Source organism: Myxocyprinus asiaticus, chromosome 49 (assembly GCF_019703515.2).
Source record: "Myxocyprinus asiaticus isolate MX2 ecotype Aquarium Trade chromosome 49, UBuf_Myxa_2, whole genome shotgun sequence".
Lineage (NCBI taxonomy): Eukaryota > Metazoa > Chordata > Actinopteri > Cypriniformes > Catostomidae > Myxocyprinus > Myxocyprinus asiaticus.
The window spans coordinates 19,388,157-19,532,335 of NC_059392.1; the positions used below are offsets into that span (position 1 = coordinate 19,388,157).

Here is a 144,179-nt window from a genome sequence, read left to right on the forward strand (position 1 = left end):
CTCCACTCAGCTCATTGCTCCGAGGAAAAGCTCTGAAACTAATCTGGACACCTTCTGCTCGTCAAGCCTTCGATGACCTCAAACGACGCTTTACAACTGCAACCATTCTCCATCATCCAGACCCCACTCGACCCTTCGTGCTGGAAGTGGACGCCTCTGATTCAGGAGTTAGTGCAGTACTCTCTCAACGACAAGGATCTCCCACCAAACTCCATCCCTGTGCCTTCTACTCACGCAAGTTGTCAGCTGCTGAGAGAAATTACGATGTCGACAATCATGAACTGTTGGCCATGAAAGTGGCTTTTGAGGAGTGGAGACATTGGTTAGAGGGAGCTCGTCATCCTTTCTTGATGATCATGGATCATCGTAACCTGGAGTACATTCAGTCTGCTAAGTGTCTAAATCATCGTCAATCTCAATGGTCTCTATTTTTCTCCAGGTTTGATTTCACCATTACCTTTTGACCTGGCTCCAAGAATACCAAAGCCGATGCCCTGTCCCGCATTTATGGGTCCACTACTTGCAACAACCCTGTGACTCTGATAATCCCACCAACCCTCATTGTCGCTCCCATACAATGGGACATTATGGCAGACATCACCCAAGCTCAGAACCAAGAACCCACTCCCACTGACTGCCCTCTGGATAAGTTCTTTGTTCCCAGATCCTTACGCAAAAGAGTTCTTCAGTGGGTTCATGACTCGGCCTGCTCCGGACATCCAGGTGCACAAGCTACTTGCAGGTTAGTGCAAAACCGGTTTTGGTGGGAGAACCTAGTGACTGAGGTCACTGACTATGTTAAGAACTGCAATGTGTGTGCCACCTCTCCTGTCTGGTCTCCTTCAACCTCTGCCTGCCCCTCATCGTCCTTGGTCCCATATTGCAGTGAATTTTGTCACGGATCTACCTAACTCTCAGGGTTTCACTACCATCTTAACCGTGGTGGACCACTTCACTAAGGCCTGTAGATTCATCCCTCTGCCCAAGCTCCCCTTGTCTTTGGAATGTGCTGAGAACCTGTTCCAGTATGTCTTCCACTTCTATAGCCTACTAGAAGACATTGTCTCCGACCGTGGTCCCCAATTCACCTCCCGAGTCTGGTCTGCATTCTTCAAATTGCTCAATGTCAACGAGAGTCTAACCTCTGGATATCACCCTCAATCCAAAGGACAAGCTGAATGCCTTAATCAGGACCTAGGTAAATTCCTCCGGGCTTACTATCAAGTGAATCAGCACGACTGGAGCCGTTTCCTTCCCTGGGCCGAATATGCTCAAAACTCCCTGTTCAAACCGGCCACCAGAATGAATCCTTTCAAGTGCATCCTAGGTTTTCAACCCTCACTCTTTCCCTGGTCCAGGGAGCCGTCCAATGTACCTGCAGTCGATGACTGGATGCAGTGCAGTGAGGCTATCTGGGATCAAGCTCACGTCCACTTACAACATGCTATTCGCCGACAGAGGGAGCAGGCCAATCTCCATCGGCGGCCTGGCCCCAACTATGTTCCAGGGCAGTGGCTATCCACCCGAGATCTTCGTCTTCGGCTCCTGTGCAAGAAATTAAGTCCCAGGTATGTTGGCCTTTTCAAAATCCTTCGTCAAATCAATCCTGTGTCCTTCAAGCTTCAGCTCCTTGCTAATTACCATGTTTCCCCCACCTTTCATGTTTCCTTGCTCAAACCCGTGGCGCCTCCAAGAGAGGAGGGCTCTCAAGACCCCCAGAGACCCCTTCCATTCCTCATTGATGGTGAGGAGGCCTTTCGGGTACACAAGCTCCTGGACTCTTGATGCCGGGGTCGGACTCTCCAATTCTTGGTTGACTGGGAGGGCTACGGCCCTGAGGAGCGTTCCTGGACGAATTCAGAGGACATTCTGGACCCTGCTCTCATCTCTGAATTCCACCACGATTTCTCTAATTGTCCCGCTCCCAGAGGTCGTGGTAGACCCCGACGCAGACAACCTCCTCGAGTCAGGAGCCACTCGCAGGGGGGGTCTCTGTTACACCAGCAGCGCCTGCTATCTCTCCTGAACGCCGCCAGGGGTCGCCATCTCCAGAGTACTAACCCTTCCTTCACGAACTACATTTCCCATATCTCTCTGCTCGGACTGATTACTCACCCACCTGTTTCACATTACCTCTGTCTATTTAAGTTCCCTGTTTACATGCATTCAGTGCGAAGTCTTGTTCTGCCTAGTCTGCTATTCTGAGCGTTATTTACCATTACTGTTTTCCCTGTGTTTTGACTCCTGCCTGTTCATCGTATTTCCCAGCCTGCTTGTGTGTTTTTGGACCTATTGCCTGTTTACTGGATTACCCCTCTGTCTTTCGTATTTACTTGGTTTTCCTTTCTTGGACTGTCTTCCGAACCCTTGCCTGCTTTTTCGTTTACCCTTTTATTTGCTACTTTGTTGTACTGTTTATACATTATTAAAATGCATATAGATCTTAACATTACTGCCCCAGCATCTTCGCTACAGCTCCTTTGAGATGCTCCACATATCAGACAGTAGGAAACATCAAGAAGATGATCAAGGTACTGTATTTCAATGCAAAACTTTCACAGTTTAATCATATTTCAGTCTAATATTCAATTACTCATATAATTAAATCCATCAACCTTGCAATTGCACAAAAAGATTATTGAAAAAAACTTATATATATATATATATATATATATATATATATATATATATATATATATATATATATATATACATAATATACTGTATATATTTTTTATTATTATTATTTTTATTTTTTTTTTTTTTTTTTTGCTCAAACAGGAGCATTTCTACATTCAGCTGTCAGGTGATGAGCAGATGCAGCCTTTCCTGGAGCTGAGGTACACTGGTGCTGCCCTGCAGGACAGCTGGTGTGTGGCAGATATTGGCATTACCTGTGGAAGCACCATTCACTGACAGATTAATGTATTGACCCTGAAACACACAAAAATGTCAACATTTAAAACATTATTTTAACATTATTTTAAAACATTAAAAAAATAAGAGGTAACTCTGACTTTTGTGACTTTATTTCTTGCAATTTATGAATTTATATCTTGCAATTTGTGACTATATACTGGAATTGTGACTTTATATTTTAGAATTGCAACCTTATATTTAGGAATTGCGAATTTATACCTTGCAGTTTGCTACTTTATACAGTATATTGCAAATTTTCCACTTAATATTTCAGAATTTCTACTATTTCTTTCAATTCGTGAATTTATATTTTGCAATTTGCAACTATATTTTGGAATTGTGACTTTATATTTCGGAATTGCAACTTTATATTTTGAAATTGCGACTTTATATGTTGCAATTTGCGACTTTATATTTCAAAATTTTTAATTTATATTTTACAATTTGCAACTTTATATGTAGGAATTTTGCTACTTTATATGTTTCAATTTTCCACGTAATATTTCGGATTTGTGACTTTATATTTTGGAATTGTGACTATTTCTTGCAATTTGCAACATTATATTTTGAAATTGCGACTATATTTTGGAATTGCGACTTCATATCTTGCAATTTGCGACTTTATATTTTAGAGTTTTGCTACTTTATATGTTTCAATCTTCCACGTAATATTTTTTCGGAATTGTGACTTTATATTTTAGAATTGTTTTGTTTTTTTTATATGATTTACATTTGTATTTATTAAAACACAGGAAAGCAAAACATAATTATAAATACACAAAATCAACTTTTAACACCCACTGCCACCCCTCCTCCTCCCCAACCCCAACCCCACCCCAAACCTCAACAAACAGCCCTGTGGTCTTAGATGAACACATATAAAAGAATACAAAAACAAAAACCAAACAACTAAAAGAGGAAAAAAGAGAAAAATAATAATAATAATAAAAATACATACATATATATATACTATATTGCCAAAAGTATTCGCTCACCCATCCAAATAATTTAATTCAGGTGTTTCAATCACTTCCATGGCCACAGGTGTATAAAATGAAGCACCTAGGCATGCAGACTGCTTCTACAAACGTTTGTGAAAGAATGGGCCGCTCTCAGGAGCTCAGTGAATTCCAGCGTGGTACTGTGATAGGATGCCACCTGTGCAACAAGTCCAGTCGTGAAATTTCCTCGCTACTAAATATTCCACAGTCAACTGTCAGTGGTATTATAACAAAGTGGAAGCGATTGGGAATGACAGCAACTCAGCCACGAAGTGGTAGGCCACGTAAAATGACAGAGCGGGGTCAGCGGATGCTGAGGCGCATAGTGCGCAGAGGTCGCCAACCTTCTGCAGAGTCAATCGCTACAGACCTCCAAAGTTCATGTGGCCTTCAGATTAGCTCAAGAACAGTGTGTAGAGAGCTTCATGGAATGGGTTTCCATGGCCGAGCAGCTGCATCCAAGCCATACATCACCAAGTGCAATGCAAAGCGTCGGATGCAGTGGTGTAAAGCACACTGCCACTGGACTCTAGAGCAGTGGAGATGCGTTCTCTGGAGTGACGAATCACGCTTCTCCATCTGGCAATCTGATGGACGAGTCTGGGTTTGGCGGTTGCCAGGAGAACGGTACTTGTCTGACTGCATTGTGCCAACTGTGAAGTTTGGTGGAGGGGGGATTATGGTGTGGGGTTGTTTTTCAGGAGCTGGGCTTGGCCCCTTAGTTCCAGTGAAAGGAACTCTGAATGCTTCAGCATACCAAGAGATTTTGGACAATTCCATGCTCCCAACTTTGTGGGAACAGTTTGGGGATGGCCCCTTCCTGTTCCAACATGACTGCGCACCAGTGCACAAAGCAAGGTCCATAAAGACATGGATGAGCGAGTTTGGTGTGGAAGAACTTGACTGGCCTGCACAGAGTCCTGACCTCAACTCGATAGAGCACCTTTGGGATGAATTAGAGCGAAGACTGCAAGCCAGGCCTTCTCGTCCAACATCAGTCCTCACAAATGTGCTTCTGGAAGAATGGTCAAAAATTCCCATAAACACACTCCTAAACCTTGTGGAAAGCCTTCCCAGAAGAGTTGAAGCTGTTATAGCTGCAAAGGGTGGGCCGACATCATATTAAACCCTATGGATTAAGAATGGGATGTCACTTAAGTTCATATGCGTCTAAAGGCAGATGAGCGAATACTTTTGGCAATATAGTGTATATATATATATATATATATATATATATATATATATATATATATATATATACAAATATAAAGATCACACACACTAACAATTACCCCTCTCTCTCCACTATTCCACCCGAGAACCCTCCATGAATGCTAAATATCCACCCTATTTTCCCACAAACAGATCCGGATTCCCCAGTCTTCTATAAGACCCCTGCTCTAAGGCCGCCACTCTCCCCATCTCCGAGCACCACTCCTGAAACGGGGGTGCTCCAATTGACTTCCAACCCCTCAAAATCACCCACCTGGCGACCATAACACAGGTCAGGACCCAATCCTCCACATGTTTATTCTCCATATTAATTTCTGCCCCATCTCCCAAAATACAGAGTCTGGGGCAAAATGAAACCTGAGTGCCCAAGACCTCACATACAAAATTCTGAACTCTCAACCAAAACCCCTGGATCTCAACGCACCCCCAAAAAACATGGGTTATATCTCCATCCTCCGATTGCTCCAGCAGGTAGGTGTGTCTTTAAGACCAAGCCTATACAGTCTAGAGGGGGTCCAATAGAATCTATGTAAAATCTTGAACTGAATAAGGCGAACCCTTGCATCTCTAGATACAGACTTGACATTTTTCAGAATCTTAGTCCACACTCCGTCCTCCAATACCAAATTCAAATCTTTCTCCCATAATCTCTTAATAGAAGTTAAGGCTCCGTCCCCATACTCTGAATTAACAGGGAGTAGTACACTGATGCCTCATGACCTTTTCCAAAAGCCACAATCACCTCACCCAAAGCATCTGCCTCCTTAGGGGGGTGTGTGCTACTCCCAAAAATAGTACAAAGCAGGTGGCGTAATTGTAAATATCTATAAAACTGAGGTCTGGGGATCCCAAAATGTTGGACCAAGTTTTCAAATGATCTCAACACTCCACTTTCATATAGGTCACCGAGTGTAGCAACCCCCCTTACAATCCACTCTGGTCAGCAGAAAGGGGACTTGCCAATACGTAATCTTGGGTTCTGCCATATACTCGAAGCAACATTTAAATAAGTGCCCAATTTAAACAATCTGGACACTTTAGTCCATACCGAGTGTAAATGCGAAATAACGGGGTGTAACTTTACTTTTCCAATTAGTTTGGTAGAGATGCTTTGTAATGGCGAAATAGGGGCAAGAACTGCCTGTTCAATAACAAACCAGGGAGGGGCTCTCTCAGGTGGAAGTGACCAATGAGCCAAATGTCTGAGACTGAATGCATTGTAATAAAACAAAATTTGGGGTAGGCCTAGCCCTCCTTTGTCAATCGGCCTATGTAACTTATTAAAATGCAATCTGGGACATTTACCATTCCAAATGTAGGACTTCGCTATGCTATCAAATTGCTTGAAATAAGAGAGGGGGACATCGACAGGGAGAGATTTTAGCAGGTAGTTAAATTTTGGAATACAATTCATTTTGAAAACATTAACCTTCCCAATCATAAATAAATGCAATGAAGCCCACCTGCCCACATCGCTCAAAAATCTTTTTATTAAAGGGTCAAAATTAACACTAACTAAATCAGACAAATTTGCTGTGAATAAAATCCCCAAATATTTAATGCCCTGTTTGGGCCATTGGAAGGCACCCGGCTGAAAAGCCGTTACTGGACAGTACGCTGTCAAAGCCAAAGCTTCGAATTTAGACCAATTGACTTTGTATCCTGAGAACTTGGAAAAGGAATTAATAATTCTGTGGAGGCAAGGCATAGATCTAGTAGGTTCAGAGACAAATAATAAAATATCATCTGCATAAAGCAGAAGCTTATGCGCCACACCTCCCGCCTCCACCCCTGGAAAATCATCCTCCTTTCTTATCATGGCTGCTAATGGTTCCAGGGCAAGACAGAACAATAAAGGGGAAAGAGGGCAGCCCTGCCGAGTGCCCCATCCAGAGAAAAAAATCTGAAATTAATCCATTTGTTTGTACCACTGCTACAGGGTGTCTATAAAGTAACTTAATCCAACCAATAAATGTACTCCCGAACCCGTATATTTCCAAAATCTTAAAAAGGTAATCCCATTCTACCATATCAAACGCCTTTTCGGCATCGAGTGAGATGGCAGCGACCGGAGATTGATCATTTGCTACTGACCACATGATATTGATGAAACGCCTAATGTTATCAGAAGAGCTACGGCTCCGAATAAATTCCACCTGATCTATATGTATAAGAGATGTCATAACCTTACTTAATCGGTTAGCCAAAATTTTTGACAATATTTTTACATCTAGTTGGATCAGGGAGATTGGACGGTAACTTTTACACTCGCTTGGATCTTTGTCCTTTTTAAGAATCAGACTGATCCGTGCTTGTGTCATGGTTGGAGGAAGCTTTCCCTTCTTTAATGATTCAGTATAAACTTCTAACAAAATTGGAGCCAATTCTGTAGCATAGGATCTAAAATATTCTGCGGCAAAACCATCTGGCCCCGGAGCCTTGCCAGTAGGTAGGGACTTAATTAACTCGTCAAGCTCCTCCAAGGTTATTTCAGAATCAAGAGAGTTTTTTTGCTCAATTGTCAATTTAGGAAGATCTAATGGTTCCACAAAGTTTCTAATATCTTCATCAGTAGACGAAGACGTGGAACTATAAAGATCAAGATAGAATTCTTTAAAAGCATTATTAATATCAATGGCTGAGGTAAAAATTTCACCACCAGCAGATTTCACTGAGGGAATGATAGAAAGAGACTCTCTCTGCTTTATATATCTAGCCAAAACTTCCCTGCTTTGTCACCCAACTCAAAGTATGACTGTCTTGCCCTGAATAACCAAAATTCCATGCGACAAAATAGTATTATATCTATATTTCAATCGGGTCAATTCTCTGAGGCCATCAGATGACACACAGCGCTTCAGCTCTGCCTCGGCACTTTTAATATTTCGTTCCAACTCCACAAGTTCTTGTGCTTTGGATTTGTTGGTGAATGAGGCATAATGTATGATCCGACCCCTAAGAACCGCCTTAATTGCCTCCCAAGCCACGCCCACAGAGGATACCGAGGACCAGTTGGTCTCCATATAAACATTGATTTCAGTCTTTAACATTTGTTGGAAATCAGGATTTTGCAAAAGGGACACATTAAGGCGCTAACTATATGATTTCTTTTTCTCTGTATATGGCAACACCTCTAAACTCACCAGGGCATGATCTGAGACTAAGATATTCCCAATTGAGCAATCAACAACAGATGAAATGAGGGATCTGGATATCAAAAAAAAAAATCTATTCTAGAATAAATCTTATGGACTGATGAAAAAAAGGTATAGTCCCTACCAGATGGGTTCAAAAGTCTCTAAATATACGTAAACCAAGATTTTTACACATCCTGTGAAGCGTCAATGTTGATCTAGGGGGTTTACACACTTTTGCTTCACTGTGATCAAGGACTGAGTCCATCAAAAGATTAAAGTCTCCTCCCAGTATTATATCATGAGGGGTGCCAGCTGTTTGCAACATCCCTTCAGGATCTATAAAAAAGCCCTGATCATCAGCGTAGATCAGTGTAAATATTAGCCAAAATCAACCTTTGCCCTTGAATTTCAGCTAAAACAGTAATGACTCTCCCTAATTTATCTTTAGTCTGTTTGAGACATTTGAATTGTAAATATTTACCAATATAATTACTCCCTTGCTCTTACTTGTGCCAGCACTAAAAAAAACATGTCCACCCCATATCTTCCCAAATTTTTCAGCTTCCTGCAGGGAGAGATGTGTTTCTTGAAGAAACACTATGTCATATTTCTTACGTTTAAGAAAAGAAATAACCTTCCTTCTTTTTATGGGGTGCCCCAACCCATTTACATTCCATGTGGAGAGAGATAGTACACTCATATTAACAACTGACATATTGATATTATAAAAAAAATAAACTGTGTGTCAAAAACTAAATTATACAGACCACATTCCCCATTAGTGAAACAATCAGACCCCAAACTTCCCCCCAAACAAAACAAACAGAAAAAAGAAAAACATGCGCATTAACCCCGCACACGAAAGCGCCAACCGGCGACAATCCCTTAAACTCAAAAGTTCCATGAACGCCTATGAGCACCCCCGCGACAACTTTGCCATCGGATTGCTCAATTTTGCCTCACAAATTTGTGAAGCAAAATTACATAACAGAAATAGGAAGAATGAACACAAAGAATGTGTAGATTCATTCACAGAACTGTCTCAAAGGTGTGATCTTCCACAAAACAAATTCCAGCTGATATAAAACCGTTCAGATTCCTCGGACAGACAAACGAATCTTCAGTGAGCCAGCCGTTATGAGTTCAACGGATGACGTAATCATTCAATGTCCCATAAAAAACTCAACAAAACAAACTACAGCTAGCAGGAGGAATAAGCACGAAGAACGAACAGATTAATTCACAGCTGTTCCAAAGGAGTGTTATTCAATAGAACAAGCTCCAGCCGCTAGGCGGAGCCAACACAAAAAGAAACAAAACCGGCATCCCGGTTCCCCGGATGGTCGAGGCAATTCACTCAGAGGCCGTATAAAAATATATACAATGACTTACATAATCCGTCAACTTTATAAAAGACATCCTTTGTGTGAGCATGTAGATATTTTGCGGTCATCTGTAGTGTCCACTCTCAAACTGGCCGGGAACTTCAATGCAAAAGTAATCTTCCGTCAATGCAAAAGTTTCTTTAAGGAAAAGTGTTACAAAACAAGCTCCAGCCGCACGGCAGAGCCAACGCAAAAAAACCAAAATGTCGCCCAGCTTCCTCAAGAGTAAGTACAGCGAGTCGACCCACTCACATGAGAAACATCCAACGGTTTACTCAGCCACTGATACAATAAAAGACATTGCCTGATTGGGACATGTAAATACTTTGCGACCGACCTTCGTTTCTATTCTTAGTTTGGCTGGAAACATCAGAGCAAACGAGATCTTTCGCCGATGTAAGAGTTTCTTACATTGTTGGACTCGCAAAGTCCGGGAACAAGAAAATATTATGGTTCTTCCAAGAAAGCTTCCCTTTGCTCCTCGCCTGGCGCAACACAAGATCTTTATCGGATGATCTCAGAAATCTGGCCAGAATCGATCGGGGCCTGTCTCCCTCAGCAAATCTGTGAGCTCGCTCGATTTCCAGCTTGTGGCCTGTTATGTCGAGCAGACTCAGGAAAAACTCGTCTAGGAATTTCACCATATCTCTGCCCTCCTCATGCTCAGGAATTCCAACAATTCAAATGTTATTCCTGCGGCTTCTATTCTCAAGATATTCAAGCTTTTCAAGGAGATGTTCCAAATCAACTTTGGTCGTGGGCGGATTAGCGGTTAATTCCCTCTCCGAAGATTCCAGAAAATTGATTCATTTTTCAACATCAGTCACTCTTGTAACTAGCTCAGATAATTTTATTTCCATCACCGTAATCAATTGACGTATTACAGCGAGATCCTCCAAGTCAGCAAGAATCTTCGTCATCATCACCGACATGTTGGACAACTGACACTGGATTCCTTCTCCCGCCACGCCATCCAAATCGAGTCCCCAGTCCACAGGCCTGTCGGGGCTTTCATCCTGAACACGTAAGTGTCTTTTAATGTCTCCAGAGCCTGAGGATTTTGACTTATTTGCCATGTTTTGCTTCAAAGAGCAAATGTGTAACTGGGTGTATCAAATTTCACCAGATTATAAAATAAAAATAATTAAAAATTTAGCAAAGTGCGCAGAGCTCGTCGCTCACATGTCTGCTCCTTGCATGGCATCACGTGACCCCTCTATATTTTAGAATTGTGACTATTTCTTGCAATTTGCAATATTATATTTTGAAATTGCGACTTTGTATTTTGGAATTACGACTTTATTTCTTGAAATTTGCAACTTTCTATTTTGGAATTTTGCAACTTTATATCTTGCCATTTTCCACTTAATATTTCGGAATTGTGATTTTATTTTTTTGCAATATGCAACTTTATATTATGGAACTGCGACTTTATAATTTGGAATTGCGACTATATATTTTGCAATTCGCCACACTGGGCCCTATTTTAAGCAGGCAAGTGCTAAGCGCAGCGCAATACCTTAACTCATAAGCGCAGTCAATGGGCATGGCCATGAAGTGTTGGTATATTTATGCAAGTAGGCACAAGGCGCTAATCAGGTCAAGGGAGGTTCTTCTCCGGCACAGTCTCCGTCCTATTATACAGTCCATTCCCTGTCAAGCACCAGCGATATAAACAAAGAAAGTACATTCATAAGAAGTTGGTAGTGTAAATGGACTGTATGTATTGAACTGGAAGAATAAAAATATGGACATACATTATTTGGTGCATCCTTGTTAAATGGGACACGTTTTTTTTTATTATTATTATTATTATTATTCGCATGGAAAATGTGGTTCAGGACATGGATGTATTATTAATCATTTTCATCTACTGACACACAAATCATGGCTAGTATTAACAGTGATTGTATGGGCATGCCCTTCATTTCTATCAGTCGACAGTGAAAAATTTAATTTGAAAAATTTAATTCATTTATTGAAACATGAAAAAATTAAACTAAAAACATTTCTAAATTCAAATTACACTTCAAATGAAACGAAAATATAATCAAAATAACGAAGTGGTCAAAAAAAATCATACCAAATCCAAACAGGTAGCGGGGTAATCATTGAAAAAATAAACCATGACCATGAAAATGTAACACAAATCTCATAATTTTTTGATTTCACAAACGGCTTCAACAGCGATCGTCAAGGACATTTCTGTTCTGTACTTTTTAAAATTTGGACATGAACTTTATTACTACCTGCTGGTGAAATCTCCAAACTGAAAATGCAGTCTTAAAAAATGACCAAATTCTTAGGAAAATAGCTAATTGCGCTTTGTGTCACTTCATTTACATACAATACACCCACAGTAGCGCAAACAATCCCACCCACGCCCATTTGTGCTCTTGAGGTTGCACATTTTCTGAAGATTAAGCATTTCCTTTCTTTCACTGTCACTTTCTTAAAAACTTTCTTTAACTGACTTTCAAGCCATATTATACTTTGCAAACTACTTGTGGAAATTATCATACAGTTGTGCTGTAGTTAGAAAGTATCGCCACTGGATGGCAGATGTGTACTTTATCTGAAAACCTTGCACTTTTTTTCTTCTTTTGATAAGACTACATTTTCTGCACAACACAGGAAGTGAACAAGGCCATTCTTCATGTTTTCAGTGCCATAACGAAGGAAACACTTTGCTGAGTTCCTCTGTATCCAAACTGAATTCCCTGTGGTTTGGTATTCCTGTCAGCGCCTTCACACCGTCCACTGAGTGTGGTCTTCATGAATATGTATGACTGTAACCTCTCAGTGACTATGCTGTACAAGCTAAATCACATATCAGTAAAGCCATCTGATCACTAATACACACACAGACAATGTACAGATAATAAAGTATATTTCTGAACTCTAGTTTTACATGTAAGTAGAAAATGTGAGTTGTGTTTGCCAGTGTTGTGCCGAAATCTGACTCCCCACCAGATTCGTACTCCCCGCTTCCTGATTGGTCTCTATCCCTAAAGCCCACCCCTACCCCCACCTCTAACCATAGTAGGAAGTCAAAAATTGAGACTTATGCCTCTGCAGAAACAAAAATTAGCTTTTTTCCAATTAGTGGGCGTTTTCAAACAATTGAGATTCCGTACTTTCATTGGATAGTTTAGAAACATCCATTCTGGTTTGAAAATGCCCACAGATTGGAAAACACCTATTATTATTCCGCAGAGACCTATACTTGGAAAAATCAGCACAACACCGGTGCAAAACTCTCTATCACAATACTACAGTGTTTTGGGCGGTTGCCAGGGTGTTGCTTTGTATGTTCTGAGGGGTTGATACAGCATTTCTTTGTTTTGGTGTTTTTGCTATGTGGTTGCTAAAAAATTCTGTGTGGTTGTTAGGGCATTGCTATGCATTTGCAATTTAAGCTGTGCTAAATAGTTTTTAGCATGTCGCTAAGTGGTTGCTAGTGTTTTCTAAGGAGTTGTAGTGAATTGCTATACAGTGTGGTTGCTAGGGTGTGGCGTGCATCCGCTTTCTATTTTTATCGCGATTAAACTGCGTGCATTTTACAACGTGCACCCGTTTTTCTCCTCTGTGTTACACAGATTATTGCATCAATCTCAAAGCACTGCTTATCAAGAACAACCATAACAACAAACAATTGCGTGAGGGATTCACATAGATCTCAAACGCTCAGCAACAACAAACAACAACAATCAATTGCAGTAAGTCATGGCATCCGCTCATGTTATTTTTTCCTGCATTTCATGTCACATGTTTACAATAGCTTCTTCCGTCAGCAGTGAAGGATTCACATGTGATAAATGTAAGAAATTAGTTAGGCTGACGGAGAAGGTTAATGAGTTAGAGACATGCATCCGAATGCTAGTGGAGGTCAATGAGAAAGAGAAGCCGGTAGATACTTTCAGATGAGGGCAGTACAGAGAGCAACACACACACTTTGGTTCTGGCTGTAGAGCCCCCGCAGCAGGGCGTTTGGGTGACGTCTCGGTGGCATACTCGCTCAGCAAAGCGACACCACTCTCCCATTACTGTTAGGGTTTCCAAACGATCCTTCCCACTCAGTGATGCACCCACTGAGAATCATGTTGAAAGAGTCATTGTTATTGGTAATTCTATGGTAAGGAACGTGGAAATAGAGTCTCCAGCCACTATTGTTAAATGCATTTCAGGTGCCAGAGCATCTGAAATCAGATCAAATTTACAAGTGCTGGCTAATGCTAAACGTAGATTTTCTAAAATTGTTATTTATGTCAGCACTAATGATGTCCGGCTTCACCAGTCGGAAATCACTTGAGATAATGTGTGAATTTGCAAAAACGATGTCAGACACTATAATATGCTCTGGCCCCCTCCCTGCTCATCATGGTGACAAGGTTTATAGTAGATTAGTGTCACTGAATGGCTGGATGTTTGGGTGGTGTCTGGAAAATAGAATAGGATTTATAGACAATTGGAAGAGTTTTTGGGGTAGACCTGACCTGCTAAAGAGAGACGGACTCCATCCCTCCAGGGAAGGTGTCACTCTCCTCTCTAGTAATTTGGCTCATAGTCTTAATAATTATTAGTATTTGACTAACTGGGGCCCAGGTCAGGAAGCAGACAAACTGGTTAATCCAAATGTCTGCTAGCTGCCTTGAGACGTCACACAGGTCACATAAACTACAACACATAGTGACTGTATCACCTAGATATCACATAGAGACTGTGTCTGTTCTCCGAACTACCAAACACAAAACTCTCACTAAATCATTTAGAAAAAATCTGATTAAGGTCAAACTTGAACAAAACAAAAAAATTTAAGATAAACATCATATGAAGGTAGGGCTACTAAACATTAGATCTCTTTCTACCAAAGCACTAATTGTAAATTAAATTATTACAGATCATAGTTTGGATGTGCTCTGTTTGACTGTAACCTGGCTTAAACCGGATGAATATATTAGTATATAATATATAATCTACTCCCCCAGGTTATTATTATAAACATGAGCCTCGTCTGAAGGGTCAAGGAGGAGGTGTTGCTACAATTTACAGTGAAGTTTCTGGTGTTACTCAGAGGACAGGTTATAAAAGTAAGTCTTTTGAACTTATAATGCTTAATGTGACACCGTCAGATATAAATAAAAAAACACTGTCGTCTTTTACTCTTGCTACAGTACATAGATCACCCGGGCCTTATTCTGATTTCCTTGGTGAATTTGCACATTTTTTATCAGATCTTGTAGTTACTGTAGATAGAGCTTTATTGTTGGTGACTTCAACATTCACATAGATAATGAAAATAACACATTGAAATTATCATTTATCGATATTCTCAACTCTCTTGGAGTCAGACAAAATGTAACAGCACCAACTCATCGCCATAATCATATGCTAGATTTAATTCTGTCATAGAGATGATGTTGATACTGTAGAAATTCTGCCAAAGAGCGATGACATCTCGGATCATTACCTCGTCTCTTGTATGCTGCGATCAGCTAATGTTACTCAATCTACACCACGCTATCGTTCAGGTAGAACTATTCTTTCGACCACTAAAGATAGCTTCACTGATAATCTTCCAGATCTTTCTCATACACTCAGCCTAGAAGAACTTGATAAAATAACAGAAAATATAAATACAGTCATCTCTAGCACTCTTGATAGTTTCGCCCCCCTTCGATTAAAGAAAATAAAACAAAAAAGCCCTGCACCATGGTACGATGATCACACTCATGCTCTCAGAGAGCAGCTCAGAAAATGGTGCGCAAGTGGAAGAATACAAAATTAGATGTCTTTCGCGGTGCATGGAAGGATAGTGTCTGTAGCTACAGACAGGCACTAAAAGCTGCCAGGTCAGCATATTTTAGCAAACTCACTGAAAATAACCACTACAATCCTTGGTGTTTATTCAGTACTTTGGCTAAACTGGTTAGGAATAAAGCCTCAACAGAACCAGATGTTCTGTTGCAGCACAAGAGTAATGACTTCATGAATTTCTTTACTGATCAAATTGAAATAATCAGAAATAAAATTGGAATTATGCAATCATCTGTCACAGTACCTCAGAAAACAGTGTCTCATAATTTTCCTCACATGAAACTTCAATCCTTCACTGTCATAGGTTATGAAGAGCTAACAAAACTTATCGAAACATCAAAAGCCTACCACTTTGTCTATGTAAATGGGGAATTGTCAAACCAAACAAATGTAAAGTATGGAATGCCACAGGGATCAGTTTTAGGGCCTCTGCTTTTCTCCTTGTATATGCTTCCACTGGGAGATATGATCAGGAATCGTGGAATAAGTTTCCACTGTTATGCCGACGGTACCCAACTTTATATTTCTTCAAAACCTGATGAGATTTCACAATTCTCCAAATTAGCAGAGTGTATCAATGAAATAAATGATTGGATGGCCAGAAATGTCCTTCTCCTCAATTCCGACAAAACAGAGGTACTAATTATTGGACCAAAAACCTCTAAAAACAAGCCGCTAAAATATAATTTGACTCTCGATGAATGTATTGTTACATCATCTTCAACAGCGAAGAACTTAGGTGTTATATTTGATACCAATCTGTCCTTTGAAAATCTAATTACCAATGTTTGTAGAACAGCATTCATCCACCTAAGAAATATTGCTAAATTACCACAAATGCTCCCTGTTGCTGATGCTGAAAAACTAATTCATGTGTTCATGACCAGAGTGCTGACTAGAACCAAGAAATAGGATCATATTAGCCCCATTTTATCGTCGTTACATTGGCTACCTGTTAAATTTCGTATTAATTTTAAAATTCTGTTAACTACGTACAAAGCTTTGAATGGTCTAGCTCCGCAGTACTTAAGTGACCTTCTACCACACTATATTCCATCATGTTCATTATGATCGCAAAATTCTGGCCTGTTAATAGTTCCTAGAATATCAAAATCCACAAAAGGAGGTAGATCCTTTTCATATTTGGCTCCTAAACTATGGAATAGTCTCCCTAACATTGTTCGAGATGCAGACACACTCACTCAGTTTAAGTCTAGACTAAAGATTCATCTATTTAGCCAGGCATTCCCCTAATTTATCCTTCAACTCACAATTAGGCTGCTTTAGTTAGGTCTGCCGGAACCAGAAACCAGAAACATTGATCGTGATCTATAACTCTGTAATAAATTGAATGGCATCTATGCTAATATTATTCTATTTGTTTCCCTGTCTCAACCTCGGGACTCCTATCCTGAGGTCACCAGAACCGGCTGAATCCAGCTCCATTTTTGCTTTGTGTTGGACTCCACTGCTACGTGTTGCTGAGTGATGATGACTAATAGCAGCTGATGCCAGCCAAACATCACTTCAGTCTATAATGATGGATGAACTGATGCCAACTCCAACTATAAGACATGGGATACTTCATATGCCAATGCCTGAACCTTGGACTTAGGATAAACCTCACCGAAATTACCGGCCAGGTAGAATTGCGATGCACCTAACTGATCTCTGCCTACATCACCTCTGTCTAATGATGGACTACACTCTTGAAATGGAATACATAGACTATCAAGTAAGTTGCTATGCATTTGCTGCTAGTGTGATTTGAACTATCTATCAAGCCTGAAACACAAATTATACTGGTTATCTGAAGAATGAGCAATAGTAATAGTGATGTTTGCATTATTAATGCCATTAATTAGGATTCGCTGTCACAGGGTTCACTCTTCTTCTGGAAACTTGGGTCAAAGGACACAAATGTACAGTTCAATGTCATCTATCTGGCCAGAAGCCTGTACATAGGTTTGACAACACACTTTCTTTGGTTTAGACAATGCTCCTACACATATCTTTCCAAATGTTTTGGGCAACTGATGTCAAATAGATCCTGATGTCCTGCAAATTTCAGAAGCGTGTGGCTCTGTATGTCGCAGCAGCACATGGACACTTGGACTTGGCCAGCTGGCTGATCAACTCTGGGGTTAAAGCAAAACATCATGCTGGTGTCCACCCATACCAAACATGGTGCTCTGTGATGAACCATCCAGATGCTTTGAAGTGTCCTGCACATGCAGCTGCTGAAGCTGGACAGCTCCTGATTCTAAAACTCTTCATTAGTAGTAGCATCACAAATCTGGCCTGTAGCGATCCCAGTGGCCGCAACCTTCTACAGATTGCAATTCATCATCAGCACAGGGAGTGTGTCTCTCATTTAGTTTCTAAACTCAAGCAAGACAACAACGCCCGGATGGAAGCAAAGTAGGTGACCCTGTGCTGGTCAATGGCTTTCCCATGCAGAAGATGTCCTTGAATCCCAGTGGTAGAATTTTGAGAAAATGTGTGGAGGTCAAAGATCCATCCCGTGGCTTTCCAATGACATCATCCTTTGTAGGTCCTTCCTGTCTCTTTCATCACCCCACTACTCCATCTTCCCTGAGTGCATGAGTAAAACTGCCCCAGCTGCTTCCTTTCCAGACCCCGAAGTGTACAACAAGAGAGCAGAACCTCACCAGGAATAGGGCATGTGGGAGGAAGAACCCAACGGAAATCCTGGCAGCTGAAAATAGTGATGGGAGCGTGAACGACTGTTGGAGTAAAATTCCACAGCCCCACTTTTTTCTAGACACCATTTCCCCACATTTCCACATCAAAAGCTTTCCAAATTCAGCCAAGATACTTTTAATTCCTAGTGGAAAATTCAGGTTGCTTTGTGGCCAAACTCTACAAGAAAATGCAATTAACTGCTTGGCCATTGCTAGGTTGGTTACTGTTATAAAAGATGATGTTTGTAATTCTGTTCGATGTTAAAATACTTTCTCGTATCCCAGTTTAATTATGCAAAATCAGCTATAAGTAAGCCATTCATAGGTTGAGTTCCTAAAAAGATGAAGAAAAATTGGTAAGTTTGTTTGAGCCAGGGGGTCATAGTTTAGCTGGGCAGCATTCGAAGTTATCCCCTACTGGTAGATGATGTAACTTAGGGTTGCCAACTTTTCGCTACACGAACATGAGATGCATTTTGAGTGCTTTAATACTGGATGTTTCACCATTAGACCTTGGGGGTATCCCCCTCAAGCATTTCGACATCTGACCAGGGGGATTTCTCTCAAGCATTCTGCAGTCCGTCCGTGGTGGGGTTGGGTTCCCACTGAGCATTTCGCCACTTGGGTCAGACACATATTGTCCCATATCTAAGTCAGTGAAATACCGGAATTGAAGAACTGAAAATGCTCAAGCGTCCAATATAAGCATGGCAAAATGTTGGAAACCCTAAGTTACATTTTCATTTCGGCCAAAATACGGGACGTCCCTGCTTATATGGGATAGTTGACAATGCTACCATAACTACATCATTTTGTGAAAAAAGTAGCCTTGTGCTCTTTAATTCTTTGCAAGCAACATGTAAATAGCAAAAAAATCATTATATTATAGTAAATATTTACCAGTGTTCGACTGTTTTTTGGAGGGATCTTAAAAGCATTAAATATACTTAATTTATATTTTTCCCTGTCCTACGACATTTGACATCACAGCTCAGTAAATTCACTTTTGAAGGGTTTGGGACTGTGCATGTTCTCCATGAGCCAATCAGCACTGTCAGGATATTATTTTCCTGCAGATCCAGAGTGAGGTGTCACATGGCATTTGAGTGGCTAAAAATTGGACAAAAAAACTGCCCGACACTGAATGCCTATGCATGAGCAAAGATGGCAGCATTCAGGTTGCGTACTTCCTGGAGGCCATGCACCATTCAAGCAACTGGCAGGTACAGTATATTATACCTTGGCCTAACATAAAGATAGGCTGAACCTATGACAAGAGTTTGGGGCAGGACTATCTTTTTAGCAATGGCAGATGGGAAATTGCTTGAAAACAGTTGTCCATGTGCCACTACGTCTCACGCACAGTAAATGTGACAGTTTCTTATGTACACAGTCTGCACATATTGTCCCATGCAGCACAACATTTATAAACATGCGGAAAGTCCACGTCTGTGAGCATCCGTACAGGGTCACGATCAAAGAGCATACTTTGAAAGGCTTAGCTCTCGACTGTATGTAAGATGAAACAGCACTTGGTAAAACAAAGCATACTTTTTTTACAAAGCCTTTACTATTTTTGCAATTGCATTTGGTATCGTAAATTGCACAGAAAATTATACACTTTTAATTTTTTGATAGATCTGGACATAAATCAAGATAAAAATGTATAGAAAGACTTTTAGGAGAGACTCAAATACAATGTTATCTTTTTTTGTCCTCTCACAGTGCTTTCACAGAAAAGCCGTGACTGCAGCAGCTAGCCATAGCATGGACACTGGCCAGACGCAGCATCAGAAATATTCTGTCAGATGAAGTGAAAACGGCACCCTTACACTACTGTGACAACACTTGCAAAATATATTTAACACACAATGAAATCAATGGCAAATCAAACTATTCCAGAACAACAAGAATGCAACACAGAATAAAACATAGTGTATTGACTACATATAGTGTACAAATTATACAGAAATGCATATTACTAAACTGTAATAAGTACTTAACTGTAAAAGTGACCATTGTCCCAGGTAAGTGATTTCCCACATAGCTGGTTTCTTAGTGCTAGCAGCATAGCTAGTGCTAGTTTCATGCATCTTGTAGATACTCTTCACTCTCTTTCTTCTCACATAATAAAATAATATCAACTCAGTATTTCATATCCATTTCTTTCACTGTATGTTTTTGGGAAATATTTGTGCATAAGTAAATTATTTGTGCGAAATTAGCCTACATATTATATTCATATTACTCACTATTTTGAATTGCTTTGCTCGTTTGGATGCTCATTCAGTCCTTCAAATAAAATAAATGAAATTTCAGTTTTAATAAGCATAAAATAAGTCATTTGTGTGGATGCAGCATATGAGAGTCTAACTGTTGGAAATAATGTGTCAAATAGCTGAATACCTTGAAATTAACTCTTTTTAAAACTATTTTAAATGGTTTTTTTCTCTCTCATTTAAAATTATAATAATTGTAATGCAATCAGAAATGGTGACCAGTTTCCAGCATCTAAACAATTTCCTCATTCACATTGTTTGTCAAATCCCCCCATACCTTATGTACCCTCCACATCATCACTTTTTTATATTTACCTAAACATAAATATCTAGATATATCTAGAATCACCATAATGTCCATGGCTTAGCCGAATGTCAAATTCAGATGTGTAATGTAAAATGTCATAGATTGACGCGGAACTATCGGATTGATTGTTTGTTTCAGTCGGACTCTATTGAGGCGAGCGAACTCATCTGATCATGTGACTGTAATACAGGACAAAACATTCTTTGATTCCCACATTTAATTTAAATATACGACAAAATAACCTGAAGATTTGTTCTATGAGTTAACACATTACAGAGCGTCAGAAAATGCTGTTAGTTTTATCAGAAGAGCATAAAGAACATTTAGGATTTTTATCTGAAGTGGATCCTGCGGGTGAGTGACAGAAAAACACATAATGTTTACATGTGCTTATTTGTGAATTATATCTAAATATATTCTACATATAAGATTGTTGTGTTTACATTTGTTTATCTTAGTTACAAAGAGGTCAAAAAAAAAAAAAAAAAGGATATGTATATATAGTTGTGTGTGTGTGTGTATATATATATATATATATATATATATATATATATATATATAAAATGCTTATTTTGTGTTTATTTTTAATTTAACACAAATATTCATAATAATCCATGTAATCCAGCGGATTACAAAATGTTCCAAAGAGCATATGTTTGCTTTAATAAAAAAATAAGAGTTTAAAAAAAACTTATATAAACAGAAGAAATCTAATTTGAAAGACTTTTGCTTCTCACTGTATATCTGTTATAAATATAATTTTTTAATGTGAAAGATTGTTGATTAATGTTACTAATTACTGAGTCTACAATTTGCTATTTTAATAAAGCATCATAAATTATGTGATTTTATGTTTCTCAGTTGTTGGGGAGTTTGGCAGGATCGCTGTCGAGTTTCTGAAAAAGGGCTCAACCCCTAAAATATACGAGGGAGCTGCACGTGAGTACAGTAGTGTGGTATTACTACACTCCCTGGCCAAACAAAAAAGTCGCTGTTTGGATTTAAATAAGCAGATCCTTAAGAGCCTATGATTGGATCATTACTGCAGTGATTAATATGTTTCAGCTGGCAACAATTCTTTTAACCCTAACTGATGCAGTGTGTAGCTTCTCATTTCTTAAACAACCATGTCAGAAGACGTTACTTTGTTTCAGAAGGGGCAAATTATTGGCCTGCATCAAGCAAAGAAAACAAGGAGATTGCTGAAATCACTGGAATTGAGTTAAGAACTGTCCAATGCATTATTAAAACCTGGATGGATAGTGGTGAATCTTCAGCTTCACGGAAGAAATGTGGTTGGATAAAAATCTTGAATGATCCTGATCGGAGATCACTAAAACGCTTGAAGTCACATCGTAAAAAATCGACAGTAGAACTCACACATGTTTAATAGTGAAAGTAAGAGCATTTCCACATGCACAATGTGGCGACAAGTTACAGGATTGGGACTAAACAGCTGTGTGGCCACAAGAATGCCACTTGTTAGTGAGGCTAATTGAGAAAAAAAAGAAAAAAAACGAACCCTTCAGTTTGCTAGGGAGCATAAAGATTGGACTGTGGAGCAATGGAAAAAGGTCATGTGATCTTATGAGTCCAGATTTACCCTATTCCAAAGCGATGGCCACGACAGTGTAAGAAGGGAAGCACATGAAGCGATGCACCCGTCATACATTGTGCCCACTGTACAAGCCTCTGGAGGCAGTGTTATGATCTGGGGTTGATTTAGTTGGTCAGGTCTAGGCTCAGTAACATTATGCGCCAATAAAATGAAGTCAGCTGACTACTCGAATGTACTGAATGACCAGGTTATCCCATCAATGGATTTTTTTCTTCCCTGACATCATGGGCATATTCCAGGACAACAATGCCAAGATTCTTCGGCCTCAAATTGTGAAAGAGTGGTTCAGGGAGCGTGAGGAATCATTTTCACACATCAATTGGCCACCACAGATTCCTGACCTTAACCCCATTGAAAGTCTTTGGGATGTGCTGGAGAAGACTTTACGGAGTGGTTCGACTCTCCCATCATCAATACAAGATCTCGGCAAAAAATTAATGCAGCTCTGGACGGAAATAAATGTTGTGATGTTGCATAAGGTTGTCGAAACAATGCCACGATGAATGCGTGCCGTAATCAAAGCTAAAGGCGGTCCAACGAAATATTAGAATATGTGACTTTTTTTTTGGCCAGGCAGTGTATATTATAATGTATTGTTTATGAGCTGCTGGTTTTTGATTTGCTGATGTTGATGTTGTAGGGAAACTCAATGTGTCATCAGACAGCGTCCAGCACAGCGTGGAGGGGTTGATGTACCTCCTCACCGAGAGCTCAAAACTGATGGTGCGTACGTTTAACACTTAACCACACTGAAGCTGCTAATTGAAAGTTGGGGTTGATTTTTCATAGAAAAAATGAAAAATCTGTCATTGTTTACTCACCCTGATGTCAATCCAACATGTATGTTGTTGTCTTTCCAGTGTAACACAAAACGGGAATTTTTAAAGAATCTTTTCCATACAACAATTCACAGTGACCACATCTGTCAAACTCCAAAAAGGACCATAAAAGTAGTCCATACAACCAGTATTAATCTCACCAATTAAATTAATGAGGAAGATCAAATACTGTTGACGAAGGATTTTTAGATTTTTTCAACGATAACGAAGACGAAACAAAAAAGACGCATCATGCCGATAATGAAATGGTTTTAATCAAAAAATACTGTTGACAAATATATGTCAAGAAAGAATTAATCAAAATATTAACAATATGCTAACACAAAGAAAAATTTAGAAAGAATTGATTAAAATAATCCTGTCATATTATGATGGGGATTTGTAAACTAAAAGAGCTGAACACCTGTACAGTGAGCTTTACTACCGGGTTAATTACCTCAAGAACATCCTATATATGTGATATTAATCAGCTACACCAGGGGTTATCAAAGTGTTAAACAGTAAGCCCCCCCTCTCACAAAATTTACAAGACTACATGTTTGTCCTTATGACAATGGGATTATTTAATTTTTTCACCTATATTTGTGATAAAATCACATCACATGAGCCATTCTCCATCTCTATGTTAATCATACCAAACACATGAAGACACGTTGACCTGATATCATGTTGAACGTCATGATTTTGTTCCACATTTTCGGATTTTCTGCATCCTAGATAAACTTATGCAGCTGTTTTCCACTGTGGTGACAGAAGACGTGAGTTGCAACAGATGTTCTTAGTTGACCATTTATGTCATTTGTATTTGCCCATGTATCATCAGCAATCATCAGAATATCATTCTTATTCAATACAAATTTAACCATGTATTATACTGCATTTCTTGTAATCGTTACCGGCCAAATGGCGAGTTTATTCCTCAAACTCCAGTTTGTTTCTTCCTCGATATAACACATCTACAGACGCAGAATATTTGTATGAATGAACAAAGGCAGAGCTTATATGGCTTTATAATAGATGTGTGAGTGCACATGACCGGTTTTGAGCATACACACACTATCTGAAAGAGAGCAGGGAGATTTCATAGAGCAAGGTATAGTAAATCTGCGTGCAAGCGGAGAGATTCGTGCTCTCGCAACTGGTACAGATGTGCTCTCCATGATATGCCTACGTTCATGACATTTAACAGAATTATAACACCGTAGAGCTACTGTCTGTTAAGCTGGACTATGGTCTGGTAAGCCAATTATTTTCATTTATCTTCTCAATAAATTTTTTTTTATTTATTTATCTTTTGATTTTACTTGGTGAATTTATCATAAATCTCTGCGCATGCCCTGGCGCCCACCTGGGGAGGCGCACCTCCTGGTTTGAAACCGTGGAGCTACACCGATGAGCCAGATATTATAACCACTCACAGGTGAAACAAATAACGTAGATCATCTGCTAACAAGGCCACGTCAAGGTCTGGGTAGATTAGATAGTAAACTAACAATCCGTTCTCGTAGTCAGTGTGTTGAATGCAGGAAAAATTGGCAGGAGTAAAGGTCAAAGTTGCTCAGATAAGGGCCAAAGTGTTATGGCCAGACGACTGGGTCAGAGCATCTCTGAAACGGCAAGGCTTTTGGGGTGCTCCCGGTCAGCAGTGGTGATTACCGACAGTGGTCCGAGGATGGACAAACCACAAACCGGAGACAGGGTCTTGGGAGCCCAAGGCTCATCGATGCTCAAGGGCAACGAAGGTTTTCCCATCTGGTCTGAACAGACGGAAGGTCTACTGTGGCACAGACCGTCAGAGTGCCCATGATGCACCTACAATGGGCACGTGAGCATCGGAACTGGACCTTGGAGCAGTGGAAGAAGGTTGCCTTGTCCAATGAGTCCTGTTTTCTTTTACATCACGTGGACGGCCGTGTATGTGTGTGCCTTTTACCTAAGGAAGTGATGGGACCAGGATGCACTGTGGGAAGACGACAAACCAGTGGAGGGAGTGTGATGGTACACCCCTTCATGGCAATGGTATTCCCTGATAGCCTCTTTCAGCAGGATAATGCACACTGCCACACTGCACACATTGTTTGGGAATGGTTTGAGGAACATGAAGAGTTTAAGGTGTTGCCGTGGCCTCCAAATTCCCCAGATCTCAATCCGATTGAGCATCTTTGGGATGTGCTGGACCAACAATTCCAATCCATGGTGGCTCCACCTCGCAATTTACAGGACTTGAAGGATCTTCTGCTAATGTCTTGGTGCTACAAGACACCTTCAGTCTTATAGAGTCCATGCCTCAGCGTGTCAGCGCTGTTTTGGCGGCATGTGGAGGACATGCAGGTTGTCATAATGTTTTGGCTCATCAGTGTATTTCCACAACCTTAATGTAATATTACAAATTATATCTGCACATACAGTGAAGCCAATGAACAGTTGAACTTGAACTACTCAGAATGCGTTGTGTTTATGCCGTTTTTTTAAAAATGTGCTAGACGTAACGCAATATCCTAAACTGTCTAAACATGAGGAACTCACAACAGAATAATTTCTAAAAGTAGCTAATACTTCAGTATATGCTATTATTACACGGGTCTCTGAAATACTCTATTCTGATTGACCAATGGCGCCATCTTGCAGTCTGATATTTCTGAGTAACAACCGCACATCCTGGGATTAAGACATATCAGACCAGTCATCGGGGTATTGCGAGTCATCTTTACTGCTTCGATCTCAACTAAGCTAATAAAATAATTTCTACTCAAATCAGTGTTTCATGTCCATTTTTTATTCATTTGGCAAGTAGTCTTGTAATAAACTGGATAATGAGCAGACGGTCATAATTTAAAAGATAAACACCAAGTGAACTCCGATGCAAACTGGAGGTGTGAATCAGCTGCAAATTCAGCAGTTTCTTCTCTCATAATTATTTTATGTCCAGTTATTTATTTATTTGGTTAGTAGTCAGGTAATAAGCGGGATATTGTACAGTCATCCAGCTGTTATTGCAAATAATCTTACATATCAAACATATTAGTCTTTAATATATTTGATACATATTCATTACTTAAACGAATTACTTAAACATTTGGTTAAAGTTTGGTCTGTTACAGTTTGATACATGTTTTGCATTTAGCACATTATCGTCAACTACATTATGATTTTTGTTGGTTAAATTTATACAGTATACCATTTTAGTCAGAGTAAAATTGACTAAAATTAATTAACATGACGAAATATTGAAAAAATTGTGACTTAAAGAAAAAAACTGCTAAACTGCATCTGAAGTCATACAGAAGCTTTGTGTGAGGAACTGACTGAAATTTAAGTTTCATTTAAGAGTCATTCACGCTCATTCAATAGGCTTGTCACACAAAGCTATTTTATGACTTTACAGGACTTGGATATTCATCTTATGCACCAGAGAATTTAGCGTGCAGCCGTCTTAAGAATTTTGTCTTTGATTTTCCAGTCTAGCGTATTCTATATAGATTTGTGTGGTGTTGACGTTAATGTGTAATTACAGTAGCTATCGAAGTAGATTTACAGGTTATAGAGATGTCAAAAGTTATCATGAGTATATTAGTGTTCAGTGGATGTCATAACAACTGTAAGCAGAGCGTGGAGATTTTAAAACAAGAGTACTTCATTCATAAATAAAGATCTTACCTTCATGCTTTGGATGTACTGATATACCTCTGTGATCACGAAACTCCAATAGACAACACAAAGTCATTAAAAATATCTCTGTAAGACACCTCTGACCATCTCAAGTCATTAACTCATCACGTTATAGTTAAGGTAAGCAGATTTTTTTTAGTGTTAAACCCAAACGGGGGAAGGGGCGCAACTATATATTTATGCGCGCACACACGCACATACAGTTGTGATCAAAAGTTTGCATACCCTGGCAGAAATTGTGAAATTTTGCCATTGATTTTGAAAATATGACTGATCATGCAAAAAAACTGTCTTTTATTTAAGGATAGTGATCATATGAAGCCATTTATCATCACATAGTTGTCTGGCTCCTTTTTAAATCATAATGATAACAGAAATCACCCAAATGGCCCTGATCAAAAGTTTACATACCCTTGAATGTTTGGCCTTGTTACAGACACACAAGGTGACACACACAGGTTTAAATGGCAATTAAAGGTTAATTTCCCACACCTGTGGCTTTTTAAATTGCAATTAGTATCTGTGTATATATAGTCAATGAGTTTGTTAGCTCTCACGTGGATGCACTGAGCAGGCTAGATACTGAGCCATGGGGAGCAGAAAAGAACTGTCAAAAGACATGCGTAACAAGGTAATGGAACTTTATAAAGATGGAAAAGGATATAAAAAGATATCCAAAGCCTTGAAAATGCCAGTCAGTTCTATTCAATCACTTATTAAGAAGTGGAAAATTTGGGGATCTCTTGATACCAAGCCAAGATCAGGTAGACCAAGAAAGATTTCAGCCCCAACTGCCAGAAGAATTGTTTGGGATACAAAGAAAAACCCACAGGTAACCTCAGGAGAAATGCAGGCTGCTCTGGAAAAAGACGGTGTGGTTGTTTCAAGGAGCACAATAAGACAATACTTGAACAAAAATGAGCTGCATTGTCAAGTTGCCAGAAAGAAGCCTTTACTGTGCCAATGCCACAAAAAAACCCGGTTACAATATGCCCGACAACACCTTGACACACCTCACAGCTTCTGGCACACTGTAGTTTGGAGTGATGAGACCATAATAGAGCTTTATGGTCACAACCATAAGCGCTATGTTTGGAGAGGAGTCAACAGGCCTATAGTGAAAAGAATACCATCCCCACTGTGAAGCATGGTGGTGGCTCACTGATGTTTTGGGGTTGTGTGAGTTCTAAAGGCACGGGGAATTTTGTGAAAACTGATGGCAAGATGAATGCAGCATGTTATCTGAAAATACTGGCAGACAATTTGCATTCTTCTGCACGAAAGCTGCGCGTGGGACGCTCTTGGACTTTCCAGCACGACAATGACCCTAAGCACAAGGCCAAGTTGACCCTCCAGTGGTTACAGCAGAAAAAGGTGAAGGTTCTGGAGTGGTCATCACAGTCTCCTGACCTTAATATAATCGAGCCACTCTGGGGAGATCTCAAACTCATGCAAGACGACCAAAGACTTTGCATGACCTGGAGGCATTTTGCCAAGATGAATGTGCAGCTATACCACCTGCAAGAAATTGGGGCCTCATAAACAACTATTACAAAAGACTGCATGCTGTCATTGATGCTAAAGGGGGCAATACACAGTATTAAGAACTAAGGGTATGCAGACTTTTGAACATGGGTCATTTAATTTTTTTCTTTGTTGCCATGTTTTGTTTTATGATGGTGCCATTCTGTTATAACCTGCAGTTGAATATGAATCCCATAAGAAATAAATGAAATGTGTTTTGCCTGCTCACTCATGTTTTCTTTAAAAATGGTACATATATTACCAATTCTACAAGGGTATGCAAACTTTTGAGCACAACTATATATATATATATATATATATATATATATATATATATATATATATATATATAATATAAAATAAGTGTACGTTTTATTTTATATTGCATTTAGAACTATTTTAATAACATTTAAACCTCTAAAAAATGTTGGGTGACAAGTTAATTTTAAAAAATTTGGTTTCCTTTATGTAATGAACTTGCATGTAAAATAATACGAGCTGTCCTGTTTGAAATTTCATGTCAACTACACATTTAAACCAAATTATTAACTAGTTGAAACCTAAAAAATTAAGCAGAATTACATGTATAACAATTAAATGCTTGTATGAAAAAGCGCAATGTGTCATAGCTGTCTGAATGTGATCTGCCTGGTCCAATTTACCTCCGCTGGTGTCAGAAAAATGAACATTTACAGTGACAGAAAAAACATACTAGCATTTTCACGTAGTAAAGGGGTGCACCATCACCATCAACTCTTGGGGAAAAATACTTTCTGTGCTCCCGCACGTAATCCATTTTGATTGACTCTTCTCAGTAGCTTCAATGCAAACAAAGTTAGATGACAAAATTTGGAAGAGCGGAGCTCTGAAAAGGGCGGGGCTGAGTAAGGTGAATAGTGCACCATTTATATGGACTACTTTTATGCTAAATTTTTATGATGCCTTTTTTGTCCTTTTTGGAGCTTGACAAATGGACAGCCGTGTGGAAAGGAGCTTCAAGATTCATTCAGACTTCCAAATTTCTACTTTTGTGTTTCACAGAAAACAATAAAGCCATAGGGGTTTGGAATGACATGAGGGTGAGTAAATGGTTGCAGAATTTTCATTTATTTGGGTGAACATTTCCTGTAACCTGTAACATTATTTCACTCATCCTGTAATTGTATTAAATGTCACTTTGGACAAATCTTTCTTGCACTATAAAAAAGCCTAGCTTACATTTCAATGCGTATCTCTGCAGATCTCTAAGGTGGACTTCAAGGACTCTGTGCTGGTGCTGGGATTCAGCGAGGAGCTCAATGAACTTCTCCTGCAGCTGTATTTAGAGAACAGGAAGGAGATACGACAGATCCTCAGCAAACTCGCCCCCAGCCTCCCCCATTACCACAACCTGGAGTGGCGACTCGATGTTCAGGTATCACTTATAATCCATACTTAATGGTCCAGACTGCTTAACCTCTTCAACTCTGCGGACCTGCTGATGGGTCTAAAAGGGGGCACTATGTTGCAAAAAAAGTCACTCTAAATACATAAGTCAGGCATGTGTGATATCGTTTGAAAGCTTAGAATCTGAACTTTTCATAGATAAACATCACTTCTTTTATGTAACATTTATTTTACATAAAATAACATAATAATGCCTGAAAACATTCACGTTGCAAATCAGCGCCACCTAGAGGTCAAGTGGTAGAAATATTAATATGACTAGAAAAGTATTTTACTCAAATAGATGTCATATATCAAATGAAAGCTCTCATGACTGTACAGTTTATTTTGTTGCCCTAATACCACAGTTTGAATGATTTTCAATAGAATCACAAAGTGAAATGTGATTTCTGTAAGTCATCAAATACAAACAAATAAAATGTCTTTTATGCTCCTATAACTGCTGCTGTAAGCCCCAAATAGCTAAAAACTTTATATCTGCTTTTAACTTGGGCAGTTTTCTAAAAAAATTTTTTTTAAAAAGACAATTTTTTACATGTCTGTGAGCTTGCTTGAGTGAACAATTCAATGTTATATCTTTGATTTCCAGAACAAAATATGCAGTCCAGCAGGAAAAGAATGCTAAACAAATCATCGGAAAAATATGTTATTTACTACTGATGATAAAATACATCATCGCAAAGGGGAGAATCTCAGTTTTCTAAGCTGAGAGATTGAGCTTCTAGTCCACTCAGAGGCCGAGATATTCAATGAAACAATGGGGGTGGTGCATGAACTAAAATTAGACTGAATGTCTATGGACGAGCACATCTGTGAGAGTTAAAATGCGTTAGAGCACCACCTACATTTCAGATCGGCATTTTGTGATTTTTTTTTTTTTTCTAGTACTTGCCATCTAGTGGAATAAAATGAGACTTTTTGGAGGAAGGTGGAGTGAACAGAATCAAAATGACATATCTACAAAGTAAGAACAACAAAAGAAAAAGTATTTTTTTTTAATCAATTTATCATAAGTTTGTAAACATATACAATACTTATTAGTTCTTGAAAAATTTGACAATTTTTGGGCAATTAGTTCACAATATGTGTGATGGTAAGCTTTTAAAATTTGAGTGTAAAAAATTGCAAGCGGCAGAAGAATGAAGAAGTCAAAGGAATAATTCATCCAAATATGATAATTCTGTCATCATTTACTCACCCTCATGTCGTTCTACTTGTAAAATGTGAAGAATATTTGTATGTGTGTGTTTGCTCTTGACTGTAGTTGGCCAGCAGGACTCTCAGGCATCAGGTGAAACCCACTGTGACCATGAAGCTCCACCTGGAGGACAAAGGGCAGCGCAGCGCACGTGTGCTGCAGACGGATCCCGCCACGCTGCAGCATCTCATTCAGGAGCTGGAGCGCGCTCTCGCCGAGCTCAAGAGCAACCACTGCCGCCGCATTCTCCGTAATATCAAATAGTGCCACACTGCAGTCACCTGCAGCAGAAAGAAACATTGGAAAGAATAAAAACTCCCATTGCTACATGTGCAAATATTTCAGGATCTGCCTTTACTCAGGAAGGAATGATCTTGTAATTGACGCACCCAGTTTTGCAATTAATCTTGTAGCGTGCACACCATTGCAACAGAAAACCAGAGTCTTTAAGTGTGCACAGGGTGACAACCTTCAGTTTTGTAGTGTGTATTTGGCTTTAAATCAATTTAATTAATCATAAACCATTATAATGATGGATAATAAGCCTTTGAGTTGTTTCTTGTGGAGAATCGGTGCAGATTACATTGATTACATGTTTAGTTAGTGCCATAAGTATTAACTCTTGCCTTGTATTCAGTCCATGAATTTGTTTTGATGTCATTTTGGGGGTTCACATCCCAAGCAAAAATGTATATGATCAATTTACTGAACTGTCATTGTAGATGCATTTTTGCACCGGGTTCAATAGAAGTTATGCTCAATTGACAGCATTTCTAGCATAATATTGATAGCACAGAAAATAATTTCATTTTGTCCCTTGTTTATTTAAAAATAAGCAACATTTGTGGTCACAGTAGGACACTTTGCATTACTTTACATTTACATTACTTCTAAAGATTTTCTGATATGTCCATTATGTTGACTAATGTGGCCAAGTCCATTAAACCGCCTTATTTTCTCATGGCACATTGTACTGTTAACATTCAAAGTGTTCTCATGAATGTAGTATGTGCGTTTAGTTCTTCGTCCATTCCTGTAACAAAAACATGATTTGTCAATCTCTGCATTTATGATTTTATAAATAAATGCAAAAACAGACTGAAGCAAAATTTTTCTCTCTTTTTTTTTTTTTCCTCAAAATGTCAGTGAGTCATTTTGTCCTTGCTGAGTTTTAGAAAAAGTGTCAGGATAATGATTAATTTGCTAATTGCTAACTTTGAATCTTCAAGTTAGGAAAGTCATTCACACACTTATGATCTACTTGGCATCACTGAGAGGTTTATGGCTTAACTTTAAAAGTTTTACTAAGAACTGAAACCAGTTCTCCCAAGTACACTTCCCATGACACAACTATTTTTAGTTCACTTGATGAGCGCCTGCAATGTTTATAAGTTCTGACACAGGTGTTATCACCTGAGTCAGCATGTTCTACCAGTTACTGCTCCTCAGTTATTTAACCAACGTATGTCTTTGTTTTACATTTTCATTGCCCCTTAGAGAACATAGAGGGAATTTATTTTCTGAAATAGTATTGCATTCCCTCGCAATGGCTTCATCTATTATACATTACTACAGTAACTATATTTCAACTATGGTATTTGTAGCAGGGGTGTAGATTCCAGGGGGGATGGGGGGAGGTAACCCACCAAATAATCATTTTAACTATAAAAAGTTAAATAATTATGTTTATACCATAACCAATGGAAATATGAAAATGCTTCACGCTGCAGTGCGAAGCATAATCTGATGCATTTGTTTCTGAGTGAAAATCAATATTCAATGAGACAAATGTAGGGCGGGACTTAATTTATTCATCAGGAATTGATCGGAGGGTGAAAAATGGTCTTAATATGACAGGTGGTTGGGGGGAGAGGTTGAAAAATAGGAGGGCTTGGTGACAAACTGAAAAGAAAAGTCATTTCAGAGGCAATGCAACTTACATTTTAATAAATAACATGCATTGATGCACTGAAAATGTCATATATATATATATATATATATATATATATATATATATATATATTTATACACACACACACACACACTGGCGGCCAAAAGTTTGGAATAATGTACAGATTTTGCTCTTATGGAAAGAAATTGGTACTTTTATTCAGCAAAGTGGCATTCAACTGATCACAATGTATAGTCAGGACATTAATAACATGAAAAATTACTAGTACAATTTGAAAAAGAAATTCTCATAAAAAAAAATCCTCCACATCTTTGCAGATCCTTGGCATTCTAGCTGTCAATTTGTCCAGATACTCAGGTGACATTTCACCCCACACTTCCTGTAGCACTTGTCATAGATGTGGCTGTTTTGTCGGGCACTTCTCGCACACCTTACAGTCTAGCTGATCCCACAAAAGCTCAGTGGTGTTAAGATCCATAACACTCTTTTCCAATTATCTGTTGTCTAATGTCTGTGTTTCTTTGCCCACTCTAACCTTTTCTTTTTGTTTTTCTGTTTCAAAAGTGACTTTTTCTTTGCAATTCTTCCCATAAGGCCTGCACCCCTGAGTCTTCTCTTTACTGTTGTACATGAAACTGGTGTTGAGCAGGTAGAATTCAATGAAGCTATCAGCTGAGGACATGTGAGGTGTCTATTTCTCAAACTAGAGACTCTGATGTACTTATCCTCTTGTTTAGTTGTACATCTGGCCTTCCACATCTCTTTCTGTCCTTGTTAGAGCCAGTTGTCCTTTGTCTTTGAAGACTGTAGTGTACACCTTTGCATGAAATCTTCATTTTTTTTTTATTTTTTTTTTTGGCAGTTTCAAGCATTGTATAGCCTTCATTCCTCAAAACAGTGATTGACTGACGAGTTTCTAGAGAAAGCTGTTTCCTTTTTGCTATTTTTGACCTAATATTGACCTTAAGACATGCTAGTCTATTGCATACTGTGGCAACTCAAAAACAAAGACAATGTTTGGTTCATTTAACGAACCAAATAGCTTTCAACTGTGTTTGATAATGGCAAGTGATTTTCTAGAACCAAATTAGCAATTTAGCATGATTACTCAAGGATAAGGTGTTGGAGTGATGGCTGCTGTCTAGATTTGATCAAAATGACTTTTTTCAAATAGTGATGGTGCTGTTTTTTACATCAGTAATGTCCTGACTATACTTTGTGATCAGTTGAATGCCACTTTAGTGAATGAAAGTACCAATTTCCTTCCGAAACAGCAAAATCTGTACATTATTCCAAATTTTGACCACCAGTGTGTGTGTGTGTGTGTATATATATATATATATATATATATATATATATATATATATATATATATATATATATATATATATTATTATTATTATTATTAAAACATCAAAATGTATGTACTTTGTAAGTTGTTATTATAAGAAAGTGTTTTGTTTCAAATGCTTTATAACAGAAACCTTTTATACTCGTTTGTTTAAGATCTCAGAAGGGGGAGTCCGTTAATTTTTGTTTGCTGTCAGTGTGTGGTGTGTGACGGGGTCAGTCCACACAGAAGGGACTCTGTAACAGGTGGGGTTCCCAAGGAAGGAAGTCTAAAATCAGGTTTGGTGTAGAGAACAGACCTATCATTACCTCAACTAACGCTGATGTCAACTGTTTATGATCACAGATGCACATTGTGCGAAAGCACTCAGTCACACAGCACAGATAGACCAGCAGAGACATCACTTATTTTTAAGGTAAATTATTGCATTAGATTTATAGACATTGCCACATAAAGTCACACATGACCAGTAATTCTATGAGTCATTGGATTCATTCATCTGTCAAATGACTGTCTTCACACATTAACACATATCTCCAGAGACAGAGTTGTAATGATTGAGGTGTGACTAAATGTCAATTAACTAGAACACTGGATTTTGGGTGGTTCGGGTGTGTGACAAGGATTAACGGTTGACCTAAAAAATAGCTTTTCAACACATCTGATCCATATCTTACCCTGACAATATCTCGCAAGCAAGTTAAAATCGAATGATGTTTAAAGGTTGAACCAGCTTCTAAAAGCGTCTTATCTTTTGCTATTTTCGTTTTTTTTTTTTTTTTTTAAAGCAAAGGCTAAAGATCTAACGTATTTAATAACTATGTTGGGTAGCAATAAATTAAAAGCAATAAGTGTCAAAATAATTGATGTTGGTTTTTGAGCAAATAAGCATTTGCATTTGTTATAAAACTTAATGTATTATTTAAATGTATCATTTATTTCCAGTGAATTTTTTTTAATTGTATTATTATTGTTAAATTAGCTTTTGAATTAATGATATAATATGTATAAAATAATTGTAATGAGTTAAGTAAATAATTACTAAACTTTTACTTTAAATGTACAAATTTTTTTAAAGGGATTTAAAGAAAATGTTTAGATAAATATACAGGATTCTTCTTAAGTAAACATATCCTTCAAAAATAGTTTAAAAATAATTAAAGCTTTTTTTTATTAAAGTTAAATAAAAAATAAAGTTAATAATAATAAAAATATTAAATATACAAATATATTTATATACAAATATTTATTTTGAGCAAAACAAATTCATAATAATAATAATAATAATAATAATAATAATAACTACTCAAAATGAAAATAACGTTTTCTTGTGCAGTTGCTTTGTGTTTCGGCCTGGATAATAATTAAGTGTTTATTTATTTACTTTTTACTATACATTTAATAAAGTTAATAAAAAAGTTAATAAATACATGTATTAATTCATTAACTTTATTTTACTTTTATTTATTTGTTAACTTTAACTTTTTTTAAATAGCAAAGGCTTTATATATATATATATATATATATATATATATATATATATATATATATATATATATATTTACTAAAATGTTACTTTAAATGTACACATTTTAAAAAAGGGATTTAAAGAAAATATTTAGATAAATATCCCAGATTCTTCTTAAGTAAACATCCTTCAAAAATAGTTTAAAAATAAAGCTTTTTTTATTTTTTATTCAAGTTAAATAAAATGCGATGTTAATAATAAAAAATAAATAAATATACAAATATATTTATTTAAAGATATTTATTTTAAACAATTTAATAATAATAATTACTCAAAATAAAATAAAGTTTTCTTGTACTTTAGCCTGGATAATAATTTATTGTTTATTTATTTAAATTAAAAAAGTATTTAAATTTTAAAAAATACATAAAAAGTTAATAAACACATTTATTATTGTATTTATTTTAATATGATTTATTTTTGTATATATATATACACACACACATTTAAATTATAAACTTATTATAAACAATTGTATTATTTATTATTTAACATTTGAATTTAAACTTTATTATTGAAATGTAACTCTTAATTAGTACTTTAATTCATTAATATATATAATTATAATTTGATTCATACGTTACAAAAATGTACCTTTAAATGTACACATTTATCAAATGACATTTCAGGGATTTCGAGAAAATGTTTAGATAATTATTTCTTCTAAAGGCAATCGGTTCCTTCAAACATTAAGTTTAACAATATTTAAAGCTTTTTAAATTAAAGTTTTATTAAAAATATAACGTTTAAAAATAAAAAGAATTAGTTCTGCAATTGTTTGAGTAATTAGTTCGGGATAGTCCATAGATAATCCATTCATACTTTTGTATAATGACGAAACTGTATTAAACTGATCAATTCAATATTCATGAGCTCTTACCTCATTGAATATTCATAAACTGACACAGGAGCCGCATAGAGGGATAGCTGGGGGGAGGTTGAGTTTACAAACTTTCCATCGGGATAAAAAGTCCGTCAGTGGACGCAGGAAAGTTGGGGAGCGGAGGAGGAATATTTCTGGAGAAATTCATATGAGGAACATTATGACATCAACTTTTTAAGCTTTATGACAACTTTTTAAAGACTTTAAAAAAAACTTTTTAGAAGGCCAAAACAACTTTTACCAAAGAAAGAAAAAACAGGCCTAACCAAAGAGGTTCAGGATTTTCATCGCCTATTTTTAATCGAATCTTTTTATTAGTAGGATTTGTTTTATTTGTTTGTATATCTAACAATATGAGCGGTAACCCTCTCCAGCCGTTGCCGGGCCAGCAGGTGATCCATGTCGCCAAAGACCTTGACACGGATCTGGAGGCTCTTTTTAACTCGGTCATGAACCCAAAGCCTAGCTCCTGGAGGAACAAACATCTGCCCGAGTCGTTCTTTAAGGAGCCGGACTCGGGCTCTCACTCCCGGCAGTCTAGCACGGACTCGGGCAGCCACCCGCCGCGGCTCCAGGCGCAGCACGTCCGTTCGCACTCGTCTCCGGCGTCCCTGCAGCTGTCGTCGGGCGCGCTGAGCGCTGCGACCCCCGGGCGTCATCACACTCATATCCGACACCAGTCGTTCGATGTGGCCGAAGAGCTGCCGCTGCCGCCGGGCTGGGAGATGGCCTGCACTCCCAACGGACAGAAGTACTTTCTCAAGTAAGTGCTGCGTTACTTTTATTCATGTGCTCACAACATTACAACACACAATTTACACGATCTGAAATGAAATTCCGTTGCTTTAACATATATAAACGTTCTCTATTTATTTATTTGCATTATTTTTCCTTTTATTTAGCCCTGCTTGGTTGCTTTAGTTATTTGTTTATTTGCAAATTATTATTTTTTTTTTACCTCTTTAAAATAAAGAAGTTATAAATCGTTTTTATTAATTTACTTTTATTTATGTTAACTTTATTTAATTTTGTATGTATTTATTTGCTTTATTTTATCCTTTTGCAGGCCTGCTTGGCTGCTTTATTTTTTATTTTTTTGCTAACTTTTAAGTAATACAATTTTGTAATTTTTGTAATTTTACTTTTAGTTGTTTATTTTTATTTAGGCCTGATTGGTTGCTTTATTTATTTGCTTTATTTTAGTGTTTATTTTTGTATTTATTTGCTAATTTTTTCTTTAATTTAAAAAGTAAAATCAAGAAATCATTTTAGTAATTTTATATGTTCTGTGCTTGTTTTATTTTTGTGATCTTTTTTTGTTTTACTTGATTTTAATGTTTTTATGTATAGTTATTAATTTACATAATATTAAAGTTCTAATCTAACATTATTAACATACTTGTATTTATCACAGTTTGTGTTTTTAAGGACAAGCTGTCCATATCTAAATATCTGTGTGATGTCTAAACGAGTTTCTGCTCTAAATCGGTGTGCGTTCACACTGGTGAAATCTCTGCAGTGATATTTAGGTTTCATTTTGACCTATGAACAGATTCATGTGGAAGGTGTGGGCCGGAAACACACACACACACACACACACACACACACACACACACACACACACACACACACACCCACCCACCAGTATCAGGGTGTGGATCATAAAGACACAAAACACCCGGTCTCGCTAACTGTCATGTGCAACACACGTTTAGCACACCAGACCTGTGATCAAGGCTCTTTGTCAACTTGATAAGGATGTGTTTAGCATATCTTCAGTGTGTCTCAATGTAAATGTGTGTTTTGACTGTCCTCTCTTCAGAAATGAGAAGACTATTCTTCTGTGGCCCTGGGGACATTTTTATCTGATTTAGTAGAATTGATTAGACTCTGGGGTTGTGATCAGCTCTGTGGGACATGACTGTGGGGTAGGTAACAGAGATGAACTTAGAATAGAGGGCTGTGATCCTGATGGGAGGGTCTTTGGTTGTATTCAGATGATACAAGTTTAGATTAAAAACCTTTAATGTGTCAAAATCGTATTTGCTGACACTAGAGGCCTCAACGACATGTTTAAACTGTTATTTACTCGCTTCTACCCCACTATTAGTTAATTCCTTAGCTGTTATTTGCGCATTAATAAGCATCTGCTAAATCAGTGGTCAATATGAGCTGAGGAGCTTTAACTTGGCAGAGCTGCATCATAAAAATGCCTTGATCATTTGTTGATTTTGATCACGCAGGGGTAATTTCAAATGACTTAGTGGACCTTAGCTAGGGTAGACGCTAGGCTATATTTAATTGTATTATTTAACCATTGAGTTGCACTGTTGTGTATCTAGGTGTTGATGGTACAGCTGACAAAACATAGAAAATACACCCATTATACATTATTAGGAACACCTGCACACCTACTTATTCATGCGATAATCAGCCAATCGTGTGGCAGTAGTACAATGCATAAAATCATGCAGATACGGGTCAGGAGATTCAGTTAATGTTCATATCAGCCTTCAGAATGGGGAAAAAAATGTGCTCTCAGCGAATTCTAACGTGAGTGTTTCTGTAACCGCTGATCTCCTGGGATTTTCACGCATAACAATTTCTAGAGTTTACTCGGAGTGGTGCCAAAAACAAAAAGCATCCAGTAAGTGGCAGTTCTGCGGACGGAAACGCCTTGTTGATGAGAGAGGTCAACGGAGAATGGCCAGACTGGTTCGAGCTGACAGAAAGGCTACGGTAACTCAGATAACCACTCTGTACAATTGTAGTGAGCAGAATAGCATCTCAGAATGCACAACATGTCAAACCTTGAGGCGGATGGCCTTCAACAGCAGAAGACCATGTCGGGCACTCTATTGGGACCATAGTTTTCCTAACAAAGGGCTCAGTGAGTGTATGTCCTTGGACGAAGAACTCTGTAAAACATCCGTAGTGAAAATTAAATGTGTCTGAAGGCATTAGGACTGCACAGTCTATTGAACGGACTGTACCTATCCCTCACTGCCTTGTTTATGTTCGCATAAAATGAAATCAGCCTGATCTCATGAATATAACATGACTATTTTAAATCAACCAAACCAACCTCCCTATCCTAAACCTTTAACCTAAACCTAACCCATAGTGTCATAAAAGCAAATTTGAAATGAAAAATGCAATTGCTGAAGCAGCCACGTCATTCTGTGGTGCTGCTTTGACACTTTCGGCTCCTGTGTCACCCTGCATACTCTTAAGGCGTCGTGCCGCGGCCCTTTGCTTCACAAGTGCAATGCTCATCGGTTGAGCTACCGCTCAGTTTAATCGCAAATTGAATGTAGTCAGTAATGCAACGCCAGTGCTGGGTAGTAATGGATTACATGTAATCTGTATTATGTAATCATATTACAAAATCAAGTACTTGTAATTAGATTAAATCAAATAAATAGATTAGTTACTTTTTATGGATTACATGATTACACAGTGATAAGGCAACTGCAGTACATTATTTGCTGATCAAACTAAATCAAAAGAATAAAAAAAAGGGGGAGGGCGGTTGTGTCTTTTACCTGAAACTCTCCATGTAATGTGGTGAGAAACGTGCCAGAGCTTGCCACACATTCAGCGGACACCTCTCCCAACAACAAAGCAGCAGACGTGAGCTCCAAGCCGCCCTGCAATTAAACAGTCAGGAAAACTAAAGCGACCTGTCAGTAATAATCACCCTCAGCTCAGATTGAGCCCCTCTCTAATGCACACCTCCAAGGCCATTTCTTTTGAAAGCACCTCAGTACATAAATAAATGCTTATTTTTTGTTCCTTAAATGTTCAATGGGGTCCAAAAGTCTGAGACCTCGAGAGAAAATGCTTCTATTTTGTATTTTTCTACTTGAATACATTGTTTTCCATTACGAATTATCAATATCAGCACAACATTTTAAGTGAAAAGTTGAATTGAAAAATTAATGTGACTTTCAGAAATTCGTAGTATTCGGTATGTCCCTCTATAGTATTCAATGTAGAAAAACCGAACAGTACACATAGACATTTGTCCATTACCCTGATTTCGTGTTTGCGTGTAAATACCTTAACCGCTGTTCTTACCGGCTTATCCAATGTCCGCAAGTGTTGTGCCCATCCTCGACCTCTGATGCACCCTGTGTAAAATTTGAATAATAGAATTTCAATGTGGATGCAGACTTTTGGACCCCAATGTAATTATTTGTCCATTGAATGCACAAGACAAAATTAATTAATTTATTAAATATATACAATAGCATGTTGAGGAAGTGAGTATTGTCATCTTGTGTTTTCCACTTTTGATGGTTGCAGCTGTTCATTCACCCCCACTATTTGGCTCCATATATCCCTTTCCAGTGTGACACAACCCCCTCTTTCTGCTCAAACATACCAGCTTTCTAGATATCATTGTTACAGCTCGCAATTCAAGATGCTTCTAGAGCTTTTCAGCAGTGCAGAAATGAGTTGAGCTGATTGGTAGCAATTAAAAAAAAGCAGCATGGAAAAGTCAACGAAAAAATAATGAAAGTGTCTGAATGTAAAGTGATTGGGGCAGCCTATTATAACTGTGATAAAACTGATGATAAATATATACTGGTTTGTCTTTTCATATTACCCACACCTACATGGAAACAAGAAGAAATTCTCTGTTTATTTTTAATTGCTATCGGTCTGATAGACGGATACCAGAGCAGCTTTGATACAAACGAGAGAGAGAAAAGAATGACAGTGTTTAAAGTTCTTTCCTCATGCAAAGGCAGTCTGTAATTAGGCCTTCTTTTGATGCCACGCAAAGCATGAAATCCTCTTTTCTTCAGGGTTTGTTGATCTCTTTATTTCTCCATTAAGTTGCAGATAACCTGTGAATAGTTTACGTTTTTATCGCTGCCAGCTGTGGCACACAAATTCCACATCTAAACCCAAATGTTCACTCGTGTTTTGTGCGATAATTTTGCACAAGACTTGTTCTCTTTGTCTGGACTGAATATGTTTATGTGGGGGATTTTCCTGAAAACACGTATGGGTCACATTTCACCCCAAAATCAAAATAATATGAAACTGTATTTTCGCATAATGAAAATGAAGGCAAATTTGCCAAAATTTCAATACTTCAATACTGTAATGCAAAAATGTGTATATATATATATATATATATGTATATATGTGTGTATATAATTTTTGTATTCTCATTATTCTGAAAGGTGATTCTTATTATATTCTCATTAAAAATGTAATCCATTTATATAACATTTTTTAAGTGTATTAGCTGTACAAATTACTGTAATTCAATTTTTTTTTTATTATTTAAATCTGCATAAATTAAATGCAGTAGAACAAATACTACCATGATGTTTAAATAAGTTTCAGTTTTTCCTCAATACATTTTCTTTCGCATTACAGTTATGGGAATGAGATTTTCTCATATTACGTAATGAGTGATATTTTTGCATTATCATAATGAGTACGATTTTTTTTTTTTTTTTTTTTTTGCATTACAACAATAAGGATGATGATTTGTTTGCTTTACAGTAATGAGAACCAGATTTTTTTTCATATTACAGTTTTTTTACTTTGTTTGCATTACGGTAATGTGTGAGATTTATTTCATAATATGGTAATGAGTGAATTCTTTTTTTTTTGCATTGCAGTAATATGGATGACAATTTTTTTGCATTGCAGTAATGAGTGAGTTTTTTTTTTGTTTGTTTTTATAATACGGTAATGAGTTTTTTATTTTTTTTATTTTTTTTATTTTTTTACAGAGTTATAAGGATGATGATATTTTGGCATTGCAGTAATAAGGATGACAATGTTTTTGTATTACAGTAATGAGAATGAAATTTTTCACATTATGGTAATGAGTAATATTTTTTTCCGCATTACAACAATAAGGATGACGATGTTTTTGCATTACAGTAATGAGAATGAGAATTTTTATTCATATGGAAATGAGTACGATTTTTTTGCATTACGGTAATAAGGATGACCCTTTTTTTGCATTGCGGTAATGAGTGAGATTTTTTTTTGCATTACGGCAATGAGTGAGGTTTTCTCATATTACGGTAATGAGTGATTTTTTTGCATTACAGTAATAAGGATGATGATTTTTTTTTTGTTGCATGACAGTAATGAAATGAAATTTTCATATTACGGGAATAAGTGATATGTTTGCATTATCATAATGAGTGAGTTTTTTTTTTTCTTATTACTAAAGTAAGAATGATAATGTTTTGCATTACAGTAACGAGAGTTTTCCATACTGAAACGGTGTGTGACAGAGCTTTATCTGAAGAGAGCGAGACCTCAGCACAACAGTTGGTTGGTGTGACATTCTCAGCTAAGATAAATTTTTTTTTAATTCAGTTAGTGAGATACCGGCTTTAATATACTGCTATGAGAAGGATTTTAGACCAATGGGAGTTCATTTGCAGGGTTAAATATGACCTGGACATGTTCTTGATAGGTTTTGTCGAATTCACCCATTTGAAAACGGCAAAAACACAACAACATGCATCAAAGATTAATGTTATTAACATTCTGAAGTAATTATACATTTTTTGACTAGTGTTTTGATTTCTCAGCTGCCAGTGATGATGCTGAACATACTGAGTTGTTAAACAGAGAAGTTGTACAGTGTGATGTATAACAGTTTCTTTGGAAGGGTTCACTTTATCCAACTCATTTTGTAAACTAAACACCTCTGCTGTAGCGACTGGAGGTTTATTAAACAAAATCTTGCTTAACTGTTATTGAAGTCCAGATGTGCTGCATCAAAGAGTGCTTCTCTCAACGTATAAATCTTATTAATACTTAATTTTTTAAACATTGTTAGCAGAGCTAGATTCGGGCCCAGTTTGCAAGAAATGTTGACCAAAGGAGTCATTCATTTGTTCCCCTCTTCCCACGGTTTTCATTTTCCACAGGTTGGCGCTTGAGGAATTTCAGGACAATGTTTCTAGTCCATCAGGGGTGAACGACAAAATAATGGCGGTTGGGTTGCAGTGCTATATAGCTACTTTAATGGAATCCCAAACCTGCTCCTATCTGTACAGCAGACATAACACATGTGTTTGTCAAGACGGAGGCCAGTCACGATTCTTCTTGCTCTGCTCTAGAGGTTTAGATGCTGGAGTCTCGTGGCACAGGACGTTCTCCTCTTGTGCCTGGAAGGACTTCCTGTCCTGTACGTGAATTGGAAAGACATGAAGATCTAGTTGTTGGATGCTGATTGGTCAGAGTTTTGTCTGGCTGGCCCTTTCTTCTCTATCGATTGCTGCCATCGCAAGACAAAAGTCTCTTTGTAAGCTTGATTTTTTTCGAAACACTAGAGCCTTGCGTGACTCGCAGATATAAACTGTATAAAAGCAATTAAACTGGAAGGAAATGCCATGTGAGCTGGACACCAATTACTTTGTAGAGTTTGGCAGAATTGGTTGAAATAAATGGATGTACAAGAGACTGCTTTGATGAAATCCCCTTCAAATGTGCTGTGCTCATTGTTAAAACTGTGTTACTTGTATTTTGTAACTCAAACACATGGTATGCCATCAGGGGCGGACTGGCCATAGGGAGAACCAAGACTTTTCCCAGTGGGCCAGCCACGAAACGGGGCCGAACAAGTGGAAATAAGCTGAAACGGTCCGCTGCGTTATGCCGAACGGGCCGCAAAACTGCGCCGTGATATGCAGAAAAGCCCCCCAACAACTTTTGGGCCAGTTTCTATGTAAAATCCAGGGCCGATTTCTCTTCCCAGTCTGCCCCTGTACTCCACTGAAACCATGAGATGTTTGGTGGTGTTTTCAGACAAAATCCAGCAGCTGATGTGTGGCTTTCAGAGGTGAAGGCCTCTGGCCTCAAACATATCCAGTGCATAAAAGTGTCTGTTATTTATGGTACTCAGGATCTAGATGAAGCTCCTCTGCATTTGTTTGAGGCCTGATCGTTACTAGGCATTAAAAAAAGATTGTACACAGTCTCCTGTGTGTTTCTGCACGAAACACACTCTCCACAAATATGTGAACGCAAATGCTTCTAGCTATACAAGCAAAATGTTATGCATCGTTGGGTTCCAAAATGTGCCAGAACGCAATTCTCAATGCAGCGCAAGAACGAATTGCTTTCTCAGTGTTGCCACAATGGCCGCTATATAGGGCTGAGCGATGTGGCAAATTTTATTTTTTATCACAATATTTTTTTTTTTTTCATATTGTTTGATGTCAATATTTATCACAACATACATTTCATACCATTTAATGGGGTGGAACTGCATTCCACATGCTTGTTTGACCTCAATAATGAATTAAACATAACTTGTTTGTTTACAAGTATACTCCAGAGGGTAAGCTACTTTTAAAGTACACTCAGTTTAGGATTTAATCCTGCATAAGGTGTGTGACCACTTTTTGATAAAATTTAGCCAATTTCATGATCTACAGCTGACGTTTGACTCCACTGAGACTTTCTTGTGACGCTCCACACTCCAGCTCAGTAGGTGGCAGTAATTCACCATATGCTGGATTGCCAACTGCAATTTTTTTTTTTTTTTTAAACTAAATAGTACATAAATGAACAGCAATGGTGTTGATGTCGGAGTTGTTGTTGTAATCAGTTGATTGCTGTCTTGTTCGGTACACAATGATATTAAATTAGCCGGATAGCTAGCTGTTAGCTAGTGGCTATTGAGCCTCATCGCCGATTTCCATGACAGCAAGGCTGCCTGCTAATACTTCTTAACATATCTTATGATAACAGAAATCACCCAAATGGCCCTGATCAAAAGTTTACATACCTTTTGAATATTTGGCCTTGTTACAGACACACAAGGTGACACACACAGGTTTAAATGGCAATTAAAGGTTAATTTCCCACACCTGTGGCTTTTTAAATTGCAATTAGTGTCTGTGTATAAATAGTCAATGAGTTTGTTAGCTCTCATGTGGATGCACTGAGCAGGCTCGATACTGAGCCATGGGGAGCAGAAAAGAACTGTCAAAAGACATGCGTAACAAGGTAATGGAACTTTATAAAGATGGATATAAAAAGATATCCAAAGCCTTGAAAATGCCAGTCAGTACTGTTCAATCACTTATTAAGAAGTGGAAAATTCAGGGATCTCTTGATACTAAGCCAAGGTCAGGTAGACCAAGAAAGATTTCAGCCACAACTGCCAGAAGAATTGTTTGTGATTCAAAGAAAAACCCACAGGTAACCTCAGGAGAAATAGACGGTGTGGTTGTTTAAGGAGCACAATACGACGATACTTTAACAAAAATGAGCTGCATGGTCGAGTTGCCAGAAAGAAGCCTTTACTGCACCAATGCCACAAAAAAGCCCAGTTACAATATGCCCGACAACACCTTGACACGCCTCACAGCTTCTGGCACACTGTAATTTGGAGTGATGAGACCAAAATAGAGCTTTATGGTCACAATCATAAGCGCTATGTTTGGAGAGGGGTCAACAAGACTTATAGTGAAAAGAATACCATCCCCACTGTGAAGCATGGTGGTGGCTCACTGTTGTTTTGGGGGTGTGTGAGCTCTAAAGGCTCGAGGAATCTTGTGAAAATTGATGGCAATATGAATGCAGCATGTTATCTGAAAATACTGGCAGACAATTTGCATTCTTCTGCACGAAAGCTGCGCATGGGACGCTCTTGGACTTTCCAGCACGACAGTGACCCTAAGCTCAAGGCCAAGTTGACCCTCCAGTGGTTACAGCAGAAAAAGGTGAAGGTTCTGGAGTGGCCATCACAGTCTGCTGACCATAATATCATCGAGCCACTCTGGGGAGATCTCAAACGTGCAGTTCATGCAAGACGACAAAAGACTTTGCATGACCTGGAGGCAGTTTGCCAAGACGAATGGGCAGCTATACCACCTGCAAGAATTTGGGGCCTCATAGACAACTATTACAAAAGACTGCATGCTGTCATTGATGCTAAAGGAGGCAATACACAGTATTAAGAACTAGGGTATGCAGACATTCGAACAGGGATCATTTCATTTTTTTCTTTGTTGCCATGTTTTGTTTTATGATTGTGACATTCTGTTATAACGTACAGTTGAATATGAATCCCATTAGAAATAAAAGAAATGTGTTTTGCCTGCTCACTCATGTTTTCTTTAAAAATGGTTCATATATTACCAATTCTCCAAGGGTATGCAAACTTTTGAGCACAACTGTAATATATATATATATATATATATATATATATGTTTCATCCAGATTGCAGTTCGTAATGCAGCGCAAGAATGCCTTACCTTCTCAATGTTGCCGCAATGGGCGCTATCAAGTAAATTGTCTTAATTTTGTTAGCATACAAATATGTGAACACAAATGCTTCTAGCTATACAAGCTAGAATTTATGCATCAGTGTGTTCCAAAATTTTCCAGAATGCAATTTGTAATGCAGCGCAAGAACGCATTGCTTTCTCTATGTTGCCATAATAAGCGCTGTAACGTACATTTTCTTCAATGCTTTTTGGTACACAAGCTCCATTTCACGCATCGTTGTCGGAACACAATTTGCAATGCAAGTGCTCATTAAATTCTCAGTGTTGCCACAGTGGGTGCCATAAGGTATGTTAAGGCTCGGGTATGCTTTGTTTATTTGTGTGCCAGTTCGTCTCCAATTGTCTGCACCCAGATAGTCCGCACAGACTGCACTGATGACGAAAACTGTGTCATGCACACTGTGTGTGTGATCCGATCCAAACGTGGGAAACTGAAGTATACTTTGATATTAAGTGTAAACCCTAACATCTTTTTCATTCACTTAAATTGTCAGTTTTTTTCTTTCAGGTCAACTTCTTTCATGGCGGAATGACACTTTAAACAGAATATCTCTGTGCAGGATAGTTAAAGTTGATCTATATAGCTAGCTGTCTGAATAATGTAAGTCGTCTTGTTGGCCAAACATTTATGTCTACTTTTTACAAATTTGCACAGTGTATGTTTGTGGCCTTATGGTGCAGAAGTTTATTAACCACTTGTTCCAGGCAAGATCTAACATAAGTTGGCATAAGCCATGAAGCCATCACTGTAAACGTTTGAAAACAAAGAGCCCCTTCACATCGATCTTATCAAACAGATAAGAGTGTATTTATACAGTTTGTGTTTTGATTGCATTAATGTACGCCTGGCAAGATTGCAAAGAAAGTTGCTAACTTTGCTCAGCTCTTCTGCACTGTTGAGTTGATCATTCAAATAACTTTTAGTGTGTGTATAATGACAGATAGTGGTTGAAAGTATTTTAAAAAGATGGCTTAGTTTACAACGCTCGCTTTTACAATGCCGAATAGCGTTTAACTAAAGAAGCAGGTTCTAACGTTTTAGTCCTTCATCAGCTCTTGTACACTGTGTTACTGACCATCAACAAACATGGATATTCTGGGAAGACATTTGTAACCCTTTAGCAGGGTAGGATGGGCGATTTCTATGCACATGGCCCTCATATCTCCGTGAGTTTATAGATGAGAACCGCCTACACATCTGTGTCTGTTGTGCTTGCTTAATTAGTGGGATTTGCCAAGTCAAGCATCACTATGAAATAATGAAAATGTGTAAATATTTAAAGACAGATCTACCATTCCATTAGCTCTGAGATTTGTTAAATTATTGAAGCCATCAGTCCACGTTATTTAATCATTTTTTAAATATCCAGATTTTTATTTAAATTTTTTTGCCTTGCACTATAGACTTCCATTGTAAGTGCAGTGTAATTTTTTTTTTCTTTTTTTACAAACTGAGTGGAGATTTTATCCTGCAGTTAAAATGTTATTATAATTTATAAAATTATTACAAATAAATGAAATATATTACATTACATTCTTATTTGTGATCTGGTTTGTTATTTTAGTTTTATGTGCAGTAGTTCACTGTGATTGTTTCAGTGTTACTATTTTGTCTGGGCTTACCATTGCTCTCTGAAAGGTATTTTCCATGTTTTTTCCCCTTTCCCTGCACCCCTTATCCAATAAGCAGTTGAAAGCGATGTCTCTGTCTACAGGATATGGAGCAGCTCATTTCCTTTTGTTTGTGGGAATAATGGCAGGAGGGACGCTTGGGGCAAAGTAAAAACAATAAACACGTTACGCACTTCAGAAAGCATTTAAAAAAAATGTACAGTTGAAGTCAGAAGTTTACATACACCTTAGCCAAATACATTTAAACTCTTTTTTTCACAATTCCTGACATTTAATCATAGAAAACATTCCCTGTCTTAGGTCAGTTAGGATCACTACTTTATTTTAAGAATGTGAAATGTCAGAATAATAGTAGAGAGAATGATTTATTTCAGCTTTTATTTCTTTCATCACATTCCCAGTGGGTCAGAAGTTTACATACACTTTGTTAGTATTTGGTAGCATTGCCTTTAAATTGTTTAACTTGGGTCAAACGTTTTGGGTAGCCTTCCACAAGATCCTCACAAAAAGTTGCTGGAATTTTGGCCCATTCCTCCAGACAGAACTGGTGTAACTGAGTCCGGTTTGTAGGCCTCCTTGCTCGCACACGCTTTTTCAGTTCTGCCCACAAATTTTCTATTGGATTGAGGTCAGGGCTTTTGATGGCCACTCCAATACCTTGACTTTGTGTCCTTAAGCCATTTTGCCACAACTTTGGAGGTATGTTTGGGGTCATTGTCCATTTGGAAGACCCATTTGCAACAGAGCTTTAACTTTCTGGCTGATGTCTTGAGATGTTGCTTCAATATAACAACATAATTTTCCTTCCTCATGATGCCATCTATTTTGTGAAGAGCACCAGTCCCTCCTGCAGCAAAGCACCCCCACAACATGGCCTGCAAGCCTCACCCTTTTTCCTCCAAACATAACGATGGTCATTATGGCCAAACAGTCAAATCTTTGTTTCATTAGACCAGAGGACATTTCTTCAAAGTAAGATCATTGTCCCTATGTGCATTTGCAAACTGTAGTCTGGCTTTTTTTATGGCGGTTTTGGAGCAGTGGCTTCTTCCTTGCTGAGCAGCGTTTCAGGTTATGTCGATATATGTTTTACTGTGGATATAGATACTTGTCTACCTGTTTCCTCCAGCATCTTCACAAGGTCCTTTGCTGTTGTTCTGGTATTGATTTGCACTTTTCACACCAAACTACGTTCATCTCTAGGAGACAGAATGCGTCTTCTTCCCGAGAGGTATGATAGCTGTGTGGTCCCATGGTGTTTGTACTTGCATACTATTGTTTGTACAGATGAACGTGGTACCTTCAGGTGTTTGAAAATTGCTCCCAAGGATGAACCAGACTTCTGGAGGTCCACAATTTTTTTTCTGAGGTCTTGGCTGATTTATTTTGATTTTCCCATGATGTCAAGCAAAGAGGCACTGAGTTTGAAGATAGGCCTTAAAATACATCCACAGGTACACATCCAATTCAGTACACCTCCTATCAGAAGATAATTGGCTAATTGTCTAAAAGCTTAACATCATAATATGGAATTTTCCAAGCTGCTTAAAGGCACAGTTAACTTGGTGAATGTAAACTTCTGACCCACTAGAATTGTGATATAGTCAATTAAAACTGAAACAATCTGTCTGTAAACAATTGTTGGACAAATTACTCATGTCATGCACAAAGTAAATGTCCTAACTGACTTGCCAAAACTATAGTTTGCTAATATTAAATCTGTGGAGTTTTATTAAAAAACGAGTTTTATTTAAAAAATGAGTTTTAATGACTTCAACCTAAGTGTATGTAAACTTCTGACTTCAACTGTATATCAGAATTATGTACCTCAAAAAAAAAGTTGTTAACAGTTGTTCTTTGTGACACCTGCTGTCTGACGGTGTCTTTTCATAAAGTTAAATCTCCTCAACTGTAAATCTGTGCTGGAGTGTATTAGTGATGAGAAAATGTTTGGATAATCATTTCAGTTCTGGCTGCAATAATGGTTCTAACAGTCTAGCACTTTGTATGTTTAGATATGTAAACTTTATGTAAAATAAAGAATTATTTCAGATCAGTATATGGCAAAAAGAACCTAAACACAAGCAGTCTTAATATACAAAGCAGGTTTTGATGAAATTTGTAAAAGAATTGAGGCGATATGTTCGTGACTGTGCTAGGCACAGCACTACATGCAATAGAGCTCAACAGTGCCTGCCCTTTTTTTTTTGTTTTTCAGCCGTTTGGGTTCCGGAAGTATTTTCCCTATTCATTTCTTCCATAGACTTTTTATAAAATCCTTCATAAAATAGTGAATTATTTCAACTACCTCCGAGGTGAATCACAACATTACAAACGTTGTTTTGAGACAGAAATGTATTTGAAAATCGGACATAAAAACGAACGTAGAAGGCTGTGTACTTACGGTCTTTCATGAGGGCACAAACTACAATCCCATAAAGCATTTCGAATGATGTCATTGAATAAAAAACTATGGGAATATATAAATCTATTGATTTTAGTTTGATTATAAGTATAGAAACAATATATTTTAAGTTTATTGCAAAATATTGCAGTATGTACAAATATATATATAAGTAGTTTAAGGGTGATGGGAGACCGACTCGATTACTTCATTTACAGTGCGTCATGAGGGTGGGCGGTCTCTCCGAGCCATGTTTTTGTGGGTAACGTTGGGCACGGTTCTCTGATTGGTGGATCTTTCTCTGCTGTACCATGGGTAATGTAGTTGTTTACCATGAATTCCACTATCAAACATGATTTTGAAATAATGAAGTTGAAATAACATGGACAGATGGCTTTAACGGAAGCATATACCATCGATGAACAACCTCGGAGCTCACGGTAGGTCTGTCTTTAAAGGTTTATAATTATTGTTGAAAATCAACTAGTCTATGGGATAAATGAATGGGATTTTTACTTCCGGAATCAGACTGTTGCGCTCTATGACTGTGCATTGTGTCTCCTCCAGTTGTCGCGAGAGCGCTAATTCTTAATGCGATTTTCGTGCTGTTGCAAAGTGCAAGTTAGAGGTGGTTGGGAGTGCTTGAAGTGGCGCAACGTGCAATTTGCTATTTTCCTGAGAAATAGGTAATTGTGCTTAGACATTTGAGAACCATGTCTAATCTCGGCGCAAAGTCTTAAGTCAGTTCCAAAAGTTTGGAATAATGTACTGTTTTTGCTGTTTCGGAAGGAAATTGGTACTTTCATTCACTAAAGTGGCATTCAGCTGATCACAAAGTATAGTCGGGACATCACTGATGTAAAAAACAGCACCATCACTATTTGAAAAAAGTAATTTTTGATCAAATCTAGACAGGTCCCATTTCCAGCAGCCATCACTCCAACACCTTATCCTTGAGTAATCATGCTAAATTGCTAATTTGGTTCTAGAAAAACACAGCTGAAAGCTATTTGGTTCGTTAAAGGAACCAAACATTGTTTTTGAGTTGCCACAGTATGCAATAGACTGGCATGCCTTAAGGTCAATATTAGGTCAAAAATGGCAAAAAAGAAACAGCTTTCCGTAGAAACTCGTCAGTCAATCATTGTTTTGAGGAATGAAGGCTATACAGTGCTTGATATTGCCAAAAACTGAAGATTTCATACAAAGGTGTACACTGCAGTCTTCAAAGACAAAGGACAACTGGCTCTAACAAGGACAGAAAGAGATGTGGAAGGCCAGATGTACAACAAGAGGATGAGTACATCAGAGTCTCTAGTTTTAGAAATAGATGCCTCACATCCTCAGCTGACAGCTTCATTGAATTCTACCCTCTCAACACCAGTTTCATGTACAACAGTAAAGAGAAGACTCAGGGGTGCAGGCCTTACGGGAAGAATTGCAAAGAAAAAGCCACTTTTGAAACAGAAAAACAAAAAGAAAAGGTTAGAGTGGGCAAAGAAACACAGACATTGGACAACAGATAATTGGAAAAGAGTGTTATGGATCTTAACCCCATTGAGCTTTTGTGGGATCAGCTAGACTGTAAGGTGTGCGAGAAGTGCCCGACAAAACAGTCACATCTATGGCAAGTGCTACAGGAAGTGTGGGGTGAAATGTCACCTGAGTATCTGGACAAACTTACAGCTAGAATGCCAAGGATCTGCAAAGCTGTCATTGCTGCACGTGGAGGATTTTTTTGATGAGAACTCTTTGAAATAGTTTAAGAAGTTCAAATTGTAATAGTAATTTTTCACGTTATTAATGTCCTTACTATACATTGTGATCAGTTGAATGCCACTTTGGTGAATAAAAGTACCAATTTCTTTCCATAAGAGCAAAATCTGTACATTATTCCAAACTTTTGGCTGCCAGTGTATATTAGGGGTGTAACGGTACACAGAAGTCACGGTTCAGTACGTACCTCGGTTTTGGGGTCACAGTTCGATACGAGATCGGTACAGGAAAAAGCAACAAATCCCAAATGCTAGATTTTATTTTCATTTATTTTGAACAGACAGTAGTGCAAATTACAGTTTGTTCCACCTAGCGGCATTTAGTCCCCCCTGAGGTTGTTGGTACTGTACAGCCTCCTTTAGTGTATTAAGCACTAAGCAGTAAACAGAATGCACTCTTGCATAGGCCATGTTTTTTTTGTAGGGTTGATCAAAAAAACAAAAGGTATTTGGACACAATCAGCTACAAAACTGAAAAGCATCTCTTGTGTTATAAAAGTACAAAATAAATAGAATAATGAAAATAAAACTTGTGAATTAAGAGAAGCCATTTTTGTTTTGGGTTGGTGCATAGATGGTCTCTTCTTCTTCTGCTCTTTTTCCTGTTGTGGCGGTTAGCAAACAGCGTTGCATTCTGGATTGGAGTGTGGATCGCCTGTGACTGACTCAGATGTATTCTTCGTCTGACTGTATGCACCAAACCATGACGTCAGTACCGTGACGGTTCGGGATGAATACATGTACCGTTACACCCCTAGTGTGTGTGTGTGTGTGTGTGTGTGTGTGTGTGTGTGTGTGTGTGTGTGTGTGTGTGTGTGTATATATATATATATATATGTATATATGTATACATACACCGATCCGCCACAACATTAAAACCACCTGCCTAAAATTGTGTAGATCCTCCTTGTGCCACCAAAACAGTGCCATCCTGCATCTCAGAATAGCATTCCGAGATTATATTCTTCTCACCACAATTGTACAGAGCGGTTATCTGAGTTACCGTAGATTTTGTCAGTTTGAACCATTCTAGCCATTCTCTGTTGAGCTCTCTCATCAACAAGGCGTTTTCATCCACAGAACTGCCGCTCACTGGATGTGTGAAAATCCCAGGAGATCAGCAGTTACAGAAATACTCAAATCAGCCCATCTGGCACCAACAATCATGCCACAGTCCAAATCACTGAGATCACATTTTTTCCCCATTCTGATGGTTGATGTGTACATTAACTGAAGCTCCTAACCCGTATCTGAATGATTTTATGCACTGCACTGCTGCCACATGATTGGCTGATTAGATAATCACATGGATGATTGTTGGTGCCAGACGGACAGGTTTGAGTATTTCTGTAACTGCTGATCTCCTGGGATTTTCACACACAATAGCATATAGAATTTACTCATAATTGTGCCAAAAACTAAACTCATTCAGTGAGCAGCAGTTCTGCGGATTGAAATGCCTTGTTGATGAGAGAGGTCAACAGAGAATGGCCAGACTAGTTCTAGCTGACAGAAAGGCTATGGTAACCCAGATAACCATTCTGTACAATTGTAGTGAGCAGAATAGCATCTCAGAATGCACAACATGTCGAACCTTGAGGTGGATGGGCTACAACAGCAGAATACGACATCAGGCACTTTATTAGGACCATAGTGTTTCTAATAAAGTGCTCACTGAGTATAATATATATATATATATATATATATATATATAATTTCAGTTATTTGTGATTAATTAGATTAGCCTAATTAATTGGCATTTCATGTAATTAATTTGTTTAAAAAAATTTAATGATTGACAACCCTTTATATAAAATTTTATGTAATGTTTTATAATATATAATTTATATAATGATCTATAATAATAGTAATTTAATTTTTAGTAATTTTACTTTCCATATTTACATTCATACATTCTTGAAGTTCTCAAAATGGCTGTATGCACACAATCCTCCAAAGACTTGTTTATCAGAACGTTTGACTAAAAAAAACTCACTAAACTTGTTGATATCTGTATCTGCTGACTGTGGTTAAGGTCAGGCCTGCTTGTGTTTTGGAGCTTTTCACATTCTTTTACAATATCTTCAAACTTCTCATGTTTTTTCTGTGTTAAACATAACACTGCTTTGTAAAATGGGGTCTGTGTGTCGAGGTCTCTGTGCAAACCACGCCCACTGTGCTGTGGCCGTGTCTTTGATAGGTAACGCCCTCTTCTACAGTTGTTGACACCGTCTGTGACAGACTCCTCCCTCCCGCTCTGTCTTTTTGTCTCTCCCTCAGTTATTTGACTGTATTGTTTTCCGTGCTTCTCTGCCATGACTGTTCATTCAGTGGTGTGGGTGGAATGCGTGTGGTCGCATTTGTTTTGGAGTCGATCAGGGGCCCGGGGAAGTGGGCTGCAGTAGCACGGGCCTGCCCCATGATTCACAAATACGTCACCCCATCTCATGTGATGCATTGCTTGATTCAGACAGGTCTTGAAGGACAACTTAAGCACAATGTGATGTTTATTGTCTGATGTGACCTGATGCAATCACAGTCAGAATGAGCTCTCCAGAAGGGCCTGGTTTGCATCTGATCTTTGAAACGCAATAGATGCCTCTGCATTCCACTCACCATGTCACGATTGAGAAGGTGGATGACAAGAGGGGAAGAGAAAAGACTCAAATTTGCTCCAAATACCTCCAAAGAATACACATTCCAGCAGAGCAATTCCTTTGTCTCTGCAGAGGAATCTGTATCATTCTAAAAAGACGTGTAGTTAGTTCCCAGGGTTTATTTTCTTTGAGTTTAATCGAATTTGACAGATCATTTAACATGCAACCGTCAAATTTTGTCATCTGAGGAAGGTACCATTAAGATCCAAGATTAACATTTTGCCATATTTGCCAATGGCAGGTGAATTGTTCCTGCGGGTCCTTAAAGTCTTAAAATGTCTTAAATTCAGTTTTCAAAATTTAAGGCCATAAAAAGTCTTAAATATATGAAATGGTATAACAAAAAGTCTTAATTATCATTTAAAGAGGACTTAAATTTAGAGACATAAAAACAGGAATCGTAAAATGACCAAATATAATTATTAAACTGCAAAAGGCTGTGATTTAATTAAATAAATCTATAGTCTGTATGTGCACCACGCTTCAAAGTGAAGATGCTGCACTGTTGCACATTCTTCAAACATGCAGGGAGCTCATGATACAGTGTTTCTAGCGGTTTCAGAACAGTTTAAAATTAGTTAATTACTGCTTAATGACAATGTTTAATTTACCATGTGTGTATATATTAATAAGTTGTAGACGATTGTAAGCATGCATATAGTATTTCCCTTATCTGTTTGTGTGAGCAACTGGGAGTACAGACATTTCGAAATAAGAGTCCCCAGTAGAGGTCTGCACGGGTCTTAAAATGAAACCCGAACCCAACCCGTACCCGAGACTGTGTGGCCCAGCACTACCCATGAACTTGTTCAGTTTGTTGAATCTTTGTGACACCTGCGCTAAAAACAGTCTAGATGCAGCGCAAAGAATGAAACAGAGCGCAGGTGTCTCGACATGCGTTTTTGACAATTTTGAGCTTGACACGACATTTAAACAGTGCCAGTCCTGCGTGAGAAGCTGAAGAAACAGTGAGACACAGTGCAACAGTCAAAGACATTCGTCCAGCATGTGTTTACATAAGAAAACAATGGGAAAACAGAACAGACGTGCGCAAAAACACGTTTGGTGTGAACAGCCCCTAACTCGTGTGCGAAACAAGTTCGGTAGACCTGTTTATTTTTTCATTAATTACAAACCTGAACCCGACCCGAACCCGAAGTCCTACATGAAAAACTGACCCGAACCCATTTCGAAACCCGTTGGGTTCTCGGGTCCTGTCGGGCCCAGTCTGGGTTGCACACCTCTAGTCCCCAGTGTATTTTTGGCTTGCTCATAATTAATAGTCCTGCATTATGCACCAAATCTTAATTTTTTTTTTTTTTCTGGTTATTATTGGAAATTTGGTTTCTTGTTTCCTCTGTGTCTGTGCCCATCCCAGTAAAAAAACAATTGAATAATATTTTTAACACATTTAATATATACATTTTTAAATCGGCCAATTTATCAGTTATCACCTTTCTTCCAACACATTATTGTATCAGCAAAATCCAATATCGATCATTTGTGTTGATATACTGATAAATAAGACAATTATAATATGATCTGTTATGGACATACCATACTAAATTTATTTGTTCAAGTCTTAAAGTTCTTAAATTCTTAAATTTTATTTTAAAATCTGTGTAGCATCCCTGATTTTATGGCTGTAAATATTTCTAACCAGCCATTACACTATTTAAAAAATATATATATATTTAGTTGTATTTTTCACTTATGAGATATTCCATATATGAGATGAGTTATTTTCCATCCTGTCACAAATCCTTGAAGTTAAATACTGATTTTGTTCCTCATTTTCATTTTGTTGGCTTAATTTAAGGAATATTCTGTCGCCACACTGAAAAAAATCATTTTCTTAATCTGTATTTTTTCTAAATCCCTAAAAAAAGATGCATTTACTTGCAAACAAGTAAATGCATCTTCATATATATATATATATATATATATATATATATATATATATATATATATATTTGCTTTCAGAGAATATATCTTAAATTAAGTGTATTTTTATTTGTTTTTGTGTGTTTTTTACAGTTTTAGACCAAAATCTAACTAAATTAAGCGAGGTTAATGCTTAAAACAGGAAAAAAATATTTTTTCCAATGAGTGAGAAAAATGTGACGCTCTATCATTTTGAGTCGTAAATTGCATGGGATGTTTTTGGAAAATGTGAATTTATGTTAACTTAATTTTTGATTGTTTTGTGTTTCTCTGTCATTTTTGACAAATTGTATTAATGTTATCTTTATATCTTGTTTTTATTCTCTTTAATGTGATATGCTCTTTAACTGTGCATCAGTTAACCTTTTATTAATGTCTTAATAAATAAAATAATACATCTCTGAAAGTCTGAAAATTGTTTGCAATCTTTAGAGTGCATTTTCTCAATAAAAAGGATTTGTGACAGCCATCATTTTGCTTCTTAAGTAAACTGATCTTGTTTTAAGGATATTTAGATATTTTTAAAGGGAAACAAGCTGAAAAAAACTGATAAAGAGAATACTTTATTGTAGAGAAAAGCTTTAGGCATCCTAGATAAACTTCTTATGGTGAATTCTCCACTGAAGTAAAAGTTATTAAAGGCGGTTTGATTTGAATCTTTCATGTCACTTACACAAGCGAGGTTCAAACAATTTGATTTAAATGATATATATTATGAAGCAGTTCATAATGAAATTACCAGCTGTTATCTGGTTAGTGTTAATTTTGGACCCTGTATGCAATGTCTGTGCCACACTATACATCCAAATAACCAGAGGTCAACAAAACTTGTAGTTGTTTTGTTAATGCAATCTGTCTGTCTTTTACTCATTGTGACCGTGGACAAGCATGTGACTGGCAGGTGTTGAGAGTAAAACAGGTAGCTCGGCATGCTGTGCAGTCGAGATGTTTGAGAGCTGTGGGTTGGCTGATGTCTGAACAGATTACCCCTACAGGCACAAAGACATAAACACATCTACACATCTACCTAAACATTAGTTAACGCCGGCAACAACCCACGCTTTGTAGTTGCCAGTGGTAGAGTATGGGTTTTTCAATGGAGAGCACAGTGACTGATGGCTCTGACATTTTCTGTGCTAATTTTGAGGAAAAATCAGCATATTCTATGAAAATTATTTAAAATGTGTTCAGTAGAGCTGAGAGTACCACATTCTTACTAGTAACTGAAAGCATAATAAAATTAGCCCAAATATTAATTATCATACGAGATATTTTCGGCCGAAAAGTTTTGGTGCCCGAAATTTTGGTGTATAAGTCAATACCAATAATATGTATGCAATAGTTCAAAGATTTTTTTCGTTTCGTTTTTTGTTTTTGTTTTAAATCACGTTACCGGCAAAGTTTAAATGCTTGTTGTAGCGAATTGGTTGATTGACAGGTGAGTAGGCGGCGCTTCACTGCTGTTCGAACTCATTCGAACGGATGAGCATTTACACTATGAGCCCAATGTGGTCACATGCGTTTTTGACCATATTCAACCAATGTGGACAAATCGTAAAAAGTTTTGGACTCCATTTACAATTGTCTTCAGCACTGTCCCTTTTCAAATGGACCGTTCAGAATGTGGAGTTTTGTCTCAGCTGATGTCTATAGGGTCTTATTGAAGTTTTGGCTGTTGTTTGGTCCCATAACTACTGCCCTGACAGTTCCATCCATCATTACCACTGTATGACTGTAATTAACTTCATAACTAGTGACGAAGTTAAATCCTGAATGAGGTGACATTTTGGATGGTGGGATTTTATGTCAATATTCAGAGCTCATTGTGGCCGATATGATAATTCTCAGCTCATTGTGACTGATATGATAAATCACAGCTCATTGTGGCCAATACGATAAGATAATTCAGAGCTCATTGTGTCCGAAATGACAACCACTATTTCACAGCTCATTGTGCCCGATACCGATATTGAATAATTCAGAGCTCATTTTGTCTGATACTGATTTATTCACAGCTCACTGAGTCCAGTACAGATAATGGATAATTCAGAGCTCATTGTGACTGAGATAAAACCGATAATTGTGGCCGATATGATAATTCACTGCTCATTTTGGCCGATACGATAATTCACAGCTCAGTGTGGCTGATATGATAACAGATAATTCAGAGTTCATTGTGACCAATAAATAACCAATAATTCACTTCACTGTGGCCGATACCGGTTATTTTACTTTTGCCTTTTTAACCATTTAAACTGGAGCTTTTCGCTTATTATTTCATTAACAGAGTATGGAAAATGGCATATTGTTACTAACAGCAGATGATCCCAATTAAAACGAGCCCCAAAACAACGTAACGGTGCATAGATGTTGAAGTAATCCTCACAGTGTGACGTGACATGCTAACTTGGCTTTAAACACTATCTTTCCTGGTCGCACACGCATTTCGTGGGCCACAAGTAATCAGGTGAATCATGGAAGAAAGTATCGGCAGTAATTCCACTCTTGGTGCGATTTTAATATTTTAATTTTCCCAGTTATCAGCTAAAAGACTAACATGTCTTTTTGTACATGTAACATGCAAATGGCATGGTATTCTTTGAAGCACCTAGGGGTACCAAGTAAATGCCGTGGTATATGGATGTTTTCACACTTCAGTTGCTTAGTGTGCACCCGAGTTTGGAAAACAGCATTCACACCAACCAAACAAACTGAACTCTGACGTCAAACAGACTCGAGTGCACACCAAAAGTACTAGTGGAAAGTGCCCAATGAATATGGTAATCATTCAATACAATGGCATCAAAGCCATGGTATTACCATCTGATACCATCACTGTACCACAGTGTTTAGTTGTTAGGGTTAGCCTACAGAAAATGGAAATGGAAAAGGCAAGTGTTTTCAGCAAAGGCAAAAGGAGAGCGAGACAGAGAGAAAGTGAATAGAAAGCGTCTGTCTGTAAGTAGCCAGAGTTCATTCCCATGTCTCCTGTAGGATTATTTACAATGAGTGCTTTGTCCAGCGGACATTAGGCTAATATCTGTCCAGTCTTTATATTTGTACTTTCTCTGAGACAAGAGAAAGGCGTCTGTGTGCTGTCTTTAGCTGAGGGGGGTTTGTGTCAAACGTTCTTTTGTTTTTTGCGTCCTCATTCAATATGGCGCAGTTGACCGACGGCACACAGACCTGGCATCTCAAAGCGCTCCGATTTGCTGTCAGCTGCCATATGGACACACTTACCAGACATTGTTGAGTGCAACTTTCAGTTTCCAGAGAATTTATGGTTTTTGGATCTCTCTGAGGTGGGAAAATTCATTCAGGGGTGAATTCACTAAACAGTTGTCTGCACTTTATTCGCTAACAACCCGCAGTCCAACTTGACAAGGCGCTGTGTGCTGGTTTAATTTTGCACCAGGGTAATAGAGTGCAACTCTCTGGTTCTGGAAGTAAAAATCCCATAAATTTTTTCCATACGGGAATTGATTTTTAATGATAACTTATAAACCTTTAAAGACAGACCTAAATTGAAGTGCTTTAAAGCCATCAGTTATGCGTTATTTCAACATCATATTAACAGCTTGCATTTAATAGCGCGAGAACGATCGATAAATCAGAGAGTCACGTCAAACAAAGTGTGCCTTGAGCTCTGCAGCGACTGTCCACGTCCATGACGCACTGTTCATTCCCTCATTAAAGACATTAAGTACCTTTCGTCTTTTTGTCCGATTTTCAAATACTACTTTGCTTTAAATCAAAGTTTGTAATGTTGTGATTCACCGCAGAGCTGGTTGGTTTGGTTCATGACTTAAAACTCTTTAATGAAGGATTTTATGAAATCCCTATGGAAAAAATGAATGAGAACATTACTTCAGGAACCAAGAAAAAATTGGGTGGGCACTATTGTCCTCTAGTGTCAATCTTTACAGTGCAAACGCTCTTCCTTTTTATGCAAATGGAGCCCATTATAGAATTCGCCATACACAATATCTTAACCAGATGTGATTCAATAATATTCCATCGATCTGTCAGTTCCATAAGCTAATTTCAAAAGCAGTCTGTCTGCTTGTTGCTCGTCACGACTGGTTAGGACAAAGTTTTAACAAGATGTGACGAGAAGTCAATGAGAGTTTTTGTCCTAACCAGCCACGGCAAGCAACGAGCGACATTATATTCTGTCGATTACTTGGTTTCTGTTTCTGCGATGTCGTGCTTTGTAGCCCCGCCCAATATGAACTCTCATTGGTCCAAAATCCTGCTCCTCAAAACTGCAAAATAAACATCAAATATGTTCTGATTGGCTGTGATTGTACCGTGTCACGTAGCAGTTTCACGTTCAGTGGACAGACAAATTGCTTGTCCTATTGCATCGCACTGGTTCGGTGTTATTGACAAAGTCTGCGCAATTTGTGCTTTTAACTGAATTTAAAAGTGCAAAAAAGAATAAACAACTTTATTTCAAAGAGATGTTTATGTACATTTTCTTTTGATCATTGCATTTGATCATGAGTCGATTCAGGTGTCTGGATCAAAGTGCACAACTTTTTGTCCTTGTTTCAAACTGTTTCAATTGCTGCCAAAGTACTGAGCACTGCACCACAAAGCGTAGTTTGATTATTGGCATCATTTTTAGCCCTCTCTTGCTGGCGTTCCCTAGGGCCTGTGGTAGCGGCCTCTTCCAGGTCTGGGGTCATTGAACAGACAGCAGACATTGTGCTCTTTATCTTGGAGGGGAAAGAACGCACACGGCACCGCCAGACTGTTTTTTTTTTTTTTTTTTCCATGGCAAAGCGTTTTCTAGCTCGGCTTAAAGTCCTGACAGACGCATGGAAAGGGCTGTTATCCTAGTTTTGGCCCGGTGTCGGCCTACTGCTGGTGATGTATAGAGCACAGTGACTGTAGAACGGCTCATTTATAGCACACACGTTAAATGACTCTATTTAAATATATCCAGCTGCTGGGAATATTTTGATAGGTGATGCTATTCACAAAATCAACGCCGCCGCTCTGATTTGCTGTATAAATGCAGTGCATGTCTCATTTCTCATTGAATTCTGACATGGCCAATGGTTTGGAAATTGATCAGACATACAGTATGTTAAACCTACCTTGCTATTAACTCATTTACCTTCTTTCTCAATTCATATAAGCTCAGTTCCAAAACCTAGTGAGCTGCCTACGTAGGCAGTATTTAAAAGCATCATAGTTACACTCCAGACACGTTCACATGGAACGTGTTAATGAATCTGTCAGCACTGTTTTTTTTATTCATTTTTAAAAAGTCACGCCAACCCGTTTTCAGTTTCCTTACGTCAACGTTTACCAAAGCATTCGATAATGGAGAGCATTTTCGAAACACTCCATTTCAGTGGAGGAAAACGGCATTCTAGTGTTGATGACTGGCATAAACGTAGCAAAATTAATGTGTTTTCAAACTAAAATGTATTCGTGTGGAAGTGGTCTTAGACGACCTCTCAAGAAAAAAATAATTTAAACTTTTAAAAACATCTCAAGACACGTGTTCAGTTGCGCTGCATCTAGCATTTTTTTGTGCAAAAGCGTAAGAACGTTAATATGCATCAACTACGCGTCTAGTGCACATTAGAACGTAATTTTCCTCCACCGAAAACGGAGTGTTTCAGAAAACACTTTCCATTACTGCATACTTTGAGTAATGTCATTGAGTAATGTTTAAAACAGCTCTTGCAATAACACCACTGATATTAAAATGAATGTATGTATTTAAATTATACGGGACGATATTGTTTATTCATTTAACTTTTTACTTTACATTTTTTGCTACTTTATTACTTCTATAAAATAAAGAAAATATATTAAATATCTGTACTAGCTGCATGATATTGTGGCATTCATATTTTCATTTTTTAAGACACTATCAGAATTTAAATGATTGTAAATGTTAATATTACGATCATTTATACTATATCAAGTTATTTTTAAGTGTTCATGGCATACAGTGTAAAAGGGTACATGGTTTTCAGTATGAATTGTGTGCATTGTAGTTTGACTTTTTGTCATCTGAATGTGAGTGACATCATCAGATTCACCAGACTTTAACATATTTAAGTGTAGGTACACAGTTTTACTCTGACACAATTAAAGAATGACATGTTACCTGTATATTTCACCTTATCATTACCATAAGCGTCACTAAATGTTTTAGTAAATGATGCGGTGGTCGGATTCAAACTAACACCCACACACATCAGGAAGTAAGTGAAATGAATGAAGTTAACTATTAACTGTCTGAAAGGATCTCAGCTGGAGATTTCAGGGTGTTTATATGTTAATGAGTGAAATAGGAATGTGTAACGGTTGACAGGTTGTTGTCAGGGCGATGCTGGGCTAGACCTTTAACACAGCATTCCAGCAACCCACACACAAGGAAACTGTCTCTGTGTAGATAATCAATGTAATGATCTGTACAGGGTTTGTGAGAATTATTAGTGCATGAATAGAGTTTTTACTGAGTGAATCTTATAAAAACATGTCTGAGTTATATTTCATCACAAAAAACAAAAAAACTAATATTTAAGGATCATTATGATTTTTTTGCATTGGACATTTTCATGACGTTTAAATGCATTTCCCTTGCAAATTCTCATTCTCATTACTGTAATGTGTCTAGAAGTTGAAAATAATGATTTAATAATACAAAATAATACAAAACTCTTAATGGTCCAAAAAATAGATATTCTTTTTCTTCATGCAAATGTTATTTCTTAATAAATTATAGTTTACATTAAGAAAATAAATGTGATTTTCTGCATTGTGGCATTGTTTTCATGACAATTAAACACATTTCCCTGCATATTCTCATTACCATAATGCAAATAAATCTCATTCTTATCACTGTAATGCATCCAGTTTTTATTTTAATTTTAATTTTAATTTTTTATTTTAATTTGGTTTATTCTTAATGGTGATTCTCATTAGATATTTATTACTGTGGTGCAGTATTTTTGCTGGATTACAGAAAAAATACTGTTTATATAATGACTTTAACATTTAAATCAGCATTAAGGCAATAGGCCTACAACAAATACGTCCATGATGTTTACATACTTTACAATTGAAATAATATATAAGTATTTTTTTCATATTACTGTAATGAGAATGGGATTATTTTTTTTATTACAAAAATTAGAATTTGGGGATAAAATGTGCTTAAATATCATGAAGATTTCAAAAACTAAAATAGCTCTTCCTAATATATGCTTTCTTTTTCCTCTTGCAAATATATATATATATATATATATATATATATATATATATATATATATATATATATACACACACACACACACACACACACACACACTGTATAGTTGAGGGCACAATGATTTTTTTCAAATTGTAATAGTAATTTTTCATGTTATTAATGTCCTGACTATACATTGTGATCAGTTGAATGCCACTTTGGTTAATTTCTTTCCATAAGAGCAAAATCTGTACATTATTCCAAACTTTTGGCCACCAGTGTGTGTGTGTGTGTATATATGGATTTTGCTCTTATGGAAAGAAATTGGCACTTTTATTCACCAAAGTGGCATTCAACTGATCACAATGTATAGTCAGGACATTAATAACATGAAAAATTACTATTACAATTTGAAAAAAATCATTGTGCCCTCAACTATACAGTGTGTGTGTGTGTGTGTGTGTGTGTGTGTGTGTATATAATATTAAGCACCTGATTACCTTTTCTTTGGCTTTCTATCTTGTTTTTGTTTCTAAATCGAGCAATTCTGTGATGTGGCAACTAAAACAGCCATTTGGCTCCTAAATCATGTTCAGAACTTCTTAAACTACTTCAAAGAGTTCTCATCAAAAATCCTCCACATGCAGCAATGACAGCTTTGCAGATCCTTGGCATTCTAGCTGTCAGTTTGTCCAGATACTCAGGTGACATTTCACCCCACACTTCCTGTAGCACTTGCCATAGATGTGGCTGTTTTGTCGGGCACTTCTCACACACCTTACAGTCTAGCTGATCCCACAAAAGCTAAATGGGGTTAAGATCCATAACACACTTTTCCAGTTATCTGTTGTCCAATGTCTGTGTTTCTTTGCCCACTCTAACCTTTTCTTTTTGTTTTTCTGTTTCAAAAGTGGCTTTTTCTTTGCAATTCTTCCCATAAGGCCTGCACCCCTGAGTCTTCTCTTTACTGTTGTACATGAAACTGGTGTTGAGTGGGTAGAATTCAATGAAGCTGTCAGCTGAGGACATGTGAGGAATTTATTTCTCAAACTAGAGACTCTGATGTACTTATCCTCTTGTTTAGTTGTACATCTGGTCTTCCACATCTCTTTCTGTCCTTGTTAGAGTCAGTTGTTCTTTGTCTTTGAAGACTGTAGTGTACACCTTTGTATGAACTCTTCAGTTTTTTGGCAGTTTCAAGCATTGTATAGCCTTCATTCCTCAAAACAATGGTTGACTGACGAGTTTTTAGAGAAAGCTGTTTCCTTTTTGCCATTTTTGACCTAATATTGACCTTAAGACATGCCAGTCTATTGCATAATGTGTCAACTCAAAAACAAAGACAATGTTAAGCTTCATTTAATGAACCAAATAGCTTTAAACTTTTTTTGATATAATGGCAAGTGATTTTCTAGTACCAAATTATCAATTTAGCATGATTACTCAAGGATAAGGTGTTGGAGTGATGGCTGCTGGAAATGGGGCCTGTCTAGATTTGATCAAAAATGACTTTTTTTGGGGGTATACACACACACACACACACACACACATGTATTATTATTTTTTCTTTTGACTTTTGGGAAGAAATATTACGTTGTATTGACAGGTTTCATGATATTCACCCTTATGCTTTTTTATAAACACCATTTTATATTCTTTTAAAGCATGTTGAATGAAAGAACCATCCCACTCTCACCAACACAAACTCAGAGCTGCACTGTGTGAATGCTTTGATGGCCAATGATATTCATCAGTACTGTGGCTTCAAGAGACGTAATCGTTCTCAGATAAGTAAGTTCTTTTCCAAAGCACAATTTGCTTCTTTTTAAGCTGCAGTCTGGATTTGTTAAACATACTGGGCTGCAGTCCAACACTGGTGCATTATATTGTCCTAATGAGATAATCCGAAATCATGCAATTGTCTCGGTTCAAGTTACCACACTAGCACGATCATAAGAGCTCGGCTGTGAACTGTAGACAGACTTCTTGTCTAGATATTTTGTGAAATCGTGTCAAATAATCAAACTGCCTTAATGTCTGCAATGTCAAAAACATTCTTAGGGATAGTGAAAATTCTGTCTTCATTTACTCACTCTTGTTCTAAACCCTTATGACTTTCTTTCGCCGTAGTGCAGCAAAACAATGACACAAACTTCTTTATTGTGTGAAGGGTCAATCAACTCCCAAACTTTCCATAAGCCTCTGCTGTGTCTCTGCTGGGAAAGGCAGTAATGACTCACTCAGCTTACTGTCATAATCTCTGTTTTCAACACTCAGTCTGGCCTATTGTTCTGTATGACTGTCATTTAACCCACATCTACAATAAAACAATATGCAGGGCTCCAGACTAAAAAAATGACTAAGGAGCCTTTGGCTCCTAAGCTGAAACATTTAGGAGCCAAATGGCTGTTTTAGTTGCCACATCACAAAATTGCTCTATTTAGACTGTTGTTCAAAAACAAGATAGAAAGCCAAAGAAAAGACAGCTGATAGCTCATTAATCGGGTGTTTAATATACAGTTGTGCTCAAAAGTTTGCATACCCTGGCAGAAATTGTGAAATTTTGGCATTGATTTTGAAAATATGACTGATCATGTCTTTTATTTAAGGATAGTGATCATATGAAGCCATTTTTTTTATCACATAGTTGTTTGGCTCCTTTTTAAATCATAATGATAACAGAAATCACCCAAATGGCCCTGATCAAAAGTTTACATACCCTTGAATGATTGGCCTTGTTACAGACACACAAGGTGACACACACAGGTTTAAATGGCAATTAAAGTTTAATTTCCCACACCTGTGGCTTTTTAAATTGCAATTAGTGTCTGTGTATAAATAGTCAATGAGTTTGTTAGCTCTCACGTGGATGCACTGAGCAGGCTAGATACTGAGTCATGGGGAGCAGAAAAGAACTGTCAAAAGACCTGCGTAATAAGGTAATGGAACTTAATAAAGATGGAAAAGGATATAAAAAGATATCCAAAGCCTTGAAAATGCCAGTCAGTACTGTTCAATCACTTATTAAGAAGTGGAAAATTCGGGGATCTCTTGATACCAAGCCACAGTCAGGTAGACCGAGAAAGATTTCAGCCACAGCTGCCAGAAGAATTGTTCAGGATACAAAGAAAAACCCACAGGTAACCTCAGGAGAAATACAGGCTTCTCTGGAAAAAGACGGTGTGGTTGTTTTCAAGGAGCACAATACTTGTTGACCCCTCTCCAAACATAGCGCTTATGGTTGTGACCATAAAGCTCTATTTTGGTCTTGTCACTCCAAATTACAGTGTGCCAGAAGCTGTGAGGCGTGTCAAGGTGTTGTCGGGCATATTGTAACCGGGCTTTTTTGTGGCAATGGCTTCTTTCTTGCAACTCGACCATGCAGCTCATTTTTGTTCAAGTATCGTCGTATTGTGCTCCTTGAAACAACCACACCATCAGAGCATCAGTGAATGTTTGCACCTAGTTGTGTATGAGTCCCTCAATGGTCCTAAGTATCAAAAGTTGGATCTCACATCACAAATATATATATATATATATATAAAAAATTCACAATGTATTTGCAACGACTTTGCTAACGATATAAAATTAAGCAACAACGTGAATCAAATGACTTTGATTGGCCTTATGTTTCCTAAACAGTGTGTCATAACACTAGTTTTGCAAGCCTTTCTTGTTTTATGACTTGTGAATGTGAGAGCATTAAGACAGATAGTTTAATAGCGTCTTTGATTTAAACTTCCAACCTGGTCTCATAGAATCACGTTACTATAGCTATATTTGTGCAAAATGATTTTTACGTGACTTGTACGTATCGCGGCACTTTCCTGGTGAAATGAACACTAGAGTCGCTACAACAACAATGACTTTTATTTACTTTCACACAAATCAAAAATCAGAGTGGTGGTGGCGTAGTGGACTAAAAGCACTGAACTGGTAAGCAAAATGTTGTTGGTTCAATTCCCACAGCCACCACCATTGTGTCCTTGAGCAAGGCACTTAACTCCTGGTTGCTCCAGGGGGATTGTCCCTGTAATAAGGGCACTGTAAGTCACTTTGGATAAAAGTGTCTGCCAAATGCATAAATGTAAATGTAAAAGTAGAACGGCAGATATCATTAACACTTACTTTTCACCCAGTTCCTCACACAATGCTATATTATGAAATGTAGATCTACATTTACAATCTTATTTCAGTGTGATCATGTTGCACGGTAGCTCAACTGAGAGAGCAGTGAATTTGCAATGCTAATGAGCGGGGTACGAGTTTCGAAGAGTATGCGAGTCGATATGTGAGCCGAAAGTGTAATAGAATCACCACAAAATTACGTGGTTGCTTCAGCAATTGTGTTTTTCATCTCACATTTGATTTTTATGACACTACTGTTTAGGTTTAAGTTTAGTGTAGGGAGGTAGGTTTTGTTGATTTAAAACCCAATAGAGTATTAACTTTCTGTTTGTGAAAAAAAAAAAACTTTTAGCACCACACTGTTGACGTCACCTCAAAACTGTGTAAAATATCAAAATAATGCCTTCATTGTCGCACGCAAGACATACACTCAGCAGTTTCAAATCTTTGTTTTTTTAAAGTTTACAAAATTTTGAATCACTACGGAGTAAAATTGGTGTTTATTTAATTTCTGCAATTTTATATTTATTATTTTAGACTATTTATTAGGGCTGAGAATTTGAACACGTTTCTTTCTGCGATTAGAGTTGACTGTTTAAAACGTAAAAAAAAAAGAAGAAAAATTAATGCAGTATCCATTTTTCACTTCCTGAAAGTTCTCTCAATTTGTTCCCCACTTCCTGTGGCTAAAATTGGCATATATAAATTTCCACGAGATAAACACTGGACTTGACTGCACAGAAACTGATTGTGTGGAGCAGTGCACGCTTATTCATAATCCATAATAAACACAGGAGCGGATTTACTGTGTGGAGAATGGACACAACCCGTAAGTGGTGAGCCAGGTGTTGGAGAGATGCGGGTAAGCTGCCATATCTTTTCACATTGCCCGACAATGCTCACTCACTGTCATCTGAACCAGTTTTAAAAGTGAAACCGCTCGAGAGTGATCCAGCGTGTGCGTGATGGAGACTGAACAGCAGCCAAAGAACATAATAGTTTTGATATTTTAAACTTCAACAAATTAAATTCAGCATTTAATTTGTTTTATATCTGTAGTGTTTAATAATGCATTGACAATGTACACTTAAGTTTATCGTGCCAATAAATCTTGATATGAATTTAATCTGCATTTGGTCCTATTATTAATACAGTTCACTGGAAAACGACAGACAACATTTAATAACAATATGTCCACTGATTTAATTGCATGTAAACATACAGTAAATGTGTCTAATTTAACTGTATCTGACAAAAAACATTTTAACATTTACATATTTTAATAATTAAAATACATGATGACTAACCAGTTTCTTGCAAGTTCATGAGACAGTATAAAGTAAATATATTTATGATAATTTTTTTTAGTGTTTGTTGTAATGTATCATGTACCATGATTAGTCTTGATATATCACAGAAAACTGTGTGATTTTTTTTTTTTATATATATATATATATATATATATATATATATATATATATATATATACACACACACACACTTTTTTTTTTTTTTTTAAACGATTCACAGTCCTACTATTTATATATCAGCATTCTATGGGCCATTGGCAACCCTGCCATTAACAAACCTATTTTGGATGAGCCCTATTGTTTTTATATATTAATTTGGCCTCTCATTGTAGGATCTTTTGGCCCTCTGTTGAGGAATATGGCTATTAAACTGTGGTGTGACTGAACAGGCCCAATAAATCTATCAAGTCTAAAGTTAGCCCACCCAATGGCAGCTGTGTGGCCTTTCACTCCCACACTCACAGAGCAGTTGTCTGAAGCAGTAACATGACGAGCTGCACAAAGTCCCCCACAACAGCTGAAGAAGATCTGACGGGGACTGATTCAGTTTTCCACTCGCCAAAAAAGTATTTTTGGAGTCTGTTTCCATGCAAGCATGATAACTAAATGTTGCCTTTTATTATGGACTGTCTCTGGCCATAATATGTTATAGAGGTCTGCACAGGCCTTAAAATGAAACCCAAACCCGACCCGTACCTGGGACTGTGTGGCCTGACCTTACCCAGCCTGAACGATACCGTCAGATTTGAAGCCCAAACCCGACCCGATATCGCTCACTATCTAATTTCTTCTCCTAGCAAGTACTGTTGCAATAGGCTGTATTTTATATTGGCAACATTCGTAACAGTACTAAAACAGTAAACATACACAGTTTTAACAAGGCACAGCAGCCCCTTAGTACACTGGAGCAGAAGGGGAAAAAAAGCATTGCCTTACCGTTAATTTTCTGAAACTTCACTTGGTGCAGAACAATCTGGAATCTGAAACCATGCAACAGTCCCCTCTCTGCAGCCTGAACTATTTTAGAATGTTGAATCTTTGTGACACCTGCACTAAAAACAATCTAGACGCATAACAAAGAATGAAACAGATACAGTTATTTTTAACTTGACACGGTGGTTAAACAGTGCCAGTCCTGCGTGAAATGCTGAAGAATGTCAAAAACATTCATCCAGCATGTTTAAACAATGGGAAAACAGAACAGACGTGCGCAAAAACACATTCGGTGTGAACGGCCCATGTCAACCTGTCAATTTGCGCATGTCTGTGAGTGAGAGTGCGTGCGCGAAACAAGTTCGGTAAGCCTGTTTATTTTTTCATTAATTACAAACCCAAACCGAAACCGAAATCCTAATTGAAAAACCGAATCGAACCCAGCCTGAAACCCGTCGGGTTCTCGGGTCCCGTCGGGCCCGGGTCGGAGACCTCTAATATGTTAGCATTTGAGACTTTATGACTTTTAAGATGTATTTATTTAATATTTTCATATTAAATGCAAGAGAATGTGTATGTTCCAAATATTGTTTCTTTTTCTCAGTCATTGTGTGTTTGGAAGAGTAATTGTCTGAATAAACACAGTGTGGGGGGTCAATGTTTGGGAATAGCTAACTAAAAGTAGAGACACTAGTACTAACTTTAACTATATTTTTCATTAGCGTGACAGTTGTTCAGCTGTTTTCAAAACAGAGTAGTTTTATCGGTAACAAGCTAATTTTTCCAACAAGTAGTGTTGCCAAAATGAACACGACATGTTGCTACCGAATGTTCCAGTACCTTGAAATCGACCCCATTCTGCTGAGTTACAACAAACGACATTGACCTTTAGAAATCTTTGCATCAATTGTAATGTATTTACCTTTTCTGTGGCGCTACTGATAGTACTTTGCTGCTCATTATCCAGCTTATTACACAGCTGCTCGTTAGTTAAATAAATGGACACGAAATACTGATTTGCGTTAAAATTATTTTATTATGTGAGAAGAAATCGCTGAGTCTCTAGAAACAGCTGAATTCAACCTCAGAGTTCTGTTGGTGTTTATTTGTAAAATAAACCAACTGACTGCTCATTATCCAGCTTATTACACAACTACTTGCCAAATGGACATGAAATATTGATGTTCAAATGATTTCATTAGCTCACTTGTAAAGATCGCAAAAAGATCACGAGTGATACGAGAAGTAACAAAGATGACTTGCAGTACCCGGATGACTGATCTGTTATCGCTTAATCCCTGGATGTGCGTTTGTTATTCAGAAATATCAGACCGCTGAATGGCGCAATTTACCAATCGGACTTGAGTATTCCAGAGAGCCGTGTAATAAATAAGAAGTAACGTTTCTGCTTCTTCATATGTACATAGACCGAGAATTAAAAAGTAGGCTATCAGAAACAGAATGCAAGAGCGCCCTAGGACAGATTGACAAATTCGATTGTACAACGGATTGCTGTTGACTTTTTGTCAGTGATTGGATTCTGGTCAATAATCGTAAATAAAACACACAATATACTGATTAAGCCACTTTTTCACGGAAAAGAAAGAGAAACATCGATGTTTTGAATGAGTGCTGGATTGAAGACTAGCTAAAATTTTTAAACATTTAACAATGTTTGTTGATATGTTCGTTTCTATGGGAATAAAAGTCGTACATTTTTGTATCAGCCAAGTTGTATAATATCTTGCGATTTCGCTATGAAATTCAAATTAGTATGAGTTTTCTTGAGGCTATTTTGGATGGTTTTAGTGTAGCTGAACTTCTTTCAATCATGAGTAGCATGTAGCTTGACAAACTACAGTTTCAAAGTAGCTTCCTCAACACTGTATGGGTTTATATACACTCCAGCCTGTCCTAATGACTGACCAGGCCTGCAAACACAAGCCAAGACTTGCCTGGTTTCCACAGAGATGTGAGAGCTCAGCTTTTTATTGTGTGTGTTGCGGCAGTCAGTAATCTGGATGACTATAATTAGCAGCGCATTCCATTTCTTACAACCCCTCCCTCGGATTCTCGCATCCAATAGAATTCTTCTGATTCCACAATATCCAGCGGCTGTCCTTCAACAATCCCGACCTCTGGCGATCCTTCTTTTGGACAGGGCTTCCATCACAATTCCTTTTATTCCCGCAAGGAGTCGCCGCTTTTGTGCTGGGTGTGCAGGAATTCCCCGGTAACCTGAACTCACAGTGATCACGAAAGTGTATCCTCTTCTTTTGTCACTGTTTTCAATTAGCACAGCTGGGTGGAGAGGGCTGCAGAGCCATGCTGTGCTCCTGTCAGCCTGCGGACGGGGTGGTTTCAGTTGGGAGGATGTGACTGACTGTCTGTCTCCGAATGGTCTCTTTACCATGACCGCTTAGATAAATTACTTTTGAAATACTTCTCAGCAGTTTTTTAGTTTGAGTTGAACACAAAAAGTTGCAATAAAATATAAATTATACAAAATATAATCAGAAATGTTTGATAAGGGTGAATCTCTTGAAAACTGTTAATTTTTTGGTTAAAGCCTATTTTAGAATGCCTACATTTTTGCATTGACATTATTTAAATTTATTCATCAGTTAAGCAAATTTTCCCTCAATTCTCATTACTGTAATGCAAAAAAACAGAAAACAAATGTTTGTTACTGTAAAGTGAAAAAAAGGACAATTTATTTACATTTTATTTATGCTGATTTAAAAAAAAAATGAATAAATATAAATAAAATGTGATTATTTTTTTTTATTATTTCAATTTAAATAATGAAAACATTGTCACAATGCAAAAATAAAATATAGGCTTAATTTCTTTATTAGAAAATATAATTATATATTTTTATAATTTTTCATTTGATTTGAGGTGAAAGATGCCCTGGGCATGTTTTCATAAGGTTTAAACATATACTATTTACTAATACTTCTGCAGATTATTTACATGTATTCTTAGGTGTATACCCTTTAGTTAATATTTAATAAAAAATAAAAGTTCCTCATTTAGCCTGATGACCAATTAGGTAATTACTCTGCTTCACTGTAAATATGTTGTCCACTGCCACGGAGGCCGTTCCCCTGCCGCTGCCAGTGCCCACGCCTGCCACAGCCAACGGGCCAGCGCCCACGGCCAACGGGCCAGCGCCCACGCCTGCCACGGCCAACGGGCCCACGCCTGCCACGGTCAGTTCTTGAAGCCTCGTCCGTCCCAGAGCCAGCATCTGAAGCCTCGTCCGTCCCAGAGCCAGCGTTAATAATCTATGTCTGTCTCTCATGACCGTGGATGCGCATTGCACTCACTTTTCGCTGCGTGCTCAGGTCGCAAGCTGAGGTTCGGTCACTTCGGTCTGAGGTTTCGGGTTTGTGTGTGGCCAAACTCTCGCACAGGTGTCCTGTCTTGTTTTTTTCACCTGTTGCGTGCATCACGTGGCATTTGCTTTCTTGCTTTGCTTTTGTTTCTGTATCGCCACGTGACTCTCTGTCTTACGTCATACCCCACCTCCTTGTTTGCTTATGATTTGTTAATTTGCCTCACCTGTCCCCTGCTGACCCATTTGATTTCTCTCCCTATTTTAGTCTCCTCGTGTTTGCTGTCCAGGGCCAGTTCGTCTTGTTTCCAGTTTTGTTTTCCAGTCGGTCTTGTCTGTATGTTGGTGGTGTTTAATCGGTCCCGTTTCATCCCTGTTCCTGTTCTCAGTCCGGTCGGCTCTGTTCCCCATAACTTGGACCCCAGCCTGGACTAATTACTCTAAGTTTCCCCTACGGGGTAGTTTGTGTTTTTTGTTTTTTTCCCTTGTGGGAGTTTTATGTTGGATTTTTGGGTTTTATTTTTGTATTAAATAAACCTTTATTTTTCACTCTGCGTTTGGGCCCTGAGCCTCTCTATTCCTGACAAAATGTGCACATAGGGCTGGGGGATATGGCAAAAATATATATATATATATCTCAGTTTTTCAGCTTATTGATGATATTCCATATATATATCTCGATAATTATGTATTTGCTCTGAAATGGCTCAAAAGTGATTTTATTCAAATCAGAGGAACCATAATTTCATCCTAACAGCCATTGTAGCCAAGTAGATTCAATTTATTAAAGGCATTGAATAAAATCTAAGGCATGTTTCCTCAGTTTTTAACTAAATTAACAAGGCAGAATGAGATTAATAATTTTCACTGATATGCACATTTATATTTTACAAACAATTGATAGCAGTTTAAAAAAAAGCATTATTTACCTTCATATATATTTTTTTACTTTTTTTTTTTTTTTTTTTTTGTGAATGAACAAGGTGGAGTTTTTATTTTGACACGGCACTTTCACCTGAAACTTTTATTTTGACACGGAAAGTGTTGTTTATAAAGTTCTGCATCTGGTGAAACAATTTCATCTCTTTCTTTTCTGTCATACAGTGCCACCTTTGCAGATTGGTATAATAACTTGTAGTGGTTACTAATGTGTGGAAATGCAAAAGTACTTTTATTTCACAATGCATGTGAACTGCTCTAAAAGTGCTAAAAACATGAGTCCATGAGCCCCGCACGTACACAGAACAGCGCACCTTCTCTGTCTTTCACGTCAACCTTTTGCAGTTTAATAATCACATATGAATATAAAACTATTTTGATGTTATTTTGATTAATTGTGCAGCCTTAAAGGATTGTGAAATTAGTCTACTGATGCCCTTTATAAAAATTAAATGGACAGATAGAAAGCATATTTAAATCATTGCGATATACACGATATTGCTTACTTTTATATCGTCAGCAAAATCATCACGATTATATCGTTAATATTCTATATATTGCCCTGCCCTAGATTCACTCAGTAATTTTTTCCTCATTAAAAACGCTGTACTCCTTAAGAAATTAATTTGAAACGTATAAAATCATAGCCACTCACATGAGGTGAAGACTACAGTCACATCAGTAACCTAATAAATGCTGTTTTATTCTACACGGAGAGGTTCCGCACATGGGGGCTGCCATGTTAGAATAACATGACCAGCTGAATCCTACTCGCTTAATCTCCATAACCGTCCTGTTATTTGACACTTTCTCTCATGGATTAAATTAATAATGGATGGCTGTGAATTGTACATTTTTACAATGGCATCTGTGACTGAAAACTGTTGGGTTTGAATGCTGCATCGAGGCCACTAGATGTCAGTGTAAGTCTAAGACGACATGAACAAAAACTTATTGAGTGCACCTTTAAATCAAGCTTTTATTTTGGCAGTAAAACTCAGTGAAGCTCTTTCGTTGTCTGTATATGTATATGAAGGCAAATATACAGAACATAATATTGGCGTATTAATCACCCAAGACAATATATCGGTCTACAGTATAACTGTCCATCACTATTTTAGTGTTGAGACAAACTGACTGTAACATCTCCTCTGAGGGTGTTGTATTCTATAGCTCAGCTTTTTTTGTGGACCGTTTAGCTGAAAGTCTAGAGCAGCGCTACTCAATATGTGGCCCGCGGGCAATCTTTTGCGGCCCGCATTAGGATATCATCATCATCATCATCAGAAATATCAGCAGCCTATCAAATCTGTATGAATTGTGAGGTGTCCATTTTCATGAGGATTTACGCTAGTTTTCTACATTGCTGAATCACGTTAGAGAGGGAATTCAACTGCAAGAGGATGTTACAAAAAACAAAAATATTATAAAAGCATGGCTGATGTTATGAGAGCGGCGGTCGGTCTGCGCGCGCGTTCATACACAGTACATGTGTGCTCACGCGTAGTCTATCAATCAAACCTGTGCTCGAAATCTCACTTGAGAATCACTCAACACGCTGTTGAATAGCTTATCAGAGATACAGTATGTACTCATCATGACAACAGTATTTACAGGAAAAATAAAAAAATTTCCTGCAGTGACGGCGCTGAGACGCCTTCACGCTAATGCTTTTTAGTGACGCTAAGGGGGGTGAACAAATCTTTATGACTTCACTGAAGGACTTTTGGTGCTAATAATAATGGATATATCGCGCTTGTTTTTTAACACACCTCTGGTGTATGTGATGTTGAACACTCATGATGTTTGTTGATATCAGAAAATCGAACTGTTACACCCCTTATGTTTAAAATAATTACTAAAAGGGATAGTTGACCCAAAAAAATTCCCTAATTTCCTCACCCTCATGCCATCACAGATGTGTATGACTTACTTTCTTTGGCAGAACACAAATGAAGATGTTTAGAAGAATATCTCAGCTCTCTTGATCCATAAACTGCAAGTGAATGGTTGCCAGAATTTTGAAGCACCAACAGCACATAAAGACAGCATAAAAATAATCCATAAGGCTCCAGTGGTTAAATCTATGTCTTCAGAAGTCAAGTCATTTTTATTTGTATAGCACTTTTCACAACACAGATCATTTCAAAGCAGCTTTACAGCAAATCATGCTTTAACAGAAAATGAAACTGTAATATCTATAAAGTCTTAGTCATCGTCGTGTAATTGTAAATTTTGTATAAAAATAAATAATTAAATAGTTAAATAATAATTGTATTTAGACCCCCAGTGAGCAAGCAGAAGGCGACTGTGGCAAGGAACACAAAACTCCATAAGATGTTGGTTAATGGAGAAAAATAGCCTTGGGAGAAACCAGGCTCACTGTGGGGGCCAGTTCCCCTCAGGCTAAACAGCATGAATATAATGCCAGTATTAGTTATTTGTGTGCAGTGCAAGTCATGGTTTAAAATTATTAAACTAAGTATGTGTTAAGGGCTAGTGTTTAAACAAAAATTTTGTATGAACTGTAAGATTAATGACTAATGTCTTTGAAGTCCATCCTGGATTAACTGCAGAAGTTCACATAGATGCATTGTCTGTTGTTAGTTGACTGATGAAGGCTTTTGTTGGCAATTCATTGATAGTCTATGTATTCCATTTCAAGAGTGTAGTTCATCAATAGACAAAGGCAATCAGGCAGAGATCATTGAGATGCATCGCAGTTCAACTGGCAGGTCATTTCGGTGAGGTTCGGTGGGGTCCATCCTAAATCCAAGGTTTAGGCAGTGTCTTATGAAGTATCTGATGTCTTACAGTTGGAGTTGGCATTAGTTCAACACCTGAAGTCCATCGTAAAAGACTGAATTGATGTCTGGCTTGCACCGGCTGTAGTTTGTTGTCATCACTCGGCGACATGTAACAGTGGAGTCCGACAACAAGCAAGAATGGAGCTGGATCTGGCCGGCTCTGGTAACCTCTGTATATGAATCCCGAGGTTGAAACATGGAAACAAATAGAATAATATTAGCGTAGATGGCATTAAATTTTTTGCAGTGTTATAGATCATGATAAATGTTTCTGGTTCCGGCAGACCTAACTAAAGCAGCCTAATTGTGAGTTGAGGGATAAATTAGGTGTATGCCTTGCTAAATAGATGAGTCTTTAGTCTAGACTTAAACTGAGTGAGTGTGTCTGCATCCCGAACACTGTTAGGGAGACTATTCCATAGTTTAGGAGCCAAATATGAAAAGGATCTACCTCCTTTTGTGGATTTTGATACTCTAGGAACTATTAACAGGCCAGAATTTTGCGATCGTAATGAACGTGATGGAATATAGCGTGGTAGGAGGTCACTTAAGTACTGCGGAGCTAGACCATTCAAAGCTTTGTACGTAGTTAACAAAAATGGTTAATACGAAATTTAACAGGTAGCCAATGTAACGATGATAAAATGGGGCTAATCACATTTCTTGGTTTTAGTCAGCACTCTGGCTGCTGCATTTTGAACCAATTGAAGATTATTTATTGAACTTGCTCTACATCCTCCCAGTAATGCATTACAATAATCTAGTCTTGAGGTCATGAACGCATTAATTCGTTTTTTCGGCATCAGTAACAGAGAGCATGTGTCGTAACTTAGCAATATTTCTGAGGTGGAAGAATGCTGTTCTACAAACATTTGAAATTTGGACAAATTTTTATCAAATGTAGCACCTAAGTTCTTCTCTGTAGAAGACGACGTAACAGTACATCCATCGAGAGTCAAATTATATTTTAGTGGCTTATTTTTAGAGGTTTTTGGTCCAATAATTAGTACCTCTGTTTTGTCAGAAAAAGTGATATAATAGGTGTGGATGAGAAACAGTCCACTTTCACATCTGTAAGTCACATGTGAGTCACATGTGGCGCCTGTTTAGTTTAACTTTCACACCTGAAAGTGAAAGTGGAGATTTATAGTAAAAAAAAGCTAAGGACTTAAAGCTCAAAAAATAACAAAATGTTATTAATGAGAGAGTGCAACAAAAAGCAATCTTCCAAACCATGTGTTTACGCAAATACACTTTGATAAACCTATAATAATAATTTTATATTTTAGAGCTGTCGGGACGGATTTCACGGGAAATTGCATACATACGTCATTCACCCATGCGTGTTCACGTCATATCCATACACAGAGAAAATCAGCTCTGGCTACTGTAGCGCGTGTGTGGGAGTAGCGTGAAACTGAAAGTTTGCTGTCACAACGAACGAGAAAAATTGACCATGTATCATTCAAAACGGCAAACCTCCGGGGGAATCACCGGTTGTAAAAAAAAAAAGAAACCCCGAACAGAGCAGAGTCTACAAGCAAAATGGGAAAGCGACAGCGTTCGTAGTAAAGCCCAATTCAACATCGGCTTGGCTTTTCAGAGGTGGCGACAACTCCGAGATCTGAAAGGACGTTTGACCTTATCAGACTAGCAATCATTATGTCTAATGTTAATGATCGTTGCCTAACTTTTGTAACGTCATTTATTTCAAAACATCAATGTTTCCAATAAGTCAAAACAACAGCATAAGATATGGCACTTACCTGCTCAGATGACATGTTTTCGGATATCTGTCTTTTCCTTTCTTTTGTTATTTATTTGTCCATTCCCTCTTATAAGATGTCCTGTATTCATGTTTACACCGGTGCCTCGAACCACATTTATCCGCACAGAGCAGCAGAGCCGAAGCACAACCAAAACAATGTTCTTCTGCAAGACACATGCAGATTTATTTTTTTAACCGCTAGAGGGCCAAAAGTTACATAGTGTAGCTTTAAATAGTGATCTGAGCTGATATGTTTTTTTTTTTGTAAAAAAAAATCAACATTTGTCTTCAGAAGAAAGAAGACAAACTCCTAAAAACCTCACATTTTTAGATGAACTATCCCGTTAATTAACATACATATAAATATATACATATATAATCATAAAAATTAAGAGTGCGGCCCTCAAGGGTACAGGGATCCAGCTTTGCGGCCACTGACTTTTCCGAAGTTAAATAGCCCTGGTCTAGACTCTCCGTCTAAACCCTGTCACAGACGTGTGCGGATTGTTTTCTGTGTGCTCATTGTACCGGACGGCGTCTTAGAGCGCAGATTTACCTTGCTAATATTTTAAAGCCTCTCGGATTTCTTGGTTTTCAGTGAAAGTAGGTGCAGAGGTCGGTCAGATTACCTCTCTCAAGACATAAACTCAAAGAGTAAACATCGAGACAGAGAGATACAGGGATTACAGCAGAGAGAGTAGTGGGATAGTTACTGTGTGTTTGTTGACATGAAGCTAGTACACTTTTCCACAGCTAGTACACTAACAGGAAGCTCAGTTCAGAGGTGTTGTGTCCATCTGACTAGTGTGTGTGTGTGTGTGTGTGTTGTTTCAGGCTGTGTGTCACCTCTAATTCACCACAAGTCCTTTGTTTCTGTGAGATGTGATTGTAAGTGTGTTTCCTTTGCAAACAGCATGTGGCTTGTACCGAAACATAGCATCCCCCCCCCCCCCCCCATACTATACCTAAATTTTTGCAGATTTATTTCTTGTTACTTGTCATATCGCAGCAGTTTCCTGGTGAAATTAACACTAGAGGTGCTACAACCACAGTGACTTTTATTCACTTTGACAATTTGCGTTTTACTCATGAATTTATAAACGCTTACTTTTCGCTGTGTTCCTCACAAAATCCTGTCTTATGACATTTAAACATTTTTACTATAGCGCATGACTTCCCTTACCAAAAATCTAAACTAGCCGCAAACTTGCCACAAATCTTTATCAAGTTTGCTACTCTATATTTTCACATGCAGATGAGCTTTTCATTTCCTGCAAATGTTTGCCAGAAGTTTGCAGCTCTTCCCAGTAGTGTTGAACCTGCAGCAAACCTTTTGCAACAATGGACAGTTTGCTGCAAAGCTCATTTGCATGTGAAAATTATCAGTGGCGAGTTTGCGGCAAATTAACTTGCCATGAACTCTCGATTTTCTGAGTATTGTATTGTTAGTTTAGCAACATGCTAACAGCAAACTCAATTGAAATCAATTGTGAGTGGAGTCTTTCGTACACCATGTAAGGAGCGCTATTTGTGTCACACACAACGAACTGCTGCTTATGTAGAGTACTCCAAATTAGTCACTTGTGACATTATTAACACTTCAGTTACAAAAATGCCAGAACAGAACCAGACTATTTTTAGCACAAGAAATCTTGACTAACATTACCATTGCAGGTGAAAAAAAATAATAAAATGCTACAAAAGTGCAGGATATGACCCAAAAATCTTTTCCACTCTCTAAAACAAAGATGTTTCTAGTTTTGACACAACATATCGCATGTCCTAGAAATAAACACTGCTGTCGGCTAATTGTAGGTAGATTGCTTGTTTTAACAATTAGTCACTAAACAGCTGCTCTACTGCACCTTTTGGCTTTGGGAAGTTGGGTGGGTGGGGGGGCTGCAGGACAGCTGCCCTACCCAGACCCCTGAGGACCCACTCCTCTTTTGTCCCGTCAGGCTCTCATATATCTAACCCATATAACAAGAACAGCCTGCTAGCATCCTAGCTCTGTTAATTAACGTAAGTGGTGATGTGTTTAGCGAAGCTGGAGTCTTGCAAAATGCAGCTTCACAAATTGATGGTCAGGGCTGAGGCTGGATGGTATGACGATAAATGCTACACAACTGTGGAAATGTGTCAACCAGTACATATTCTGCTATACCGTTTATACCGCGGCAGTTATATTTGCGTGACTATCAATGGGTAGGATTGATTTATGTTATTTACCTTAAGAATAATGTGAGCATATGGAGTAGTATACGTGTCTTAAGTTAAGATGAGGAAGAACTTGTTAATGAGGGTGTTTATTGCGCACAATGCGCAGCAGAGTTTACGTTGTTTAAGGTTGCTCAGCGTTTACGTTGTATCTTGCCGCATTTATGTAGAATTCAGTTGATTCAAGGTGTGTACCGGTATAAAATTTTCATATTGTGATAATTGCTGAAGCTTTTATCGCGGTATTTTATTACATTACAAAATTGGTTGAAAGTTAATAACATTTTGTTGTTGTTTTTAATTTTAAGTGCTTTTTTTAAACTCCAAATAATTCAATGGATTATCACAAAATAGTTATTGCCACATGGTTATTAAACACTTCTACACTCATAGGACCATTTTCATCTTGGGTTTATTTATATGCAAGTTCATAATCTTCCACATTTTCAAAATTGAGATTGCACAAACACTGAGCGGTCTGGATTCAAAGCAGAGCATGGTGACTGCAGCTTCCTGTTGTACCACTGTATGGACTGAGATCAGCAGGAAGTGGTTAATCTTCCCAGTGGAGTTTGAATGCTTTCAGTGAGCCACTCTCTTATTGCGGCTTTTGTGTGTTTTGTGACTCATCTGACTGGTAGCTATGTTACGATTTTCTGTCGAGCCCAGTTTATGTACAAACATGCTGGTTGAGGTGAGGGGCATACATTTTTGTTTAAAAGTTGAAGTGTGTAATTTTTATCTTAATATGCAGCAATAACTGTAAGTTATTCGTAGGTTGATTTCCCTAATTAGTAACACTGAGGCTGTTTACATGAACAACAAAACATGTTTATTGTGAGAAAGCTGCTAAAGAGCACCTAACTCTAGAGTTTACGCTGTGTCAGAGAATGCTGCCAATGCGATATACCTGTACAAAAAAAAGGATGTGATTTAATTCAGTATTGTGACATGACGACCACTTCTCCTGCCATCAGCGGCGCCCCGCTTTTCCTAGGTTCCCTACAGGAGTGGGCAGGAGAGAGAGTAGGGGTGCAGTGACTATTCCCCATTTGGCAGTGTGTGATGAGGTTGATGAAGTTAATGGAGCCTATTTATCGCTGCTTTATAAACCGAGCATGCCTCTTCTCGGGAGACCGGTCTTTTTGGCAGCGCATCCTAGCAGGTACAGGAACAGAGTTGGAAGGGTCCACACATGGTCCCCCAGCGTGATGTATATGCAATGCCGTGGGGATTGGAGCATGCGTCGTGGCCAACAGGCCAGGATACAGGGCCCCATTCCCCTTACAGGCCGCAGCCCAGGGAAGCTATGTCACTCTGAAGAAGCCACCGTGCCCTGGACCAAGGAGGTGTCCTTTTGCACACTTTCCTCTATGGACATGTTATTCCCCCTTTTCTGTTACTGTTCCACTTCCAGTGTGTCAATCTCTTGCTTAACCCACCACAATATACAGTATATCTATGTTTTCATTTATACTGTGAAGCTCTGTTTTGCAGAACTTTTCAACCAAAATAACTGCAATGTTTTGTTCAAAATTAATTATAGAAAGAAACCTAGTTTAAACCAGTTTCTCTTAATCCCTTTGCTGCGTAAAGAAAACGGCACAACATGATGTTTCAGAGCGCTGCTTTCTGGCAAAACACTGAAATAAGCCGTTTATTAAGTGCATGTAAATAGGGTCACTGTGATGCGTTATTGTTGGAGAAACATGTTTGGAAACAAACGTTTTTTCTATTCAATTTGGGGACGCAGAAATAACACATCGCAGTTGCAGATTTCTGTGCAAGTTTCCAAGCCGGAAGTCTTGACTTGAAGTGGCGTTCTTTTGCACATTGGAAATTCAGACATTTCAGGCTTAATGGAACACAGGACTAGAGTTCACTCAGAGTTGATTTCCAACTCTAATGAAACATGCCTGAACCAGCTAATCAAGGTCTTCAGGTTGAAAATTTCAGACAAGGTTGACCTAATCTCAGCTGTAAACAAATCTCTCCAGAAGCAGGTTTGACACCCCTGAACTAGACTAGTAAAGCTCACTTGATTGTGTAAGAAGCGCTAAACTGATTTATGGGCTGTGGGTCATTAAGATTGTAGTTTTTCAGCAGGCAGCTGACGCTCATGGCCTTGCATGAAAAAATGCAGCAAAGCCAGAATTTCACATAGCTACAGTTTTGCCGGGGGAAGAGTTAACTTGAGGTAGAGGAGTGGAGGAGGATACCGCAGGCGAAGAAGATGAGAATGTCTGTTTCTTGATTTATGCACCACAGCATTTGTCCTTGTTGGGCATCTAGAGCCATGTGGTGAGCTCTGTAAATCCAACAGCTGTGTTGAGTCCAGCTATGGCTTGAGTTGATCCATATAAAGGGCCAATCTTGCCTCTTCAGCACAAGTTTAAGAATAACATCTGACAGAGCAGAACCCCACCCAGACTTCTTGGGGTGTAGTCCTGGGGTCAGGGTTTGGCTGGTTAGGATGGTCCAGTTAATCCCTACTGGTAGATGCTTTAACTACACCATTCTGCTGCCAAAAGGCATGTTTCTCCATTGACAGACATTCAAAAGTATCTGTGTATTCTGACAAAATATGTTGTTTTGCGAACAGCATATCTAGAAGGATTGTATTTAGAATGGAACCGTCATGTTGTTAAAGCCTTGTGAGAATTGCATTTGCTGTTGCTAAGGTTAAGGTTAAAGGTAGGTGTAAGGTTTCTGTGAGACTCCAAATAAACTCAATAAACACAGTGAATGAATGTCTCATGAGACTTTCCTCAGCCCGATAGTTCCTTTATAGACACAACCGTGCCATTAGCCTATCGGCATTATCAGGACGTAATTTTCCTGCGGTTCCAGAGTGATTACTCACGTGGCATTTACAGGTGATTGGCTCAATTTTTTTTGGAACTCTCAGTAAAAACCGAAGCGTGTTCGGACCACCGTACTTCCATGGCTGAATACGCCAGTCGAGCAACTGCCATTGAGATGAATGGGAATGCTAACAGATTACTCTAACTGTAAACAGAGAACTCTAACTGTATATGTTCAACACTGACGTCATCTTATTTCTAAGAAGGCAGTCTAAATAAGTCCTCTGAGAGTTGAGTTATGAATGGGTTTTTGAGGAGAGTTAACACTTTCGCACATACGATCAAACTGGTGTGATTACACTAGGCTGGGCTCAGATTCGTAAGATCAAACTGGTGTGATCTGGATTCATGCTGCTGTTTACCAGCAAAATTGGTTGTCATAACGAACCAGCTGCTCAAATAGGCTTTTCAACATTACAATATCTTTATTTTTATATGTTACAAACTTTAAAACAATCACTAAATAAAAGTATAAAGCCATTACCGTCGGAGCGCACTGCAGATGCAGCGCTGCGGCAATGTTCTCTGACGTCAAAGAATATACAAACTATTCAGTTCACTCGAGCCTTCTCCCATTTCATCCGTCACAACCACTTCCGGGGCTGGGAGAGTGGAAGTGCTAGGTTTTTAGAATCTTCTATGCTTCTCCTTTTGTATGCTTCTATGACAATACAAACTCAGAATCCCATCTTGCATTGCAATGAAAATATGGCGGCGCGCATAGCCTGCAAGTGCATTTGCGATCGCATCTTATCTATCATAATCAATCATTATAAACATCTAAAAACCACATTATATGTTTGATAATATGTAATCTGACCTTCAGTGCACCCACTGTGATATAATCTGTCCTCCAGTGCATCTGCTGTGAAGTGTAAGGTAAGATTTATTTTAATTACAGTGCACATTAAAGAACTCATGCTGGGATATTTGTCAGTACAGGAGAAACTCACATGTGAAAAGGTTAAGGGTTAAGATATGGTTTGGGTGAAATTGGTAATGTGTACCACCAGGTCCAAGAATACTAGCAGAACAAGTTCTGATTTGTTTGACCGAGTGTTTGATGTAAAATTTGTTGTTGTTCTTCTGCAGCCACCTTGAGAAGATCACCACATGGCATGACCCCAGGAAGAGCATGACCCCGTCGGTGACCCAAATGAGTCTGCACAATCAAGCGTCTAACAGTGCTAACATACAGCAGCGCTCCATGGCCCTGTCTCAACCCAATCTCGGTAAGTGAGAAACATGTCCGCCTGGCACTGCAAATTCTCCATTACTCATAAACACAAGTGTTCTTGAGCTGGTTTAAATCTCTGCTACAGGTCTACCCTGTACAACCCTAATGCTCAGTGCCCCCTGATGTGAATCAGGTCCGTTCTGCACACAATCTTTATGAATGGAGCCCTGCAATTATTGACGTGATAGAGGTTACTAGTCATAGTCATTGAGAAATTTCTATGCTTGTATGCTGTTAAATTGTGTCTGTTGAACAACTGACAGTGGTAATGAATTGCATTATTAATATTGATGATTAATAATCTCGAGTTCTGACAAACTTTTCCCAATTTTCACATTCGTTATTTTCACATGCAAATTAACTTGCGATTTGCTGCAAATGTTTGCCGTAAGTTTGCAGCCCTTCACCGGTAGTGGTGAACCTGCAGCAGTGAAGAGCTGCAATGAAAGTGACAATGAAGAGTTTGTCGCAAATCTCATTTGCATGTGAAAAATAATGAGTGGCAAATATGCGGCAAGTTTGCCAGAACTCTTGATTTTTGTAAGGGCAACTCTAAGGGACCTAAGCCATATCTTGAGAGCAGAATATCATAAAGACTTAGAACACATCCACACTAATTCTTTTTCATTTTAGTGATGCCCCAGCAACCAACTAGAACACCTTATCAACTACATAGCTATGCCTGGCAACCATCTGAACACCTTATCAACTGCCTAGAAATGCCCTAGCAATGAACCACATAGCAAAATACCATCGCAATGCTACAAAACATTTAGAACACCCTTGCAACCACCTAGGTATGACCTAACAACTACAGTGCTTTATCCTGGATTTTTGACTGTAAGCATTTACAGTAGTTGTTGTCAAAGGATATCTGTCATTACTACGTATACACTGTATAACACTGGAATGTTTGTTTAAAGGCCCAGGATGATGTTTATGTCTCAAGCTGCTCTTTATGGGGAGGGTCAGATTCTGATTTAATGAATAAAGTGTCCCACCAAGCTGTATTAAATTTGTGACTATCATACGTTAGGCATTGTGTAGTGTAACTCTGTGTTTTTTGCTGTGAACTCTGCCCATGACACTGCCTCTGTCAGTACAGTTAATTACTTCCAAATGTGCTTTCTTTGTTTGCCTTTTTTTCTTCCTAAATCCTGAATTGTGATGAAATGGAAAAAAGGTGTGTCTCTTCTTTGTTGGCAGCTGAGAAACAGATTCCAGTGAAAGTGGGGGAGGGGTGAAAAGAAAGAGTTGAGAGGGAAAAAGATTCTTTGCAGCTCTGCATACAGCACACTCCGACTATAGATTTACAGACTTTAGAGCGCAACGTGTCCCCAGTCACAGGAAGTGCAATTATTTAACTATTACGTTAAAAACTCTACCAAAACTGTCATAAAGTGACTCCAAATTCAAACATAAAGATAAGAAATTGGTAGCACACTAGGCCAAGCACACTTCTCTGATCATCACTATAGAGTGCTGGTCAAGCTGTTGGCTGATCTCTAGCTGTTGTGCTGTTGCTAAACAGGACATTTGCCAGAGGGTTGGGAGCAGGCCATCACCCCTCAGGGAGAAACATACTTCATTGACCACAAAACCCAAAGAACCTCATGGCTGGACCCACGCATCGGTAAGTACTCGCTTCTAGCGCTGTCTGGAGTCCAATCAGCCTAGTAGCTTAATTTAAACAGATAGTTAACCCATAAATTAAAATTGTAATCATTTACTCACCCTCATAAGGAGCCCCATAGAGGCCCCTTATTTTCTGAAAAAGTTTTGCGTTCCTTCGCAGTAAGTTTTGCGTTCCCTCACAGTCATTTGTGTTCCTTTGCTAATAATTTTATGTGCCATCACAATAAGTTTTGCACATCATCGCAAGCCTTTTCGTCACTGAATCTGCCCACTTGAACAGCGAGTGGATTATTTTCCTCTCCATGCCTGTGCTCCATCGAACCTCGAAATCTTTTATACTTCCTTGTTTAAAACACAATTTTATTGTGATTTTTGTGCGAGTGAAAAGCACAGAAAAGAGCCATTTTCTTAGCGACATATTTTTGAATATAGTGTTTGGCAAATGTTTTCCACACTGTGAGTGATATACCCCTCTGTCTAATGGGCACAAGTGCCGCTTTGTCTGCCTGGGCCAAGCTCACGCAGAAGTGGCACAAGCTCATGCAGAACTTATGTATTCGGTGCAGCGGCCTTGACAACGTTCTATCGCGCAACGCAGAGTGGCTGTGCTGACATTCACCCAGTAGAAGAGGCAGTTGTGACCCATTTATGTCCCTCTTCTGCACTGGGATAGAAAGCCAAGTCTTTGCATTGCTCCAACCCATGTCGGGTTATGTCCTCGCTTGTAGGAAAGACCTACGCTGCTGCGGATCAGGCTAGTTTGGCCCTGCACACCATGGCGGTCTTTCAGGCCTAGCAGGCTGAACTGCTCAAGGACATGGACGAGAGCGGCCTAGACCCTGTGTCTTTTAAAGAACTGGGCCGTGCCACTGACCTGGGGCTCCGGGCTACAAAGATCACTGCCCAAGCCATTGGCAGATCTATGGGTAGCCTGGTGTCTGTAGAGCATCATCTCTGGCTTAATCTGACAGAGATACGTGCCAAGGACAAGGCTGTCCTGGTGTCGAAGCAGGGACTCTTCGGTGACACCATGAGTGGCTTCACTGAGCATTTCCAGATGGCTAAAAAGCAGTCACAAGCGTACAAGCACATCTTGGCAATGTGGCTCTGTGGCACAAACGACTCGCTCTTCCTCAGGGATGCACCCTGTAAAATTAAGTGACACCGCTGCTCCAGCACCCCAAACATTTAGGCCATCAACCCCGGCGGCCGTGACCTAAATGTAGCTCTCCAGCCTCGTCTGCCTTGGGGTTGATGGCCACTGCGGCTGCTGTCATCCTGCTGGGCTTATTACATATGAGGCCTCCTCAGTACTGGGTGAAATCGAAAGTTGTTCATCGTTCATGGTGAAATGGTCACTTCTTGTAGTGACACGCCACTGCTTAGCTGCACTATCTTCTTGGAAAACATCTGCATTCCATTAGCAGGGTTGGGAGGGTTACTTTTGGAATGTATTCCACTACAGATTACAGAATACATGCTGTAAAATGTAATTTGTAACATATTTCGTTAGATTACTCAAGGTCAGTAATGTATTCTAAATACTTTGTATTACTTCTTCAGCACTGGTAGATTTTTTCACTTATTTTGACTATAAAAACTCTGCCAGTACAGTAAGACAAAATACACATGTTAAAAATACATTCTCTGAAAAACCTAAATATCTTAAGCAGTGTTGTTTCTAAAACAAGATCAATCAAATTGATTTTGTTTTATGGATTTTTAGATATTTTTACAGGAAAACAATACAAAAATTATTATCAAGAATATGATTTTTATAATATCAAATTACTAGAAAAAAGAAATTAGGATCCAATGTGAATTCTCTTGATAAAAAAATATGATTGTGCCTGGTAACATGTGCATGTAAAATGGCTAGAAATAGCATTTTAGCTTAGCGTAAAGCTGACAATTTACACAAGGTTTATTTCTATTTCTTCTGCTCCAAACTTACTTCAAACTTACTTCTCTGTCTGCTCATATGAATGTAACACATCATAAGAAAGTGTTTCACCGTTGTTCAAATGCACTTTGGATCGCATCATTTATATGTATAAATGTTTTCCATCTGAAAGGAATAAATATTAAATGAAACAAATGACAATAAAATGCAAAGTAATCTCTTCAGTAATCAAAATACTTTTTGAATGTAACTGTATTCTAGTTACCAATGATTTAAATTGTAACTGTAGTGGAATACAGTTACTTACATTTTGTATTTTAAATACGTAACCCCGTTACATGTATTCAGGTACTTCCCAGCCCTGTCCATCAGCAAAACGTTATGCTCGTCCGGCCTTTGGGACCTAGACAGGTGCCTGAGCAGCATGGCACATAAATCACCTAGAACTGCTTACAGTCCTCTAAGCTCTCAGAGCATTTTGATCAGTCGTGCAGGTGTTTCACATTCTCATGCGGACGGACAACACCGTATATAAACTGCCAGGGGTGGGGGGGTTGAGCTCGTGCCAAATGTTGAATCTGGTGCACCAACTTCTCTGTTTGCAAGAGGCATCTCCTGTCGGTATGTGCAATGCTCATCCCCGGTCACCTGAACTGTGGTGCAGATTTGCTCTTGTGTCAGGCAGTCAGGGGAATGGAGACTTCATCCTCAAACAGTTTTGAGGATGTGGGAGGTATTCGGGGAAGCCACACGCTGTCGCCTCTGGTACTCCATGAATCAGGCTCCACTGGGCTTGGACGCTCTAGCTCACAAATGGCCAGCAACAAGCAAATATGCGTTCCTTTCCATGAATTTGCTACACCAAGTGTTGTGCAAAAAAAAAAAAAAACAGGAAAACTGTGATGTGGGTTGCACCCAAGTGGCCTCACTGCCCTTGGCTCCGGGAACTTTTAAAGCTGTTGCATTAATTAAAATATGGTTACTGTAGTAAAACCATGGTAAGTTTTTGTAAGGGATCGATCATGGAATTGCGAGGTAACCTAAAATAATTGCAAGAGAACGCAAAACTATTGCGGGGGAACTCAATTCCCTCCCTGTCCTCAAATGGGCTATGCACCCTCATGTCGTTGCAAACCTGTAGCCTATGACTTCAAGGTGAATTTTTTTTTTTTTTTTTTTTTTTTAAGAATATCATGACTGCTCTTTTTCATATACATAAATGTAAATCTGTTCCTCACACAATGCTGTTGAGTGGCTTCAGAAGACTTGAAATGCAGCCCCAGTTCTCATTCACTTTAATCAGATGAAAAGTGTTCCGTGCCACAAAGGATATTATTTAAAAAATCACCTTTAGTATTCCACAGAAAAAAGAGAGTCATACGGGTTTGGAATGACATTAGAGTAAGCAAATGATGACCGAATTTTGGGTTAACTAATCTATTCCTTTAATTATTTAATTTCCCCCTATTATGGCAACCCCTGACCACCCCCCCCCCCCCCAACTTCAATCTCACAATTTCACTTCAGATCATTTTACCTGTGTTTCACTCACTGTTACTAATCTAAGTGCACAGTACGGCATGAGGGTTTACAAGGGAATTGCTGCTCTAGTTTGGTGACAAGCATGTGTTGCTTGGTTGACACAGCCACAGAGAGTGAAATTATCAATCTGCGATGTGTAGTACATGCAGATACACTATATGGCCAAAAGTGTGTGGACACCACCTTGTGCTTGCAATTTCAGCAACACCCAATTGCAATTACTTTTTAATTGTGATTATTGTCTGTTCAGTGATCATTTCACCTATAAAAACAACCAGGTTTCATAGAATCCTGTATTATTTGCAAAATTATTGATTTTTACATGGCTTGTTGTACGTATTTTGGCAGTTTACTGGTGAAATGAACACTAGAGGTGCTGAAACATTGACTTATTCACTTCCACATAAATCCCGAGTAAAACAGCAGTTCATAAACACTTACTTTCCGCCCTGTTCCTCACACAATGCTAATGTATGACATCTAAACACTGTAGTACATGTAGACTTGTAAGGTGATATTCATTTTAACGTTTGCATTACATAACCAACTACATACAGTATACAAGCTTGTTTGAGTGCGATCAAATTACGCAGTAGCTCAACTGATAGTGTTGCACTTTTGATGCAAAGGACCAGGGTACGAGTCCTGAAGAGACTAGTTCTCGTAAGATCTCACATTTGCTTTAATGACACTATTGGTTAGGTTTAGGTTTAAGGTAGGGAGGTCGGTTTTGTTCATTTAAAACTCGATAGAGCATTAACCTTAAAAACCTCATCTGTTCGAGAGAACGTTTAACTCTCTTTTAGCCCCACACAGTGGACATTTCACCTTGAAACTGCCGCAATGTGTAATAAACCACATAATATCATTTTGCAAAAATGTAGCCACCGTCACATAATTTCCATGAACTCAGGCTGTATAAAAACTTGATAACAACCCTTAACATTAACATGGGCATTTCAAGGACAACTTGAAATTAAGTCATTGAAAACATAAACCATTTAAAAAAAACACACACATCCGATTGGGTGCATGTGCTTTTCTGGCAAAATCTGTAAAATTATGTGTATTCTAGTGATTGCTTGACTGTGGCATGTTCTTGTAGCCCCTCCCACACCCCCTTCAGATGACGATTTTTGTACTTACAAATAAGAACTAAACCTTCCAAATGAATCCAACAAATATAATAAAAAGAAATTTTTCATAGTTCACTTCAGCATGTAATGGTGCTTATAGTGCAGTATAACATAAATATTAGCAAAAGGTAAGGTAGCATTTGATGATGATTGAAAGAGAGCCTTTTGTGTTTTTTTTTTTTTTTTTTTTTTTTTTGCATTAATTGGTCATAAAATGTGATCTCATCTTCATTAAAGTCACAAGTATAGACAAAGCACAATGTGTTTAAGCTAACAACACACAAATAATTATAATCTTTCATGTCTTTATTGAACATATCCTGTTAAACATTCGCCCTGCTGTGGAAAAAGTAAGTGAACCACTAGGCTAAATACGTCAACAAAAGCTAATTAGAGTCAGGAGTTGGCAAACCTGGCATCAGATTAATGAATCGTGATTGGAGGAGTGGGTTAGAGCTACTTTGACTTATGAAAAGCCATTAAACATTTTGAGTTTTCTATTCACAAGAAGCATCTGCTGACGTGGACCATGCCTCGCAAAAAAGAGGTTTTAAAAGACCTACGATCTTTTTTTTTTTTTTTTTTTTTGCTTTGTAACCCTTTCCAGATTTATGCAAAGTAATCTCGAAGAGCTTAAATATGATCTGTCCACAGTTAGACAAATTGTCCATAAATAGAGACGATTTAGTACTGTGGTTACTCTCCCTAGAAGTGGCCATCCATCCAAGATGACTCATACCGCACACTGCAGAATGCTCAATGAGGTAAAAAAGAGCCCTAGGGTGACAGCCAGTGACTTCAAGGAATCACTGGAACTGGTTAACATCTCCGTTCATACTATATGGAAAACATTAAACATTTACAATTTCCTCAATTTCACTATTATATTCCATTCATTATAGGAGTATGCACAGAAACCTCAAGTTATAGTTAGAAATACAGGACACACGTCATAATTGCATATTGTATCAGTCAGTCGAAGCACTCATGGTTCATTTTTTTTCAAGGGACTCAACTGGTCTCGGGGTAAAGTCCGATTCCACATTTGTTTAAGTCAGAGTCAAGACCGAGTCCATATGCTCCTGAATCCATGACAGGATCAAGGCTGAGTCCGGTCTTGAGTACTACAATGTGTAAAGTGTCATGTTTACATTCTGCATTTATGGTGCTAATGCACTAACATGCTATACTCCGTCATAATATGCACTGTTTACACTCTGTTGTAATTTATGATGACACTGATACTACTGCAAAGACAGGTGTATAAAAGTGTTAATGGACAAAATTCAGACAAAAGAGTGATGATAGGCATACTTTACTATGGCCAGATATGTGAATGGATTTCGGCTGCTGATGGCATATGAATGAAGCAGCATATCAAACAATAGAGTAAATGGGCACTTAAGAGTATTGGAGTAGATTTGATTCCTTTTGTAGACTAATTAAACAAAACAAAAAAAATCACATGACATGTTCTTGGAAAATGTCTCTACACGAACAATTGTACAGATGTAGGTTAGTTTGCACCAGCATGCTTATAACTCTGCACGCCAGTGTGTTCATGTTGACTGATCTTAACTGACAGAACAATGTAAACAGAATTAGCTGCTGGCCTCAAAGTAGGTGGAGCTCCAGGTCACACCTACCGATGACATGGCCAGTGGCAGTAAGAAGGTGTTAAGCAGCCGGTACAAAGATTTCCTGAATGTTCGCACTGGTGATCTGTTACGAACCACCGAAACAAACGTAAAAACACCTTGGCCAGATTCTGTTCAAAAGTTTGTCGTACCCGTCAATATGTATTAAGTATACCAGGGCTTTAAGACATTCAAGATAGGTAACGATTAAGGTAATGTAATTGTAATTCTCTAATTACATGCATCACTTCAGACATGATTGTGTAACTCTAGGCCCAGTACAAGGTAAAAAAAAACTACACCTACCAGGTACAAGTCAAACAATTTGATTGGCTGATGAATGTGACATTCTGACTTCATTTTCAATGTTTTAAAGTTGCAGTGACGAGCACAATTTTATTCAGTGTTTTGACATATTTCCTACTGTAACAGGAAGTGGGGGCGGGACATGTCGAACGGCTCATCCCTTTTTTAAATGTAGCCAATAGCCTTTTTGTTATCGCAGCACCTACATACATATTACACCCCTTTCCAGACTAAAATACACGATTTTATATTATCTTAAAGATCAAGATATCTAAGCTTGTCAAGTAAATTAAGATCTTAAGGACTTACATATACTATTTTTAAAGCAGTTTCCTTTAAGGACCACACTTACAATAGCTGAAAATGAAACCTGATGACATCACTGTCATCTGCTAATTTGTTTTTGTGACGTTTGCAATGCTGAGGGCCCCATTACAACAGCTTAGTGAGCCATGTCTCTCCCACTCACTTAAATTATGAGCATTCTGAGCTTCAATTCTCAAGATAGAAAAAACACGTGAATGATCTCAGGAGAGAGGTAACAAATGGGCCAGAGTTTTCTTATGTCCAGTGTACAGACACTGACTTCCACAGCTTGTGACATACAGAAAACAGCTCTTGACTAAAAGCACATGTTACTAGTCCTGACCAATGTGTGTAAATGGGGTTAATCTAAACACAACCTGTGTGGGAACCTCCAACACACACCAGCTGTACTGAGAGAGAGAGAGACTGATAGATAGAGAGACATATGTTAGGCTAAATCTCACGAGCAAAGAAAAGGTCGTATTTCAACCGAAAATGGAATAAAATAAGTATATGAATAAAATGAATAAAAGTGTTTGCATTGTGACATTATTTTCATGACAATTAAACATATTTTTCCAAAATGCTCATTATTGTAATGCAAAACTATCTTATTCTGATTAACATAATGGGAAAACTCTCATTCTCATTACTATACTGGGAAAAAGTAGAATTTTCTTTACCATAATGGGGAAAGAAATCTCATTCTCACTACCGTAATGGGAAAAAAAATTGCATTCTCATTACTGTAATGAAAAAATATCTCATTCTCATTACCTTGATGTAAAAAAAATCGTGTTTTCATTACTGTGATGAAGAAAAAAATCTCATTCTCACCTCCGTAATACAAATATAATCTCATTCTCGATACCATAATACAGTAATGAAAATCATTCTTCATCATCCAGCATTTTCTTTTAAATTAAAGGGGTCATGACATACTCTTTTTATATAATTTTATTTTCTTCCCTGAGGTTCACTTATAATGTTAGTAAAGTTTTATAATTGATAATTTAGTCATAAATAGTAATTTCCACACTGTCTCTGGCCCTCTGTCTGAAACGCTGTGTTTTAAGCTGTCTGGCCTTTAAGACTTCAATATAAACATTCACTGTTGTGATTGGCTAACATCGTGCAGCCCTTTCAATACACGCATATTTGAAACTCAGTCCGAAGAAAATTAACAAACTCAGCACAACATTATAAAACTAAATTTCAGTGTTAACACATAACGTACACCCAACACATTTCATCTGAATGTATCAAACTGTTCACTCAAGCACAGCATAAACTATCAAACAGTCTTGACATTTAAAAAACATTTGTGAATGGAACTGGTTACTTACAGCTTTTTGTCTAATGGTCCAATTTTAACTGTCCCATCTTTCAATAACAGTTCTTTTGCAAAGCTTGAATCATATTGTGTCCTGTTTCACAAGCAAGCCACACCGAAATCTTCTGAATATGCAAAAGTAACACAAACCACAGTGGTTTTAGGTGCTTCAGCCGGCTTCAGCAGGCCAAAGCAGAGATGCTGGTCTTCATATCTCACATCTTCCCTGTTTGTTTACACACAGGACTGCATGTTTTTCTCCCAGTCAGTAGTAGCAGCAGAATGAGACGCGTTTTCAAAAGTTGCTCTTGTACTGCTCTTAAAACACGCTGTACATCATTAGAAACGCATCAAAACGATTGAAGAAGGGGGGCCTGGGTAGCTCAGTGGTAAAATACGCTGGCTACCACCCCTGGAGTTCGCTAGTTCGAATCCCAGGGCGTGCTGAGTGACTCCAGCCAGGTCTCCTAAGCAACTAAATTGGCCCGGTTGCTTGGGAGGGTGGAGTCACATGGGGTAACCTCCTCGTGGTCGCTGTAATGTGGTTCGTTCTCGGTGGGGCACGTGGTGAGTTGAGCGCGGATGCCGCGGTGGATGCCTCCACACGCGCTATGTCTCCGTGGCAACGCGCTCAACAAGCCACGTGATAAGATGTGCGGGTTGACGGTCTCAGACACGGAGGCAACTGGGATTCAACATCTGCCACCCGGATTGAGGCGAATCACGACGCAACTACGAGGACTTAAGCGCACTGGGAATTGGGCTTTCCAGATTGGGTGAAAAAGGGGAAAAATCCCAGTTGAAGAAGTCCATGTAGTGCATGTTTACAAAAGACCAACAATTAAATATAGCACAGATGGGTGCAAAAACAGCCTTCAAAACAGCAAGACACAGCGCAACTGAATGAAATGGAGGTCTCCATTTTAGAGTTATAACTTGACATTGCTTCTTTTAAAAGTGGCGCGAGATGTATGATAACGGTCAAAGCTGTTCATCTAGTTTGGGGTTATGTAGAAAAATATTTAAATCCAGACAAGCACATGAAGGTTTCCTGTGTAAGTACATTTTGGATGAATCTCCCATGACGGGCCCATCTCTCTCTCCACTTCACCTGTGGAACTGAGCACCAGGAAGGCTAAGGGTGCAATGACCAAAAATAGGCGTTGATGTCTTTCTGAAGAGGCAGTCATATGCAGATGTAGTATTTGGTCCTTGTGACGTCACAAGTTCCACAAATTCCAAACGAGCTGTTTTTGCAGCTTGGTTTAAATAAATGCTCTTTTTCTGTTGAGGAAGTTTTCAGTTCTGAAAAAGTACAATGACCTCTTATATATAAAAAGATCAAGGAAAATTTTATTCCTCATGTCATGACCCCTTTAATATCAACATAAAAAATTTAAAAAATGTATTTGTTTGAAATTTCTGCATCGTGTTACAACACTTGACCTCCACACATCCCTTAATACCACAGCGTGGTCAATGCATCGGGGAATGTTCCACCCACTAAATGGAACTTGCTCATGGTTTGATTAGCCAAACATAATTTGTGCCTACAAATGAATTTCTTTACTAATCAAAACTTTAATAAAATAATAAATAAAAAAATGGGTTGGTCACAATCTGATTCCTATACTTCCATCTGTGATTTTTTTTAAAAACATTTTTATAGTTTTGATAACTTTACTATCATTCTACAATGTGTAAAAATAAAAAAAAACTCCTCCCCAACCCTAGACTGGGGCAGGTCGTAACACCATGAAAAGATCTTTACATTTAAATCAAATTAATGTAATTGTAGTAAGAGATGGGAGCTGTTAGCTGTTTGCTAACACTGTGAGCTCTTATTTGGGACAGGATGTGCTTTAATGTGTCACAGATTTTTGGGACTGGAAGTATTTTTCCTTTCCTCTTTTCCTGTGTCTTTTGCTGACAGTGTTGGACAGCTGATGGTATTTCTGGGAAATCAGCTGAAACAAGTAGCTCTTTGTTGATGGAGCTTTAGCAACTCAATCGACTCTGTCCAATCTCTCTCTCTCTCGGTCATGAACACCGCACCCTTTTGTTGTGACTTGCTTGCTCTCCTTGCATGTGTTTTCTATCATGGGTGTTGTGACATTCAGATGGGAGGGAATAAGGGGGCCAGAGTTTTTGCTGGCCACTTCCACAGCTGCTCACATCTGGACACACAGCAGACACTGGAACAGAATGCAACCGTGAGCCTGTGGTGCTTTCCACCTGTTGGGCTGTGTTCTGATTCAGACAACACACCCATGAACTTTGACTGCTAGAACAGTGACACTGTATGGGTGAAATATTTTGTGTAATATAAATTACACAACATTTTTCATGACAATTAACGCTGTATGTCATTTTTGTGCCATTAGCGGAACCAAACGGAATTGCAAAAACAATGGCTGGTAGAGATTTTTACTGCTTTTAATGTAATTGTACAGTGGCAAGAAAAAGTATGTGAACCCTTTGTAATTACCTGCATTTATGTATAAATTTGTCGAAACATTTTTTTGGTCTTCATCTAAGTTACAATAATGAACGAACACAATCTATTTAACTAATAACACAAATTATTGTATTGTTTTTGTACATATTGAATACATCATTCAAACATTCACAATGTAGGTTGAAAAAGGAGGTAAACCCCAAGGCTAATGATGTCAACAAAAGCTAATTAGAGTCAGGAATTGGCAAACCTGGCATCCAATTAATGAATTGTGATTGGAAGTGTGGGTTAGAGCTACTTTGACTTATAAAAAGGACTCAAACATTTTGAGTTTGCTATTCAAAAGAAGCATCTTCTGACGTGGACCATGCCTCGCTAAAAAGAGATCTCAGAAGACGTACAATCAAGAATTGTTGCTTTGCATAAAGCTGGAAAGGGTTACAAAGTTATCTCAAAGAGCTTAGATATTCATCTGTCCACAGTTTGACAAATTGTCTATAAATGGAGACGATTTAGTACTGTGGCTACTCTCCCAAGATGTGGCTGTCCAGCCAAGATGAATCAAAGGGCACACTGCAGAATGCTCAGTGAGGTAAAAAAGAACCCTGGAGTGACAGCTAAAGACTTGAAGGAATTATTGGAACTAGTTATCATCTCTGTTCATGAGTTTATTATACAGAAAACTGTAAACAGATATGGTGTCCATGGCAGGACTTCACAAATGAAGCCGATGCTTTGCAACAAAAACATTGCTGTGCACCTGAAGTTTACCAAAGACCACCTTGACACTAATTCCAAAGGGTTTACATACTTTTTCTTGCCACTGTAGTAAAGTAATGAGAATCTAATGAAAATCACCATTCAGCATAATGAGAATTACATACAGTCTCAAAAGTAGAACATTTGAATGCATTACAGTAGGGTGATTCTCACAAAACCTTTCAAGAAAATGTTCTGCTCGTATTTTACTCAAAAATCAAAATGAAAAAATGCATATAAGCCATTAAGATTGTCTTACATTGTGATATTAGTTTAATGACAGTTATGCACATTTATTTTACCCTCCAATTCTCATTACCACAAAAGATGGTCATTATAATGTTCTCATTACTGCAACATCAAAAAATTATATATTATTTAAATTATAAAGTATTGTAATGCCTTTAATTTTTGCTAATTTGAATATGAAATAATTTTACAGCAGCATCTTTGTTTTTACTGTGATGCATGTATGACTATATACAAATGACTGTGTTACAGTAATGAAAAGCATAGTTGAAAACAACAGGAATAGTAAAAGTTAAATGTCCAGATGCATATGGTAATGAGAATTGGGTATGTGCTCAGTGTCCTGAAAATAATGTCACAATGCAAAAATTCTTAATGGTCCTAAATGTAGGCATCATTTATGCAAAATATAATTTTATCTATTCTTTTCTTGATGTGAGGTCATCTGTATGCTAGTGTAAGCTGACAAAGACTTTTGGCAGATATGCATTTAAAATATACAATCTTTCACTTCTGGTAAAATTTACCACAAATATTGATTCATTTTCACTCAGGGGCCTAGCCAAATTTTGTCCAATAAAATGTCCCTCTGTACTGACTAGCATTAGTAAGTAATGTAGCAAATCATAACTAAAGTGGGGGATGGGCCCTACGATATGTCCCATTCCAACTTCCTGTTTCAATAGGATATAAAAATGCACTCACTTGTGGGGGATTTGATGTCCCTAAAATAGTCTTCATTGTATAATTTTGGAGTGAAATGTGCACGTTTTTGTGAGGTTTACACGTACACAAGTGCTGGACTGAAACCAGTACTGCTGCTGTTTCTCTGGTTATTTAAGTGACAGATATGAAGTCTGAACTAGTGAAGAACTATGTTAGTCCTCTTTATTTTACCATAAATGGCAGTCTTTGCTTCACCTTAAACCCTCGGCTGCCAAATCCTCCCCCTTATCCATAAAACTGGTCTTTGAAGATCTATTTGATGTGAAGAAACATTTGCAAGTCTAATAAAGAAAGCAGACCATGGCAGTCTTTGGTTTCTGCATCATTACGGTTGTGGAGGAAGGTGATATTTTTATTTTTTTTGCAGAGCCCATGTAAAGTGGTAATACATAAGTTTGGTGGTGCATCATGACATTGACCTGGTTTATTGTTTACCCTGCCCAGTTGTATGGTACATATTGTCTTCCTATTCATGGGACAATTGATTGTCTGAACAGGAGCTAGACTGAGTAATGACTGTGTTTAGTCTAACAAGGAAATTGGTTAAGTGCTAGTTATGGGGTTATTTTTTTGTAATTATTATTATTCTCTTGTGCATTATGTTTCCACAATCGGGTCAAATGAGGGCATGGTAGGCCAGGGCCAGTTGCTGTCAACTGAGCAAGCAAAACAAAGCAAACAAAGAGCTGCTCAGACACCCGAAACTGACTTTTTCGATCAATGTACATGCGCAGTTCCTTCACAGATAGAGCATGTGTAGTCTCTTAGCCACATCCAACTCAAAGGAAGGAGTAGAGAACACTTGGTGGTTGCCAGCACTTTGGGCACCTAACCATCTGTGGGCTTGAGAATGGCCTTTGACAGGCCTGGTCCGAACTCTAAACAAGAGTTGCTGACCAGAAAAGCCTGAAGGTCTACTACACGTTTGACTGATGCCAAAGTGAGTAGAAGCTTACCATCTGCAGAGGCTCAAACAGGTAACCTGTAATCACATTTAACACAAGTGCTAAGTCCCGGACCTGGATGGAAGTAGGGTGAAAGTGTCTTTTGCTGACCAGAAGGTGTTTGCCTACAGACAAGCTCTCAGAGGTCATGAGTGATTGCTATGGCAGCGATTTATACTTAGAGCGTGGATGGAGTGAGTCCTGCATCCAAACGCTCTTGCAGAAAGCAGAGTATCGTCTGCACGGGGCAATGCATTAGGTCCTCACCCCGGGAGGAACACTAATCAGCAAAATGTCATGAGAATGGTGAGAATGGTGTAGAATGTAGAATAGCTTGTAGAATGGTGCCTTGCACTGGTTGCAACAACCCCATTGTGTTGGACGAGCCCCGTTCAGGGGCCAGACATGAAGTCTCCACAGCTCTGGCTGAGGATGCCAGATAGTGCCTCCAGCTTGCGAGAGCAGATCCGCCCTCAAAATAATTTATCATAGGAGAGCATATTCATATTTCGCTGGCCATCTGTGAGCCAAGGCATCCAAGCCTAGTGGAGATTGTGTTATGGAAGACCAGAAACGACAATCTGGGGTCTCCGGGGAGGCAAACAAGTCCACCTCTGCTTCCCAGAATACCTCTCAAATCAGGGGAAATGTCACACTCTTGTTCCCGGCTTACAACAGCAGGTAAAGCGAGAAGTGAATTCCTGAGAATATTTAGCCAGGGGTGTCATTCTACTGACACCAAGCCACCCATAGACCTGCCAATTTCCTGGGCAGAGATCTTGTCAGTCAGAATGTCACTTCATAGCATGGCGCTTTTAACAAGCACCACAAAGGCGGCTGCACTAGAGACCTGAACTCTCACTGAACAGGGAGAACATCAAGTCATAATGTGCAGCTCTGGAAATAACAGCAGGGATAGCGAAGCTCGAAGGCGCATGACACAATGAAGACCTTTACCACTTTTTTTTTAAGGCTCAAGCGAAAACTCCAAACAACTCAGAGGATGCTTTGTCCCATTTCACACCCTCTGGGTGACAGTACAGTAAGTGCCTTACCTGAGTGTATACCCTAATACACTAATGTGCATAAACTCATTAATGAAAGCTCAGCTTTCTGCGATATAGCATTCCCTCATCTCCGCCGAACGTGATCGTATCATATGCGCCAATTGTGTCATCATCATGTCCAGGCGAATCAGCTTGATATGAACAAGAGGAGGCACGCAAGGCTTGATCCGGTGACAAACCCTCCTAAATTTTGTACACTCTCTATCCCATTCTCTTGCGTCTCACTCATACAGTCCCTCGGGAGTTGCAGAGGAGCGAGCGGGAGGAGAGGGCTTTCAGAACGAAAGCAAGCCGAGAGCAAAGCCTGTTAAGTTTAATGTGTTCATAATGAACACAATCTCAGTGACCGCTGTGTCAGCAAGGGCTTAGCCCAGGTTATTACAGCACTCATACAGAACGGGTGAACCGCTTGATACAGAGGAGAGGAGGCACATAAGGCTTGAGCCAGCGACAAACCCTCCTAAAATCTCTGCGCTCTACAATCATCTAAATTGTACGGTCCCTCAGGAGCCGCAGGGGAGCAAGCGGGTGGAGAGGGGAGCAGCTTCGGCTTTCAGAACGAAAGCAGCCGAGAGCCAAGCGTCATGAGTTTCATGTACTCACAGTGAACGCAAACAGTCTCAATGAACACTATTTAGAAAACAGTCGTTAAAGGGTTAGTTCAGCTAAAAATGAAAATTCTCTCATCATTTACTCACCGTCCTGCCATCCCAGATGTGTATAACTTTCTTCTGCTGAACACAAGCAAAGATATTTAGAAGAAATATAAGCTCTGTAGGTCCATTCAATGCAATGAATGGTGACCAAAATTCCTGAAGCTCCAAAAAGGAGATAAAGTCAGCAGTAAAGTAATCCATCATTAAACCATCCATGGTTTAATCAGTGTCTTCTGAAAATCTTTGTTTGTGTTCAGCAGAAGAAAGTCATACACATCTGGGATGGCATGAGTGTGAGTAAATGATGAGAAATGTTCATTTTTGGGTGAACAATTCCTTTAAGCAAAAGGTTCTTTGTTTCATTTAACTTAAAGATAACACACAATGCCTACAAGGCAAGCAATCCAATAACACAGAAGTGTTCAAAAGGATACGCTTCTTTGCTGGATCACGCAGGGAGGAGTTATACTCGCTGACTGGGTGCAGATTAGAACAGCAAAGCATTGCTGTAGGGTTCCAGAGCAGGAGAGATGTCTATGCGACCCAGGAAATTTCTGATGGTGTGGCAATGGCCACCAGCTTATATGCCTACGAGGATGCAAGCATAGGGCGGCGAGCCAAGCATTACCAGCCAGTCAAATTGGTGTGATGGTAAAGGGACTTGAAAGGGAACTCAGTTTTTGGCTTTCTAATGTCATTGTTTTCCAAAGGATGTGGTAATGGACAGTGCTCTCAAAACTTTGTTTTTGGTGGAGGAAATGAACTCCTTTTTTTGCCACATACCAACACGTTTTAAGTAGCAAAAACTATGTGTTTTCAAGCGAAAATGTATTAGAGTGTACATAGAGTAAATCTCAAAGGAAAATTTAGTTTCACTTGTTGACATTAAACCAAGCAGGACAGAATAATGTTGAAAAGAATTGAAAAGGCTGTTCGGATCACCGGCTGTGGTGTCGCGAACAACATTAAGCTGTTTTTTTTTTTTTTTCAATAAACTGCGCAGTAATCCAAGAGTCGTACAAACTGTTGCCATGATCTGAAGAGCAGGAAGATTGTGTTCTATTTGTGCAGTATCTCACATCTGCCTTTTGCAGGAATGTTTGCTTCATTTGAAAGTGGTTTACATGACGCATAAACACACCAAGTACAGATACACATATGCTCCAAATGATCACAAGCAAATCACACTTCACAGTAGCTGTAACCTGCCTAACACTTTTAATTTCTGTCTGCTTAACACTTCCTGTGTAGAGTGAAGAACCTTATTTGTGCTTTACCCTTTACATAAAAAAAAGACTATGACATTGATGGTTCATTGTAAGGTAAAACTATGTAAAGTCTGATTGTGCAGTAGATCAGTTGGCTTGATAATGTGTGTGAGTCTGTGTAAGGTCACTTCTGAAATGTTGTGACTGTGGCATCCTTGAAGCAAACACTGTTTCTATCTGTCTGTTCCTCAGAGAACATCAGATGTTTTTTTACTTTGACAGAACAGCTTTTTACAAACCAGAACACTTTGTCTTCACTCAGAGATATCTTACACAGTGCTAACTAGTTAGTTAGTCAGCTACTGTATGTCTGTCTGTCTGTCTGTCTCCTTACCACATTTTACTTTCATAAATTATTGCTAGCTAGCCTTGTCTGTCGACCTACCACTTTTTACTTTCATAAATCATTTCTCTCTACCGCAGCTGCCTAGTAACCACCCAGAACACCCTAGCAATAGGGTGTCTATCTATCTATAAGGACTTCAAACTTACATAAGTTACCTTCAAATGTCATGCTTCTAAACTGTCAGGCAAGGCTTTGCCAAACCAACATTACATTTTGTCTTTAAGAGACAAAGAGGCCCACACTGATGATTGACAGTGTTCCAGAGGTTAGCCAAAGGATGTAACGGTACAGTAGCAAAAAAACAAAAACAAAAAAAAACTGCTTGTTTAATTGTAAGGGTCAGACAATGGGTGGGAAATTATAAAACTAAATTAAGTTTTTGGTGCAAGAAAGCCGTGAGCCACACAGAGAGATCCAATGTTTTCACTGTTTAACTGTCTTCTGCTCACATCTGCAGTGTGTGTTTAGAGCAAACCAGCTCTGATCCAGTACAGTCCTGTTATTAAGCAATAGTACTGCGTTTTCCATCATCTTGGTAAACACAGTGTTCGTGCAGCACTCTGGCCATGTATCAGCCCTGATTGAGTCAATGTGTGTGTAATGACACATCAGTCTAAAGCAACTCTGATTCAATTTCGTTTTCACCTGTTGGTCACATTTTCAAACATTGTGATTTTGAAACTTTAGGACCAAAACCTGGATTGGGTCCTTAAGGTGAGTGTGTAAAGTGAAATTTCTGTGCCTCTAGTGGTAACAAACAGTATTGCTAAAATAATGAAAGGTTTCTCGAACACTAACTTGGACTCTGAGAACAAAATGTTTAAACAGTCACGCTCCAGGATATCTTGTTTACTTGCTAAGAAATGTCAGACAAACTCTTTATGTCAGTAACCTCACAAACTTAAACACAGTACAACAACCTTGTTCATCCTGTATGTATGGGCTAGTTGACACATACTGTCCATGTACTTTAAAGTCAACATCAAGATTTTAGGTTAAAATGTATAGGAATATATAAGGGAAAGTGTATATTTTATGTCTTTTTAACTGGTCACTGTTTCTTTTAAGTTTTCCACCAACTTTTTTGCCTTCACTAGTTTTAAAATTGTCCTGTGTGTGACAAAATATTTTTTTATATTTACACATATTTCATTTAGTCTCTAAATTGTAGTTTAAAAAGTAAATAAATTATGCAATATAAAATAAAAAAATAACCATAGTATCAAATACAATAAAATATCCATGGTAAAAATAAGGTAAAATATAAATATTTTATTTAACTTAATTTTGTATAAACTTAATTTTATTAATTTTAATTTGATTTAATTTAACTCTAATTCAATTTCAACTTAACTATTTTATTAATAAATTCCATTTAAGAATTGTATTATCAATAAAATTTCAATTTAACTCTCAATTAATATTATAATTAAGCTCATAAAAGCTGAATGCATAACAATTTTATATATATAGCATTTTGCTAATTTTATATACTATATATACGTGTATATATATATATATATATATATATATATATATATATATATATATATATAAAATATACGTGTGTGTGTGTGTGTGTGTGTATATATATATATATATATATATATATATATATATATATATGTGTATATATATATATGTGTATATATATATGTATATGTATATATATGTATATGTATATATATGTATATGTATATATATGTATATATATATATATATATATGTATATATATGTATATGTATATGTATATATATATATGTGTGTGTACAGACTGCAGCTATAATGTAAAGTGTGTTTGTTGTGTGTTTTCTTGCAGTGTTAAATCAGCAGGCGCATCCACAGCACCTGCAGCAGCAGCATCAACAGCAGCAGGTGCAGGCGCAGACGCTTGGCTCGCAGCAGCAGCAGAACTCTCAGGCCAGCATGTTGAACATGAGCGCACAGCAGCACCAGCAGAAGATGCGACTGCAGCGCATACAGATGGAACGAGAGCGCATTCAGAGGAGACAGGAAGAGCTCATAAGACAGGTGAGTGTTGTAGTGCAGTGAGCTTTGATTCCCCCTAGTGGTGAAAGAGTCTGTTCAGGCCACCTTAAGCAAGTGTCTGAAACATAAATCACAGCTCATGTATATATGAATGATTCATACAAGGTCATCATCCCTGTGTAAGTACAGCTTCAGTTTATTAAAACAGACAGACCTCACAGTATGTGTTTATATTACACATTTCTAGTAACTCTTCTAGTGATGGAGACAAACACTAAGAGAAGACATGGTGTTTGCATGTGTTTGTGGAGAGCAAGAAAAAATAAAAAAAATAAAAATAAATGCCTGACAAAAACCCTGATGAGTCAGACTTCAGTTTGTGGCCCTGAAAGTTTTCCTCAGTTTTTTGGACTGAATTCCTGCAGCTGTTTTAGCGAGAACACTACGCCCCGAATGCCGTGCCCATAGACACTATATATAAACACAATAATCTGATCCATCCTTCTCTATAAAGTGCCAAATCTATCAGTGTATGAAGACTGCCAGAGTATGTACTGCTTTTAATAAAGAACGCACTTCTCAACCGTTATTAAATCAAATCAAATCAAAATCACTTTATTGTCACACAGCCATATACACAAGTGCAATGGTGCAGTTCCGATCAACATAGCAGTCGTGACAGTGATGAGATATATACCAATTTACAATAACATCAAATTAACACAGCACAATTTAAACGTCTGATATACACATAATTACACACAACAATATACAAATATTGCACAATATAGATACACATTATTCAATAAAAATAAAAAAATATATAAAAAAGTATATATAGTAGTATAAATAGAATGTACAGTAGGTTGTATTGTACTGTATTGACATTCATGCTGTCGGTTGATAGTGAGTTGTTAAGAGAGAATATAATATATAATAATATAATTTATGACAGTCCGGTGTGAGATATAAGAGTAGAGTAATAAAGTGCAGTGCTGATGTATTTTGATCGTGGGAGATCAAGAGTTCAAAAGTCTGATTGCTTGGGAGAAGAAGCTGTCATGGAGTTGGCTGGTGCGGGTCCTGATGCTGCGATACCGCCTGCCTGATGGTAGCAGTGAGAACAGCCCATGGCTCGGGTGGCTGGAGTCTCTGATGATCCTCCGAGCTTTTTTCACACACCGCCTGGTATATATTTCCTGGAGGGAGGGAAGCTCACCTCCGATGATGTGTCTGGCAGTTCGCACCACCCTTTGCAGTGCTTTGCGGTTGTGGGCGGTGCTATTGCCGTACCTGGCGGAGATGCAGCCAGTCAGGATGCTCTCTACAGTGCAGGTGTAGAACCGTGTGAGGATGTGGCGGTTCATTCCAAACTTCCTCAGCCGTCTCAGGAAGAAGAGGCGCTGATGAGCCTTCTTCACAACGACTTCAGTGTGGATGGACCATGTGAGTTCCTCAGTGATGTGGACACCCAGGAACTTGAAGCTGCTGACTCTCTCCACTGGTGCTCCATTGATGGTGATGGGACAGTGTTCTCTGTTTTTTCTTCTGAAGTCCACCACAAGGTCCTTTGTCTTACTGACGTTGAGGGAGAGGTTGTGCTTCTGACACCAGTGTGTCAGAGTGTACACCTCCTCTCTGTAGGCTGTTTCATCATTGTCAATGATCATACCTACCACCGTCGTGTCATCAGCAAACTTGATGGCATTGGAGCTATGTGTTGCCACACAGTCATGTGTGTACAGGGAAAACAGTAGTGGGCTGAGAACACAGCCCTGTGGGGCTCCAGTGTTGAGGGTCAGTGATGAGGAGATGTTGCTGACTATTCTAACCACCTGGCGTCTGCTTGACAGGAAGTCCAGGATCCAGCTGCACAGCGAGCTGTTTAAGCCCAGAGCCCGGAGTTTCTCATCTAGCTTGGAGGGCACTATGGTGTTGAATGCTGAGCTGTAGTCTACAAACAGCATTCTCACATAAGTGTTCTTTTTTTCCAGGTGGGAGACAGCAGTATGTATTGTAGATGCAATGGCATCATCAGTGGAGCGGTTGTTGCGGTAAGCAAACTGCAATGGGTCAAGAGGGAGAGGCAGCACAGAGCAGATGTAATCTCTGATTAGTCTCTCAAAGCATTTGCTGATGATGGGGGTCAGAGCAACAGGACGCCAGTCATTTAAGCAAGTTATTTTTGATTGCTTTGGAACAGGCACAATGGTGGATGTTTTAAAGCATGTGGGGACTACAGACAAAGAGAGGGAAAGGTTGAAAATGTCTGTAAAAACACCAGCCAGCTGGTTCGCGCACGCTCTGATGACGCGGCCCGGAATGCCGTCTGGGCCCGCGGCTTTGCGGATATTCACCCGTCGGAAGGATCGGGTTACATCCGCTACAGAGATGGAGAGTGAACTAACCTCTGTAGCTTCGGCTGCGAGAGCTCTCTCCGTGAAGACGGTGTTATTTCCCTCAAAACGAGCATAAAAAGTATTTAGCTCATCCGGGAGAGAGGCAGCGGTGTTCATGGTGGAGTTTTTATTCCCTTTAAAGTCCGTGATGATGTTAATTCCCTGCCACATGCTTCTAGGTTGGTGGTGTTAAACTGTCCTTCAATCCTGCTCCTGTACTGGCATTTTGCTGTTCTGATAACTGGCTTGTTTATGCTCCTCCGCGTTCCCGGAATTAAAAGCGGAGGTCTGCACATTAAGTGCCGCGCGAACATCGCTATTTATCCATGGTTTCTAGTTCGGATATATCCGTGTTGTTCTGGTCGGAACCACGTCCTCCATGCATTTTTTGATGAAACACATTACGCTATCAGCGTAAAGCTTGATGTCGTCATCAGAGGCGGACCGGAACATCTCCCAGTCTGTGTGATCAAAACAGTCCTGTAGTGTAGAGTCTGATTGGTCCGACCAGCGCTGGATCATTCTGAGGGTGGGTGCTTCCTGTTTCAGTTTCTGCCTGTAGGCGGGCAGAAGCAGAATGGTAGAGTGGTCCGATTTGCCAAATGGTGGGCAGGGGAGGGATTTGTAGCCATCCCGGAAGGGAGAGTAGCAATGGTCCAAAACCCGATCCCCGATGTGTTGAAACTGATGTGTTGGTGGTATTTTGGTGCGACTGATTTGAAACTGGCTTTATTAAAGTCCCCGGTCACAATGAATGCGGCCTCAGGGTGCGTGGTTTCCTGCTCACTTATAATCCCATACAGTTCCTTGAGTGCCCGGTCTGTGTCGGCTTGTGGCGGGATGTACACAGTAGTGATAATGACCGCTGTGAATTCTCTCGGTAGCCAGAATGGTTGACACAGAAGCATGAGAAATTCCAGATCAGGAGAGCAGAAAGACTTGATAGAATGTACGTTCCTCTGATCACACCAGGATTTGTTGATCATAAAACATACACCACCACCTCTGCTTTTACCTGAGAGGTCTTTCGCTCTGTCCGCTTGGTGCATGGAGAACCCCGCAGGTTCAATGGCTAACGTAATAAAGTACGTTCTTTAGGTATGCAGGTGTGCAGTATGAATACATTCCCAGTATAGCTGTCAGAATTAACATGTTAACACATGCGATTGAAGTTTAACACGTTAATTTTTCGTAGTCGCGCTTAACGCTTTTACCGTTAATACAGCATAAATACTTGTGTGAAGGGCGGAACCTTTGTAATGTGTCCGCCGGGAGTCATTACACTGACACTCACGCTACAGTGCCAGAGTCCTTCTACCAAGGAGAGCCTACAAGCTTAGCATGTGCGGCAGTCCCATAGTCATTCTAGGGGCGGAACTGTCTTAACACACTAGTTGACTGTTGTCTTCTATAATAGAGCCGTGGAGGTTGTTATCTCAGTAAATAAAAGAATCTTTGACAGCGCTTCCCTGTCAGTAATAAAATGATGGAGAAAGGAGCTCTTAACACTATTTGATGTACAAAACAAGCCCAGATGGGACTTGTGGTAGAAATCAAGTATTTTGCATATGTAAGGCACATTTTAATTACCACAGATGCACACCAAGTCTTAACTATCACCAAAACGCAGAATTAGATGTTTTTGTTTGCAGGTGCTGTTTATGGTGAGTTCAAAGTGGCGCACAACGCTGGCTTTGATGCGAATTGCTGTAAGAAAGCGGATAGCTACAGTCTACTGGCAGGTTAATATTGTGGAGAATGAGAGTTTAAGAGATTTAATGCCCATTGCAATGAATATGCAATCTTTGTGGGGACTAGTTCTTTCAATTAGTCAAACTCCCACTTAGACTTTGGGAAGCATTTAATGTTACTTGAATTGGTGCTATTTTAGTGCATTTCTATCTTTATACTGTGGAAGGCTTTGTTAGTTTTGTTTGGGGGAGGGGGGGGCACGGGGGGGGGGGGGGGAGTGATATGCCAACATATAGTCCTCCGCCAGTTGGATGTCCTCCTCCAGCGGTGCTTGGTGACAACGGATAAGCTGTTCCAATACCACAAGATCGATGACTCCCTCAGCGTCGCAGTCCTCAGCCAGCAGCCACTTCCGGCAGGCGTCCCGGAGCTGTTGAGTGATGGCAAACGGGCGGCCGCGCACATCCATCTTCATCAACCGGAAGAGTTGTCCATATTGCTCAGGGCTGCGACCGACCTGCTGCAGGATGGTCTTTCTCAGATCATCATACACCAGGAGATTTGCCACTGGTAGTTGTTGCGCTGCGTGCTGAGCTTCCCCGGACAACAGTGGGATAAGTCTGACTGCCCACTGAGCATGCAGCCAGCCCCAGTCTCGGCCATCCTCTGAAATAAATCCAAGAAGGTCTCGGGATCATCTTCTGCCCCCATGTTCATGAGGGTGACCGGAGGCATGGGGACTGCTGGGTCCGAGGTAGCAGCCGGAGCTTTCTCTGGTGCAGTAGGCTCCGGATCGCGTGCCGGTCCTCTGCTTGAGCTTGGAGCACCTCCTGGAATTGGAGATCCTGATCCTGGCGTAGCTCAAGCAGGGCCTGATGTTGCACATTTTGCATACTGGTGAGGGACTTAATGACTTCCGCCAACTGCGAGGACTCCATGCCGACGTATTTCCTCCAATATCCCAGGTTTCGCACCAGTGTGAGAAGGTTCGTTGGGTGGGAAAGGAGGAAATGGGTAACTTGGGATTTCAACTCAAAGGTATAACTTTAAACAACAAAAAAAAAGGCTTTTCAGCATAACACTAAGCAGATCAGTCATAACTCAGTTCAGTCTCTTTCTGTCTGGTAGCTCTCTCTCCTTTTGTCTCTGGCGTGGTCCCTTTTTATCGCTCTCCCCAGTGCTTACTGCAGTCAGAAACAGGTGTTAGACATTATAGCGCTCAGATGTGTACACCCTTACCGCTTTCTCTCTCCGGACAAACACTCAACCATGCCCCCACCGCTACAGTTTTCTTTCCTAAGATGGAAATAAATGAATTTTGACAAGAAAAGAAGTATATATATTTTCAAATTTCAGCACTTTTCAAATCTGCGATTTAATCTCGATTAACTACAAAACAAATTATGCGATTAATCACGATTAAAATTTTAATCGACTAACAGCTCTAATTCTCAGACATCAACTTTCTTGGTACCTAAGCACTTACACTTTTTAATTTAACGTTTTGAATCTGATGGCTCCTCAATCCTTGTGTTCTCATGGGATAGTAAAGTGTACCTACAATAGTGTTGCAACTTAATTGTTGTTGTTTTAAATGGTATTAAACTTAAAAGATCCACTTTGCTTAAAAGTCTGAGGGGCTTCTTGTGCTTTATTGGCATGACAACTGTACATCTGTATTTCCAAAGCTTTTGCCGCCTAGCTGTGTAGAATGAAAACTTTGCAACAATTAAGTATTATAAAGTGAACAATAGTGTAAAATAAGTGAACAGTTAATATTAACAAATAAAGTAAAAAAAAATAAAAATACTATAAAATAAAATATCTAAAATATTATAAAGATAAAATTGAATTTTTAATTTTAATTTTACATTATTTAACTTAACTTCAATTTAATATGTTAAAAAATAATAATAAGTTTAATTAAATTTAAAGGTTAAAGGTTAATGAAAATTAATTTACTGTTGTTCAATTAAAAGTTAAGTTCAATTAAGTTAACTTTTTTAATTTTATTAATTACTTTTTAATTTAAGCAGAATTGTGACTTACCAGCCTAACACATGCAAGAAACACTGGGCCAAATATATTTCTCATATGAGGAATATTGCCAAGTGACCAAGTGATGAATTGCACCTAAATATTGTAGAATTTGATTGGACACACAGCCTTTGACATCAACAACAAAAGATATGGGAAGTCGATAAATCTTTTTTTTTTTTTTTTTTTTTTTTTTTGCTGTCCTAACTCTGAAAGAATATATGGGAATTTGCAGGCTGCGACCTTATCACAACCCATTTTGGGGTCATGGTTGAGAATCCCTGCTTTACAGTAATTTTTATGTTCCTATCAAGCATGCCAACATTTCTGAAAAATTTATCTGATTGGAACAAAAAGGTTTTAAAGCAATTATTTTGAAAGAACTAGTGTCAGTTTTTTGACAGTTAGGTAGTTGTATCTAAACTAAATCTTATGTTCAGTTGCCAATCAATAAGGTTAAATCTTTCTCTGAGTTTTAGTTCCTCAAACATTAATATTTAACCATCCAGTTTAACAGGTTAAATGTTTCACTAAAGTGTAATGAATTGTTTAGATCTGAACATTTTACTAAGGTAACCTCATTATGTGATAAAACAAAGACACCACATTTTCCCATAGATAGTATTGTCATCAGTCTTATACATTCTTGACTGACGTTGTTGGGAGGTTTAAGATTAGTAGATGAGGCTGACTCAGAAATTAAGAAGACTGTTTTATTATTTAAGACTGCAGCTAAAGTATGTATATTAAAAAATTGGAAAATAGGGAAAGAACCTTCCAAGAAACAATGGTGGAATAATTTATTTTCATAAGTCTACCTGAAAAAAATATGTATACAGTGGCAATAAAAAGTATGTGAACCCTTTGGAATTACCTGCATTTATGTATAAATTTGTCTTGAAATCTGATTTAATCTTCATCTTGGTCACAATAATGAACAAACACAATCTGTTTTAAATCTTTAAGCTCTGAGGGTGTTTTTAAAGATTTCCTGTTTCAGTGGCATACCCAAAATTAAAGACTTATAACTTGACAAAAAAGACAAAAGGAGGGTCAAGTGTTTGGTATCATTGTAAAGAAAACGTACATTTATTTTATTTTTATGATATAGATAATGATAAATTCTGAGACTCTCAGCCTAAGAAACTGATGAGAATTCACACAAAAAAACTTGAGCCAATAATGTACTTGTTTTTTTTCCTTATTTTTCTGATTTGACCTACTTGGACTAATAAAAAGCACTCAAACATTTTGAGTTTGCGATTCACATGAAGCATCAGCAGATGTGGACCATGCCTGGCAAAAAAGAGATCTCAGAGGATCTACAATCAAGAATTGTTACTTTGCATCAAGCTGGAAAGGGATATTCATCTGTCCACAGTTAGACAAATTGTCTATAAATGGAGATGATTTAATACAGTGGCTATTCTTCCTAGAAGTGGCCATCCAGCCAAGATAACTCAAAGGGCACACTGCAGAATGCTCAATGAGGTAAATAAAATAAATAACCATAGAGTGATAGCTGAAGACTTGAAGGAATCATTGGAATTGATTAACATCTCTGTTCATGAGTCTTCTATATGGAAAACATTAAACAGGCATAGTGTCCATGGCAAGACACCACAAAGCCGCTGCTTTCCAACTAAAACATTTCTGAGCACCTGAAGTTGACACTCCTTGACACTCCACAACGCTACTGGGATGTTTTGTGGACTGATGAAACTAAGGTTGAATTGTTTGGGAAGAACACACAGCACTAGGTATGGTGTAAAAAGGGCACTGCATACCAACATGAAAACATCATCCCAACAGTGAAGAACGGTAGAGAGAGCATCATGATTTGGGGCTGCTTTGCTGCATCGGGGCCTGGACCACTTCCCATCATCGAGGGAAAAATGAATTCAAGTTTATCAAGATATCCTACAGGATAATGTCAGGGTGGCTGTGTGCCAGCTGAAGCTCAGTAGAAGTTGGGTGATGCAGCAGGACAATGACCCTAAACATCAAAGTAAATCCACTACAGAATGGATTCTAAAAACGAAAATCCACCTTTTGGAGTGGCCCAGTCAGAGCCCAGACCTTAACCCAATAGAGATGCTGTGGAATGACCTCAAGAGAGTCTGTTCACACCAGACATCCTAAGAGTATGGCTGAGCTGAAAATAGTTCTGTAAGGAAGAATGGTCCAAAATTTCTTCTGAATATTGTGCAGGTCTAATCCGCAGCTACAAGAAATGCTTGGTTGAGGTGATTGCTGCCAAAGGAGGATCGACAAGTTATTAAATCCAAGGGTTCATTTACTTTTTACACAGCACTGTGAAAGTTTAATGGTATGTGTTCAATAAAGACATGAAAGATTATAATTGTTTTGTGTGTTTGTCTATACTTGTGACTTTTTAATGAAGATGAGATCACATTTTATGACCAATTAATGCAGAAAACCAGCTAATTCCTAAGGGGTCATATACTTTTTCTTGCCACTGTAATATAAGGAGAAATTTGATAAAATATGGAAACCAATACTACATAAAATATTTCTCCATGATGTTTAAGTGTGAAAAAACTATTGACATACGAAAATATTCAGTAGTTGATTTTATCTCTGTGGTCAGGTTACAGTGTTTGTATTTCTCCAGGAGGTGGCGCTCCGGCAGCTGCCCATGGACTCTGATAATATGGCATCTGTGGCACCAGCCATCAGCTCTCCGGCCATGACACAGGGCAACATGCCCAACAACAGCACAGATCCCTTCCTCAACAGGCAAGTGTCTCTATACCAGATCAAAGCTCTCGGGTGTAATGTTTAAATGGGATGTGTGTGTATTTTTTTCCATGTAAAAATATGTTTCTAATCTCTTATTAGTGTTTGGTATGGTTCCAGATCCCTTCGGGGATTTGGATTTCTGTGGGGAGTTTGAAAATGTGTGAAGCTGTTTTAAAACTGTGTGTGCATGTTTGGGTTTCGCAGTGGGCCATACCACTCTCGAGAGCAGAGCACAGACAGTGGACTCGGACTGGGCTGCTACAGCATCCCCACCACCCCTGAAGACTTCCTTAACAACATGGAGGAGATGGACACAGGTACAGCAGGTCACATAACATATCACCACAAACATACTAAAAAACAATGAGTGTTTCTGCTATATCAGGATTTCTAGTTAAAGTTGCATACTTCACTTTGCGTCATGGCCACGTTATATTTTCTATAATAATAAAATCCTTATATCATTGATCTTGGAAAGTCTAAGTTTGCATAATTGATGCAGTTCTGCACAATGTTGAGGACAGCACGCTAAATCTGTTTACCTTAAAGGGACAGTTCAACCAAAAATTTAAATTCTCTCATTATTTGCACGCCCTCATGTCATCCCAGATGTGTATGACTTTCTTTCTTCTGCAGAACACAAATGAAGGTTTTTAGAACAAAATCTCAGCTCTGTAGGTCCGTACAATGCAAGTGAATGGTGGCCAGAGCTTCAAAGGTCCAAAAAAGCACAGAAAGATAGCATAAAAGTAATCCATACGACTCCAGTGGTTAAATCCATGTCTTTAGAAGTGATATGTTAGTTATGGGTAAGAAACAGATAAATATTTAAGTCCTTTTTTACTGTTAATTCTTCTTCCTGCCTACTGGGTGGTGATATGTAGGAAGAATGCGAATCGCCAAAAACAAAAGAAGGTGAAAAGTAAGTGGAGATTTATACGAATTTAGTACCATCCTGCCAAATTTTGTGTCTCTAGGACTTATGGTTTTGCTGCCCGACACTTTAAGGGCAGAAAAAAAAAAATTTATAAGAAAAGTACAAATACAATAGGGCTTGAGAACCTTCAGTGCTTGGACCCCTAATAAACAGCAGTATTTACCTACATATACACAGATGAGCCAAAACATTATAACCACTCACAGGTGAAACGAATAACATTATTCATCTCCTAACAAGGCCATATGTCAAGGTCTGGGTAGATTAGATGGTAAATGAACAATCAGTTCTCATAGTCAACGTGTTGAATGCAGGAGAAATGGGCAGGAGTAAAGACCTCTGTGACTTTGACAAGGGCCAAATTGTTATGACCAGACAACTGGGTCAGAGCATCTCTGAAACGGCAAGGCTTGTGGGGTGCTCCCGGTCAGCAGCGATGAGTACCTACCGACAGTGGTCCGAGGAGGGACAAACCACAAACCAGCGACAGGGTGTTGGGCACCCAAGGCTCATAGATGTGCAAGGGCAACAAAGGTTATCCCGTCTGGTCCGAACCGACAGAAGGTCTACTGTGGCCAAGTCAAAGAAAATGTTAATGATGGTTATGGGAGGAATGTGTCACAATACACAGTGCATCTCACCCTGCTGCTTATGGGGCTGCATTGCCGCAGACCAGTCAGAGTGCCCATGATGACCCCTGTCCACCATCAAAAGTGTCTACAATGGGCACGTGAGCGTTAGAACTGGACCATGGAGCAGTGGAAGAAGGTCGCCTTGTCTAATGAGTCCCGTTTTCTTTACATCACATGGACGGCTGTATATGTGTGCGCCGTTTATCTGAGGAAGTGATGGCATCAGGATGCACTGTGGGAAGATGACAAGCCGGTGGAGGGAGTGTGATGCTCTGGGCAATGTTCTGTTGGGAAACCCTGGGTTCGGCCATTCATGTGGACGTCAGTTTGACATTTGCCACTGTAATGGGGTTCAGTGGAAAGGAGGCGGTGAGAACCGGCTTGAGAATATAAATAATAGTTTAATAATAAACTTAAACAAAAACACACAACCATAAACACACACAGTACAGCTGCCTGTAATTCTCTCTCTCTCGAACTGTCGTCCCCGGCCGCCTTTTATCCCTTGCGCGCCCCATCAGGCTGATTGGGGACCAGGCGTGCGTCATTCCAGGCCGGCCCCGCCCTCCTCGGTTCTACACTCCTCCCGGCGTTGCCTCTGGCCGGGGAGCCCCCGGCATGACGTACATCCCCCCTTCCTCTCCAGGGGGCGTGCCTTGCGCCCCGACTGCCGGCGGGACATCCCCGCCTTCCTCGACCTGGGAGGAGACAGGAGGGGAAAAACAACAACAAAAAAACAACAAAATAGGCAAGGGTAAGGCCAACACGGAGCGACAGAGAGAGAGAGAGAGGAGAGGGAGAAAAAGAAACTCACTCACTGGTTCTCTTGATGCGCCGTCGCATGGTCCTCGATCACTCCTCCACTCTCTCAGGCGGACGGCAGCCGCTCCTCCCCGGGCGGACCGGAGTCAGACCTCCGACCCCCAGCGGACAGAACGCCCCTCCGCGTTCCTGGCGTCCCGTGGGGACACTCCTCCTCCCCTGGCAGCGGCCCTACCGTTCCAGGCAGTTGGGGAGTTGCTTCCCTCCTCCCCTCGTGGACAGAGGTCTTCTCTCGACCCCTCTGCATTTCTAGGGGACGGCAGGGCACTCCTCCGTCCCTGGCAGCGGCTCCATCACTCCAGGCGGTCGGGGAGCCCAGTCCCCACTTGCCTCGCGGACGGCGGCCGTTCCCCGCGTCCGGGTGGTCGGGCTACTCCGTCCCCCGTCGGATGGCAGCGGCGCTCCACTGGGTGGACGGCAGTGTCAAGGACTCTACGACGGGCATCCCTCCTCCCTCCCGGGTTTCGGCACCAGTGTAAAGGGGTTCAATGGAAAGGAGGAGGCGAGAACAGGCTTGACAACTTAAATAATTACTTAATGAACAACTTAAACAAAAACACACAACCATAAACACACACAGTACAGCTGCCTGTAATTCTCTCTCTCTCTAACTGTCGTCCCCGGCTGCCTTTATCCCTCGCGCGCCCCATCAGGCTGATTGGGGACTGGTCGTGCGTCATTCCAGCCCGGCTCCACCCTCCTCGGCTCTACAGCCACTTACCAAAACATCGTTGCAGATCAGTTACACCCCTTCATGGCAATGGTATTCCCTGATGGCAATGGCCTCTTTTAACAGGATAATGTGCCCTGCCACACTGCACACATTGTTCGGGAATGGTTTGAAGAACATAATGAAGAGTTAAAGGTGTTGCCCTAGCCTCCAAATTCCCCAGATCTCAATCCGATTGATACCTCATACCTTAGCTGGTCGTCACTGTTTTTGCGGCACGCAGAGGACCAACAGCATATTAGGCAGGTGCTCATAATGTTTTGGCTCATGTATATTTACTAAAACTATGTATGAAAAATGTCATGTGAATGTTTAAACTGATTCATGGGAAATAAATCAAACCCTAACGTTTTTGTTACAAAAGTTTAAATCAGAGACGCTATTAAAACATCTGTGTCTTGACTCTCTCATACTCGCGAATCACGAGAGGAGGACAATTAGTCACATAATTTCAGTAATGAAAAAAATGGCCAAATAAAAAGCAGACTAAAGTCATTTTGGTGTTCACATATTATTGTGAATATTCATTATATCGCCCAGTCCTAGTTTGGAACAGCCTTTGCATTGGGAATGCAACTATGATGCCATTAATTGTTGTTTAGATAGGCAGCTCACTAGAGTTTAGAACAGAACCACTAAGTTTTCCTCACTTAACCTCTTGTCTCTGTGTGCAGGTGAGAACATGGTGCCGGTCAGTGTGAATGTACCGCAACAGAGTCGTTTCCCAGACTTTCTGGATTCCATGCCCGGCACCAATGTGGACCTGGGCACCCTGGAGGGCGCTGACCTCATGCCCATCCTGAACGACGTGGAGTCAGTCCTGAACAAGAGCGAACCCTTCCTCACCTGGCTCTAGACTCAAACAGGACACTATAGACTTTTATATATACGTACATATATATATTATATATACACAATCAGCCTCCTCCTGTAGTTTCACTTTGTAGACATCAGTTTTGTTTCCACACACTACTCTGAATTTCCTTTTCTTTTGCTGAGTCAAAGAACAATATTTACCAAAGTGTTTAGCCTGCGAACAAATATGCGAGTACGCGTCAGTAATAGCCGTAGTGTAGAAAGACTAATGTGTTTGTTTTGTAACTGAAATTGGATAGATTTGATTATGTTCAAAATTATCACATGAACACATCCTTTCCACAGCAGACATGCCTGGATAGTGTCCTAACAGTGGCTGTCAATCAATCTGCCCAATCATGTTTAACAGTGAAACATTCAAGAAAATGTTCAGGTAACATTTTACTCCAAAATCAAAAGAAACAAATAAGAAATGTTATTTTGCATAAAGAAAATGAAGGACATTTTAGGACCATCAAGTTTTTTTTTTTGTTTTTTTTTGCATTGTGACATTTTCATGACAATTAAGCATATTTCCCCCCCCCCCAAATTATTTTTAACCGCAATGCGAAAAATCTCATTCTAATTACCGTAATGTGAAAACATAATGAGGTATTAAACTTGTAAAGTATTTTTGTACATTATGGTAGCATTTGGTCTACTGCCTTTATGCTGATTTTTTTTTTTTGTTTGTTTAAATAATTTTATTTAGGGCTTTCAATTTAATGCACTAATTCAGTGCGATTAATTATATAAATAATAATGTGTTAAAGTAATATGGACACTGGCTACCACCAGTTCGCTAGTTCGAATCCAGGGCATGCTGAGTGACTCCAGCCAGGTCTCCTGAGCAACCAAACTGGCCCGGTTGCTAGGGAGGGTAGAGTCACATGGGGTAACCTCCTCGTGGTCACTATATTGTGGTTCGCTCTCGGTGAGGCGCGTGGTGAGTTGAGCGTGGATGCCGCGGTGGATGGCGTGAAGCCTCCACACACGCTATGTCTCCGTGGCAACGCACTCAACAAGCCACGTGATAAGATGTGTGGGTTGATGGTCTCAGACGCAGAGGCAGCTGGGATTCATTCTCCGCCACCAGATTGAGGCCACTACGCGACCATGAGGACTTAAGGCACATTGGGAATTGGGCATTCCAAATTGGGAGAAAAAAAAAAGAAAAAAGTAATGCAATTAATCATGTCTTGAGAAATTCAAGCTTGAAGTACCACCTGTTTTCTCCAGAGGGCAGTAAACGAAACTTCAGCTGTATAGGTAACACGAAGCTTATACAGACAACAAACCAACCCTTCAGCAGACAGCACAACACGAGGACACATTCTTGCATTCAAAACACAACTTGATGGAGTGCAAATCTGAACTTGGGGATCTCAAGAAGTGTTTTTCTAAGTATTAAACTACTTTTAACTTGACACAGTGACCTAAAAACGGTATGATTATGATGCGACGGAACCAAAGTGAGACGCTCCAAAAGCGTCCATCTGACGCAGGTGAACATTGATGCGTTCTTAGACAAGCCCTCATAATAAATCTCGGACTAATTGAAAAATTCAATTACAAAATGAATTGCTGTGAACTGTAGGACAATGATAGGCTTATATTCAATAATATGCAAATAAACAATACACACATTCTAAAGCCATATATATATATATATATATATATATATATATATATATATATATATATATATATATATATATATATATATGTATGTATGTATGTATGTATGTGTATATATGTATGTATATATATATGTATGTATGTATGTATATATGTGTGTGTGTATATATATATGTATGTATATATGCATGTGTGTGTGTGTGTGTATATATATATATATATAATGTATGTATATGTAATTATATATATATGCAATTATTTAAATATAACTATTAAAAATTATTTCATCATTATATATAAAATTATTGTTATTTGAGGGGCTTTCTCAGCAAATATTTATATATGCGATTAATTCCATTAATTAATCAGTACGCCATGTAATTAATTCAATAAAAAGTTTTGTTTTACTGTAGTAAAAAAGGTGAAAAATGACTAACTATTACTATTTTACAGTAATGATAAACGTATGCAGATCAGTATTGAGAATGATGAAAACTTAAAACAAAACTCAAAGTTAAAATGGCTTGATGCATTACGTTAATGAGAATTAAAAAAAATTAGCATTACGGTAATGTAAATATGGTAAAAATAAATAAGTAATTATATTTCTTATAATGAATATTAAGCACATTTTAGGACTCGTACTTTTTTTTTTTTTTTTTGCATTGACATTGTTTTTATTTCTCCCTAAATTCTCATTTTCGTAACGTGTAAAACAATGTATTAATTTTATAGGTTGTATAGTATTTACAGTATACATCATGGAAGCATTTGTTCTCCTTTATTTATCAAGATTTAAAAAAAAAAAGAATACAGCAAATTTTTTCATTACAATTTTTGTAATGTACTAAAAAAAAAAATTTTTTTACATTACTGTAACTATTACGGTATTATATTATTAAAAATTTAAAGAGTATCACCATTGAAAATAATGAACATTAATAACAACCTTAAAGGTAAAATGTCTGGATTTATTACATAAATGTGAATGAGATTTTTTGCATTACAGTAATGAGAATTTTGCGGAAAATTGTGCTTAATTGTCTGGAAAATAATGTCACAAAAAATAATTTTGGTCCTAAATAAAAGACTTAATTTCCTTTCATACAGTTGACATTTATATAGTACATATACTGTATATATAGAGAGAGAGATTTTGGAGTGAAACCTGGACAAGTTTTCATGAGATTCACACATCGAAACGGCAATAAATAGTCAATTTTACATTTTATATATACTTATTTTATCATTAGCAGCTGTGTGCTTTGAAAAGCTTTAAATCGTGTCTATATTATTTACAGCAAAGAACTATTTCAGATGTGTTTAGAAGTTTGCATTCTTTTTTTTCCAGTTTAGTTGATGTGTCAAGTAAGCTGATGATGATACAGTTTGCATTTGTAGACAAACGTTTTATCTTATGTTTTTTTTTATTTTTTATGTACTGCTACAGTATTCTTGTTTTGTATACTGTAAAATACCATTGATGTTTGCTCTTGGCATCTGGTGCATTTACTTAGTTTGCAGTTTAGTATTTATCAAGAGCTATGAACTTCTTTTTAAATAGTTTTTAGATTCCCCCCCCATCAAAGCACTACAGATCAGTCAAGGATTTAGAAATACTTCTATTTAGTATCTTGATCTTGAGGTGAATATTGAAGGTTTTTACTTAGATGCGAGTGTTGTGAGGTTTCATAATCCTTTTTGAAGTGAACTGTAGTCTTTAACCCACTCTGAAGGTCCAGCAAAATGGCTTTGCGTTCATCCAACAGTGTTCCGCAATATCTTCAGGGAATGTGCAGTGGGGTCCAAAAGTCTCCACTAGTGAAAATACTACTTGGCTAACATTTGATTTGTGCAGAATCTTATATATTTCTTATTTGTTGCATCATAATTTTTCTTTTTTTTTTTTTTTTTTTCAGAATTCTAAAACTCCCGTTTTAAATTAGATTTTAAAACCAATATGTTTAATGCCGATTTTTTTGGATGATTAAACATTCAAACTAGATTATTGTGGGGCCAACGTGGATTTTCTTGATTTTATTAGCCCAGCTGAAATCCAGTTCAATATATATATATATATATATATATATATATATATATATATATATATATATATATATATATATATATATATATATATATATGTACACTGTATACATATAAATATATACTGTATACATATAAATGTTTTTGTTTTTTTTCTACACAGGTCTAATTTTTTTGTATTGCATGTTTGATTTGTTTAATATTCATAGAGTTGGTGGTTTATAGACCCACCTTACTGTCACTCATTTATGATGATTTTGTAGAGTGCTGAATTTGAGTATTGTGCAGAAATGGTTTGATGAGTAAATAATGACAGAATTTACATTTTTTTGGTGAATTATCCCTTTAAGACAAAATAGTCATTCTTGGTCAAACTGAGCTCATGACGTCCTTTTATAAGGACTGAATGGTTAAGTACCAGGTCAAAAAGAGCCGTTACGAGCTGTACTCGAACCCGGGTGACCATTTTCCTCCGGAACACAATGAATCTATTTCAAAACCTAGTGAGTTGCCCTGCTCTCTACATAGGCAGCTGTCTTCTAAGGCAGTATCTAAGCTGAAATGGAGCATCATAAATGATCTGAAACTCTCTACATAGGGAGCAACTCTGCATCATACAAACAGTGCTAAAGAGACTCAAAAGATTTTTATGTTAGCTTGTTGCTAAAGTATAAATATATGTAGCGAACAAATATTGGATGAAGTAGTCAATTTTTAATTAGATGGAACTGTCGGTAGCATACCCATGATGCCTTAAAATGCAGCCTACCTAGTTTGCTCAGTAGGTTTTTTTTAGCACAGCCATTTTGTAACATAGAAGAGGATACTTCAGAGAGAGAGTCCACATGGTGGTGGTGTTGTTTTTTTTCAGTGTAGGACCACTAAAAAAATCTGAAGGTCTTGAGACACTTGCAGTGAGCAATGGCTTTTTATGATTGTTTTATTTTCTATGATATAAACTGCTATTCCAGAACCTGTATCATGCAAGAGAGATCAAAAGACTTCAGTTTTGAGTGTACATTAAACATGACATGGTTGGGAACAGTATATTTTCTCTGTTTTCTAATGAGTTGTTGTGGGGTGGGATTAAAATCCAGTGACTTTGATCTGTAGCTGTATATGGCGGAGATTTGAAGTGCACTACACTTACGCATGGAGAGGGGGTTTGTAAGATTACTGGCACTGTTAGAATGTTGGTCACATGCTGATGAACAAACAGAAACATGGTAGCGTCGTACTGTGTGTTTAACATGTAGAGATGAGTTGTAAAAAAAAAAAATGGTCAGTGAAATAAAATAATAAAATAGTTTTATTAGCATGGATTTACTGTATAGCTGCTTTTTTATATCATTCAGTTCATTTATGACTTCAGTGTAACCAGCTGTTGTGAGCCATTTGTGTCTGAAAATTTGAATTGCAAAATGTGAAAATTCCTTTGAAAAGGTCACTGTTAAACTTAAAAAATATATATTTTCCTACCTCAGGCCCAAAGTACCAGGCTTGTAACTGCCATAGATATTCAAGCACCACCTATGTAATATTCAGATTAGTGGTCAACAAATATGGATTTTTTTAAGGGCCAGTTTTTCAACTACTGCCTCAAATCCTAAGTATGTGGTTACAACAATGTAAACTACCAATAGTTATATTATTGTTCATTACCAAGGCCTGAAATTCAGCGAGGCATTGCTGATATTGCACCCAGTTTGAATATTTCCAGCAAGTTCCATGTTTATAATGCGGGGAATGGTCTGGTTTCTTAAGTAAAAATTCCCATTCATTTTCTCCAATGGGAAACTTATTTTTAATGTTAACTTATAAACCTTTAAAGAAAGATCTACCATCAGCTCTGAGGTTTCTTAATTGATTGTATAGACTTCTGTTGAAGCCATAAAAATGTGATTGATTGTGGAATTCCTTGTGAAGAAATACACAATCCATGATCCTGAAAAAAAAAGATCCAGCAGTCAGAATCACGGCCAGCAAAGTGCGCCAAAAGAGCTCTACAATACACTCTCAAACTACTTACATTTCTATGAGGCAAAATATTATGACCACTCACAGGTGAAGCAAATAACGTTGATCATCTCCTAACAAGGCCGCATGTGAAGGTCTGGGTACATAAGCGAACAATCAATTCTCGTAGTCAACGTGTTGAGTGCAGGAAAAATGGGTAAGAGTAAAGATCTGAGCGACTTTGACAAGGGCCAAATTGTTATGGCCAGATGACTGGGCCATTTCAGATCTCTGAAACAGCAATGATTATGGGGTGCTCCCGGACAGTAGTGGTGAGTACCTACCAACAGTGGTCCGAGAAGGGACAAACCACAAACCGGCGGCAGGGTGTTGGGTGCCCAAGGCTTATAGATGCATGAGGGCAACATCTCAGTCATCTCATCTGGTCTGAACTGACAGAAGGTCTGCTGTGGCACAAATCACAGAAACTTTTAATGATGGTTACGGGAGGAATGTGTCACAACACAGTGCATCGCACTCTGCTTCATATGGTGCTGAGTAGCAGCAGACCAGTCAGAGTGCCCATGATTGCCCCTATCAACCATCGAAAGCACCTACAATGGGTATGCTGGTGTCAGAACTGGACCTTGGAGCAGTGAAAGAAGGTTTCTTGGTCCGATGAGTCCCGTTTTCTTTTACATCATGCTGACGGCCATGTACGCGTGCGCTGTTTACCTGGGGAAGTGATGGCACCAGGATGCACTGTGGGACGACGCCTAGCCGGTGGAGGGAGTATGATGCTTTGGCCAATATTCTGCTGGGAAACTCTGGGTCCAGCCATTCATGTGGACATCAGTTTGATATGTGCCACCTACCTAATCATCGTTGGAGACCAGGTACACCCCTTCATGGCAATGGTATTCCCTGATGGCAGTGACCTCATTCAGCAGGATAATGCGCCATGCCACACTGCACACATTGTTCCGGAATGGTTTGAGGAGGTTGAAGGTTTCTATCATTTTTAATTTTATTACATCACTTTAAATTCTCCATGGTATTGTAGATCATTCCCTCAATAAAGATCTTAAGATTTGTTTGTCTGTTTGTCTGATTTTCAAATACATTTTTGTTAAAAATTAAAGTTTTAAACTCTTTTTATGAAATTCCAATGAAAAAAATGCTTTCAGAACCAAGACGACTGAAAAAGTTGCCGATCACTGTTGCGCTCAATTTCAGCTCACATTTATTGACTACCCACAGTTCTCCTGAGCAACCACTGGGTGGCGCTATGATCATTCAGATTGCAGCTGGACCGTTTTCTGGTAATTACGTATAAGGTGCAATGTAGGGCAGCTGGATTTTTTGGTGCCCCCCTAGGGTAAAATGGTGCCCCCTAGGGGGTTGGTCCCCTAGATAGACTGCATAATCTGCGTATAGTGAGCGGCGGCCCAGTCAACATAACTAACCTCGGGCCATCACTTCATGTCAAAAGACGGTCTTCGAAATTGTAAAGTATTGGCACTATGGAGCCACGTTTTTGTTTTTTGCCATTTTTACAAATTGAATATGCTAAATCTAATAATGCTATCTGCTAAAAACATACACGGGTGAGAGTGAAAACACTGTATACCGAAAAACTAAATCGGGCTTCCGTTATTAATCGTGGAACACTTCCGCATTCAGGAAAAAGGTGGACAACATATAGATTAGAATTAGTGAAAGAATCCACACAGATGAACAAATCAATAATTCTGTCTTTCTATCATACAGCATGACAAAATCAGCTTTACCACGTCTTTCTCTCTCATGCATGCTCTTAAAACTCTTGTTGAGTTTGGTGTGTGAGCACTTTGAGTCTCGCTAATTACACAGTAAAAGAAGAGTGTTTTTGCGTATCCATTTAATTTCGGTGAAATACAGCTCGGTGAAACCTATATAATTTGACAAGCAAATGGTGACATCAGCAAACCAAGCAGTTCAGATATACGGCATAAACATAACAAGTTTACTTCCAAAACAGGATTTTTACAACATTATGGAATGGTCATTCGAAACACCATTAAAAGCCCAAAATGGTCAAAAACACTATATTTTTACTGTGTTTTAATGTGTTTGAAAAGCATTGTTTATTTGCACTGTTTGACACCATATAACACCATAAAGTTGTTCAAAAGCAGTGTTTTTTACTAACTTTTCCTTGTAGTATAATGTGCCCCACATGCTGATTTTCACAGCCAGTATGTCTGAACTGTTCTCACCCAATAAACGATGAACTAATGTTATATATGTTATAATGGTGTAATGTTACCTTCGCGTGTAGGGTTGCCACTTTTGAAGTTTTAAAATTAATAAAAATGTAATACCCTTTCTTATTTGCTGAAATTAGAACTTTCCTGACACCTGACTTATATATTTTTATACGTTACAAATATATTTTTATCTTTTCGATTATTTGTCTCCTTTATCTTATGTATACATTTTGGTTGGTTTATACATTTTGTTTTTTTCTTCACCTGTACTTGTCTTTATGACTCAGTGATTGTATTCATACATTGTTTGATCTTATTGAACATTTATATAGAAAACAAAATCCACAGTTTTAACACCATTTGTGGACTTTTCGGACGGTCCTTTACCCATCATAGGCACATTTTCCAACTTATATCAATGTTAAATTAGCGATCTGGAACAATTTCACCATGACGCCATCTGACCAGCTTAAATACGGGACAAATCGCAACCCATATTGATTCAAAACGGGATGCATAATTTTATCTTTAAATATGGGACGATCCCGTATTTTACGGGACGGGTGGCAACCCTATTCATGTACTATTGTAAATACGAGTTTCCTACTTGGAAGTTGCACATGAATGACCCCTCAAGTCGTAATTACGACTGGGAAACTCTTGAGATAATTTTGATACCTAAGTTGGGAGTATATGTAAACTTTCAACATGGCGGAGGAGAGAACAGTGATCCTTTCTGCCAAACAAGAGTGCCTGTGAATTCAGATGACATATACAGTATACACTGTAAGAAGTATTTTTTTAGTGAAAAGAAGGGACGAGTCTAAATCCGTGTAAATAGATGCGAGATGTCACGGCTGTGAAGACCAGCGTATCTGCCTTGACCTTTGTTAAATCATCTTAACATCAGGAAAGAGTGGCTGAGGTTAAAGTTCCAGATCACAGTGCAGGATTATTTGTGTGAGCGGCACATTTCAGTGTTTCTTGCTTTTGAACCAGATACAATATGATGCAGGCTTGCAAGGAAACTGAAAGATGGGGCGCCCTTACAAAAAGCAAGAGTTCATGGCAAATTTGCTCCAAACTTGCTGCAAATTCCTCACTGATTATTTCATATGCAAATGAGCTTTGTGGCAAATGGCAGGTTCACCACTACCGGTGAAGAGCTACAAACTTCTGACAAACAATTTGTGGTGAATCACAAGCTCCTTTGCATGTGAAAATAATGAGTGGCAGATCTGTGGCAAGTTTACTGCTACTTTGCCAGAACTCTAGATTTCTTGTAAAAAACTATATTGGAGCCAACATCAAACCTGTAAGTAATGCTGCGATCCAGACAACTTGGAAATCTGAATTTTCCCACCTCCTACTTGAAAATAATTCTTGTAAGGCCTCTCGAAGTCAGACATAAAACTTGTAAAATCGGGGAATATCGATCAACCCCAACCTTAGCAAGAAGCAATATTTGACATCATTTCCATAATGGCAGCGTCCGATGAGCATGGAGTTGTGATTTGTGAAATGTAAAAACAATTTTCACTACACCAAATATATGAACATGCAATATACAATAAATACACAGATGAGCCAAAACATGACCAAAACATTATGTAAGTTGTGAGGTGGAACTGCCGTGGATCGGACTTGTTGGTCCAGCACATCCCACAGATGCTTAATCAGATTGAGATCTGAGGAATTTGGAGGCCAGGGCAACACCTTGAACTCTTAATCATGTTCCACAAACCATTCCCATGTGTGCAATGTGGCAGGGCGCATTATCCGGCTGAAAGAGGCCACTGCCATCAGGGAATACCATTGTCATGAAGGGGTGTACCTGGTCTGCAACTATGTTTAGGTAGGTGGCACGTGTCAAATTGACATCCACACAACGTTTACAATGAAATGACCAGCAGCAGTTTCAGGATGAAAAATTATTTTGATTACTAAATTATGACTGGTTTTGGTGCAAAAACATCACAGGTGGACCTCAGAGAAAATAATAACATAAGAAAACTGTCCAAAATATCACTTACTATAATAATGTGTGTAGTCCATCAGAGGGCAGTGTCACAATAATATTTCCACACTAATGTCCTTGTGAAGTCCTTTTGGTTTCTAATAATTTTGTATTCTGCAGGTTTCCATGAGAGGACTGAATTTAATTTTATATTGGCTGGATATTCTGCATATCAAGGGTCACTATACCAGCTCTGAGATGTAACCAAATACTAACTCATGCTCAAAAACAGTAATCAGTAAAATCCAAATAATAATTCTGATTGCCGCTTCAATGTTGCACTGAAAAAGTCAGTAACTCTCAGAATGCTCATTCATTACATTATATGCATTCACTTAGAAATGTTATGAAACTTTGATTTGAATATGAATTCTGGAATTTACATCAACTACTAATCTGTTAAGCATTATATAATGTTTGTACTGATTAATGAAAGTTAGTTTATTACTTCATATTAATATGTAATTATGCACTTAATACTAATGAGAAACATGCAATTTATGCATAATTCTTTTTTTAAGCTACTTGTAATTGCACAATGCTTTTGTTATTATTAATGTGATTATTTATAGCATGTTAATGGACATGATGTACAGTGTGACCAAAAAGTTATAAATAAAAAATAAATAAAATATTTTAAGGTCTGACTACAGGTCTATAACGTGAAAAGTTTCTGTTGCAATCAGTTTATATTGAATTATTTATCATATAACAATAACATCTTTAGTTTATACCACAATAAACCTGATAAAAGTATTGGGGGAAAGTTTTTGTCAAAGTATCAGTCACATGGGTCACAGAGGCATAAAGTTAATCATTTCTGTGTGAAGATGTGAGCTATTACCTGTAAACGCATCATAAAACAACATTCCCCTCATAAAAACCCTGATAACACATCAACATCACAAGGCAGAACAACAAACATTTACACAAAGCCTTTTCTTTATAACCTGGAAATAAATTACTAGAGTATTTTTTTTTTTTTACATTGCTTCCCCTTCAGGCTGTTTCCTGTTTTTCCTTGAGAGAAAATTCTGAAAAAAAAAAAAAATCTTGCTGACTGAGATGGAAAAATGCAAGTTACAATAAGGACAGTGTTGGTTTTTTTTTTTTTATTATTATTTTTTTTTTTACTTCAAGAATTTATTAAGTGTCAAATATTCTTTTACAACATGATACTAATATAGCAACTGATTTTAACCAATTTCCTGAGATGAAACTAATGTTAATCTGTTATACTTTTATGAAATATTCTATATATTTGCACATTCCCTTCTATTATTAAGAAAAAAAAACTAAATAGTAGTAAGAAAATAACATTCTCTAACATTTTGAATAAATATCTATATCCTGTATATATGTGTGTGTGTGTGTGTGTGTGTATATATATATATATATATATATATATATATATATATATATATATATATATATATATATATATGCTATGAAAGTATTAAATATTCTATAACAATATCAGATATATTATATAACAATATTATATATATTTTGCCTTCATAAGCCATCAGCCATCAGGCAGATGTTGTATACAGCAGGCATGGAAGAAATAAACTAACAAACAAACAGACAAAAACCATCTGAACAGTATAAATAGAAATCATGAGGTGAAAAATTTTGACAATTACAGATTTTGTTGTTTGATTTTTGCTGAAGAATCATTCTCATGATCGGAGTCCATTCAGTGTAGTTTAATTGGAGTCCTGCACATAAAAAGGGTAAAGTTACTTTAACACATGACCAAACCTTGTTATAAACTATTTATATACATTATAAACTAGTAATTACACTCCTATTCAAAATTTTTGACACACTAGACAGGATTTGTTTCTCATGATCATAAAAACTTTTTAAGCTAAAGGCTTATGCTTAAATGTATGAAACATTTGTAGAGAAATATGAATATGAATTTCTTTATGAAACAAAATACATGCTTTTTAAATGGGTGAGCTGGGATTCCTTAAACTCTGAAACTGAAATTGTATCATGATTCAAACTTTCTGAGTCAGTCAAACAGATATACATAGAAGCCTGTGGATTCTAAAGCCCCTGAGGAGGGCGTGATTTTAAAAACGTACCCCACAGCATCCACAGCAGTCTCCACAGATAGTGCCGATAAGTCCGTTGATCACCTGGAAGGCACACAGACCGATCTGGACCAGACCAGCGATCAGCAGGATGCAAAACAGGGTCAGATGCCATGTGATTATACCGGATGGCTCCAAACATTCATTCCACAGTGTGCGGTTGGACAGATAGTTTCTGAAAGGAGAAAAATATAAATGTAAATCTATGTGCATTACATTAGAAATATATATTGATTTCAATCATTTCAAAGAGATAATATGTTGACAAACACTCACCCATTCTCAAATGGGTATGTGTAGTTAGAGTTAAATTGATCTGTAATACATTTAGGTCCGTGATTAATGGCCACACAAGACACAATAACAGAGTAACCAGCACCAACAGCTCCAGCCGCGGCAAACAGAATGGAACTAAACATCTAGAAGAAAACAAACCAAACAAAAGCAAATGATTGATATATTACTGTGTAATGTATAATATAATATAATCAACCCCATGGTACTTTACTGGTGGGAATTCTCAGATGATGGGAATAACATGATCATTGTGTGGTGGAATGGTGTGAAAATGTCATTTGTCATGCAGGCAGCTAATCTTTGAATGACATTCAGTTTTGGAAGCTTAGAAGCTTGCTAAGCTTCGAGTTTTCTCACCGCAAATCGTTTTCCGCAGCTTTCATTCCCACAGCAACCACAGCAGTCATTGTTCTTCAAACCCAGGAAAACCAGTGCAGGGAAAATCATCTTAACAAAGATGATACAATAATGTTACTTTAGCGCACAAATTTAAATCTACATTCTTTTCTACTAGAAATTAAATGACAAATGTCAAAATTAATAATAAAAAAAAGTTTTACTTAATTCCCACTAAAATACTAGCTGTTGTACCAAGTATTATATCAATAAAACAATCAGCAAATACTTATGAAAAATGTAGTAAAATGTTCCATCACATTGAATGTGACAATTTACGCAAGAATAGTTATACGACCAGTTTACGCAAAAAATGTTCTGTTTGTGTTTCACGAATTGTTATTTAACCTTTTTTTGCAAAATTGTCTAATTAAATGTGACAATTTACATAAGAATGGTATACAAAAAAATAAAAAAATTACACAAACATTTGTTCTGGTGTGTTTCATGAATTGTTTGTAAAACTTTTCTTGCATAAATTAATGAAATTGAATGCAACAATTTATGTAAGAATATAAATACGAACAGTTTACGCCAAAATTAATTCTTCTCGTGTTTCACAAATTGTTTGTAAAACATTTCTTGCGTAAACTGTCGAATTAAGTGTGGCAATTTACGAAAAAAAAATTTTTTTACGCAGAAATGAATTATCCTGGTGTTTCATGAATTGTTTGTCTAATTTTACTTAAATTGTTGCAGTGAATGTGACAAATTTGGTGCACTGTGAGAAATTTGTCATGTTGAATGCAACAATTTACATAAAAATGGTTTTACAAACTGAGTAAAACTTTGTGTTTTTCTTCTGTTGTAAGAGGAATAGAGTAAAACTTTTTCTTTCATAAACATTGACTCACCAGCACACCAGATCCCAGAATTCCTCCTAAGTAAAAGACTTCTTCTGTGATGTTATCACTCTTATCGGCCACTTCACCTCCAGGGAAAAAGAGCAGAATGTTGCAGAGGATACAGATGATGGCCAGAGGGATGAGGGTGATCCCCAGGCATTTGGCAAAACCTCCAGAACACATGATTCAATCTGTCCTCAATTGAAATGCAGTCCACAGGAAGTGTGTGTGATGGGTCTGGCCTCTCGGAGTCCTTTGTTCGAGTAAGGCTTCCGTTGCTGTGCTTCTCCAAGTTAATGTCAGTGTGTGTGTATATATATATATATATATATACACACACTGATGTGATGTCAGTAATGAGTACCTGTCTGTTAATGTGTAACTCCGGTGTGTACTGCACCTTCAGTGCTGTATTCATTTATCAGACCCCACATACAATCAGCGATGACTCAGGGTAGCCCAACCCTCAACATTCAATGCTTTATGAATGCAAAAAGGTGAAAGATCCAACAGCACAATGTATCTTTTTGCATGTGTGATTCATAATTCTATAAATTAACTTTACCAAAACATTTTATGATCTTTTCTGAATTATTTTCTAAAAGAGCTTGCGCCAACGCTTGGTGTCTTTTTAAAGCTGTCCTTCCGCATTTGATCTACTGGATGTGGCCGTTATCTCTCCCCACCAGATACCCATGAAATCTGCCTCGAGTGCCTGGGGCGTCAGCACGCCGAGGCGGCTTTCGTGGAAGGGTCGTGTTCTCATTGCGAGAACATGCCCATGAGAACATTGCGGTCGCAGCTCACTTCCTTCTTTATGAAGCAAGGAGCCACCGCGGCTGCTCCTCAGCCTGGTCCGTCCTGGGCTGACACTCAGCTGGCCAGGTCAGCAAGCACCGCGGGCGATCTGGATGTGGACATGGAAGCGTTTCCGCCAGCTCATCCCCACGGACCTCCCATCCCCCAGCATACTCGTTCTATCTGGAAGAGCTGTCGAGCGATGCAGGCAGCCCGCCTGCGGGTTTAATATGTTGTTCGCGGCTTGCGGCGAGGATGAGCTTTCGGTCGCAGCATCGGAGGGTGGGCTTCTGCTATCAGAAGCAGACAAATCTTCTGAGCTCCCGCCCACAGGCGGTAGAGCACAGGATGAGGCAGACGCTGAGATGGCAGACGTGCTTGCCCGTGCGGCTGCGAACATCGAGCTGAAGTGTAACCCTCCACCCTGCCCTGAGCGTTCGTGGCTGGATGATTGGTTTCTGGGCTGGATGATGCAGGAACTCCGCACTCCGTCACGGCACGTTGCCCTGGGCCGGATGATGTCCGCTTTTGTGGTCTAAGAGCAGCACCTGTGGCTCAACCTTGCGGAGATGCGTGATGCCGAGAAAGTCCGCTTTCTTGATGTACCCTTCTCCCAAGTGGGGCTTTTTGGTGACACCGTTGAGGATTTTGTCCATCAGTTCTCAACAGTGACGAAGCAGACCGAGGCGATTAAGCACATCCTGCCACAGTGCGACTCGGCCGCCTTCAGGCCTCCAAAGTTCCGCGCCCCATCTGCTTCTCACCAGAGCTGTTCCCCTGCGGTGCCGGCCCCGGCTCCCGCACCATTGGAGCCCGTACGCCAGCCTCAGAGAAAAAGATCCTCCCCCGGGAAGTCAGCTCCAAATGCCCATCAGCCAGTCCCCAAGAACCCCAGACAGGTTTCGAGGCAGTCCTGACCCAGGTAGCCCAGGGTAACTTCTCTAGCCCCACCATTGCCCCTGGGCCAGCGCGTGGTGAGTATTTCATCACCCACATATGGCACTCACATAGTCAATAAAAGAGCAGTTTTCTCATTCCCTGGACCAGCGCACTTGCGATGGCCAGGTGCTGGAAGTCTTTTCGGTCAATCAGGCGAATGTGAGTACCTCCCATTCCCTCGTTCTCCATCGAGAGACAGTCGGTGAACAGTTAAGTATGCTGGTCTCTGGGGTCACTCGCCCGCCCCAGTCACCGGCCACCGTTGCGGGCTTGCGGAGCAGCATATCCCCCCTGGGCTGTCTTCCAGGTGGGGCGTCTGCTCTGCCTAGCCGCGAACCACCCTGCCCGGGCATGGTAAGTCCAGTCATCCTCTTGGTGCCACTTTCGCAGAGGCTGGAGGCTTGGTTAGCGCTCTCCATCCCCTTGCGGTGGCTTATCAGGACGATTTGCCTCAGCTACATGATCCAGTTTGCCAGACGCCCGCCCAGGTTCAGTGGCATCCTCTCCACTACAGTGCGGGGCGAGGGTGCCTCCGTCCTCCGGAGCAATAGACCACGTCCCCATAGCCGAGTTGCGCAAGGGTTTTTTACAGCCCTTATTTTATCATGCCCAAGAGAGGGGGAGGGTTGCGCCCAATCTTGGATCTACGTGCCTTGAACAGAGCCTTACACAGGCTTCCTTTCAGGATGTTAACGCAGAAGCGTATCCTGGTGTCAGTACAACATCAGGATTGGTTCGCGGCCATCGACCTGAAGGACACGTACTTTCACATATCAATCCTTCCTCGACACAGACCCTTTCTTCGGTTTGCCTTCGAGGGACGAGCATACCAGTACAAGGTCCTCCCCTTCGGTCTGTCGCTGTCCCCTGGCATCTTTACCAAGGTTGCAGAGGCTGCCCTGGCCCCGCTGAGGGAAAAGGGCATACGCATTCTCAATTATCTCGACGATTGGCTCCCCTGTGCAGAGCATTTCTTTTCTCGGTATGGAGTTGGACTCGGTCTCTCTCAAGGCACGTCTTACGGCCGAACATGTTCAGTCAGTGCTGACCTGCCTGAAGACCTTCAGGCAAAAGGTAGCGGTGCCAGTGAAACTCCTGGGGCACATGAGACCACTTCAGCACTGGCTACAGACTCGAGTCCCGATGTGGGCATGGCTCCTTTGGAGTCAGCAGATGTTGAAGTCTCTGTGAGACACTCACCTTCAGGGCATCCTCAACCATGCAGTGGACGCGCTCTCATGGCAGGTACTGCTCCGCGGGGAGTGGAGACTCCACCCCCACGTAGTCCAGCTAAATTGGGAGAGATTCGGGGAGGCGTAGTTAGACCTGTTCTCCTCCCAAGAGTCCTTTCACTGCCCCCCTTGGTACTCCCTGTCTGAGGCCCCCCTCGGCATGATGTCTTGGTGCACAGCTGGCCTCGGGGGCTACGCAAGTATGCATTTCCTCCTGTGAGCCTCATTGCACAGACTCTGTGCAGAGTCAGGGAGGACGAGCAGCAAGTCCTGTTCATTGTGCCGTACTGGCCCAACTGGACTTGGTTCTCAGATCTGATGCTTCTGGCAGTAGCACCTCCTTGGCGCATTCCCCTGAGGCAGGACCTCCTCACTCAGAGGCAGGGCATGCTCCAGCACCCACGGCCAGACCTCTGGAATCTCCACGTCTGGCTCCTGGACAGGACACGGAAGACCAAGATGATGCGCCATCGAGTCCGTGCTATCTTTCTTTTAGGAAAGGCTGGAGACGGCTGTATCCCTCTACCCTGAAAGTGTACGTGGCTGCCATAGCAGCATACCATAATACACTGGAAGGGAGACCCTCACGACAGCCCGACCTGATCAACAGGTTCCTCAAGGGCGCGAGGAGGTTGAATCCTCCTAGACCGCGTCTGATTCCCTCTTGGGATCTCTCTGTTGTCCTACCTGCCCTACAGAGAACCCCCTTTGAGCTCCTGGAGAAGGCCGAGCTCAGCACTTTGTCTCTGAAGACGGCCCTTCTGGTGGTGCTCACTTCCATCAAGAAGAGCTCTCTGTCACCAGCGAATGCCTGGAGTTCAGGCCGGCACACTCTCACGTGATCTTGAGACCCCGGCCCGGTTACATGCCCAAAGTTCCCACCACTCTCACCAGGTGGTGAACCTGCAAGTGCTCCATTCAAAGGAGGAAGACTCGGCCTTGTCATTGCTGTGTCCAGTTCGCACCCTGCGCATGTACCTGGACCGAATGCAGAGCTTTAGATGCTCGGAGCAGCTCTTTGTCTGTTTTGGAGGGCAGCAGAAAGGGAAAGCTGTCTCCAAGCAGAGGCTGGCCCATTGGATTTTGGAAGCCATTTTCCTTGCTTACCAATCGCAGGACTTGCTGTGCCCCTTGGAAGTCCAGGCACACTCCACTAGAGGTGTTGCGTCCTCCTGGGCACTGGCAAGGGGGGCCTCTCTAGCAGACATATGCAGAGCTGTGGGTTGGGCTACACCCTATACCTTCGTGAGGTTTTACAACCTACGCATAGAGCGGGTTTTGACCCCAGTGTTACACTGTAACAGCATGTAGGCCAGGCAGCCGGTTGGGTGTACCGCTTGCATTGCACCTTTCCCATTTTTTCAAAGGTGATAATGTGCGCCTTTTGTGCACAACAATTACCTGTATCCGGTGAACCTCGAACACCTCTTTAATTCTTAAGAACTGTCCGGTGACGAACTCAGCGGAGGAGTTACGGCATCAGGCCCAGTACTCGTGGTATGCCCCCTTTTCAGGTGAGCCCGTGTGCTCGGGCTCAGTGCTTCATACGTGGTGATTCCCCTTGGTAATCCCGTATGATGAGTTTCTACTGTTCGGTTTCCCCGTAGGTGAACCCTGTGTTTCCCCTCGCCAGAGCTTTCTTTGCCTCGGCCACTGTTGCTACATACCCTCTCTGTAGATAGGGTCCTCCAGTGTGAACTTCCATATGTGAACTTCCCCGTTGGTAAGTCCATGTGTGGTATTCTCCACATGTTAACCTCCCTCTGGTAGGATGTGGTCTCTGTAGTGCCCTCCCTTCCTGGAGAGGGAAGAGCACTGCCCAGTGCTATTCTAGAAAGTGCTCGGCAGGATATTGCTTAACAGCAAATCAGGAAAGTCTCCGCCGGAAAGCTCCTTGGGTAAGTGCCTCCTCCCTCCCTTAACGGGACTAGGGAGACACCTTCCCTAACTCACTGGAAGGTCATGACGTGGTTGAGCACTCACTGAAAGGCACGCAGCAGCTTGCCCATGTCCACTCTTCTGTACCTCGTTACATTGTTCAGCGCCTGCGCCATTTCCTATAGGAACCCCTAGTGTCACTACATCGACACAACATTGAGTGAGTGACAGACAGGGAACGTCTTGGTTAATGATGTAACATTTGTTCCCTGATGGAGGGAATGAGACAATGTGTCCCTCCTGCCGCAGCGCTGAACTGGCCGCTGACACGGCTGGGACTCTCTATCGGCTCCTCAGCATAAATCTGAATGAGTGATGCACGCCATCTCCTTTTATACCCGTATGTCCGGGGCAGAGAGTGGCATGCAAATTCCACTCTGCAATTCTCATTGGCCTTTTCTATTTTAAGCAAAGGTGATTGGGGCTCTCAAGATCGAACCCCTGGTGTCACTACATCGACACAACATTTCGTTCCCTCCATCAGGGAACAGAGGTTACATCAGTAACCAAGACGTTTTTTAGTAATGTTTAATGATACTACCACTGTTTTTAGCCAAGTACAATAGTACAACAATGGTGTTTCGCCATGTAAAATGGGTCTAGCATGTTTGTTTGTGTTTTTTACACATTTTTTTAAGCTATGTACAATGGCACTACCACAGTTTTTAGCCATGTACAATGGTACTACAATGGTTTTTGTCCATGTACAATGGCACTACCACTGTTTTTAGCCATGTACAATAGAACTACAGTTGTTTTTGGCCATGTACAATGGCACTACCACTGTTTTTAGCCATATACAATGGTACTGCAATGGTCTTTGGCCATGTACTATGGCACTACCACTGTTTTTAGCCATGTACCGTGGTACTACCACTGTCTTTAGCCATCAACAATAGAACTACAATTGTTTTTGGCCATGTACAAATGGCACTACCGTTTTCGGCCATGTACAATGGTACTACAATGGCTTTTGGCCATGTACAAAGGTACTACCACTGTTTTTTAGCCATCTACAATGGTACTACAAATGTTTTTGGCCATGTACCATGGTACTACAATGGTTTTTGGCCATGTACAATGGCACTACCATAGTTTTTAGCCAAGTACAATGGTACTACAATGGTTTTTGGCCATGTACAATGGCACTACCACTGTTTTTAGCCATGTACAATGGTACTACCACTGTTTGAGCCATGTACAATGGTACTACAAATGTTTTTGGCAATGTAAAATGGTACTAAAATGGTTTTTAGCCATGTACAATGGCACTACCACAGTGTTTAGCCGTGTACAATTGCACTACAATGGTTTTTGGCCATGTACAATGGCACTACCACAGTTTTAGCCATGTTCAATGGTACTACAATGGTTTTTTGTCATGTACAATGGTAGTACCGCTGTTTTTTTTAGGTTTTTTTTCTTCAGGGCCATGATATTATCATCTGATAGCATATTGTAACTGTAACATGTTACTGACACATACATTTTTTGTAAGGTTTATGTGATATATGTTAAACATCCATGATTACAGTAGACCCTTTTTAATTTTTTATAGTTCTAAATACATAAGGTCAGTGGTTTCTATCTGACCTGTCTGAATGTCTGACCTGACTTTGTCAATTCTAAATAAAGTATATTAATTATGTAAGCTCAGAATTGACATGCAATTTAACTATGACACAAAGGATACTTGCCACATTTATTATACACTTTAGACTTTGAACTCAAAAGGGACTAAAAGTGTGAAGAAATTTCAGGCTGTGACAGAAACAAATTTCTATGGATTTCACACTTGTATAGTTCTTTGACTATTTGATCAATAAATTTCTAAAGGCCATTGGATATTCTCAGAGAATTTGTCACACTGTGGGTCATAGAGGTGTGAATCTTCACTGGCCTCACGATTTGATTCAATTACGATTCAGAGGGTAATGATTTGATTACAAAATGATTCTTGATGCATCACGATGCATCTTGTCCTCCAGTTTTTATTATCAATACACACACTCAGTAATAAATAGGATTAAATGATTAATTTAGATTTAATCAATCTCTAGCCTATAACTATAACCATAATTATTGGTTGCTGGTCTAGGATGGCTACATGAGATATCTGCTTCTGTGAGAGTGCATGTACATTTAATGAGGATCTTCAAAAAGAGTTTACATTTCTGAAAAAGGAGTCACAGACACAGCCTCGTAAAGTGAGATTTGTGGAGCTCGCTTTTCCATCACTCATGGAGGCCCCACCGACATCGTGCAGCATGTTCATACAAAAAAGCATGTGGATGCTGCTAAAAGTAAGTGTGCCACACCAAGGGTTCGTGATTTTGTGAAGTGAAGGACATCATTCTGTTGTGCACGGCCATAGCTTTGCTCATTCATGACCTGAGAAAAGTCTTGTAGGCCAGGCTGGAGGAATCATTCATACCCTCTGACATTAAAAAGCAGTTGGATGACCTGGTTGAAGCTGGTAACATGCAAGCGGATGATTTCTTTTGTGCAGTGAAAAACTTTTATTCAGCATCAGTGGATTACCTCCAAAAATGGAGCCACTCATTGGAGAACACAGAAAAACTTGAGTGGGCCCTACTGAGAGACATCCCAGAGTGGAAAGACATTCAGAGCAGCCTCAAACACTTCTACTCCAGAATTCCCGCTCTCAGTTTGATTGACGAAACCACGCTTTTTGATGAGTGGACTTGCGTGAAAAACATTGTCACTTGTCACATCACTGAGTGGAACATGAAGAAGACAGCCATGTCTGAGAGATGGACAGATGTTTTTCATGAGCTGGAGAGCAATACCATCAACTTCGGAGACTTAGCCAAGGCCGTGGAGTTTATTTTATGCCTGTCTGGGACATCTGCATCTGTGGATCATGTGTTCTCATTAATGAACGCAGCATAGACACCGGATAAATCTTGACTCAGTGTAACAGTCATGAAGGCAATGCTTTTCGTACATCTTAATTTTGGACTGGACTGCTCTGCATTTTACGATAAACTCTTGAAAGACAAGCGCACACTGAGAAAAATTGCTGCCAGCGAAAAGTACAAGGTGACAACAGTTACAGATGCGGATGCACCCTCTACATCACATTGATCTGCGCCTAGGTAAGGATACATCTATTTCATATTTGCTGGGAGGGGGCTGTCCCATTTTCCACAAGCAGGAATCTGGTCACCCTAGCACGAGCCCATCTTTCATTTTGTTTGTAGATGTGTTATCACAAATAAACCCTCCTGTTGCTATGTGCTTTTTTTTTAATCCCCTTTTCTCCCAATTTGGAATGCCCAGTTCCCACTACTTAGTAGGTCCTTGTGGTGGCGCAGTTACTCACATCAATCCGGGTGGCGGAGGACAAGTCTCAGTTGCCTCCACTTCTGAGACAGTCATTCCATGCATCTTATCACTTGGCTCGCTGTGCATGACACCGCGGAGACTCCGCATGTGGAGGCTCATGCAACTTTCGAGATTCCCAAATATTGTCTCTAAATGTGTGTGCCACTGTTTTCTTAGGCTATTTTTATTTTCTCTTTTTTTGTCTGAGGAAGACATAATGGTCTACATTTTGCAAGCAAGTGTAGGCCAATAAAGTATTTTTTGAGCAATAAACCCGTGAACAGATATTTGCTATATTATACTTTTAGCAGATAGCCCATTTAAACAGATCTAAAAAGCCACTATAGGTTCAAGGTTGTTCCTCATGAATTTATGCTCATCTCAAGTTATAATGTATCGATTTCATAGCACAGTAATGTTTATTAATTTGTTTAGCGTGTAACCATCTCTCCATAACAATTACAAATGTATTATATTAATTGTTATATTGCATATTTCTGTGTATTGTTTTCGTGTTCAGTAAAGTATTTCATCATTATTAAATCCTTGTTTTGCATTTTTATATTACAGTCTTTTATTGTTTGCATTGCATAGACCTACTATTATTGTATGATGGTTCATTTGCATTGTCCACTGAGGCTGTAGATTGTAATGTAAAAATAGAGTGTCTTCAGTTGGACTCATATCAGTCATTTCATGAGTTTTACCTCTTAATATGATATGTGTCATACAATACAAACATTAATGTGTATTGTGTAGTTGATAAAACACTTTAATAATCATTAAGAGTGTTGTTTATCTTCCTCAAAGTAATATATTGGTTTTACATTTTTAAGCGAATAACATATCAACATGAAAAAAGCATGTCTTCGCTCAAACCATGAGATTCATCTGCCAGAAGCGCAGTGCCTAATCACAACTCACATAAAATATTCCTCCTATTTCACTGTGCCTGTTATATTCTCATGGCATTAAAAATATGTCATGTTTATGTGTTTTGTTCTTGTTTTCATGTCTTTTATTTTCAAATTTATTTCCTGTTCCTGTCATGTCATGTGATTTCATGTTCCGTCATGTGATCTTGTCATGTGTTTCCCCTGTTCATGTGTCTTGTTTTCATTGGTTCATTGTTTGATTACTTTGTTATTAGTCTTGTCTTTTCATTGGTTTAAGTTCATTTAGTCTTGTTATCTTGTTTATAGTTTAGTCTTGTGATTGATTGTCTTGTTTACCTGTTACCCATGTCCTTTTATTTAAGCCCACATGTTTGCCATTGTCTAGTGTCAGGTATTGTGTATGTAACTTTGTTGTCAAGTCAAGTCAAATCTTGTCTCGTCTCGTCTCGTCTCGTCTCGTTTACGTTAGTAGTCAGGGTTTTTGGATCTCACGTTTGGAAATAAATTGCACTTGGGTTCATCACTTCACCATCGTCTCTTCGTCTGCCTGTTTCCAGCATCGTTACAAAATAGCAGAGAGGTTCATTAATTCGTTTGGACTAAGCTCGTAGTAAAATCCCATAAAAAGTTGTTACATGCAATGTTTTAGACAAACTAACTGCATAACCACACTGCTGTTTTTATTGCAAGGATAATATAACAAAGTATTGCAGTAATTTAAATAAAGAAAAGGCAGTGAGCCAATAATTTATTTTATATTTTTAATATATGCATCCTATTTTATACTAAACTGTTATTAATGTACATTATTCCGCGTGTACGTATATCACTGTACCTTTGTGTTATATTATCCAGGCATTATAAAAAGAGAAGTTGGGTTCTGGAGTCCATTTGGGAGATACTCATAAATACAAATGCAAATATAAATAGGACATTATGCAACATGCTCTTTACTCATCTCACTCGTATAAAAAAACACAGATTACAGTATATACTCCTCAAAATGCATCAAGACTATGGAAAGAACATAATGAAACAGTTATGCTGAATTAGGTAAATAAAAGCTTTAACAGCATTCAGTATATTCATCTCTAACAGCTGAAGGGTGCGGATAGGAGACTGGTATTACAATAGCACCACAACAGTGCCGTCTATTATACAGGAGTAAAATAGTTATTTATTTAATGTTTTTACGGACTCTGTGTGAATAGACCTTCCGTCAGAAGTTCTTCTTGCAAAACCGTCACGGAATTGGTGTGAACAGGCCTTAAAACATTCCGAAAGCACAACTCAATGTGTAATTCTTGGCATTCAGTTCATCTGAGGGGGTGAGAGAGACGGGTCCTACTCTGCTTTCGTGCTGCGGCCGGCGGCGGATATGCTGTGCGGTTTAATCGAGCAGCATAGTTTCATCCCATTGAGTATTTTAAGTGGTCCACTATTTGACTAACCGACCACTGGGAAAAGTCCCGGTGCTCCCTATGGCCCATCCATCCCTGGTATCTAATCACATTGATTGACATTTGTGCAACTGAGTAATCTGTTTTAACCAGATACAGACTTTGCCTTTGTAAGCAGACAATGATTTAGCATTACTTTTGTAATACTTTATTTGCACAATTAGTCCTGAAATATCCAGTATGGTTGTGTTTGTAATGGCAGATCCAGGAAATATTGGAGAATTTGTTGTCAGTAGCACCAGCCATCCATCTCTAACAAAGGAACAGCATTAGCATTCAATCTGGATTAAGATAACTGGCCACTAGGGAAAACAAACATTTAACTGTATGGTTTTTAATGCTTAGTGATGTATTAAAGAGATATAGAATTTGGAGTTGTGTCTTTAAGTTCATGTTTGTTAGCTTTGAGGCTAACATATGCTAGTGTACTTCAAAGCACTGACAATATAACTGTTAAAAGATAGACATCTTTCAATCTTTCTCTTTCTGGAAATTGGACCAAAATAATGATATAATCTCTTACTCAGGGGAGTATATATATATATATATATTTTGTCTAATACAGTGGTCTCTTGAATGACAATGGCTGTGTCTCATTTCGATGGCTCAGGTGCTAGGTAGGACTTGTTTTCAAATTAGCTAAATTTAAACAAGATGGCCTTCATAGGACAAAT

The 144,179-nt window shown here is 38.8% G+C and overlaps 3 protein-coding genes across 7 annotated transcripts; 2 read left to right on the plus strand and 1 right to left on the minus strand.

Moving 5' to 3' along the window:
- The first annotated feature begins 20,933 nt into the window (after nt 1–20,933).
- Nucleotides 20,934–32,186, plus strand: LOC127438154 (COMM domain-containing protein 2-like). 2 transcript variants are annotated; one of them, XM_051693501.1, is made up of 5 exons: nt 20,934–21,137; nt 21,645–21,722; nt 23,042–23,124; nt 29,674–29,847; nt 31,144–32,186. In XM_051693501.1, exons 1-5 carry the CDS (start codon nt 21,071–21,073, stop codon nt 31,339–31,341), a joined length of 600 nt encoding a protein of 199 aa, XP_051549461.1. In that variant the 5' UTR covers nt 20,934–21,070; the 3' UTR covers nt 31,342–32,186. The 2 variants fall into 2 exon arrangements, with proteins under 2 accessions (XP_051549461.1, XP_051549462.1); XM_051693502.1 differs by lacking the exons at nt 20,934–21,137; nt 21,645–21,722; nt 23,042–23,124 and adding an exon at nt 29,057–29,512.
- A 4,649-nt stretch (nt 32,187–36,835) lies between these two features.
- LOC127438147 (WW domain-containing transcription regulator protein 1-like) lies at nt 36,836–121,014 on the plus strand. 3 transcript variants are annotated; one of them, XM_051693487.1, is made up of 7 exons: nt 36,836–37,514; nt 86,073–86,212; nt 87,749–87,850; nt 106,309–106,520; nt 115,242–115,366; nt 115,574–115,686; nt 119,165–121,014. In XM_051693487.1, exons 1-7 carry the CDS (start codon nt 37,105–37,107, stop codon nt 119,344–119,346), a joined length of 1,284 nt encoding a protein of 427 aa, XP_051549447.1. In that variant the 5' UTR covers nt 36,836–37,104; the 3' UTR covers nt 119,347–121,014. The 3 variants fall into 3 exon arrangements, with proteins under 3 accessions (XP_051549447.1, XP_051549448.1, XP_051549449.1); XM_051693488.1 differs by having other exon boundaries at nt 115,245–115,366; XM_051693489.1 differs by lacking the exon at nt 87,749–87,850.
- An 8,880-nt stretch (nt 121,015–129,894) lies between these two features.
- LOC127438153 (transmembrane 4 L6 family member 4-like) lies at nt 129,895–133,200 on the minus strand. 2 transcript variants are annotated; one of them, XR_007896658.1, is made up of 6 exons: nt 132,904–133,200; nt 132,011–132,100; nt 131,633–131,775; nt 131,348–131,531; nt 130,898–130,972; nt 129,895–130,285 (listed from the first exon to the last, which is right to left on the minus strand). XR_007896658.1 is itself a non-coding variant. In XM_051693500.1 (5 exons), the coding sequence occupies exons 1-5, from the start codon at nt 133,075–133,077 to the stop codon at nt 130,961–130,963; spliced, it is 603 nt and encodes a 200-aa protein (XP_051549460.1). In that variant the 5' UTR covers nt 133,078–133,200; the 3' UTR covers nt 130,670–130,960. The 2 variants fall into 2 exon arrangements, 1 of the variants encoding a protein (XP_051549460.1); XM_051693500.1 differs by lacking the exon at nt 129,895–130,285 and having other exon boundaries at nt 130,670–130,972.
- Between the last annotated feature and the right edge of the window lie 10,979 nt (nt 133,201–144,179).

Bases quoted from the DNA above. Each gene is read 5' to 3' on its own strand.
- LOC127438147 (XM_051693487.1), top strand. From the start codon at position 37,105: ATGAGCGGTAACCCTCTCCAGCCGTTGCCGGGCCAGCAGGTGATCCAT. The intron at 86,213-87,748 runs GTAAGTGAGAAA...GTTGCTAAACAG, and splicing joins CCTGTCTCAACCCAATCTCG to GACATTTGCCAGAGGGTTGG. The intron at 115,367-115,573 runs GCAAGTGTCTCT...TGGGTTTCGCAG, and splicing joins ACAGATCCCTTCCTCAACAG to TGGGCCATACCACTCTCGAG.
- LOC127438154 (XM_051693501.1), top strand. From the start codon at position 21,071: ATGCTGTTAGTTTTATCAGAAGAGCATAAAGAACATTTAGGATTTTTA. The intron at 21,723-23,041 runs GTGAGTACAGTA...TTGATGTTGTAG, and splicing joins AATATACGAGGGAGCTGCAC to GGAAACTCAATGTGTCATCA. The intron at 29,848-31,143 runs GTATCACTTATA...TCTTGACTGTAG, and splicing joins AGTGGCGACTCGATGTTCAG to TTGGCCAGCAGGACTCTCAG.
- LOC127438153 (XM_051693500.1), bottom strand. From the start codon at position 133,077: ATGTGTTCTGGAGGTTTTGCCAAATGCCTGGGGATCACCCTCATCCCT. The intron at 132,101-132,903 runs GTGAGTCAATGT...ATCTTTGTTAAG, and splicing joins TTCTGGGATCTGGTGTGCTG to ATGATTTTCCCTGCACTGGT. The intron at 131,776-132,010 runs GTGAGAAAACTC...GTTTTCTTCTAG, and splicing joins GCTGCGGAAAACGATTTGCG to ATGTTTAGTTCCATTCTGTT.